Genomic DNA, 134,496 nt, shown 5'->3' with positions numbered 1-134,496 from the left:
TCTACCCCAACCCTGTCCCCCAATCCTGTGCCCCAACCCTGTCCCCCAATCCTGTGCCCCAACCCTGTCCCCCAACTCTCTGCCCCAACCCTGTCCCCCAATCCTGTGCCCCAACCCTGTCCCCCAATCCTGTGCCCCAACCCTGTCCCCCAATCCTGTCCCCCAACCCTGTCCCCCAATCCTGTGCCCCAACCCTGTCCCCCAACCCTGTCCCCCAACTCTCTGCCCCAACCCTGTCCCCCAATCCTGTGCCCCAACCCTGTCCCCCAATCCTGTCCCCCAACCCTGTCCCCCAACCCTGTCCCCCAATCCTGTACCCCAACCCTGTCCCCCAACCCTGTCCCCCAACCCTCTGCCCCAACCCTGTCCCCCAATCCTGTGCCCCAACCCTGTCCCCCAATCCTGTCCCCCAACCCTGTCCCCCAATCCTGTGCCCCAACCCTGTCCCCCAACACTGTGCCCCCAACCCTGTGCCCCAAACCCTGTCCCCCAATCCTGTGCCCCAACCCTGTCCCCCAATTCTGTGCCCCAACCCTGTCCCCAAATCCTGTGCCCCAACCCTGTCCCCCAACCCTGTGCCCCAGTCCTGTCCCCCAATCCTGTGCCCCAACCCTGTCCCCCAACCCTGTTCCCCAACCCTGACCCCCAACCCTGTGCCCCAACCCTGTGCCCCAGTCCTGTCCCCCAATCCTGTGCCCCAACCCTGTCCCCCAACCCTGTACCCCAGTTAGGGTTGCCATCTCATCCCTTTAAAACCGAACACATATGAATTACACAGTTTCTGTGGCTGATTAAGATGGTAATTAAACGCACTTGGTGCTTTATCTGCATTAAATTAGCCACGGAACCTGTGTAATTCATATGTGTTCGGGTTTAAAGGGATGAGGTGGCAACCCTAACCCCAGTCCTGTGCCTCAACCCTGTCCCCCAACCCCGTCACCCAATCCTGTGCCCCAACCCTGTCCCCCAACATGTTCCCCCAACCCTGTGCCTCAACCCTGTCCCCCAACCCTGTCCCCCATCCCTGTCCCCCAACCCGGTCCCCCCAACCCTGTGCCCCAAACCCTGTGCCCCAACCCTGTCCTCCAACCATGTGCCCAAACCCTGTGCCCCAACCCTGTCCCCCAATCCTGTGCCCCAACCCTTTCCCCCAACCCTGTCCCCCAACCCTGTGCCCCAACCCTGTCCCCCAATCCTATGACCCAACCCTGTCTCCCAACCCTGTGCCCCAACCTTGTCCCCAACCCTGTCCCCCAAACCTTTCCCCCAACCCTGTCCTCCAAACCTTTCCCCCAACCCTGTCTCCCAACCCTTTCTCCCAACCCTGTCCCCCAACCCTGTCTCCCAACCCTGTGCCCCAACCCTGTCTCCCAACCCTGTGCCCCAACCCTGTCCCCCAACTCTGTGCCCCAACCCTTTCCCTCAACCCTTGGGAGCACTGAGCCCACCCAGTTTTGTGACATTAGCAAATTGATATTGTCTTCCTGCTTCTCCTTCCGGCCAATCAGGAAGCGGGTCCTGAGACCCAATTGACGAGGGAGTCTTAGGACTTCCTGTTCAGCTGGGAGGAGAAGCAACGGCCCCGGCTCTTCCCTCGGCAAGTTGGAGCGAGGAGCAGCATCGGCCTCCTAAGGTAAAGGCACTGATCGCCGATGTCCGTCACCCGAGGGGGGGGGGTGGCATTGCATTAGTGCGAGTGAGGGGGGCAGGTTTGTTTGCCACCCCCCCAAAATATTGAGCACCAGCCACCAGAGAACAACAGAAAGCCCTACACTTTGCCCTAAAACTCTGTAAATAACATTATCCCAACACTGCCTGACAACATAGAGCAACAGAAAGCCCAGCACTGTCCCCGATACTGCAAAATTCAACACTGTGCTCCCATACACTGCACATATCATTAATCCTGCACTGCCTGGCACCATAGAGCAACAGAAAGCCCAGCACTGTCCCTGATACTGCAAAATTCAACACCGTGCTCCCATACATTGCACATATCATTAATCCTGCACTGCCTGGCACCATAGAGCAACAGAAAGCCCAGCACTGTCCCTGATACTGCAACATTCAACACTGTGCTCCCATACATTGCACATAGTAGCAACCCTGCACTGTCTGGCACCATAGAGCTTAGCACTGTGCCCTAATACACTGTACATAACACTATCGCAGCACTGACTGACATCAGAGAACAATAGAAAGCCCAGCACTGTACCTAATACTCCAATGTTCGACACTGTGATCCAATGCACTGCCCATAGCACCAAACCTGCCCTGCCTGACACTGGACAGCAAAAAGAGAGCCCAGCACTGTGCCCTAATACCAGAGAGGAATAGAGAGACCATCATTGTGCTTGGCACCAAGTAGCAACAGAGTCCAAAACTGCATTACACTAGAAAGTTCAACACTGTGATCCAAATCACTGCACATAGCACCACCCTGCACTGCCTGACACCAGAGGGCAAAGGAAAGCCTGCACTGGGCCTGATACCCGAAAGTAAAAGATCCCAGCACTCCTGATACTGGAAAGCTCAAAGCTCTACCCTAATACCCTGCACCTACAGTAGAACCATTTTTACATTGTCTGACACTGGAGAGTCCTAGACCCCACTCTCGTAGGGTAGTAGAGTCTCTTTCCTTCTGCTGCACTGAAAGGGGGTTTAAGTGACTTTGAACGTGGCATGGTTGTTGGTGCCAGACGTGCTGGTCTGAGTATTACAAAAACTGCTGATCTACTGGGATTTTCACACACAACCATCTCTTGGGTTTACAGAGAATGGTCCGAAAAAGAGAAAATATCCAGTGAGCGGCAGTTGTGTGGAGGAAAATGCCTTGTTGATGTCAGAGGAGAATGGGTAGACTGGTTTGAGATGACAGAAAGACAACAGTAACTCAAATAACCACTCATTACACCCAAGGTATGCAGAATACCATCTCTGAATGCACAGCACATGGAACCTTGAAGCAGATGGGCTACAGCAGCAGAAGACCACACCGGGTGCCACTCCTGTCAGCTAAGAACAGGAAACTGTGACTACAATTCGCACAGGATCACCAAAATTGGACAATTGAAGATTGGAAAAACGTTGCCCACAGGGGGGCGATCTATGTAAGCAGCTGCCCCACAGCACACTGACCACAGGGGGGCGATCTATGTAAGCAGCTGCCCCACAACACACTGACAGCAAGGGGTTGCTTGCTCGCCACTGCCACTATTCAAAAAGCACCTTGCATTTTTTTTTTATAATTCTCTGATTTTATGAGTCACAAGGAAGGGGCGTTGATCTCACAATCTCAAACAGTCAAAAATTGCAGCGCTCTACAAGGAAATATCATAGGTGTCAGTTGCAGTCCACAGGAGGTATGCTCAGGATACGATGTTCTCACGACAGCAAACAATCAGCAAATTCCAGTAGAAGAATGCGGCACTCCAAATCCTTAGTGAATGGTTTATTAGGTACACATAAGAGGGTACAAGGGGCTAACGTTTTGACACAACCACCTTGATCACAGCTTTCGATCAAGTCGGTTGTGCCGAAACATTAGCCCCTTGTACCCTCTTATGTGTACCTAATAAACCAAACACTAAGGATCTGGAGTGCTGGCTTTTTCTATTGGGATGTCACAATCTCCACCTCATCCAATCAGAGAACACCTTGTATTCATTGTAAAAAGCCTGCAACCCCCTGTGGTCAATGTGCAGTGGGCCAGCTGCTTGTTTAGAGCTCCCTGTGGCCAGTATGCAGTGGGGTAGCTGCTTGCTTAGAGCACCCCCTGTGGTTAGTGTGCAGTAGGGGAGCTGCTTGTTTAGCGCCCCCCTGTGGCCAGTATGCAGTGGGGTAGCTGCTTGCTTAGCCACTTACCATCCGCGCTATATGCGAAAGACGGCTACAGTGCGGACTTAATTTGCCAGGAGGGCATCCCTGGACGTCCTCCCGTGCTTGAGCGACCTGCGCCTCCCCCCCCCCGCAAGGTTCGCGTGGCGCGCTGTGTGATCAGCGAGTCTGTGAGACTCAGCTGATCACAGCTCTGGGTATCGATCCTGACCCCTTACCACATGATCAGCTGTCAGCCAATGACAGCTGATCATGTGACATAAACAGACATAAACAGAGCCGGTGTTCTGCCGAGAAAGTTCCGCTCGGCCACGCTTCGGGCACGGCCTCGCTGCGCTCGGCTCTTTTAGATTCCCCCTCTAGGTCCACTTGGATGGTGGGGAAGGAACCTGGACCCAGGGCACAGGCGCCGTGTACAGCTGATTGTAGATTTTGTCGTTCGGCTATCTCCGGCGGCTGCTAGTAGTTGGTACTGCGCAGGCGCTGCGCCTGCGCAGTACAGGGGGGGAGCTTATCCGCTGAGGGAAGTTTCTCGGCAAGACACCGGTAATCACCTATTTTTTCTCCTCACGCTGGTAGCGAGAGGAGAAAAAAAAAGCCGATCGCCGGTGGCTGCAAGAGGGACATCGGTCCCGATCATGGAGAGGCTTCTGTGCCCACGATCTGCCTATCAATATCACTTACCAGTGCCACCTACCAGTGCCCATCAGTGCCACCTACAAATGCCCATCAGTGCCACCTACAAGTGCCCATCAGTGACATCTATCAGTGCCACCCATCAGTGCCACTCATCAGTGCCACCCACCAGTGCCTTCTTATCAGTGCCCATCAGTGTCGTCTTATCTGTGCCTATCAGTGTCGCCTTATCTGTGCCCATCAGTGCAGCTCTTCAGTGCAGCCTCATCAGCTAATATCAATGAAGGACAAAAATTACCCATTTGCAAAATTTTATAACAAACTATGAAACATGTTTTTTTTTTTTTTTCAAAAATCTTTGTCTTTTTTTGTTTGTTTATAAAAAAATAAAAATCCCAGCTGTGATTAAATACCACCAAAAGAAAGCTCCATTTGTGTGAAAAAAAAATGATAAAAATTTCATTTGAGTACAGTGTTGCGCAATTGTCATTCAAAGTGTGACAGCACTGAAAGCTGAAAATTGGTCTGGGCAGGAAGGGGAGTTTAAGTGCCCAGTAAGCAAGAGGATAAAGCACCCCCCTATGCTCAGTATGCAGCAGGGCAGCCGCTTGCATAGAATCTGAGCAGGACCCAGAAGATCACAACTATCGCTATATAATCACAGACTACTAAAGTGATTTTTCAGCTTCACCAATGGCCCCTCAGGTATCAGATAAGCATACTTGTAGTATGTAAGTATGTACTAAGAATCATACCTGGAGTTCAGCTTAATATTGATCTCTTTTACTTTCTTGTGTATCCTATCAGTGTAAATTTGCATACTTTTTATTTTCCTTCACAATAGTTACAGTGTTACTTCCTCCTAGGTACCATTCATACACTATCATCACATGTGTGACCTATGGTATGTGTACACCTAGCAGCGGAATGTACTTGTCCATTTGTTTTGCTTTCTTTAACCCCTTTATGACCGGAGTAGTTTGTGTCTCCATGGTGAAATTCCACTGAGAATGATTTAAAGGCATTATAAACCTTCTTATCTGCACCATGTGTTTTTTTGCCTGCATAAGATGTGCTTTGATTGTGTAGCTTTATGGTGTCATCTATTGCCCTTTACACAAAGTCTACAGTAAAGTGAATCTTCACATTCCTTTGTCAGAAGTTTCGGCTTTAAATGGGCATAGGCATGCAGCATGGCACTGTACCATTTAATGCATGACCTCTGTCTGTAGTGGAAGAACTGACATTTCCTGTGAAGAGACTATATATCCCACAATCCCTGGGTCTCTCAGTATGGTGCTCTGCAGGTGAGAGCCACGCAGTAAAAGTCCTTAACCATTAAAAAAACAGGCAGATCCTTTAGCTTGTTTCCCCCCCTGTATAACACATATGTACGGCAGTAAAAGGGTGGGATTTAACACCCACATGCCACACATATGTGTCACTGGGCAGTTGATGTTTGATGTGCTGAGAGCGCGCCCACTGGGTGTTACCAGCACAGAGACCAAACTGATCACATGATCGCTGATCCTTCCCTCATATCCCCCCGCCCACTTTTTTTTTTTTTAAAATCAGTCTTTTTTCAATTGTTTAACAAAAAGTAAAAAAACCCAGTGGTGATTAACCACTTCAACCCCGGAAAGATTTGCCCCCTTAATGACCAGGCCATTTTTTGCGATACAGCACTGCGTCGTTTTAACTGACAATTGCGCGGTCGTGCGACGCTGTACAAAAACAAAATTGATGTCCCTTTTTACCCACAAATAGAGCTTTGTTTTGGTGGTATTTGATCACCTCTGCGGTTTTTATTTTTTGCGCTATAAACAAAAAAGACCAACAATTTAAAAAAAAAAAATGTTTACTTTCTGCTATAATACATATCCAAAAGAAAAATATAAAAAAAAACAAATTTATTCATCAGTTTAGGCCGATATATATTCTTCTACATATTTTTGGTAAAAAAAATGCAATAGGCTTATATTGATTGGTTTGCGCAAAAGTTAACGTGTCTACAAACTATATAGATTTAGGGACTTTTTTTTAATCTTTATTGTTTTTTACTGGTAATAGCGGCGATCTGCCATTTTTAGCGGGACTGCGACATTGCGGAAGACAAATCTGACCCCAAATTACACTTTTTGGGGACCAGTGACATGATTACATTGATCGGTGTTTTAAAAATGCACTGATCAATGTGAAAATGACACTGGCAGGGAAGGGGTTAACACTAGGGGGCGATCAAGGGGTTAAGTGTGTTCCCTGGGTGTGTTCCAACTGTAGGGGGGGATGGGCTGCCAGGAACATGACAGAGATCACTGGGAACAGTAGATCTCTGTCATGTCACTAGGCAGAACAGGGAATCGCCTGGTTTACATAGGCAGTGCCCCGTTCTGCCTCTCCTCGCAGCGACCGCGGGTCGCCGGCAGACATTGAGTTAGAGGGACCCGCTGGCACGCTCCCGCGCTGCCGGGGGCGAGCGCACCCGCTATCCTCTTTGCACGGACCGACCTACAGGTACGTCGATTCGCACAGGAGAGCCAACCTGCCACAGTATATCTGCACGAGCTGGTCGGCTAGCGGTTAAATACCACCAAAAGAAAGCTCTATTTGTGTGAAAAAAAAATTATAAAATAGGGGTACAGTGTTGCATGACCGCGTAATTGTTATTCAAAACGTGACAGCGCTGAAAGCTGAAAATTAGCGTGGGCAGGAAGGAGTGAAAGTGCCCGGTAAGCAACTCCTGCCAAACCTCTATAAAATTGGAATTGCCTCAAGGTTTGTTGAACAAAATAGAGCCAAGATATTGTGACAGTCCTAATATACGGTACTTGTCGCAATATTCGTTTTTTTTTTCCCCATGTAATGAGGCTGTGCCTGCACTGCTTGTTTTTGTCTTGGGGCGAGGAGAGCAGAGAAGATTTACTTACTGATCTTCTGAGTGCAAGACCATTCCCTGACTCTTCTAACCCCCCCCCCGCCCCCCCGCAAGCTAGCTGTCTTGTGAATGGACTGTTCTTGACATCATCAAGCCCATAGACTGGCTCTGGACGTGAGGACGGCAGGAATAGTCCAATGCTGGACATGGGGGAGCAATGTTTACCGGAGGATCGAAGGATCGGGTGTTTAGCCTTTCTGTGCTCCCCTGGACAAAACTAAAGCCTCGTACACACATTCGGATTGTGGCCAACAAAACCGTGGACTTTTGTCCGAAGGGCGTTGGCCCAAACTTGTCTTGCATACACACGGCCCAACAATTGTTGGCCAACAATTACGAACGTAGTGACGTACTACGTTGTTTTTCAGCTCTTTAGCACCACCCTTTGGGCTCCTTCTGCTAATTTCGTGTTAGTAGAAGTTTGGTGAGTGTTGATTCGCGCTTTTCATTTCGCGCTTTTCATTTCACACTTTACAGTTCGTTTCTGAGAGGCCGTTCGTCAACCAGCCATGTTGCAGAATCGGAGGAGATAACGTGTTATTTATTATTAGTGTAGTCAGTGTTTATCTGGCGCTCAAGATGGAGTAATCCTTAGGGGTATAGTCTGTGGCTGTAATAGCTGAATGGTGATTTATCCATAGAAAGGGGTATTAAGGGTTAAAAAGGAAGGCAGCCATCCTTCAGAGTGTGTCCAGAACTCTGCAAGACATGTAAGGAAAAAACAGGGAGGGGGAGGCGCCGACCTGAGTGTAGTATTAAAATGATGACTTTAATAGGATAAGGGTAAAAACACTTACAAGATGATATAAGATTCATGCTCGTCAAAGAAAAGTGCAGTCCTGGCATTCCACGTGGCTCTGTGAGTCCCACCGCTGTTCCAGATAGCTGGAAAGGATTGAGCAGCTGGCTGGAACGGATCACAGTGTTTCTCCAGGAGCAAAGGAACCAAGCAGCTCCACACAGACCAGCATGAACCGTGGAACAGGAAGTGATGTCACCGGCGTCTGATTGGACCTAGGGCTGGAATCTTGTCAATCAGGGCTGCAGTGATGAAAGACTACGCGCTCGGAGCTGACTGCTCCTTCTCAAGGCCAATAGAAGGAGCCCATAGCCTTTCATCACTGCAGCCCTGATTGACAAGATTCCAGCCCTGCCTAGGTCCAATCAGACGCCGGTGACATCACTTCCTGTTCCACGGTCCACGCTGGTCTGTGTGGAGCTGCTTGGTTCCTTTGCTCCTGGAGAAACACTGTGATCATGAATCTTCTATCATCTTGTAAGTGTTTTTAATATTATCCTATTAGTCATCAGTTTAATACTACACTCAGGTCGGCGCCTCTCCCTCCCTGTTTTTTCCTTACATGTTATTTATTATTGACCTTGGAGTTATTGCTTTGACATTATTTTTTTGGTTGAATGATGATTTGATTTGGTATATTTTCTATATTTTTAGATGCATAGAATGCACTTTTTGGTTATGTTCTATTGGTAGATAGCATGTCTAAATTTATTTGTTTTCTTTTTTTTAATGCACAATAAAAAAATTGTGTAGAATAATACTTGGCTCTGTGTTTTACTTCAAATGACAGTTTGGGAGTCGGCAGTTACATTTTAAAAAAATACAATGTAAAATTGACAAGGGACACCAACATAGTTGTATCTTTGTTCTTAAAAACTACGGGATAATGGTGTTGTGGTAACTTGCCCAAATAAAAAAAAAAAAAAAGCATAATATTATTCTTGATATCACTAGAAAAAAAAAGCCTTTGAAAATGTGTTTGCAATAACTCCATCAGTATCACCAGCAAAGCAGCTTCATTATTATCCCATTAAAGAAGAAGAGAATTGTGCGCTGCATTTCAAGATTTCATAATTTGCCACGTCACAAATGTTAATTCTCCATTATGAACACTAGTTTACAAGACCGACTGCTTCCGGCTCGTCCTTGCTTCCGAGAATGCGTGTTTGTACTTTGGACTTTTGTCCGACGGACTTGTGTACACACACTCCGACAACACACATTTGTCCGCGGAAAGTTTGAAAACCTGCTATCCAACATTCGTTCGCAGAAAGTCCGACAACAATTGTACAATGGAGCGTACAGACAGTCGGATTTACCTCCAACAGCCTGACATCACACATTTCCCGTCGGAAAGTCCATTTGTGTGTACAAAGCTTAATAGTTGACCCATGCAGTGCGGGCACAGCTCCACTTCATGGGAAATAATCCCCCCCCCCCCCCCCCCCAGAGTTCTGCTTTAAAAACACAAATGCATCTCAGGGGATTAAGGGGGCTCTCTATATCAGGGCTTGATTATTTTTGAGTAACTCTTTTGCTCAAAAAAAAAATTCTCCCCTGGGTGATCTATGTACATTGCAAGTATTTTATTAAACTTTGTAGCGGATTCCTACCTTTTATTATTCTGCAGAAAAAGCTGTTTTTTCTGTGTCCATGTGCAAAACGAATCTAATCAGAGTGATTTTATAATGTTCAATCACCTGCTGCACTTGCAGGATTCTAATAGGTAAAGTGGCAGTGTCTGCATCCCTTTAGATGTGATTTCCCTTTGGGAGTATTTCACTAAATATGACATTTTCATTGCAGGGGATGCCCAAAATCTGACCAGTATCTTAGTGCAGATTTCTGGGAAATGTAGTGAGCCAATCACACAAGCAGGAAATTACATTTCGGGGGGGGGGGGGGGGGCGTTCTGTAGACCGCCTCAAGGTAGCTATATTGCATTTTACAGAAAATTGTAGCACTGAAGTTTGAAAAGGAAAGGTCATTTTTAATACAATTCAATTACAATATGACTTGTGTTGCAATTGTATATGCTATATTACTTTTTATTTATTTGGTATTTGTTTTCCCCATGAAAGTGGAGTTACCCTTTAGGCTCGGTTCACATATGACCCGCATGCAGCTCCCAGCAGGGGTCCGGTGGGTGCTGGTTCACCGTTTAAGGTCCGATTTCAGCCCGAATTTTGGGCTGAATTCAGACCTGAAACGGACCAAAATACGCACAGTGTTTTGTTTTTTAAAATGCACCGGACCTGCTGTGGAGATATGTGAACCGGCTCCATAGAGAGCCAGTCAAAATCTCCTGCTATTGCAATCCCGCATCCAATTCGCAATGGTGTGAACCCAGCCTCAAGTGCTTTACCAGTCACAGACCTCATGCTGTTCTCAAAATTACATTATAACTCCAGGATTCCCAAACTGAATTCTCACATCTTAATATTATTATTATTACACAGGTTTTATATTGCGCTAACAGGTTGCGTAGCACTTTACAAAATTGAATGTCACAGTACAGTTACACTATAATCCAATACAGGAGGGGTCAGAGGGCACTGATCCTGAGAGCTTACAATTGAAAGGACTCTGGTTACAATCTAAACACCCCAGACTCATTCGAGGAAACAACGTACAGGTATGTTGTTTGGCGGCACCCGGGCTGCCCTGCCGCAGTAAATGTGTGGTGGGTGGTCCGGAAGCAGTTAATGGATGAAAATAAAAACACAAAATATATGCAAAATTCAGTGTAAACCTGTGCTAAATATATATATATATATATATATATATATATATATATATATATAGACACAGCTGCTGTGCACTGTGTTCTGATACAAAACACTACAACATATTACAGGGATATGCAATTAGCGGACCTCCAGCTGTTGCCTCTGCCTCTGAGTGTCATGCTTGTGGCAGTCAGAGTGCTGCTAGGCCTCAAGGGACTTAAAGTTTTGCAACAGCTGGAGGTCGGCTAATTGCATATCCCCGAAATATAATGAACAAATAGTGCAGCGACCCCTAATGACGTCAGATGTGACAAAACGCGTCTGGTGGAGCTATGTACGCACGCCACTGCACATGCGCAGCCCCGAGTCGGCCATCTTTGACATTGGAAAGTCCGGTTTGTCAGCGTCTGTCACGCTGGAGTCTTTGCCTTATTGCCTACGAGATATGTGAGTGCATCCTCTTTCATTTAATAAAACTATACTGATTTTAGCAATATTACACGGAGTGCTTCTGTTTTTATGTATGACCTGGATCCGCTCTGGAATGAGTGTGTGAACTCCTACTTGGGTGCTGGAGTTGTTTGATACCACTTCCCTGAGAGGACTCCTCTTGCCTGCCGGGATTGCTGCATTGTTTTTGCACAAAAGTGCATGTTGACCACTCTAATTAGGGGGGTCACCCTGTATCCGGTAAACAGAGCATGAGAGTGTGAGGTGTTATCTGGCTTACTTAAAGTGGGGTTCTCATTTAAAAAAAAAAAATTAAAAGTCAGCAGCTACAAATACTGCAGCTGCTGACTTTTAATTGGACACTTACCTGTCCCAGGGTCCAGCGATGCAAGGGATCGAAGCCCCGCTCGTCCCCCCCTCCGCTCGGCGCCGCCGACATTTTAACTGTGGGCGCCCAGCTGTGGCTTCACAGCCGGGCACCCTCCGCGCATGCGCGAGCCGCGCCGTGCGGCGTCACTGGCCCCGTAATCATCTGGGACCGGTCACGTGTCCCAGATGATTGACAAGAGGGAGGGTGGAGAGGCGATCTCCCTTCATGCGCCGAGGGGAAGTGATGTCACCAGCCCAGGCACCGAAGGAGGCAGACTACGAGGGACCCCCTAGCAACAGCCATTTAGAGGTGAGTAAAAAAATTTTTTCTCCAAATGTTTTTTTTTTTTTTTTTTTTTTTTTTTAGCACATTACTAATTTTTTTTTTTTTTTGGGGTGGAACTCCACTTTAAAGACTCTTACGTCCATCAAGGCTGTGGGACTATTGAAACTGCTACTTTCTTTTTTGGACTCTGTTTTAATCACATATATGTAATTTTTTTTGCTCACCCTTTGGTGTATTGCGGTACAATTATATGTACTATAAAAACACAATATATACCCCGATTCTTTTTGTACAACATGAAAGATGATGTTATGCCAAGTAAATAGATACCTAACATGTCACGTTTAAAATTGCGCATGCTCGTGGAATGGTGACAAGCTACAGTACTTATAAAATCTACATAGGCGACGCTTTAAATGCCTTTACAGGTTACCTGTTTAGAGTTGCAGAGGAGGTCTATTATTATAGCTCTCGCTCTAACTTTTGTGGCGATACCTCACACGTGTGGTGTGGACACCATTTACATATGCGTGCCTTACATATGCGTTCACTTCTGCGCGCAAGCACAAAGGGATGGGGGCGCGTTAGAAAAAAAATCTGATTTATTTTATCCTTTATTTTTACACTGTCCCTTAGATTTATTTATTTTTTTTGTAATCATTTTTATTCCTATTACAAGGGATGTAAACATCCCTTGTAATAGAAATAGGAGATGACAGGTCCTTTTTATGGGGAGATTTGGGGTCAAAAAGACCCCAAATCTCTCCTTTACCTTTAAAAGTAAACGATTAAAAGAGAAAAATATTTTTGATCCTTTGCTTTAAAAAAAAAAGTTTACTGCCACCTTGGACCGGAAGGGACATCATGACGGTGCTCTGGTCCCCCCAGGTCATAAAGGCGATCTAGTCTTTTATCGCCACTGTGACCTGCCGGCCGCACCATTGGATCGTTTCTTGGGTGAGCTGGTGAAAACGGTAAGCCTGAGAAACACTGGCGGGCGGTGGGAGGGGGGGACCAGCTCAAATCCCCTGGCAGTGGCCCAGAATACCACTGTTGTCTGTGTGCCCAGTTCACACCAAAGCATTGTGTTGCGCTGGGCTGGGTGTAACAAGATATCCATTGCCGCCTTCTGCCTGCAGGTTTACTGCGACCAAGTGCACGGTGTACCAAGATGGGCGCTGCGGTGTTCTAATGGAACGTCACTTCTGTTCATGAATCTGACAGGTCGCCGATTCTGACAGAACACCCGGCATTTGTCTTGGGGGAAAAAAAAAACATAAACACTATTATTTAATATTATTTATTATTATATGTTGCAGTGAGGCCAATCTGTGCCAATTAGTTATTAATTATGTCAATTGCCAATCTTTGCTGTCTTTCAGTGCCCATCAGTGCCTGCCCATCAGTGCCGCCTATCAGTGCCGCCCATCAGTGCCCATCAGTGCTGCCCATCAGTAACCATAAGTGCCACCTGTCATTGCACATAAGTGCTGCCTATCAGTGCCCATCAGTCTGTGCCACTGATCAGTGCTGCATATTAGTGCCACCTATCAGTTCAGTGCCCATCAGTGCTGCATATTAGTGCCTCCTCATCAGTGCCACCCCATCAGTGCCCTTCAGTGCCACCTCATCAGTGCCCACTAGTGCCACCTATGATTGCCCATCAGTGCTGCATATTAGTGCTTCCTCATCAGTGCCACTCCATCAGTGCCCATCAGTGCCTATCAGTGCCACCTATGAGTGCCTATCAGTGCCACCTTTCAGTGCCCACCAGTGCTGCATATTAGTGCCTCTTCATCAGTGCCACCCCATCAGTGCCCTTCAGTGCTGCTTCATCAGTGCCCATCAGTGCCACATATCAGTGCCCATCAGTGCTGCATATTAGTGCCTCTTTATCAGTGCCATGTCATCAATGCCCTTCAGTGCTGCCTCATCAGTGCCACCTCATCAGTGCCCATCAGTGCCACCTATCAGTGCCCATAAGTGCTGAATATTAGTTCCTCCTAATCAGTGCCACCCCATTAGTGCCCTTCAGTGCCACCTCATCAGTGCCCATCAGTGACCCCTCATCAGTGCCCATCAGTGCTGAATATTAGTGCATCCTCATCGGTGCCACCCCATCAGTGCCCATCAGTTAGTGCCACCAGTGCTATCAGTGCTCATCAGTGATGGATATCAGTGCCACCTATCAGTTCAGTGTCCATCAGTGCTGCATATTAGTGCCCCCTCTTTAGTGCCACCCCATCAATGCCCTTCAGTGCTGCCTCATCAGTGCTGCCTCATCAGTGCCCATCAGTGCTGCATATTAGTTCCTCCTCATCAGTGCCACTCCATCAGTGCCTTTCAGTGCCACTTCATCAGTGCTGCCTCATCAGTGCCACCTATCAGTGCTGCATAGGAAGATATCATTAGTCTGTATTGTGCTTTGAAAACTTTTACATGATATTAAAAAAAGGTATCGGTAATCGGTCCCGGTGAGTACTTGAAAAAAGTATCGGTACTTGTACTCAGTCTTACGAAAGTGGTATCGGTCCAACTCTAGAAATAATACAAATAAAATCAATTGTGCTCGCGCTAAAAATGTGAATTGAAAAAAAATATGAATATATATAAACTGAGTATAAAATATAAACTAAATCCCCCAGAGGAAGGCACGTGATCCCTGTGCCGAATACGCGTCGGGGAAAGGTAGGACGGAGCTGTCAGCAGGGAAGGAGAGGAATATACCCCACACCGCACGCCATACGAGCCGCTGCTAAACGAAACACACCTGTATAGTTTGGTGCACTGTAGCACCTGCATACTGTGAGTACCCTCCTGGAGGAACTTCTTTTACTTTAAATAAACCCCTTACTATATTACACCATGGAGCTTTCTTTTTCTCTTTTATGAATGATGTTTTACCTGTGAGGATTGGACATACATCATTGCATCCTGAGTGAGCCCAGGAGTGGCCCCAATGCGTGTTTTGACACTGTTTAACTACCGTGTCACACGAATAGAGGTGAGCGCAAGCACAAGTGGGGGATCACGGGAGAGCACATCCAGCTTGTTGTGATTTGGACACCTTTCAGGAGAAGCTTGATGAACACTTCATTCATGGACACTGTTTTCTTGCACTTCTTTGTTTCAGTTTGAATCTACTGATCGTATTTTGTTTGGACACTTGTTTGTCACAGGATTTGCACTTATTAATTAGGTCTATATTCATGCATGATGCACTTTCAGCATTTTATATAAGGATTGCACTTTTATGTGGATGCACTTTGTGAATTTTATATATAAGGATTGCACATTATATATATATATATATATTTTTACATGTATGTTTTTATTAGCATACTAATTATGGTTTAACATTTTTGCACAATTAGTTTATATTTTATACTCAGTTTATATATATTCATATTTTTTTTCAATTCACATTTTTAGCGCGAGCACAATTGATTTTATTTATATTCAAATACACGAAATGAAACGTGGTGAAGTGTTTGCTGCTTTAAATATAGTTGTTTTACTCCTTAGAGGCATTGGTCCACTTGTGGCTCGCAAGAACCCCACCTGTTTGTTTGTATCTAGAAATAATACTGCTTTTTTTAAATTTTGCAAAGTAGCGCAGAAAAACGCATTATAACATGTCACAACACGCTTCAGCCAACACAATTATAGAATTTAAAAAAAAAAGGAAATAGGCAAGCAGGATGATGCGTTATAACAGCGCTCTGCGATGAGCGGCACCACACCAATGCATATGACTTCTGCTCACAATAACGGGCGCTATGTGGTGCTGTGAATGACCCCTAAAATGTCAGAGTGCACTTGTTCTCCCTCTCTGTAGGATGTGGGGATTTCTGATGAAAGTGAAACATTGCTTTCACTGGGTGATTAAGACAGGAGATTGCACAATGAATGAGACTTTCAAGGATTTTTCAGAATCCAGCTACGTTTCCCGTAAGCCATTCACAGCAGCTACAGCATTCAGATAAGAGCAGAGAGGGCACAGGGCGTCAAAATACGGAAAACATTCTTATCATTGCAGGAAACAGGGTTCATGGTTGTATTACATGTACAAGTGACATCAAAACATTTACTGGGAATAATCATTTGAGCAAAGTAAAACTGGAGAGTGCAAAATCTGGTGCAGCTGTGCATGGTAGCCAATCAGCTTCTAGGTTTTATTGTCAACGCTTAACCAGTTCCTGCCCGGCCTATAACAAAATGACAGTCAGGTGGGACTTTCGTAGATCCAGGTGACGTCCTCCCGATTCGTACTTCGTGCTTGCCCACGAGCCTTCGCTGCGGCGCGATCTGTCGCCGGCTGTGTGCAGCGGACTGCCTGCTGCCGGTACCAAGTAACTGCTGTGACCAATCACAGCAGATCACATGACAACTGTAAACAATGGATGGCTTCCTTTCATCCCATCCATTGTGTACAATTGTGTTGCTATGTGTGATTGGTCACAGTGATCACATGGTACAGGCAGGGCCAATCACAGCCCATCTGTACCATTTGATTAGCTGTGGCCAATCACAGCTAATCACAACAAAACAAACTGAATGAATCAATTTCATTCAGTAAAATTATTGCCTATAGCTTTGAAATTACCGTATATACTCGAGTATAAGCCGAGTTATTCAGCACATTTTTTTGTGCTGAAAGTCCCTCGGCTTATACTCGAGTCAAGCACTTTTCTGCAGCAGAGAATGACATTTTCCAAACTGATTTTGGGGCCCCGTATCTCGGGGCCATTTGGTGCTAGGAACCCCAAATTTAGTGTACAAACCCAGTGGAACTAGCACTACAATATATCCAAAGCTGGGGTTCCTAGCATCAAGTGGCCCCGAGATACAGAGCCCCAAATTTGGTTCAGAAAATGTCATTCTCTTCTGCAGAAAAGTGCTTGACATTTTCCCCGTATCTCAGGGCCACTTGGTTCTAGGAACCACAGCTTTGGATATGTTGTAGTGCTATTTCCACTGGGTTTGCACACCAAATTTGGGGTTCCTAGTACCAAGTGGCCCCGAGATACGGGGCCCCAAAATCGGTCAACTGTGTCCATCTGCAGCAATGTCATTTCAGGACCCTTTGGGTCCAGAGACCCCAAATTTTGGCTGCAGCTAGGGGGGAATCTAGGAACCCCTAACTACCGAGTTTGAAGTTCGGGGGACCTATGGCTGCAAATGGGCACAGTGAGGCATGCAAATGGGCACAGTGAGGCTGCAAATGGGCACAGTGAGGCTGCAAATGGGCATTGTTGACCCTCTTTTCCACTTACAGTAGCTGTGCATTTCTCACCCTAGGCTTATACTCGAGTCAATAAGTTTTCCCAGTTTTTTGTGGTAAAATTAGGTGCCTCGGCTTATATTCAGGTAGACATATACTCGAGTATATATGGTAACTGGTATAAGCAACTATAATGTGTAAAAAGAAAAAAAAATAATGATCACTTCCCCGGAGTAGTACAATGTTACTATTGTAACATTATATTGCTCTGGTCACAGTGGGGTTTATTTACTAAGGCTAGAGAGCGCAAAATTTAGGCTCCCTTCTGCAGAGAAACCAATCAGCTTCCAGATTTTATTGCCAAAGCTTAAAGGGGTTGTAAAGGTAAACATTTTTTCACCTTAATGCATTATATGCATTAAGGTGAAAAAACTTTTGACAATACCGCCGCCCCCAGCCCCCCCGTTTTACTTACCTGACGCGTCGAATCTCCGCTGCTCGTTCTCGTCATCTCCATTGCAGCTCAGCCTGGTCGCTGATTGGCTGCAGTGGATGGATTGAAAGCAGCGCAGCCATTGGCTCGCGCTGCTGTCAATCACATCCGATGACGCAGCGCGCCGGGGGGCGGGGCCGAGTGATACAGCGAGCGGCTATAGCCGCCGGCTGTATCAGGGGAGCGCGCCCGCAAGCACTCACCACCATGCGAGGGAGCTCACATTAAGGTGGTTAGTTCTTGCGGGGAGGAGCTGAAACAGCCGCCGAGGGACCCCAGAAGACCAGGTTCCGGGCCACTCTGTGCAGAACGAGCTGCACAGTGAAGGTAAGTATAACATGTTTGTTATTTAAAAAAAAAAAAAATTTTACCTTTACAACCCCTTTAATTGAACAAGCAAGAGGTTAGAAGCTGATTGGTTTCTCTGCAGAAGTGTGATTAATTTTGCACTCTCTAGCTTTAGTAAATAGCCCCAGTGTATTTAAAGAAAAGTAGAAAAAAAAAAAAGTAATAAAAAAAAAATAAAACTTTAACGACCAGGGACACTGACTGGTGACAGTACAAAAAAAGTTTCATTACATTTTTATTTATTTTTTTTATTACTTTTTAAATTTTTTTTACCTTTTCAAACATAGTTCGTGGGCTCTATATCTTCCCTACCGATTAAATAATATACACTAAAAAGTAGAAGAATACATTTTGGCCTACATTTATAAAAAAAGATTATTTATTTGCAAAATTTTATAACAGAAACAAAGAAAAACATGTTTATTTTTTTTTTCAAAATGATCAGGCTTTTTTAATTTATTTAGTAAAAAAAAAAAAAAAAAAAACAGTGGTGGTTAAAGAGGAACTGCAGTCTGCTCACATAATTTTATAATAAAAACATCTTTGCCATTCTGAAGCTTCCCTCCAACCACTTTGCATATTATTTGATATATATACTGTGATTCTGTACTTGCCAAATCTCCCTCCACCGAGTCTGGCTGCAACCATTTTAACTGTGGGCAGCTGAAGCTGCTGCCTGTTCACTTCCTGGATTTACACAGACACACAGAGGCACACCTCCAGCTCTGCAGCTGTCATTGGCCCTCTTATGACTCATCCCCCCTTCTTTCCTGGCAAACTCTTAATAGAGTGAGAGAGAGAGCTGTGCATGATGTGATAAGCCTAGACTAATGACCAGACAAGAAACAGGAAGTGGGCTGTATAAGGCATTTACTGGCAGAAAAAAAAATGTTTTACTATAAAAAGTTAAAACAACAACAAGGGCAGAAGATTTAATAAATGGAAAGTTGAAAAAAATACTGAAGTTCTTTAAATACCACCACAAGAAATCTCTGGTTGTATGAACAAAACAATAAAAATGTAGTTAGTGTACAGTGCTGCAGGATCGCGCAATTGTCATTCAAATTGTGACAGCGCTAAAAGCTGAAAATTGGCCTGGGCAGGAAGGGGGGGGGGGGAATAAAAGTACCCAGTATTGAAGTGGTTAATTGAACAAGCTGACGTTAGAAGCTGATTGGCTACCATGCATAGCTGCACCAGATTCTGAGTGTTCCAGTTTTAGTAAATCTCATTGTTACTGTGTATAGTGTGTACTTCTTGGTGTATATGGGGGCCGCCATATTGGCCCCTTTCATATGCTGTACTTACAGTATATCTATAATATAGGTGAACGGTGAGTGATGAGACCTTTGAATAAACAGTGATATTGCTTGTAATAGTTTCATCCGAGTCCAAAGAGATGATGTGGGGGTTTTTCCTATGGTAATTTTTGTTGTTGATGTACATCTTTATCTAATTAAAGTGGACCTGTCATCAGATGAAAAAAAAAATGTTTTCCTAACTTCAGCATGCTCTGTAATGTGTCAGTGTAACCCTTTCATGTATTTATTACCTCTCACAGAGATCACAGTACTCTGCCTGACAATGACTTCATCTGCTTTTCTCTCCAGGAGGACGACGCCATCTTTTTTCAGACATCATACAGGGTCACCTTCTACTAAGATGCCAGATCAGATATAAATCCTGGTGCCTGCGCAGTTCCTGTCAATATCTGACACATCTCAGTCCCTGCTGCAGCCTCTCACCTTGTGATTTGCTACAAAAATGCCAAGACTCAGCCTCTGATAGTTGAATCATGTAGTGTACTGATGATGTAGCCAATAAAAATTGCCCTCTTTTGAAAAATTATTAGTTACCAGCTATCCTAATATGAAAGTTACAATATTACAGTCTGATCACTGGGGGGGGGAGGAGACTGAGGAAATGCTTGCACCTGCCTGCAGCAGACTGATGACATCATCTCGGCCTAGGCAAAGTCACTGGACTGGAGCTCTAGCATGGCTTGTATTGAAATCAGGAGGAACTTTATTGAAAAATTATAGTGTTGCTGTATATTGTGACATGTCAGGAGGCTTAAGTAATGTTACTGAAAGATTCATTTTAACCACTTGCCAACTGCACTATAGCCGAATCATAGCTACAGCGCGGCGGTCAGCTAGCTCTGGGAGGATGTCACATGACAGCCTCTCGTAATCGCGCCCGTCGTGCTACCAATCAGTGCCCACCTGTGCTGCCAAAAAGTGCTCATCAGTGTTGCCAATCAGTGAAACCTATCAGTGCAGCCTCATCAGTGGCCACCAGTGCCTCCACATCAGTGCCCACCAGTGCTACCAATAAGTGCCCATCAGTGCTGCCTCATCAGTGCCCACCAGTGTTGCCTCATCAGTGCCCACCAGTGCTGACAATAAGTGTCCATCAGTGCTGCCCCATCAGTGCCCACCAGTGCTTCCTTATCCATGCCCACCAGTGCGGCCTCATCAGTGCCCACCAGTGCTGCCAATTTGTGCCCATCAGTGCCCACCAGTTCTTCCTCATCAATGCCCACCAGTGCCGCCTCATCAGTGCCTATCAGTGCAGCCTTATCAGTCCAGCCATAAGTGCAGCCTCTTCAGTGCACATCAGTGTAGGAAAATAATTACTTATTTGCAACATTTTATAACTATGAAAACTTTTTTTTTTTTTAATCTTTTTTAGTTTATTTAGCAAAAAATAAAAAATCCAGTGGTAATTAAATACCACGAAAAGAAAGCTCTATTTGTTGGGAAAAAATGATAACAACTTTGTTTGGGTACAGTGTTGGATGACCGCGCAATTGTCATTCAAAGTGTGACAGCGCTGAAAGCTGAAGATTTTCCTGGTCAGGAAGGGGTGAAAGTTCCCAGTAGGCAAGTGGTTTATAAAGGTGACTGATTGCCATCAAATTCAATTTCTCACAATTCCTTTAACTCACCAGGAGGAAAGGAAAACCCTCCGAAGCAACTGGGTCCAATTTTGCCACACCAGGAAAACAACCCCTCTCCCCTCAAAGACAGTTGAATCCTTGCCTAGAATAGAATATTTCTCTCCTAATTAATATATATTAATTCTATATATTATTAGCAGAAAGAAAATTATCCAATGCATTTCAGCACACTCTGTATAAGATGTAAGTGTTCATATGGGGGGCAGAAAAGGGGACAGCAAAAAATTTGAAGACACATTTATTTCCCCCTCCAAATAAATTTAATTATTGCTTCTAACTTTCGTTGGCCTCACAACTCTTCTGAACGCCGTTCTCTTAGCTATGGCTATACACTGTTCCTGCGAGGTGGCTGTTTTTTTGGATTTTAACTATTTATAAATAAAGACGTCTTTCTTCGGAGTGCGGCAGTCCAGGATTTCTTCATTTCCAACGCCGTTCTCCTGGCAGGAGAAAAAGAAAAGCAGCATAAAAAAATGCGCCCAAATCGCATTCAGTAGCATCAAGCATTTTAGCGTTTTTTAATTTCATTGCCCAAAATATTAATTTTGTTCTGGCCATTGAAATAAGCACTTGAAGGCCTTTTTTGCCTACAAGTAAAAAATCTGTATTTTTTGCTGAACATTATATATTTTTTTTTAGCAGAGACCCTAGAGAATCTAATGGCGATTGTTGCAATTCTTTATGTCACACGGTATTTGTGCAGCGGTTTTTCAAATGCAAATTTTTGGAAAAAAATAACACTTTAAATAATTTTAATGCAGAAAATACAATATATAACCCAATTTTTACTAAAATGTAAAAGATGATGTTACACTGAGTAAACAGATACCTAACATGTCACCTAACATGCGCACGCTCGTGGAATGGCGACAAACTTCAATACTCAAAAATCTCCATAGGCGATGCTTCAAAAAATGTCATAGGTTACCTGTTTGGAGTTACAGAGGACTAGCGCTAGAATTATTGCTCTCACACTAACTTTGACGGCGATACCTCATACAGTATGTGCGGTGCGAACACCATTTACAATACATGCGTGCGTGACATACGCATGCGTTCACTTCTGCGCGGAGGGATGGGGGCCCTTTAAAAAAATAATCTAATTTATTTTATTTTTTATTTTTACACTGTACCTTTACATTTTTTTTTTTAGCACTTCTATTCTTATTACAAGGAATGTAAACATCCCTTGTAATAGAAATAAGAGATGACAGGTCCTCTTTATGGAGAGATCTGGGGTCTATAAGTCCCCAAATCTCTCCTCTACCTTTGAATGCAAAAGATCAAAAAAGAAACAAAAAACAAATAATCTTTTGCTGTATAAAAAAATAGGTCCTCCTAGATCACAGCGGTGATTAGAGACGATCTGGTCTCTCCACACCTCTGTGACCAGACGCGCGATCTGTCGGATTGTTTCCCCGAGCTAACCGGAAGAGAATGGTCAAGCGGCAGGAAGGGGGAGAAGACCCCATCCGCTGGTTCTGAAAATGATCCAGCAGCTAATTTGCCACTCGGACCACTTTCATAAGAAAGAGGATCGCCTGCTGAAAAAAAAAACAGGGTTATGGCTTGGCTTCAGCCGTAACCCCGGTAAACTACTTGCAACCCGCAACGTATATATATATATATATATATATATATATATATATATATATATATATATATATATATATATATATATATTGCAGTCGGCAAGTGGTTTGTGAACACGTATAGCAAAAATATATATATATTTGGGGTAACATACACTTGATTCCAAGCTTTTAATTTGTGTTTTAATGTCTGCCTGAAGTTCCTCTTTATTATGGATGTCGGTGTTATCAGTAGCCAAGCAGTTTCATATGTGCCGTCATAACAAGCTGGGGAATTCTGGGGGTCATTCTGATGCCTCCTTATCACCGGCTTTTCCTGAAGTGGAGTCGATCCAGGGGAGGTTTCATGTTTGAGGCCGTAAAGGGACATTTTTTTTTCAAGTTTTATTTCTTGTTTTCAGATATTTATTCTCATATATTCTAAGCCAGGGTTTCTCAACCAGGGTTCAGTGGAATCCAAGGGTTCCTACAATCAGGGGCGTAACTAGAAATCACAGGGCCCCATAGCAAAATGTTGTATGGGCCCCCCCTCACCCAGGGGAGGATCCAGAGTCTAGTCTTGGGAGGGGCACTGCCAAAAAATAAGTTTTTTTCGGGGCAATTTATCAGGGAAATGGCTGATGGCGCTTCAATCATCACGGCACCATGGTTATTATAGTGTCAGGATGATTGAAACACATTATTTCTATTATTACATTGTTATAGAAAATGAAATAGTTCAACTCACCATAATGCAGAATCAGTGGGAGCCCTGAGTGTGTCACTTGCCACATCGCCTGCCACCAGATGCAGATTGTCACTTGTCACATGTTGCAGGTTATCACTTGCCACGTCACCTGCCACAAGTTGCGGAATGTCCACTTGCCACGTCACCTGCCACAAGTTGCAAATTGTCCACTATCACCTGCCACACATTGCTGATTGTCCACTTGCCACTTCACCTGTCACACATTGCGGATTGTTCACTTGCCACGTCACCTGCCACAAGTTGTGGATTGTCCACTTGCCACATCACCTGCCACAAGTTGCGGATTGTCACTTGCCACGTCACCTGCCACAAGCTGCGGATTGTCACTTGCCACGTCACCTGCCACAAGCTGCGGATTGTCACTTGCCACGTCACCTGCCACAAGCTGCGCATTTTCACTTGCCATGTCACCTGCCACAAGTTGCGGATTGTCACTTGCCACGTCACCTGCCACAAGCTGCGGATTGTCACTTGCCACATCACCTGCCACAAGCTGCGGATTGTCACTTGCCACGTTACCTGCCACATGTTGCAAATTGTCCACTATCACCTGCCATACATTGCTAATTGTCCACTTGCCACGTCACCTGCCACAAGTTGTGGATTGTCAGTTGCCACAAGTTGCAAATTGTCCACCTGCCACCCATTGCGGATTGTCACTTGCCACAAGTTGCAGATTGTCACTTTCCTGCTAAGGTGGGGAATGGGGATTGTCACTTAAGGTGTCCCAGTCTGAGTCAGGCAGCAGAGAGATGATGTAATCTCTCTGCTGCCAGCACAGTGAGTGAGGGCGGAACTGCCAGGATGCAGGGCGGGTGCCGGGCGGTGAGAGATTATGTCATATCTCTGCTCCACCACCCACTGATTGGCCAGTTCACCCACCGAGCCTCCCAGCTGGCAGCTTCCCGTCCATCCCGCCACCGAGCGGAGTCCGCTCGCACAGTCAGTGTAACTGTACGAGCGCTGAGTGGGTGAGCCGCCGGGCTCACCCGCCGCCCACTCATACGCCGACTTGCCGGGCCCTACTCGGCTGCGGGTCCCATAGCGTCCACATGGGTCGCTATGGCGGTAATTCTGCCACTGCCTCCAATGGTTGCTAGGGGTTCCTTGAGCAATGACCAATTTTTGCCTCTCAGATAAGTTCCCAGTGACACCAATGATCTTTTTAGCTATCTGTAGGGGGGAAATTCTTCCCCAAGACCACAGATGTAAGGAGCAATTTTCCACTGACCATTACACCATTGTATTGTGAGTTGTAGATATAGCCATTTTTAACAGGGGTTCCCTCAGTCCAAAAGGTTTTTTCAAGGGTTCCTCCGTGCTGAAAAGGTTGGGAAAGTCTGTTCTAAGCTATAGTCTGAGGTCACTATAATCAAAAGAGAATTGTGTGATTTCCACCTTGCTTCCTTCCTGTCATTAGACAAAACAACGCCATTGTATCATTTTCAATGCTTTTCAAAGTTCACTTTCATTTTCTAAATTAAAAATTCCCCGAGGATCGCCAACGTCAGACCTACAATTCTGCAAGACAGATCTATGGGTCAGATGAGCTGTGGAATAGAACATCAAATATTTCTCCAGCCAAAGCTGCTGCGGGCCAAAGGCAAGAAAGATAAATAAATCACCAAATGTACACACATGTAACTCTTTTAGGTTATTGTTACTTCGGACAGGATACTGTTTTAACTGAATGTTCTCAAAACAATCTACACATTGGATGAAAACAAACCATTTTATTGATACATATAAAACAAATAAGTAAATAATAAGAATATTCACATAAAATATCAAAAGGCTACGATTGACCCCCTTTATATATACAACGTTTTGTATATATATATATATATATATATATATATATATATATACAGATATACACTCACCAGCCACTTAATTAGGTACATCTGTTCAATTGTTTGGTAACACAAACTGCTAATCAGCCAATCACATGGCAGCTACTCAATGCATTTAGGCATCCAGATGTGAAGACAAATTGCTGAAGTTCAAACCGAGCATCAGAATGAAGAAAGGCGATTTAAAGCAGAGCTCCACCCAAAAGGGGAAGCTCCGTTTGTTTGCTTCCCCCCCCCTCCGCTGCCACATTTGGCCCCTGTCGAGGGGGAGCGGATACCTGTTTTTGACAGGTCCCCCGTCCCCACTTCCGCGAGGAACCCTGGAAGTTCGGTCCCCCTCCCCTCCTCCTAACTCTTCCGCCAGGCCATTCACAAAGTGCAGACCCCTGCTTTCACCAACTCTTGGCATTGTTGACCCCCCTATATTAAGAAGCAGGACACATGCATGAGACTTTTATTTTATTTTTTGGATGAATAATGATTTGATTTGGTATATTTTCTATATTGTTGGATGCATATATAAATAGATGGCCTCTATAGTGAAATATTAAGGTAGAAAATTATAAACATGTACCATCATCCAGGAATGAATAATTTACAAGGTTTGGAAGCCTGATCCCCAATCAGGCGACCTAAAGAAATGGGGGCATATTGGACTATTGCGGTACAATAAACATTGGTGATAATATAGAAAATAAATCAGTGATATGAGATTGTATAGTAGATTTTATTGATGCAGAAATACAAATCTTGATAATACAATACAGCATGATAGAAGTTAGAGACATATAATAAAGTTTGACGGGGGAAAAAGACAAATCTGCTTACCCATGTCCCAATTGACCCCAAGCGCGGGGCTCCACCACCCTGGAGTGATCTCCCACGGCGACCCGATTTGATTTGGTATATTTTGGTATATTTTCTATATTGTTGGATGCATAGAATGCACTTTTTGGTTAAGTTCTATTGGCAGATTTCATGTCTAATTTTATTTGTTTTCTTTTTAAATGCACAATAAAAAAATTGTGGAGAATAATACTTGGCTGTGTGTTTTACTTCAAATGACAGTTTGGGAGTCGGCAGTTATATTTAAAAAAATACAATGTAAAATTGACAAGAGACACCAACATAGTTGTATCTTTGATTTTAAAAACTACAGGATAATGGTGTTGTGGTAACTTGCCCAAAAAAACAAAAAAAACAAAAAGCATAATAATATTTTTCTTGATATCACTAGAAAAAAAAGCCTTTGAAAATTAGTTTGCAATAACTCCATCAGTATCACCAGCAAAGCAGCTTCATTATTATCCCATTAAAGAAGAAGAGAATTGTGCGCTGCATTTCGAGATTTCATAATTTGCCGCGTCACGAATGTTAATTCTCCATTACGAGCGCTAGTTTACAAGACTGGCCACTTCTGGCTCGTCCTTGCTTCCGAGCATGCGTGTTTGTACTTTGGACTTTTGTCCGACAGACATGCTTGGAAAATCCGACAACAGACATTTGTCCACAGAAAATTTTAAAACCTGCCATCCAACATTTGTCCGCGGAAAATCCGACAACAATTGTGTGATGGAGCGTACAAACGGTCGGATTTTCTGCCAACGGCCTGTCATCACACATTTCCCACCAGAAAATCTGATCGTGTGTACAAGGCTTTAGTTTAAGGGGGGGGGGGGGGGGGGTTACTGAAACTGGTGCACATAGAATCTGGTGCACCTGTGCATGGTAGCCAATCAGCTTCTAGGCTTTATTTAGTTAGAAGCTGATTGGCCACCATGCACAGCTGCACTAGATTCTATGTGCACCAGTTTTAGTAAATCTCTCCCGTAGTCTTTTGATATTAAATGCTCATTTATTTATTTTTTATATGTGTATAAATAAGTGGGGATGTTTTCATTCAAGAATCTGGCTAATGTTGCACTGATGAGAATCAGAAGCAGCAAAAACTTGTTACAAGAGTGACTTGTGTGTATTTTTGCTGATTTAGTAACATTTTGAGTAACTTGATGTCTTCACTTTTCTTTTTGAGCAAGGAGATTTTTATTTTCCACTTGGCAATTCTCTGATAATATACTGTAAACCTGGTGTAATTATCATCACAGAGGGAATACGGAGGGGGATCATCCTCAAGATGGTGTCTTATTTTGTTCTTCTTGTTTCCTATTACGTTTGTTTTTACTACCTATTTTTTTTTTTTTTTCACATCATTTTGACGCTGCTAATTTCTGGCCGGTCAGCACGTGTTTGAAGGCCCATTGAAAATCAATGCATAAAAGCAAACAAACATGCACATACACTATATTGTCAAAAGTATTGGGACACCTGCCTTTACAGGCACATGAACTTTAATGACATCCCAGTCTTAATCCGTAGGGTTCAATGTTGAGTTGGCCCACCCTTTGCAGCTATAAGAGCTTCAACTCTTCTAGGAAGGCCGTCCACAAGGTTTAGGAGTGTGTCTATGGGAATGTTTGACCATTCTTCCAGAAGCGCATTTTTGAGGTCAGGCACTGATGTTGGACGAGAAGGCCTGGCTCGCAGTCTTGCAGTCTCCACTCTAATTCATCCCAAAGGTGTTCTATCGGTTTCTATCTGGGCCCCCCTTTTGAACTGATGGAGCCTGGGCCCAGTACAGGAGGGCTGGCTGTACTGCCTTATCAGCGGCCCTGCCTTCATCCATTGAACGCATGAAAGTAAAAATTCTTCTGTGTGCTGCTCCCCCCACAGCCCCCCTAATACTCACCTGAGTACCCTCTTGATCCAGCGATGTTCACGAGAGCCTCGGCTGTCCTGGGTCTCTCTCTCCTCATTGGCTGAGACACAGTGGCGTCTCCAGCTTTCAAATTTAGGGGGGGCACATGGGGGGACAGGGACAAAAGTAGGGGGGCAACTATAAAATGCATATATATATATATATATATATATATATATATATATATATATATATATATATATATGTATATCCTGGGGCCCTTTACTATGACCCCACAACGGGCCCTTTCACATGTTCTGCAGTGAGCTCCCTTCCTACTGTATTGGGGTCCCCCAGGGTGGCAGAAAACAAGAGATATATGTCACCAGCATATCAAGAAAATAAAAATATAAGGATCCAAAGCAGTGGGAGAACTATCAGGGTTGAAAAGGTTGTCTTGCCTCTGGGCCCTGGTGTTCTGCCACTGTGGGGTTCCCCAGCCTCCTCTTGCTGTCCTGCCCCTGCTATTGACAGTGCTGGTCTGGCATCTCTTGGAATTTACAGGCTGGTCCGTTTTTTCAGTAACTGAAAGTCCTGGTGGAGTCCTTCCTGCAACTCGCTCTTCTCCCTGCCAATGAGGATGCAGGTGAAGGAGCAGATCAGGCGGCCGTGGTTGTGTGAATGCTCGCATTATGCAGTGTCAGCGAGCAGGGGAGGGGGGAGGAATCACCCGCAGGAGCTGACTGGGGACTCTCTCCCTCTTAGACATTGACTTTTTGCAAAAAAAAAAAAAAAAAATTTTTTTTTTTGGGGGGGGGGGGGGGGGGGGGAGCACATGGTGGGGCACAGCATAATGTTGGGGGGGTCAGGGCCCCCTCTGCCTCCCCCCCTAGGGTCGCCATTGCTGAGACACAGTCAATCACAGCCAGTGAGCCAATAGGGAGAGAGCGGGGGTGGGGCCAATCCATGGCTCTATGTGTCTTATTAATGCATAGAGCGGGGTCCGGTAGCGAGCACACACCAGTGCCAGCATAGCAAACAGCTTTCTATTGGGGGCACTAGTCAAGGAGGAGGAGCCAGGAGCCCCGTCGGATCGAGGATCGGGGCTGCTCTGTGCAAAACCATTGCAAAGAGCAGGTAAGTATAACAGGGTAGACTATAGTTAGATATATTCTTTTGGGTGATCTCTTCCCAGGCCTGGACATCAGCTTATTAGCCGATATTATGAAGATATGTAGAGTATTTATTATCCCATTTAGTTAGGATCTGGCTGATTATACTTTGTGATTGAAGTCTTACTAATAGCGAACGTCTATACTGAATGAGGCAGGACTGGTGTCCAGCTGAGCTCTGGGAATCAGAACGAGGCTTGTTTTTCATTTTTTTGTTATATGGGGCGATGGCGCAGTACGTCGCCCATGCCCCAGGATGACATCTATACCTGACGAAATGCATGGGGCGGACAACGTGCTGACATCATCGCTACTCACGAGTCCCGGAAGCGCTCGTTTTTTGTGTTTTATGCCGGCCGGCGTTTTTTATGCATGATTTATCTACCTCAATGTGAGTGGAACCTTTGACAATAAACCACTGGATTTTACACTCTGTGGAGCCTTTTTTTATTTTTGAGTGGGGGACATCACGGGCACCCTGGTGAGAGGATTCTCCTACAGGTCCATCGAGCATCAGTCGGAGCACCATTGAAAGGCCCTGGCGGGGAGGGCTTTTTTTCAGCAGGAATGCGGGGGAACGCAGTTCCGGCACCTCTAGTACTGCATGTATGTAATGGCAAGGGGTGCTGGGATATGCTGGAGGATCTATTGATGCTAGCTGCTGGGGGGTCTATTGTCGCTGGAAGGGGTCTATAGTTGCTAGGGCCTGTTGTTGCTGGTAGGGGATCTACTGTTGCTGGGGGGATTTACGGTTTAGGGAGTGGTCTATTATTGCTGGGGGGATCTACAGTTGAGGGAGGGGTCTATTGTTGCTGGGGGGGATCCATTGTTGAGTGAGGGGTCTATTGTTTCTGGCTGCTGAAGGGTCTATTGATATATTTTTGCTGGGAGGGTCTATTGTTGCTGAAGTGGATCTATTGTTTTGGTGGGGGACTCTATTGTTGCTGGGGGATCTATAGTTGGTGGTGGGGTCTGTAAATGCTGGAGGCATCTATTTTACTGCTTTTCTTGTTATAATTAACACATTCCATACAAATTACTTAGCACCACAAAATGAGACTTGGTTTTGTATTCTATAAAAGGGGCGGTACTGGAAGTTAGATAGGGGGTGGAACCAAGGAATGCTCTCAAAGGTAGGTAGGGGGCGGAGACAGGGGGTGACTCGGAAGGGGGGAGAACCTGCACCTATTTTCTGAGAAAAAAAGCCCTGCTGGCGGGGTAATCAGCCAAAAGTGTTACTGCACTTTTATACAAAGAGGTTTGTTTAAAAAAAAAAAAAAGAAAAAACAGCCTTGAATATTACTTTAATTGTTCTGATTATGGTGTAATTTGGTTGAGCCTAACATCTAAAAAGTGTCTGGATCTCCCGTCTTTTGGATGCATGCAAACATTAAATAAGACAATTGCTGTAACTATCTGCAACTTTGCAAACAAAGTTGCAGAGCTCTGAAAAAAAACAAAACAAAAAGAGTGGAACAACAAGGAGGGGGGAAAACGGGAAGTTACAGAATATTCTGGTGAGAAAATACGTGGAATTCAGTGTGCACATCATGCAGCTGTCTGTCAGCAGAGCACATGCCAACTTCCCCTCTCCCACTGCAAGCCGGACCAAAATATCCTCACCGTTTTCGCTTCCCTACCTGTGCTTACCTCTGCCGCGACCACATTGAAATTCCAGCTCGCAGCCCCGTCATGGCAGCCGTTTTCGGAAATAAACTGTGTTCTGTTTTTCTCCCAGCTGAGCTAAATTTGGTGTGAAAGTGTAAAGGGGAAGACTCAGGTATGGCCATATCCCCTTTCTGCAGTCTCGAAATGATGGCGCCGGTGACCGCAGGTCCTATTTACCTTGGCATAGGTGGGATGGGAGTATTTTGAGCTGAGCTGTTTCATGTTGTCGGAGGGAAGTGAGAAGATGACCTCTCTAAAGGTGACCAGGGGGCTTCTGGTGATATATATATATATATACGATTATAGTAGCAGCCTAAGCGTTATTCCGGTCACAGATACACCAGTTTAGAGTAAATAGCGTGTGAGTGTAGCTTCACTTTTAGCAGCCCCTCTTCTCTGAAGGCAAGCGGGTCTACTAGTACTAGGTGCCCCCAGGACTTATTACATGAAATTATATACCCCCAGCTGTAGAATGTTGCAAGTGGATCCAGAGAAGATGATGTACCATACAGCGATGGAAGAAACAAGATGGAAGCCACATTGGAAAAGTCAGGACTAGCAGCTAGCAGCAGGTGTAATTCTGGAACACAGCAAAGGTCAGAACAGGCATGAGACAGCAGAAGTATCTAGTAACGTCACAAAGGTCAGGGCAGGCAGCCGAAAAATCCAAGAACATAGCAAATGTCAGGGGAGGCATTCAACATTAGAGGTATCCAGTAAAATAGCAAAGGTCAGGGAAGGCAGAAGAAACAAGATGGAAGGCACATTGGAAGAGTCAGGACTAGCAGCTAGCAGCAGGTGTAATTCTGGAACACAGCAAAGGTCAGAACAGGCATGAGACAGCAGAAGTTTCTAGTAACGTCACAAAGGTCAGGGCAGGCAGTAGAAAAATCCAAGAACATAGTAAATGTCAGGGGAGGCATTCACCATTAGAGGTATCCAGTAATATAGCAAAGGTCAGGGAAGGCAGAAGATAGTAGGGGTAACCAGCACCTTAGCAAACGGCAGGCAGCAGGCAGGTATCTGGTATCTTAGCAAAGGTTAGAGCAGGAAGTAGAGAGATCCAAAGACATAGCAAAAGTCAGGGCAGGCAGCTGACAGTAGAGGTATCCAGTAACAAAGCAAAAATCAAGGCATGCATTAGGCAGTAGAGGAATCCAAAATCATAGAAAAGGTCAGGACATGTAGCCCATAGCAGATGCATGCAGCAATATAGCAAAGGTCAGGGCAGGCAGTAAAGGAATCAAGAATGTATCAAAGGTCAGGGCAGGCAACCCACTGTGGAGGTATCCGGTAATGTAGCAAAGATCAAGGCAGGCAGCAGATGGTAGGGATATCCAGTAACTTAACAAAGGTCTGGGCAGGCAGCATGCAGTACAGACATCCAAGAACATAGCAAAGGTTAGGTCAGGCAGACAACAGTAGAGTTATCCAGTAACATAGCAAAGGTCAAGACAGGCAACAGGCAGTAGAGCATTTCAAGGGTCTGTCCCTGATTTGGAACAAAGTCCCTCTGTCCCTCTGTCCTCCCCATTTGTCCCTCATTTTGGTCTAATCTATATAATTGTATATAAAATGCAAATGTTTATGCCTTAAAACGTGTTTCCCAGTGCTAAACCGTTCATCCAATTTCTAAATTGCTGCATTTGTAAATTTCAAAAGCCAGTATAAAGGAATAGCAGTGGTAAAAAAGCACTTGTGGGTTTAACATTTTTTTGTATAAATCTCTTTTAAGGGGTGTGGCAGGGGGTGTGTCCTATATCTACATACTTTTGCTAATAGGTGTCCCTCATTCCCATCTCTAAAAGTTGTGAGGTATGATAGAGGAATCAAAGAACATAGCAAAGGTCAAGGAAGGTAGTCAGCAGTAGAGGAATCCAGTAACATAGCAAAGGTCAGGACAAGCATTGGGCAGTAGAGAAATCCAAGAATGTAGCAAAGGTCAGGGCAGGCATCAGACAGTAGAGGTATCTGGTAACATAGCAAAGATCAGGGCAGGCATCAGACAGTAGAGGTATCTGGTAACATAGCAAAGGTCAGGGCAGGCAGCAGACAGTAGAGGTATCTGGTAACATAGCAAAGGTCAGGGCAGGCAGCAGACAGTAGAGGTATCTGGTAACATAGCAAAGGTCAGGGCAAGCAGCAGATAACAAAGATATTCAATAACATACCAAAGGTCAGTAAAGGTAAATAGTAAAGGTATCTGGTATATAGGAAAGGTCAGGGCAGGTGGCAGGCAGTAGAGAAATCCAATAACGTACCAATGGTTGACAACAGGAGTAAACAAACACACTAGTCAGGCAACTTGGTCAGCAGGTAATGCTATCACAAGCACAGGCTGATGGACTTTACATAATGCACTTTCTTTGCCATTAACCAATCCCAGAGCTGGGGACCTTGTGTGGTCAAACTGTTTGCCCTGCAGCTGACAAGGAAGCCGGAGTAGATATTGCCTTTTTTCCCATTTCTGTGGTTATCAGCACATTACCTATTGTTTTGTAGGTGTTTTGATTGATTACTGCAGATGGGCGAGGTGATTTCAGCATATATAATTTTGCAGTAAAATTACCAATTTTGCCTTACCAAAATTTCACAAAAATTTGCTAAAATTTCAAGTGGACTGCTTACGCAAAATCTGCTTTGAAAAAAAAAATCACAATGGTTTTTTTTTTAAACAAACCTCTGACATTGTGATCAATTCCTATTTTACGATAAAGCAAACCATAATGGTGACCCTAATGGCCCGTACACAGGATCCGAAAATCGTACGAAAAATACCGCTTCTGAGGCGATCGCACGATAATCGGATCGTTAGTACAGAGCTTTTGAGAGCCGATCACAACAGTTCCTCAGATATTATTTGATCGGACATGCATGAAAATTTTCCTCGTACCATACCAGATCGTACGATTTTCATTTAGTCTGTACAGTTGTCATCTGAAAATACAATACAAATACATTACAACACATGACATCACTTACGATTTTTTTTTTCTGTCGTACGAGAATTTTTGTGACTTTAGTAACCTGTTCAATTTCTACTTGCGACTAGTAAGCGAAAAAAGTCGGACGATCTGTTCATGGCTAGACGATCAGTCTAGCCATGAACATGTGCAATTTTCAGCCAATTCCTCTGCTTTCCATCCACCAGGAATAGCACATAAGTCAGCAAGTCATTTGTGAGAATCTAAGCTTCCATCACCCACAAGTTTAATCAACCACCAGAAATTGGTTAATTGTGTAACTGGGCAACAATTCAACAACTTCCATACAGTTTAAAAAGATTAATTCAGTTTAAATCATTAAATAAGAAATTGAAAAGAAATGACAGCAATTCTGTAAAATGCAATTTTTCCACCAGTGATTTGGATTCTGTCCCCTTGAGGTTGATGAAACCACCATTTTATGTCTTCAGTGACTTTATCATGGTAACAGAAAATGTAATCCAGAGTTCAATCGCTCTATCAAATTGCCACAAGTATGTCCAGCTGAACACTGCACTGCAAGTGTACCACTCCACACTGCAAGGGTACCACTCCATACTGCAAGGGTACCACTCCACACTGCAAGGGTACCACTCCATACTGCAAGGGTACCACTCCATACTGCAAGGGTACCACTCCATACTGCAAGGGTACCACTCCACACTGCAAGGGTACCACTCCATACTGCAAGGGTACCACTCCACACTGCAAGGGTACCACTCCATACTGCAAGGGTACCACTCCACACTGCAAGTGTACCACTCCATACTGCAAGGGTACCGCTCAGTGTACCACTCCATACTGCAAGGGTACCACTCCACACTGCAAGGGTACCACTCCACACTGCATGTGTACCACTCCATACTGCAAGGGTACCGCTCAGTGTACCACTCCATACTGCAAGGGTACCGCTCAGTGTACCACTCCATACTGCAAGGGTACCGCTCCATACTGCAAGGGTACCACTCCACACTGCAAGGGTACCGCTCCATACTGCAAGGGTACCACTCCACACTGCAAGGGTACCACTCCATACTGCAAGGGTACCACTCTATACTGCAAGAGTACCACTCCACACTGCAAGGGTACCACTCCATACTGCAAGAGTACCACTCCACACTGCAAGGGTACCACTCCATACTGCAAGAGTACCACTCCACACTGCAAGGGTACCACTCCATACTGCAAGGGTACCACTCCACAGAGCAAGGGTACCACTCCACACTGCAAGGGTACCACTCCACACTGCAAGGGTACCACTCCATACTGGGGGGTAAATCTTCTGGAGGTTAGGTGGTTAAGAAAATCGGGCTGATAATGAGAATCAGGTTAAAAATATTTTTTTCTAAGTAATTCAAATGTTACAAACTTTCATTTTCTATTCGCACCATGTGGTCAAATTTTCAGCCGTATTCAAAGAATTTAAGACAATTGCAAAATCGCTGATTCCAAATTCATGGAGATCACTCTGTTCATCTCTACGGGGCGCGTAGAAAATGAAAGTAGAAAAACAAAGTTCTGTACATAGCAACATCTTCCCATTACTTCAATGATGATTCGTAGAAAGGAGAAGTACAAGGAATAGGAACCATTTTCAAAAACTGGAGCGGAGGGCGTGGAGCCTGGGGGGTGGGGGGGATAGGCAAGGGGGAGCATGATAGACCTGATTGATGGTTTAGAAAACAGATCAGAAATATCAAAAGAATTTTAGTGATATTATACATCATCCAAAATCTGGACTTGTATGTGATTTTGGAAGCCACAGAAGGAAGTGGTGTCGTATGTTATTTTATTTCATCATTTGGATTTTTGCTCTTTTTTTTTTCACCTCTCACTAGCGGACTCCCAGAAAAAGATGGTGCCCCAACCAGCCATGTTCCCACCAACCAAGAGATCCAGCCATGTTCCCACCAACCAAGAGATCCAGCCATGTTCCCACCAAACATGAGACCCAGCCATGTTCCCACCAACCATGAGACCCAGCCATGTTCTCACCAACCATGAGATCCAGCCATGTTCTCACCAACCATGAGACCCAGCCATGTTCTTACCAACCATGAGATCCAGCCATGTTCTCACCAACCACGAGATCCAGCCATGTTCCCACCAACCATGAGACCCAGCCATGTTCTCACCAACCATGAGATCCAGCCATGTTCCCACCAACCATGAGACCCAGCCATGTTCTCACCAACCATGTGACCCAGCCATGTTCTCACCAACCATGAGACCCAAAAATATCCAGAAAAACACATTTCAAGAAAGTTATAAATTGATTTGCATTTTAATGAGTGAAATAACTATTTGATCCCCTATCAATCAGCAAGATTTCAGCTCTCGGGTGTCTTCTACACAGGTAAGGAGCTGAGATTAGGAGTACTCTCTTAGGCCCCTTTCACACTGGGGCGGTTTGCAGGCGTTATTGCGCTAAAAATAGCGCCTGCAAACCGCCCCTAAACAGCCTCCGCTGTTTGTTCAGTGTGAAAGCCCGAGGGCTTTCACACTGAAGCGGTGCGCTGGCAGGAGAAGAAAAAACCTCCTGCAAGCCGCATCTTTGGAGCGGTGAAGGAGCGGTGTATTCATCGCTCCTAAACCGCTCCTTCCCATTGAAATCAATGGGACAGCACGGCTATACCGCGGTAATACCGCGGCTATAGCCGCGCTATACGAGGGGTTTTAACCCTTTTTCGGCCGCCAGCGGGGGGGGTTAAAACCGCACCACTAGCGGCCGAATACCGCGTTAAAACAGCGCTAAAAATAGCCGCCCCAGTGTGAAAGGGGCCTTAAAGGGAGTGCTCCTAATCTCAGCTTGTTACCTGTATAAAAGACACCTGTCCACAGAAGCAATCAATCAGATTCCAATCTCTCCACCATGGCCAAGACCAAAGAGCTGTCCAAGATTGTAGACCTACACAAGGCTGGAATGGGCTACAAGACCATTGCAAAGCAGCTTGGTGAGAGGGTGACAACAGTTGGTGCGATTATTCGCAAATGGAAGAAACACAAAATAACTGTCAATCTTCCTCAATCTGGGGCTCCATACAAGATCTCACCTCGTGGAGTCTCAATGATCATGGGAATGGTGAGGAATCAGCCCAGAACTACACAGGAGAATCTTGTCAATGATCTCCAGGAAGCTGGGACCATAGTCACCAAGAAAACAATTTGTAACGCACCACGCTGTGAAGGACTGAAATCCTGCAGCGCCCGCAAGGTCCCCCTGCTCAGAAAGCACATGTACAGGTCCGTCTGAAGTTTGCTAATGAACATCTGAAAGATTCAGAGGAGAACTGGGTGAAAGTGTTGTGGTCAGATGAGACAAAAATCGAGCTCTTTGGCATCAACTCAACTCATCCTGTTTGGAGGAGGAGGAATGCTGCCTATGACCCCAAGAACACCATCCCCACCATCAAACATGGAGGTGGAAACATTATGCTTTGGGGGTGGTTTTCTACTAAGGGGACAGGACAACTTCACTGCATCAAAGGGACAATTGATGGGGCCATGTACCATCAAATCTTGGGTGAGAACCTCCTTCCCTCAGCCAGGGCATTGAAAATGGGTGGTGAATGGGTATTCTAGCATGACAATGACCCAAAACACACGGCCAAGGCAACAAAGGAGTGGCTCGAGAAGAAGCACATTAAGGTCCTGGAGTGGCCTAGCCAGTCTACAGACCTTAATCCCATAGAAAATATGTGGAGGGAGCTGAATGTTCGAGTTACCAAACATCAGCCTCAAGAGGAGTGGTACAAAATCCCTCCTGAGATGTGTGCTAACCTGGTGACCAACTACAAGAAACGTCTGACCTCTGTGATTGCCAACAAGGGTTTTGCCACCAAGTACTAAGTAATATTTTGCGAAGGGGTCAAATACTTATTTCACTCATTAAAATGCAAATCAATTTATAACTTTTTTGAAATGCATTTTTCTGGATTTTTTTGTTGTTGTTCTGGCTCTTACTGTCAAAATAAACCCACCATTAACATTATAGGCTGACCATTTTTTGTCAGGGGGCAAACATACAAAATCAGCAGGGGATCAAACACTTTTTTCCCTCACTGTAGGTGAGCGCAGGGGTGTGCGCAGGGGTGTGCACGGGGTGTGCCATATGTGCCTGGGCACACCCTAATCACTCTATATGGTGCAGATTCCCACTACTGTCCGGGCTCCCCCCCCCATGTTGTGCCCCACACCACAGTGCTGCTGGCTTCCCTCCTCTCCCCTCGGCTGCTGCTAGGGATGTTTTAGGATGGAGTGCCCTTCTTTGTACTCGCTCCATTTCCAGTACATCCTTCCTGAGGATTGGTGCCCAGAACTGGATAGCATACTCGAGGTGCGGCCGGACCAGAGTCTTGTAGAGCGGGAGAATTATCGTTTTATCTCTGGAGTTGATCCCCTTTTTAATGCATGTCAATATTCTGTTTGCTTTGTTAGCAGCAGCTTGGCATTGCATGCCATTGCTGAGCCTATCATCTACTAGAACCACCAGGTCCTTTCGCATCCTCGATTCCCCCAGAGGTTCTCCCCCCAGTGTATAGATTGCATTCATATTTTTGTCACCCAAGTGCATTATTTTAAATTTTTCCACATTAAACCTCATTTGCCATGTAGTTGCCCACCCCATTCATTTGTTCAGATCTTCTTACCAAGTTTCCACATCCCGCAGAGAAGTTATTGCCCTGCTTAGCTTAGTATCGTCCGCAAATACAGAGATTGATTGGTTTACCCCATCCTCCAGGTTGTTTATGAACAAATTAAATAGGATTGGTCCCAGCACAGAACCCTGGGGGACCCCACTACCCACCCCTGACCATTCCGAGTACTCCCCATTTATCACCACCATCTGAACTCGCCCTGGTAGCCAGTTTTCAATCCATGTACTCACCCTACGGTCCATGCCAACGGACCTTATTTTGTACAGTAAACGTTTATGGGGAACTGTGTCAAATGCTTTTGCAAAATCCAGATACACCACGTCTACGGGCCTTCCTTTATCTAGATGGCAACTCACTTCCTCATAGAAGGTTAATAGATTGGTTTGGCAAGAACGATTCTTCATAAATCCATGCTGATTACTGCTAATGATACCGTTCTCATTACTAAAATCTTGTATATAGTCCCTTATCATCCCCTCCAAGATTTTACATACTATTGATGTTAGGCTAACTGGTCTGTAATCTTGGTCCTATCTTGGTCCTTTTTTAAATATTGGTGCTACATTGGCTTTTCTCCAATCAGCTGGTACCATTCCAGTCATTAGACTGTCAGTAAAAATTAGGAACAATGGTCTGGCAATTACTTAATTATTAATGTTAAGTTTTCCAAGTCTATCTCTAATTCTGTCCTCTGTTAACCATGGAGGTGCTTCCTGTGATGTGTCATGAGGATAAACACTGCAGCTTTGGTTACTGAAGCCCCCTGATTCACTCGTGAAGACTGAGGAGAAGAATAAATTCAATACCTTCGCCATCTTCCCCATCCTTTGTAACCAGATTTCCTTCCTCATTCTTTATGGGGCCAATATGGTCTGTCCTCCCTTTTCTACTGTTTATATACTTAAAGAATTTCTTGGGATTTTTTTGCTCTCCTCCGCTATGTGTCTTTCGTGTTCTATCTTAGCCGCCCTAATTGCACCCTTACATTTCTTGTTGCATTCTTTATAAAGTCTGAATGCTGATGATGATCCCTCAACCTTGTATTTTTTGAAGGCCTTCTCCTTTGCTTTTATATGCATTTTTACATTGGAGTTAAGCCATCCAGCACTTTTGTTCGCTCTTTTAAATTTATTTCCCAGTGGGATGCACTGGCTTATTTAATATGCTCTTAAAGCAAACCCATCTCTTCTCCGTATTCTTTGTTCCTAATATTTTATCCCAATTTATGCCTTTTAGCAAGGTTCGTAGTTTAGGGAAGTTGGCTCTTTTGAAATTCAGTGTCTTTATATTCCCCTTATGTTTCCTATTTGTGTGATTTATACTGAAGATAATGGACCTGTGATCGCTATTTCCTAAATTGCCCCATATTTCCACATCCGTGATCAGGTCTGTATAGTTGATAATCAGTAGATCCAGTAACACTTTGTTTCTAGTTGGTGCGTCTACCATCTGACCCATAAAATTGTCCTGCAAGACATTTAGGAACTGGCGAGCCTCAGACGAATTTGCAGTTCCTTCTGCCCAGTCTATGTCTGGATAATTAAAATCCCTCATTATGATAACACTTCGCATCCTTGCTGCTAATCCAAATTGTGATAGGAGATCCGTCTCCCCCTCCTCCCTCAGGTTAGGGGTCCTATAGTATACTCCCAGTATTATTTCCCCCTTAGTTTCATCCCTTTGGAGCTCTACCCATAAGGATTCCACCTCCTCCCTAGCTCCCTTAGTGATGTCATCTCTCACATTCACTTGTGCATTATTCTTGATATATAGGCATAACCCCCCCCCCTTTTTTTTTACCCTCTCTATCCTTGCGATATAGGGAATACCCTTGAATGTTTGCCAGCCAATCATGGGAGCTGTTGAACCGAGTCTCTGAAATTCCCACAAAATCTAAATCTCCTCGTACAACAGTATCTCTAATTCACCCATCTTCTCCTCCATGCTCCTGGCATTGGTGAACATGCCACGTAGTTTAGACTAGTCGCATACTATCCTCTTATTGGGTGTCTTCGGAGATTGCAAATAGGACTTGTTAGTATACTTACCTCGGGTTTATGTGTTTTAGTCAACCTACCACTAATGCCCCCAATACTACCCTCTGGAATAGCTGACTATCTCTACCTCTGGACCCTCCCCACCCCCCCTCATCTCCTAGTGTTTATTATTCTTCAGTTTGTGAATGAACAGGAAGCCACTCAGCACAGAGCACTCCCCATTTATTCACTGTCCTGTGCAGCTGAGGCTGCAGAGAAAGGCATGTGTGTTTGAGCTTTGGGGTGCTCACGCTATTGCAATAAGATGCGCACACCTATGCCAGTAAGTCTGTTGTTTTTCAAAAGAAAAGATTGCTCTGCAGATGTGGCAGAGGGGTTGCGACAAACCATTTACCACTGACAGGGGTGCTTACAATAATCAGCTTTTATTTATGTAACACTTTTATCCCAAAAGGAAAAAGGAGAGCAGGCGGCTGGATTATAAGAATTGCTTTCATTAGAATTGCCGAGTGTTCCCCGCACTCGCTGTCACACACAGCCCCGCCTCCTGGCCCAGGTACTTTGATAGACAGATCAACATTCCAATGCCGACATGTGTGAAGTATATTGAAGTACCCAGGCTAGGAGGCAGGGCAGTATGTGACTGCGAGCGAGAGGATGATTCGGCAATTCAAATGAAAAGTGTTACAGCGATGTTCCTCGGCGCTTTGATGATTTGGCCTCCAATCCTGTTCCTCTCCACTCTTCCCTGCACAGGTAGGCTGCATTAATGGGCACAGGTGAGGCTGCATTGATGGGCACAGGTGAGGCTGCATTGTTGGGCACAGGTGAAGCGGCATTGATGGACACAGGTGGGCTGCATTGATGGGCACAGGTAGGCTGCATTGATGGGCACAGGTGAGGCTGCATTGTTGGGCACAGGTGAAGCGGCATTGATGGGCACAGGTGAAGCGGCATTGATGGACACAGGTGGGCTGCATTGATGGGCACAGGTGAGGCTGCATTGTTGGGCACAGGTGAGGCTGCATTGATGGGCACAGGTGAGCTGCATTGATGGGCACAGGTGAGCTGCATTGATGGGCACAGGTGAGCTGCATTGATGGGCACAGGTGAGGCTGCATTGTTGGGCACACGTGAAGCGGCATTGATGTACACAGGTGAGGCTGCATTGATGGACACAGGTAAGGCTGCATTGATGGGCACAGGTGAGCTGCACTGATGGGCACAGGTGCGGCCGCTCACCAGATATACAGTAAGTTATAATATACAGGAAGGAATGACATCATCCCTCTCCAGATATAAGTTATATTATACAGGAGTGACATCACTGCTCTCCAGATATCAGATATTATCCAGGAGTGACATCACCGCTCTCCAGATATAAGTTAAATTATACAGGAGTGACATCACCGCTCTCCAGATATAAGTTATGTTATACAGGAGTGACATCACCGCTCTCCAGATATAAGATTTATTATACAGGAGTGACATCACTGCTCTCCAGATATAAGTTATATTATACGGGAGTGACATCACCGCTCTCCAGATATAAGATTTATTATAGAGGAGTGACATCACCGCTCTCCAGATATAAGTTATATTTTACAGTAATGACATCGCCGCTCTCCAGATATAAATGTAACCTGTCCACAAAGGCACATGCACATTGTGTATTAAGAGAAATATATTGAAGATATTTGCACACAACTGGATCACAATCTTAATGTGTGCATAGTTTATTAAAAATGTAATCAAAATATAACTCATCAATTTAAAATAAAATATTTTTTATTTTCAAGTATTGTACACAGGCAGCATAGCATTATCTCCAGTGTTAAATAGAAATTTGGCTTTATTTAAAGCTGCACTCCAGCCACACCTGAACATTTTTCATTCAATCAAATCTACCTTTGAGGATCTAACCTTCCCGAGGAGAGTCTCTTCCTCCAATTCATCCTTTAAGATGTTTACCTTTTTTTTCAATCTGTCTGAGCAAATTCTATCCAGTGTGTTCCCTGGTTCTAGCCCCGCCCCCCCACTGAACCCAACACAGCTTCACCCCATCCAATGGGCCCAGAGAAGGAGCCAGCAGTGGTAAGAGTCCTATAACAAGAGGGTGCAGACCCACAGCCGGATTACAGAAAACACAGTCATATAGGCAGATCACCAGTTGGTTTTATCGGCTCCTTGATTTTTCTCCTTAACGTTGAGGGCATTGTCACGGACGTATTGTCAGTTGGTCCATCTGGTGCTTCCTCCGTAAGCTTTGTACGGTAAGCTGTATCCGGTATTGGGCTGGTTAATCCACCGGTTCTGCGTCTCCCTCACACTCACCTTCTGCGCACGCTCTGACAATAACTTCTCCACTCTGTCCTGATCATTGAAAGGATTCCGCCCGTATTCCTGCCGCAGCCAGGATCGGTACTGCAAGAGGAACAAAATCACAGATCAGGTCACTGAAGGGGAATACGTGCTACATGTAAATATACATACACAGCAACAAAGTAACATTGGAAGAGAGTAATATAGTAACATAGTAAGCAAGCTCTACAATAACATAGTAAGAGAGTAGCACAGGAAGAAATAGTGCCCATCACTGGTGTCAGTGGGAGGAATAGTACCCCCATCATTGGTATTAGTGGGAGGATTAGTGCCCCATCATTGGTATTAAAGGGAGGAATAGTGCCCCATCATTGGCATTAGTGGGAGGATTAGTGCCCCATCATTGGTATTAGTGGGAGGAATAGTGCCCCCATCATTGGTATTAGTGGGAAGATTAGTGCCCCATCATTGGTATTAGTGGGAGGATTAGTGCCCCATCATTGGTATTAGTGGGAGGATTAGTGCCCCATCATTGGTATTAGTGGGAGGAATAGTGCCCCATCATTGGCATTAGTGGGAGGATTAGTGCACCATCATTGGTATTAGTGGGAGGATTAGTACCCCATCATTGGCATTAGTGGGAGGATTAGTACCCCATCATTGGTATTAGTGGGAGGATTAGTGCACCATTATTGGTATTAGTGGGAGGATTAGTACCCCATCATTGGCATTAGTGGGAGGATTAGTACCCCATCATTGGTATTAGTGAGAGGATTAGTGCCCCATCATTGGTATTAGTGGGAGGATTAGTGCCCCATCATTGGTGTCAGTGGGAGGATTAGAGCCCCATCATTGGTATTAGTGGGGGATCAGTGCCCCATAATTGGCATTAGTGGGAGGATTAGCACCCCATCATTGGTATTAGTGGGAGGATTAGTGCCCCATCATTGGTGTCAGTGGAAGGATTAGTGCCCCATCATTGGTATTAGTGGGAATAGTTTTTCTTTGATAATTGTGTGGTCATGCAATGCTGTACACAAATAAAATGTATGTCCTTTTTTCGCACAAATAGAGCTTTCTTTTGGTGGTATTTTATCACCTCTGAGGTTTTTATTTTTCCGCTATAAAAAAAGACTGGAAATTTTGAAAAAAAAACACAAATATTTTTACCTTTCTGCAATAAAACACATCCAATAAAAAAAAAAATGTACAAAATCAAATTTCTTCATAAATTTACGCCAGTTATGTATTCTGCTACATATTTTGGCAGAATTTGGTTAAAAAAATCCCACTAGGTGTATATTGATTGCTTTGCTCCCCGCTGTTCATCTTCTTCCCCTCTCAGAGTCTGTTTGATCAGATTGCATATAAACCACAGACTTTCTGCCACCAAATTATTTAATCTCAGCCGCTGTTCAGCAAGGATATTACACAACCGCTAATCTATTAATCTGTATATAGTGGTGAAAATACAGCAAAAATCACATCGAAGTTTCGGGAAAATGTTGGTAAAGTAATTAACCACTTGACCACCGAAAGATTTACCCCCTTCATGACCAGATCATTTTTTTCGATATGGCACTGCGTTACTTTCACTGACAATTGTGCGGTCGTGCAACGCTGTACACAAATAAAAAGTATGTCCTTTTTTTCCCACAAATAGGGCTTTCTTTTGGTGGTATTTTATCACCTCTGAGGTTTTTATGTTTTTCGCAAAAACAAATTTTGAAAAAAAAAAACGAATGTAGCAAAAGAAAGAAACGACACATACAGGAGAGGTACAGCAGCTGCACACCCCAAAAACAATTTGTGTAACATAGGAAGGTTTCCCCAGGGGGCTTTAAAACAGCAATGCAGGCAATTCAGAAATGGATTATGAAAAGTATTTTGTTGGAAACATGTAGGGTCAATAGCATGTTGCTGTGACATACAGTATAATCTGGTCAGGGGATAACAGACACATTTCACATTTACAGAAAGCAAACACAAAGTTACAGCATCACATATCATTGGTCTGTTGTGACGATGCTCTAACGCGTTTCGACCCATGTGGTCTTCTTCAGGGTCCCATACACTCCTGAACCTACAGCCATTCCACACGAATGGCTCCATGTGTTGGCCTTCCTTACCCTCTGAGGGTGTCCTCAGCGTGACTGCTTGCAAGTCGCATCAGACCGATCCTTCCTGCCTTTGTCACACGAATGGGGTATGGACCCTCGGGAATCATCCAACGGTTTTAAATTTCTGGTCAGGAGTTCTCTCTTTTCACCTTTCAGTGCAAACCTTTCCCCCTGAAGAAGACCACATGGGTTGAAACGCGTCGAGGCATCGTCACAACAGACCAATGATATGTGATGCTGTAACTTTGTGTTTGCTTTCTGTAAATGTGAAATGTGTCTGTTATCCCCTGACCAGATTATACTGTATGTCACGGCAACATGCTATTGACTCTACATGTTTCCAACAAAATACTTTTATATAATCCATTTCTGAATTGCCTGCATTGCTGTTTTAAAGCCCCCTGGGGAAACCTTCCTGCTACACAAAAAAATTATATTTTTACCCTTCTGCTATAAAAAAAATCCAATAAAAAAAACATGTACAAAATCAAATCTCTTCATAAATTTAGGGCAATATGTATTCTGCTACATATTTTGGTTAAAAAAATCCCAAGAAGTCTATATTGATTGGTTTGCGCAAAAGTTATAGCGCCTACAAATTATGGGATATATACTGGAATTTTTTTTTTTTTAATTAATTTAATTTTTTATACTAATAATGGCGGCGATTAGCAACTTATAGCGGCACTGTGATATTGCGGCGAGCAGTCTGACACTAACTGACACTTTGTGGGAACCAGTGACACTAATACAGTGATTAGTGCTAAAAATATACACTGTCACTGTACTAATGACACTGGCTGGGAAGGTGTTAACATCTAGGGGCGATCGAAGGGATAAATATGTATAAACCAGTGTTTATGCGTGTACTGTATGTGCTGCTTTTACTAGGGGATGTTCCGGTTTTTATCCCCCGCTTTGCAGGCAAACAAAAACTGGCACATTAAAAAATAAATATGAAAAAAATCCCATGTACATAAGTATCACAGCATTTTCCATGACACTCAAAATTGAGCTCAGGTGCATCCTGTTTCCGTTGATCATCCATGAGATATTTCCACAACTTGATTGGAGTCCACCTCTAGTAAATTCAGTTGATTGGACATGATTTGGAAAGGCACACACACCTGTCTATAGAAGGTCCCACAGTTGACAGTGCATGTCAGAGCACAAACCAAGCCATGAAGTCCAAGGAATTGTTTGTAGACCTCCGAGACAGGATTGTATGGAGGCACAGATCTGGGGAAGGGTACAGAAAAATTTCTGCAGCATTGAAGGTCCCAATGAGCACAGTGCCCTCCATCATCCGTAAATAGAAGAAGTTTGGAACCACCAGGACTCTTCCTAGAGCGGACCACCCGGCCAAACTGAGTGATCAGAGAGAAGAGTCTTAGTCAGGGAGGTGACCAAGAACCTGATGGTCACTCTGACAGAGCTCCAGTGTTTCTCAGTGGAGAGAGGAGAACCTTCCAGAAGAACAACCATCTCTATAGCACTCCACCAATCAGGCCTGAATGATAGAGTGGCCAGACAGAAGCCACTCCTCAGTAAACGGAACATGACAACCCGCCTGGAGTTTGCCAAAAGGCAACCAAAGGACTCTCAGACCATGAGAAACAAAATTCTCTGGTCTGATGAAACAAAGATTGAACTCTTTGGCCTGAATGGCAAGCATCATGTCTGGAGGAAACCAGGCACCGCTCATCACCTGGCCAATACCATCCCTACAGTGAAGCATGGTGGTGGCAGCATCATGCTGTGGGGGTGTTTTTCAGTGGCAGGAACTGGAAGACCAGTCAGGATCGGGGGGAAAGATGAATACAGCAATATACAGAAATATCCTTGATGAAAACCTGCTTCAGAGTGCTCTGGACCTCAGACTGGGCTGAAGATTCATCTTCCAACAGGACAATGACCCTAAGAACACAGCCAAGATAACAAAGGAGTGGCTGCAGGACAACTCTGTGAATGTCCTTGAGTGGCCCAGCCAGAGCCCAGACCTGAACCCAATTGAACATCTCTGGAGAGATCTGAAAATGGCTGTGCACCGACGCTCCCCATCCAACCTGATGGAGTTTGAGAGGTCCTGCAAAGAAGAATGTGAGAAATTGCCCAAAAATAGGTGTGCCAAGCTTGTAGCATCATACTCAAAAAGACTTGAGGCTGTAATTGGTGCCAAAGGAGCTTCAACCAAAGTATTGAGCAAAGGCTGTGAATACTTATTATATACATGGGATTTTTTTCCTTTTTTATTTTTAATACATTTGCAAAGATTTTAAACAAGCTTCTTTCACGTTGTCATTGTGGGGTATTGGTTGTAGAATTTTGAAGAAAATAATGAATTTAATCCATTTTGGACAAAGGCTGTAATATAACAAAATGTGGAAAAAGTGAAGTGCTGTGAATACTTTCCGGATGCGCTGTATATGTCATACTGCACAGCCGGCCCACACCGTAGCAGTAAATGAAGCGGTTAAAAATGTGAACTCTTTGATGTGGGCAATCAAGGTATCTACAGAGCATAAGCAGGCAAGAATCTGTAATAATGTCCTTGCAGGAGGAGATTTTTTTTTTTTTAGTTGTACTTGACCCCCTCCCACTAATTAAAAAAAAATAAAAAAATACCATGGAGGTTTTCTTTCCTGTCTCAGTGCTCAGCCATCGGTGAACCACAGGCATGTCTCTGGTCTGTGCGCTGAGCACCTCTCACGCGATGAGAAGAGACGGACAGGAAAGGGAAGCAAAAGGATCGCAACTTCCCCTGCAGATAGAAGACGTGCCGTGTCCCCTGGACCTCACCACTGAAAATCTTTTTATTTGCAAAAAAAAAATCTCTGCATTCCAAAAAAGATCCCATTCCTCCAATGAGCCGGATTTATGGAGAAAGAGGACCTGTCACCCCGACCCTTAGAAGGGGCCACTTGCTGACCAGGATTTTTCTGGAATTTTTTGTTTACAAGTTTAAATTCATATTTTTTTGCTAGAAAAAGACTTAGAACCCCGAAAACATTATATATTTTTTTTAGCAGAGACTCTAGAGAATAAAAATGGCGATCGTTGCAATATTTTACGTCACACTGTATTTGCACAGCGGTCTTTCAAGCACAATATTTTTGGAAAAAAAAAATTTAAATTAATAACAAAAAAAAAAAACACAATAATTACCCCAATTTTTTTGTATAATGTGAAAGACGATGTTACATCGAAAAAAAAATAGTTACCTAACATGTCACGCTTTAAAATTGCGCACACTCGTGGAATGGCGACAAACTACGGTACTTAAGAATCTCCATAGGTGGCTCACTGTCAATCAGAAAATGTACTCACAAAGTTATCTTCAAGTAATTTAACCCTCAGGTTGATTAGGGGGTGCCTGGGCACCCCCTAATCACTCCCTTTGTGGAGCAGATTCCCCCTGTTAAGACTTCTGATATTTCACCAAAGCCCCCTAATGGGGCTCCTGAAAAAAAAAATTGTAAAAAAATTCTCTACCCTACTGACACCGTCCTCTGCCCTACTGACACCATACTCTTCCCTACTGACATCAATCTCTGCCCTTTTGACACCAATCTCTGCCCTTTTGACACCAATCTCTGCCCTTTTGACACCATACTCTGCCCTACTGACACCATACTCTGCCCTACTAACACCATACTCTGCCCTACTGACACCAATCTCTGCCCTACTGACACCAATCTCTGCCCTACTGACACCATACTCTTCCCTACTGACACCATTCTCTGCCCTTTTGACACCAATCTCTGCCCTTTTGACACCATACTCTGCCCTACTGACACCATACTCTGCCCTACTGACACCATACTCTGCCCTACTGACACCAATCTCTGCCCTACTGACACCATACTCTTCCCTACTGACACCAATCTCTGCCCTTTTGACACCAATCTCTGCCCTACTGACACCATACTCTTCCCTACTGACACCATTCTCTGCCCTTTTGACACCAATCTCTGCCCTTTTGACACCATACTCTGCCCTACTGACACCATACTCTGCCCTACTGACACCATACTCTGCCCTACTGACACCAATCTCTGCCCTACTGACACCATACTCTTCCCTACTGACACCAATCTCTGCCCTTTTGACACCAATCTCTGCCCTACTGACACCATACTCTTCCCTACTGACACCATTCTCTGCCCTTTTGACACCAATCTCTGCCCTTTTGACACCATACTCTGCCCTACTGACACCATACTCTGCCCTACTGACACCATACTCTTCCCTACTGACACCAATCTCTGCCCTACTGACACCATACTTTTCCCTACTGACACCATAATCTTCCCTACTGACACCATACTCTTCCCTACTGACACCAATCTCTGCCCTACTGACACCATACTTTTCCCTACTGACACCATAATCTTCCCTACTGACACCATACTCTGCCCTACTGACACCATACTCTGCCCTACTGACACCAATCTCTGCCCTACTGACACCATACTTTTCCCTACTGACACCAATCTCTGCCCTACTGACACCATACTTTTCCCTACTGACACCAATCTCTGCCCTACCGACATCCTCCATTGCTCTCCTGACACCATCCTCTGCCCTACTGACACTATCAGTAGATACACACATGCATGCGTGTTTGAGCTTTGGGGTGTACACCCTAATGCAGGGGTTTTCAAACTACGGCCCTCCAGTTGTTCAGGAACTACAATTCCCATCATGTCTCTGAATGTCAGAGTTTTACAATGCCTCATGGGATGTGTAGTTCTGCCACAGATGGAGGGCCGTAGTTTGAAGATCCCTGCCCTAATGCAATAGGCTGCGCACACCTATTATGTGGCCCATAGGTGTGGGTCAGCCTGTTGCATTAGGGTGTGCACACCAGAGCTCAAACAGGCATGCGCGAATGTGTGTATATTATATATACTGTAGAGGTTGGTGTCAGTGGGATAGTGGATGGTGTCAGTCAGTAGTGCAGTGAACGTTGTCAGTAGGGAAGAGATTGGTGTCAATAGGGCAGTGGACGGTATCAGAGGTTTTTTAAAAATTCTTTTTACAATTTTTTTTGTTTTGTTTGCATGTTTTACAATATTTTTAATTTCTATTTTTTTTACAACTTTTTAGGAGCCCCGTTGGGGGACTTTGGTGAAATATCATGAGTCTAAACAGACCCCTGATGTCTTACTTTTGAGCCAGAAAAGGGGATTGAAGACAGAGATTCCCCAGCCCCCTTTTCTCTGCAGCCTCAGCTGCAATGGACAGTGAATGCATGGGAAGTGCTCTGTGCTGAGCGGCCTCCAGTTCATTCACAAACTGAAGCATAGTAAGCACAGTTGACTATGCTTCGGTTATGAATGAACACAGAGAGTGATCAGTACCAATACAGCAGGGAGAATCAGTGGCCCATGAGGTGATTAGGGTGTGCCCAGGCACATCCCATATCGCACGCCCATGATGTGGCCCCACTGGACTGGGTTTTTCTCAGAGGGGCCATATATTTGCATATCTCTCTTTGTGCTGGGAGCGCGCCGCACAGCGTGCTCCCAGCACAGAGACCGGGGTCTCGTTGAGAGCCCCAGGCCCCATACTAACAATCGGGACCCGGAACTCCCAATTCTGGATCACCTGATGGCTGTGATAGTCTCTGATTGGCTACCACAGTAATCAGTTACAGTGAAGCCCACCCCCATGTTTTCTCTCTCTGTGAATGGAGGAGAGAGCTACATTGTAGCTCTCTCTTTCCTTGCAGAGAGAATAAAAAAAAAGTGTGTGCAAAAAAAAAAAATATATATAAAATAATAATAATAATTATATTATTAAAATAAAATGTAAAAAAGTTAAATAAAAAATACAAAAAAATACCTAGATCAAGGTTTGATCTAAAGCCCCATACACACATCAGATTTTCTGCTGATTTTTCTGCTGATTTTTGTCTTCAGATTTACCAAAACCATGTAGTACACGGGCCTGCCTGATTGCATACAGATTGAAACTCCTAAGGTCTGACCTCATATTATATGGTTTTGGTAAATCTGAAGGAAAAATTCAGCAGAATATTCAGCGGAAAATCTGATGTGTGTATGGGGCTTTACTCAGTGCCAAGATTAGTGTTTGGGTCAAGGTCAGGGACAAAGGTCAGAGTCAGTTTTTTTTCATTTTTTTTTTTTAAACATTTTTCTTTTATTAATATGAGTGTCAGTCAGTGTCAGTGTGTTTTAGGTAGGAAAAAAAAAAAAAAGCAAAATGCGTACTATTATTTCTGGGCTGTACTACAGGTACAATCAACAACCACATATGTGGTATCCCTGAAATGGTAAGGAGCAGGAGAATTTATTTTAGGTTGTTCTTTGGTGGAAAGTTATGGTAATAGCAAGAAATTTAAAAATTATTTATTTATTTTTTTTACTATTTTTTTCATTTTTTTTTTTTTAAATCAGGAGATATCCATTACCATTTACCACCAAATAAAAGCCTAATTTGTCCTGAAAAAAAAACGCAGTATAATCCACCTGGATGCACAAAGTAGTTGTGATGATATCTACGTTTTTACTAACACTTATCAAAGTTGCAAAATTGTGCTCAGGCACTAATATTTGTTTTACTCTTTTTTTTTTTTTTTCAAAACTCTTTATTACAAAATTTTACTTTACAAGTATTTGTTTTACTCTTAGGCAGGAAAGTTGATCTTGTCTGAGAAATGATCCTGTTGCTGTATATTGGGACATGTCACAGATTTATTCCCGCAGACGTGAAAAGTTACTGACAGGTCCATTTTAATCTGCCAGCCTGTACACGCTGGTAATTTACTGACTGTTTCCTCTGGCTGTGTTTTGGTTGGTTGTTTTATTCTTTAGGAAGAAATTTAGGGGAAATTTTTGCCTCCTGCTTGACATGCTGGGACTTGTAGTTCTTTGTTGGCATCTGTCTAGCCAACCCCAACACAGTGTCAGTGCAGGGAAATCCCATGGTCTGTTGTGCAATGTTGGGGGGGGGGGCAGAATCAGCTTTTCACCATCCATGTGATTTTTATAAGATTCCTATTGTAATGTGCAGATCATGAGAAGTTCGGAGAACGTCTGCCCCGGGTCACACCGCCGATCGGGGGGGGGGGGCTGCTGAGTCAGAAGGCTGTGACCTTGCAGAGCTCACATTCATAGGAGAGACGTACAGAAATCAGAAAAAGAAAACAAAAACAGAATGTTTACAATGATTGCTGCACAATAAATGAGTCATTAGAGCCGCCAAACCCGGGACTGTCAGGTGTCATGTGATACGGGAGGAAAAATATTTTATATCATAAAACTACAGAATGTAAAATAAACAATAATACAAAAAATATCACGTGCAGAGGCTGATGTGACTGGCTCAGTGTTCTCTGTACAACACTACAGTATATGTCAGAGCTATATAAATGTAGAATAATAATAGTGTGTGATTGTGGGGTGAAATTAGAGTGTAAGCTCCTCTGGTGCAGAGACTGATGTGACTGGCTCAGTGTTCTCTGTACAGCACTGCAGTATATGTCAGAGCTATAAAAATGTATAATAATAATAGTGTGTGATCGTTACGGGTCATTAGAGTGTAAGCTCCTCTGATGCAGAGACTGACATGTAGGGCTCAGTGTTCTCTGTACAGCACTGTAGTATATGTCAGAGCTATCAAAATAATAATAGTGTGTGACTGCGGGGGGGGGGGGACATTAGAGTGTGAGCTCCTTTGGTGCAGAGACTGATGGAACTGGCTTGGTGTTTTCTGTACAACACTGCGGAAGTGTTAGATGTTAGAGCTATATAAATGTAGAATAATAATAGAGTGTGACGGCATAGGGGAAATTAGAGTGTAAGCTCCTCTGATGCAGAGACTGATGTGACTGGCTCAGTGTTCTCTGTACAGCACTGCAGTATATGTCAGAGCTATAAAAATGTATTATAATAATAATAATAGTGTGTGATTGTTAGGGGTCATTAGAGTGTAAGCTCCTCTGATGCATAGACTGATATGTAGGGCTCAGTGTTCTCTGTAAAGCACTGTGGTATATGTCAGAGCTATCAAAATTATAATAATGATAGGTGTGTGACTGTGGGAGGTACATTAGAGTGTAAGCTCCTCTGGTGCAGAGACTGATGTGACTGGCTCAGTGTTCTCTGTACAGCACTGCGGTATATGTCAGAGCTATATAAAGGTATAATAATAGTGTGTGACTGTGGGGGGGACATTAAAGTGTAAGCTCCATTGGTGCAGAGACTGATGGAACTGGCTTGATGTTTTCTGTACAACACTGCAGTATATGTTAGAGCCATATAAATGTATATTAATTATAGTGTATGACTGCATTGGTGAAATTAGAGTGTAAGCTCCTCTGATGCAGAGACTGATGTGACTGGCTCAGTGTTCTCTGTACAACACTGCAGTATATGTCAGAGCTATATAAATGTAGAATAATAATAGTGTGTGATTGTGGGATGAAATTAGAGTGTAAGCTCCTCTGGTGCAGAGACTGATGTGACTGGCTCAGTGTTCTCTGTACAGCACTGTGGTATATGTCAGAGCTATAAAAATGTATTATAATAATAGTGTGTGAGTGTTAGGGGTCATTAGAGTGTAAGCTCCTCTGATGTAGAGACTGATATGTAGGGCTCAGTGTTCTCTGTACAACACTGTGGTATATGTCAGAGCTATCAAAATTATAATAATAATGATAGGTGTGTGACTGTTGGGGGACATTAGAGTGTAAGCTCCTCTGGTGCAGAGCCTGATGGAACTGGCTTGGTGTTTTCTGTACAACACTGCGGTATATGTTAGAGCTATATAAATGTATAATAATAATAATAGTGTGTGACGGCATTGGGGAAATTAGAGTGTAAGCTCCTGTGGTGCAGAGACTAATGTGACTGGCTCAGTGTTCTCTGTACAGCACTGTAGTATATGTCAGAGCTATATCAGTTATAATAATAATATTAGTGTGTAACTGTGGGGGTACAATGGAGTGTGGATGGACATTTTATGGTTACACAACCTGGTCATATTGCTATAATCTTTTTATATGGACTATAAACTGAAGGACTTATGAATAAATGGTTGTGGAACGAATCATCTGAGTTTCCATTATTTCTTATGGGGGAAATTCACTTTGATATACAAGTGCTTTGGTTTACAAGCATATTTCTGGAAGGAATTATGCTCGTAATCCAAGGTTTTACTGTACAATAATATTATATGGAAGTTGAGGGAGTTACATTGTTGCACTCTGGCTGCATGTCATGTGACCAGTTTGGATTTCGGTAGCGTTCAGGTCTCGCTCACCTCCTTCACCAGTGTCATCTCATACTCCTGCAGCTGCTGCTGGAAGCCGAGGTTGGGGTCTGCGTACGATCGGCCCGCCTTCACAGCGTTCAGACAATCTTCCCAGCCAAAGGTCGTCACTGTCATCAGATAGGCGACCACAACAGTCGTACTCCGAGACACCCCGGCCAAGCTGTGCCAAGGAAACCAAAGAGAACACTCAGTGTCTAGTCCAGAGCTGGCCTTATCATTTAGATTGTAAGCTCTTGTTTGAAAGATCAACAAAACACATTCTGCTGTACTGTCTCTTTAAAACTGTTTATGTTACTATTATTTCCTCTTTTTTTTTTCCTTACTGTGAAAAAAACATGAAATAACAAAATACGGCAGTTGTATTTGTTCCATTAACAGCCAAATTCGAAAGGAAATTCCAATACCTATAATTTAATAGTTAGTAATAGTTAAGTTATTATTAGTTAGTTATTATTTCAGATTTTCAAATTTTCAAATTTTGAATTTTCGTCTTTTCTAATATTTTCTAATTCACGAATATTCAAATTTACAATCATTCGGAAAAATTTGTTAAACGGGTTTTTCGTTCATTCGAATTTTTTTCGAATTTGTCGAAATTCGTTAGAAAATGAATTCGGAACTAAACGAATTGCACAAGTCTACTAAAAATATGCACCGTCACTGTACTAATGACTGGGAAGGGGGTTAACACCTAGGGCGAGCAAGGTGTTAACTGTGTGCCTCACCAGTGTTATTGTGTTTACGGTGTGCTGCTTTGTACTAGAGATCGATTTATTTATTTTCCCTGCTAGAGACCTAGTAGTCCCGCTGGACTAGTGGGTCCTCGGGAGACCCGGACACCATTTGCTGGTATTTTTGGTATCTGCCTCTATCCTTCATATATAACAGAGGTGCGGACATTTGGGTGAACGTGGCTTCACAGTTCAAATATTGATGGTTCAAGGATATCCTGGGCAACACTTTTAGCCCTGCTTCCTAATGTAATAGCACGTGGTTCTCTTATGCAGATATTATGTTTGAGGTTTGCTCTCTGCTCTTACCCAATACCAGCAAGATGTAATGTCAATTATGGTCTCCCCTTAGCTCCAACACATCCAACGTAGGTTTTTAACCACTTCCATACTGGACCTATTCTGGCACTCCTCTCCTACATGTAAAAATCATAATTTTTTTGCTAGAAAATTACTCAGAACCCCCAAACATTATATATTTTTTTAGCAGACCCTAGGGAATAAAATGGCGATCATTGCAACTTTTTATCTCCCGCGGTATTTGCGCAACAATTTTTCAAACTTTTTTTTTTTGGAATTAAAAAAAATCAGTTTCATGATTTAAAAAAAAATAACAAAACAGTAAAGTTAGCCCAATTTTTTTGCATAATGTGAAAGATGATGTTACGCCGAGTAAATAGATACCCAACATGTCACGCTTTAAAATGACGCCAGACTTCGGTGCTTAAAAATCTCCATAAGCGACGCTTTAACATTTTTTACAGGTTACATGTTTAGAGTTACAGAAGAGGTCTAGTGCTAGAATTGTTGCTCGCACTCTAACGCACGCAGCAATACCTCACATGTGTGGTTTAAACAGCGTTTACATATGTGGGCGGGACTTGTGTGCGTTCTCTTTTGAGCGCGAGCTACCGGGGACAGGGGCATTTTAAATTTTTATTTTTTTTTTTATTTTACTTTATTTTTTTAATTTTTACACTTTCTTTTACATTTTTTTTTGTATCACTTTTATTCCTATTAGAAGGAATGTAAACATCCCTTGTAATAGGAATCGTTTGTGACAGGTCCTCTTTATGGAGAGATTCGGGGTCAATAAGACCCCACATCTCTCCTCCAGGCTGGAAAGCATGAGATTGTAAAAAAAAAAAAAATCCACGATCTCATGCTTACCAGCTGCAATCGCGGCTTTATTTACATCCGCAGCCCGGATGTGACGTCATAACGTCGCGCCCGGGCCTCCGATGCTCATAGAGATGACTGGTGACCATCTGGTCACCGAAAATCTCTATGGTTGTTATCCGGCGGCGGCTGATTCTTTCTCCGGGTCCCCGATGGCACGGGAGAGCCCGGAGAAGCACCGGATGGTGGCGGGAGGGGGAGAGATGTCCCCTCCCGTTGCCTGTAAGAATGATCAAGCAGCGGAACTGCCGCTATGATCATTCTTATGGTGCACAGAATCGCTGGCTGAAAACAAGGATATCTGAATGATGCTTGTAGCTGCAGGCATCATTCAGATATTCCCACTGAAAGTCAAAGACGTCATATGGGCGGGAAATGGTTAAGATACTTTGAGTTAGACACAGATAATGAAGTCCTGAAGAAGCAGTCTGCGCCGGGAAACATGTTGGCAGTCTCTGCATGACACGTGTTACATTATGCTTGATACATGTAAATGTGTTTTTATCCATGTGGGCTCTTTTGTTGCCCTTGTTTTTTGATGTGTTATGGTATATGTATTAATAAAACATTTTGTATATCCATATGCATCTCTGTGATCTACTTTATTATATCCATGGGAATAACCGTCTAAAAGGCCCACCCCTTACAGATTACTTGTTGTTGTTCAAACAATATTTCTTACTCTCTGCTATAAAACATATCCAATAAAAAAAAATGTAAAAAAATCGAATTTCTTCATAAATTTTGGCCAATATATATTCTGCTTCATATTTTTGGTAAAAAAAAAAATCCCAATAAGTGTATATTGATTGGTTTGCGGTAAGTTATAGCGTCTACAAACTATGGGATATATTTATGGAATTTTTATTTATTTTTTTTTTTTTTTACTAGTAATGTCAGCGATCAGTGACTTATAACAGGACTGCGACATTGCGGAGGACAAATTCGGACACTTCTGACGCTTTTTTGGGGACCACTGACTCTAATACAGTGATCAGTGCTAAAAATATTTAGGCCAATATGTATTCCGCTACATATTTCTGGTTAAAAAAAAATCCCAATAAGCGTATATTGATTGGTTTGCGCAAAAGTTATAGCGTCTACAAACTATGGGATATATACTGGAATTTTTAATTCATTACATTTTTTATACTAATAATGTCGGCAATTAGCAACTTATAGCGGCACTGCGATATTGCAGCGGGAAGACAGAAGAAGAAATTTAAAGGAATATTTCACTTTTATTGTTTCACTTTAAGCATTATTAAAAATCACAGCTCCCGAAAAAAAAAGTCAGTTTTTTAAAACTTTTTTTTGCATTGATACATATCCCCTGGGGCAGGCCCCGGGTCCCCAAACACTTTTTATGACAATAACTTGCATATAAGCCTTTAAAATGAGCACTTTTGATTATTCATGTTCGTGTCCCATAGGCTTTAACGGCGTTCACGTGTTCGAACAAATTTTTTGCCTGTTCGCATGTTCTGCTGCGAACCGAACCGGGGGGGGGGCGGGGTGTTCGGCTAACCCCTAGTAATTAGGAGTCAATACCAGACACCAATGCCGGGGAGACACTGTGGGGAGGCCAACAATCTACAGATCCCGGGGGTTCAATATAATTGAGAACATCAAGTAGGAGCCTAGCAATTCTACCACATGGGGGAAAAGACATCATGGAGGTGAAGTTCCACTTTAAAAAAAAAAAAAAAAAAAAAACTTCTGAATGACAGTCACTATCAGAGGAAACGCCAAGCCTATTGTTTTTGATGGAGGTCTGTGACTCATCTTTTCCTCTTGTGCATTTTATGACAAATAACCAAGCCGACCTTTCTGCGTTCGTCTATCTCAGCTATGAACATCGCATTTTCCGCAGCAGCATGGGAACTCTTTCTACACGCGCAACATGTTATTCACAACAAGTTCAGCAAATACCTGTGATTTATGATAATACCATAAAAAGACGAGGTGTAGGAACCGGAAAAAATAAAAAGTATAGAATGGCTACAAGTTTAAAACAATGTCTAGATATTTATATATAGTACTGTGCAAAAGTTTTAGGCAGGTGTGAAGAAATGCTGTAAAGTAAGAATGCTTTCTATCAATTTACAAAATGCAATGTGAGCAAACAGAAGATCTTAATCAATGTAATATTTGATGTGCCCCCTGCTCCCTTTTGGCTTCAAACCAACATCAGTTCTTACACTTGCACACTTGGTACACTTGCACAAACTCAGGGTTTTGTAGGTTTACAGTCAAGTGTATGATTAAGCAGGTGCTAATGATCACCAATTTCATATGTAGAAGGAAACACAGTAATTAACTGATACAGAAACAGTTGTCTAGGAGGCTTAAAGGGTAACTAAAGGTTCGTTTTAAAAAAAAATAAAACAAACATGTCATACTTACCTCCTCTGTGCAGTTGGTTTTGCCTCCTCTTCTGGGGTCCCTCAGCGGTGAATGGCTCCTCCTCTTCTCGAGTGCCCGTTGGAGAGCCGCTCTCCCTTGGGACACTCGTGCGGGCGCGCTCCCGTGTCCTGCTGCTGCGTCTATTGACACAGACAGCAGGACTCGGCCCAGCGTCATTGGATTTGATTGACAGCAACGGGAGCCAATGGCTTGCGCTGCTATCAATCTATCCAATCAGGACCCGAGATAGCGGCTGAAGCTGGTGTGCTCGTCCCCGTCGCTGGAAATACCGGGTTCAGGTACGTAAAAGGGGGGCTCTGGGAGGCTGCTGCATCACAGGAGGTTTTTCACCTTAATGCACAGAATGCATCAAGGTGAAAAACCATGAGGGTTTACAAACCCCTTTAAAACGGGGTGAAGAACAGCCAAACTCTGCTACTAAGGTGAGGTTGTGGAAGACAGTTTCATGTGGCAGGTCATACATCATGGCGAGACTAAGGACAGCAACAAGACACAAGGTAGTTATACTGCATCAGTAAGATCTCTCCCAGGCAAAGATTTCAAAGCAGACTGGGGTTTCAAGATGTCCTGTGCAAGGCCTTTTGAAGAAGCAGAAAGAAATGGGAAACATTGAGGACCATAGACACAGTGGTCGCCCAAGGAAACTTAACGCAGCAGATGAAAGACACATCATGCTTACAGTACTTCCTTTCCCCATGGGAAGATGTCCAGCAGCGCCATCAGCACAGAATAGGCGGAAACCAGTGGGACCCAGGTACACCCATCTACTGTCCGGAGAAGTCTGGCCAGAAGAGATCCTCATGGAAGAATTGTGGCCAAAAAGCCTCTGGCATGGAAACAAGGCTAAGTGACTCAACTACAGCAATTCATTCTCTGCAGCTATTACCTTTTGTACCACCACCCCTTCCCTTTAGAATGTAAGCTCTACGAGCCGGGCCCTCCTGTACCTTTTGTATTGAACTGTACTGTAATTGTGTTGTCCCCCCTATACATTGTAAAGTGCTGCGTAAACTGTTGGCGCTATACAAATCGCGTATAATAATAATAATAATAACTATGCAGTAAAACATAGGAACCGGGGTGCAGAAAAATGTCAGCAGGTGCTCTGGACTGATGAGTCACAATGTGAAATATTTGGCTGTAGCAGAAGGCAGTTTGTTGGTGAAGGGCTGGAGAGCCGTACAATAATGAATGTCTGCAGCCAACTGTGAAGCACGGTGGAGGTTCCTTGCAAGTTTGGGGCTGCATTTTTGCTAAGAGTTGGATATTTGGTCAGGATCAATGGTGTCCATCATGTCATACCATGAGGGAGGTGTGTGATTGGCCCCCATCATGGAGTCTGTCTGGGATTACTTAGGGAGACGGAAGGTTTTGAGGCAGCCGACATCCACAGGAAATCTGTGCTTAGTTCTCCAAGATGTTTGGAACAACCTACCTGCCGAGTTCCTTCAAAACCTGTGTGTAAGAGTACCTAGAAGAATTGATGTTGATTTGAAGGCAAAGGGGCGGTCACTCCAAATATTGATTTGATTTGGATTTCTCTTCTGTTCATTTACTTTACATTTTGTTCATTGACAAAAATAAACTATTAACACTTCTATCTCGGAAAGCTTTCTTCATTTACAGCATTTTTTAACAACTGACTAAAACTTTTGCACAGTTCGATAGATAATTAGATAGATAGATAGATAGATATATATATTTATAGATAGATAGATAGATAGATAGATAGATAGATAGATAGATAGATAGATAGATAGATAGATAGATAGATAGATAGATAGATAGATAGATAGATAGATAGATAGATAGATAGATCCGGCGAACAGGGCTGCCCCGCAATCGTGTGCAATGCACATACTTGCAGCATAGTGGTTCAGTATTTTGAAGTTTAAAGCAGGCAGTGAGGAGGTGACATATTACCTCCTCAGCACCTGTCAAACACCCTCTGAAAAGTGATTCACCATGGATCATTTTTCAGACAGGCGGCAGTTTAGCCGCACAAGTGAACTAGCCCTTAAATAAGAAAAAAATAACTTTGCAAAGTGAAAATTCCTTTTTAAAGTGAACATGGTCCTCTCCTTTAGTAAATCAATCCCACTGTCCATTCAGGGTAAAGTGACATTGTCAACTTATAGCCCAACCCCCCCCCCCCGAGATAAGGTATACTCACCTATCCGCGCTCCATTGTCACATCCTCACTTCATCAGAGCCCTCAATGCATTGCTGTAACAAAGCAGGCTGGCCAAGTATGGGGGGGAACATGTTACCGCTCTAATGCCCTGTACACACGGTCGGACATTGATCGGACATTCCGACAACAAAATCCTAGGATTTTTTCCGACGGATGTTGGCTCAAACTTGTCTTGCATACACACGGTCACACAAAGTTGTCGGAAAATCTGATCGTTCCAAACGCGGTGATGTAAAACACGTACGTCGGGACTATAAACGGGGCAGTGGCCAATAGCTTTCATCTCTTTATTTATTCTGAGCATGCGTGGCACTTTGTGCGTTGGATTTGTGTACACACGATCGGAATTTCCGACAACGGATTTTGTTGTCGGAAAATTTTATAGCCTGCTCTCAAACTTTGTGTGTCGGAAAATCCGATGGAAAATGTGTGATGGAGCCCACACACGGTCGGAATTTCCGACAACAAGGTCCTATCACACATTTTCTGTCAGAAAATCCGACCGTGTGTACGGGGCATTACATGATAGTACTTAAGCTTGAGCAGCCAATCAATAGTCACATAGGTGGGGCAGGGACTCCAAAACTTACTCTGGATGGGTGAGTATATTGGGCTGGAGGGAGGCAATTGGGAGGCATTGTCACTATCCCATTGAGGTGGAGCAGCCTGCTGGGCATGGGGGGGGGATGTTACCACTGCCATGTGACAGTGCTTGGGCCTGTGCAGCCAATCATTGGCCATGTGGGTGGAGCAGTGACACCATCAGACTCTAAAGCTTACTCAGGCTGGATGGGTGAGTATATCTGGCTGGAGGGGGCTACCAGGAGGCATTGTCACTCTTCCATTTAGGTGGAAATGGCTTGCGTAGAAATGATCTCTATTATATCATAACATTTTAGCAAAAAGTGGAGATTTCCTTTAAGAAGTTGAGCTGTGAACACCATTGAGGGGCCTATTTATGAAAAATCAGCAAAAATAATTGCTGTGACAATCGCTTTTCTCCCGATTTGCTGCTTCAGCGGATTTCCTCCAGTTTATATAGAGATTCTCATGGACAGAATCGATGTTGCAATGCAGAATAAAAATAATGAAATGCCACAAAAAATATTTTACGAAAGGACAAGAGTTCCTTCTCCCGGCTCCTCCGCTGGATTTTTTGGGGCTGCGCCCGGTTTAGGACGGCATCATTTGGCAATATTCGCCAAATCCGTCTATAAATGTAGACTTCGTTACATTTTTGTTTTCTGCTTTGGCCAGAAATGGACCAGAGCAGCTTTATACAGTGCCATGAAAAAGTATTCATACCCCTTGTACTTTTCCACATTTTGTCATGTTGCAACCAAATTATAAACTTATTTTATTCGGATTTTATATGATAGACCAACACAAAGTTGCTCAATTTTTTTTACAAATAAATATCTGAAAAGTGTGGCGTTCATTTGTATTCAGCCCCCTTTACTCTGATACCCCTAACTAAAATCTAGGGGAACCAATTGTCTTCAGAAGTCATCTAATTAGTAAATAGAGACCACCTGTGTGTAATTGAATCTCAGTATAAATACAGCTGTTCTGTGAAGCCCTCAGAGGTTTGTTAGAGAACCTTGGTGAACAAACAGCATCATGAAGGCCAAGGAACACACCAGACAGGTCAGGGATAAAGTTGTGGAGAAGTTTCAAGCAGGGTTAGGTTATAAAAAAATATCCCAAGCTTTGAACATCTTGTGGAGCTCTGTTCAATCCATCATCTGAAAATGGAAAGAGTATGGCACAACTGCAAACCCACCAAGACATGGCCGTCCACCTAAACTGACCGGCCGGGCAAGGAGAACATTCATCAGAGAAGCAGCCAAGAGGTCCATGGTAACTCTGGAGGAGCTGCAGAGATCCACAGCTCAGGTGGGAGAATCTGTCCACAGGACAACTATTAGTCGTATTCTCCACAAATCTGACCTTTATAGAAGAGTAACAAGAAGAAAGACATTGTTGAAAGAAAGCCATAAGAAGTCCTGTTTTCAGTTTGTGAGGAGCCATGTGGGGGACACAGCAAACATGTGGAAGAAGGTGCTCTGGTCAGATGAGACCAAAATTTAACTTTTTGGCCTAAAAGTAAAACCCTATGTGTGGCAGAAAACTAACACTGCACATAACCCTGAACACACCATCCCCACCGTGAAACATGGTGGTGGCAGCATCATGTTGTGGGGATGTTTTTCTTCAGCAGGGACAGGGAAGCTGGTCAGAGTTGATGAAAAGATGGATGGAGGCAAATACAGGACAATCTTAGAAGAAAACCTGTTAGAGTCTGCAAAAGACTTGAGACTGGGGCGGAGGTTCACCTTCCAGCAAGACAACGACCCTAAACATACAGCCAGAGCTACAATGGGATGGTTTAGATCAAAGCACTTTCATGTGTTAGAATGGCCCAGTCAAAGTCCAGACCTAAATCCAATTGAGAATCTGTGGCAAGACTTGAAAATTGCTGTTCACAGACGCTCTCCATCCAATCTGACAGAGCTTGAGATATTTTGCAAAGAAGAATGGGCAAAAATGTCCCTCTAGATGTGCAAAGCTGGTAGAGACATCCCCAAAAAGACTTGCAGCTGTAATTGCAGTGAAAGGAGGTTCTACAAAGTATTGACTCCGGGGGGCTGAATACAAATGTACCCCCCACACTTTTCACATATTTACTTGTAAATATGTTGAAAACCATTTATCATTTTCCTTCCACTTCACAATTATGTGCCACTTTGTGTTGGTCTATCACATAAAATCCCAATAAAATACATTTACGTGTTTGGTTGTAACATGACAAAATGTGGAAAATTTCAAGGGGTGTGAATACTTTTTCAAGGCACTGTAAATTTTACATTTACAAATTGGCAGAGCTGTCAGAGGTCAAGTTTCCAGGCAAAAAAAGCGAAAAATTAAAGTGTGTGTAAAGCCAATTTTTTTTTTTTCCAGTTTGTTTGGATACAATGAAGAAAAGAGAGATCCGGGTTCAGGGGCCTTCTCCACTTTGAGACGTGTTCTGCCCCACGTTTATGTATTTTTTATGTCTTATTGTATTGAGCTGCATTCAACCTTTCTGTAGTATGCTGACATCTAGTGGTGGTTTTGGGGCACTACAACTTGTTTTATAATATAATTTTGGCGTCTTCCTCTGTCCCCCCCTCCTGTTTAGAGCTACTTGATTTACTCCTAGCTAGATCAACCCCACTTCTTCTATAATCCCTCAGTCAGTGTTAAGCCAGTCATACTTGAATCACAATTCGTCCAGTTCAACAGGAACCAGCCAAGATTCGATCCATCAATAGGCAGGCTGATTGTACCCAAGTCGATCCATCAACAGTATAGTTCAACAGTACGATCCATCAACAGATCCAGGTACCACCAGCCTGTTTGATTTTTTACATAAGATTACTGCCAGCGGCTATAGCGGCTAGCAGTAATAATTGTATTCTGCAGCCAGGAAGGCTCCCAGAGCTCCCCAGCCGGCAGAACACAATAGTGCTGTGGGAGACATTCCTCCATCACTACTGACTTTGTTGATGGGAGAATAGAGCATTTAATTTCCTTCCATTAATGGAAGCAAAGAAAATGTAATAATTTATGGTCTGCTTTAGTTTTACACAGAGACAGGGCTTAGGAAAGCAATTGACTTTTTACACTTCAAAAGATTGGAAAAACATCCTTTGTTCTGCAATTATCCCTAGTAATGTACTAAAAATGTAGTAATGTAGTAATGTAGTAGTGTTGGATTTGACTTCTGTGTCTTATTGAAGAGTTAAGCTGCCTGTGGATGGTGCCAAGTCAGCAGGTGCCCATATTGTCAGGACAGACTGGGTCTAAGGAGGTATGTCCACACATAACGCGCCATTTAAAACAGAACAAGACTATGTGAACACAGATGTTTCCAGGCATTAAAAAATGATTATAAACAAAAAAATGTCGACTGCGCTAACCCCTATCTTATATTAATTAAATAAATCAAAAAACACCACTCTTATTATAACAGTGAATATATACCTATGACCGTGAAACCCCCAAAATATATATATAGTGGAACCTCGGATTGCGAGTAACACGGTTAACGAGCGTTTCGCGATAAGAGCACTGTATTTTTAAAAATCGGAACTCGGTTTGCAAGTGTTGTCTCGCAAAACGAGCAGGATTCAGACCAAAGTGGTGTGCAGTACCGCTTTTGGCCTGAGGTGGGGGGGGTGCCGGAGCCGAGAAGAGCCGAATGTCACCGATCACAGCCGATCGGCACCGTTCGGAAATGCACGGAAAGGCCCCAAGGACACTTCGGCTGACCTCAGCAAATCTCGGGTAGGAAGTCTTTCCGAGGTTTGCCAAGGTGTGCCGATGTGTCCTTGGGGCCTTTTCAACCGTTTCCGAGGCTCTCCGGTGCCCCCCACCTCTGGCCGCATGCGGTATTGCATCCCATTGAAGTCAATGCAGAAAAAATTATTTTCGTTTCCATTGACTTCAATGGGAAAACTCGCTTTGATATGCGAGTACTTTGGATTACGAGCATTCTCCTGGAACGGATTATGCTCGTAATTCAAGGTTCCACTGTATATTATATATATATATATATATATATACCAATGTCTGTGTCACATCCAATATGTCAACATTAGCCTTTAGATGGTACACCAAAACAACACCACAAAAACTCCCTTACCCCATCAATATAGCAAATTGTAAATCAAACATTAAATGAATAAAAATTATAGGTGTCCAGTGTTTCTGCTGGATTGAATATACCAGCTTAATATTACTAGTGAGTAGAAAAATATAAATTTTGCAAGTCCCAGTGCAACTCTCCAATGTGAATAAACTACTTCCGTGTGTTTCTATCCCCATCCCCTGTGGTTCCGTACAGCTGGTTCCACCAATATTGTGACAACACCACCACCATATGGATTGGCCACTCACCAGATAGAGGTGTCAGCACGCCTTTGGTTCATTAATGGGATAACCACTCCACTCAGGATTCTTTGCCTATGCTTTTCCCAATAGTATCGGTACAAGAGATATGCGTCCTCATGAGAAGTAAACAATGATCATTGCGCAGTATATATGTACTGTTTTCTTTAAAAGGTTTAAAACAAGATTATAAAACTCACCTTCAAATCTGCCCATAAGCCGGCACCAAGCCTATCCAGTGGTTTTAAATGGGTGAAAGTATCGCCGTATGTCTCCTATGTCGGCGTGCGCCTCAAGCCTCGCTTTCGCCCGGCAGGAAGTGACGTCGTATTTTTCCCCAGCAGCCTCTACGCGTTTCGCAAATACAATTGCGTCATCAGGAAGCTTCCTGATGACGCAATTCAATATTTGCGAAACGCGTAGGGGCTGCTGGGAAACGTACTCACTAGTTATAATTAGCCGGTATATTCAATCCAACAGAAACACTGGACACTTATAATTTTTATTCATTTATTATTTGATTTAAAATTTTCTATATTGATGGGGTAAGGGAGTTTTTGTGGTGTTGTTTTGGTGTACCATCTAAAGCAGGGGTTTCAAACTGGCGGCCCTCCAGCTGTTGTGGAACTACAAGTCCCATCATGCCTCTGTCTGTGGGAGTCATGCTTGTAACAGTTCAGCCTTGCAATGTGTCATGGGACTTGTAGTTTCGCAACAGCTGGAGGGCCGCCAGTTTGAGACCCCTGATCTAAAGGCTAATGTTGACATATTGGATGTGACACAGACATAGGTTGAATTGCACAATAGAATATAGTGGTATATTTTGTGTATATTTTTTGAGGGGGGAGGGGTTCCACTGTCATATGTATATATTCACTGTTATAATAAGAGTGGTGTTTCTTGATTTATTTAATTAATATAAGATAGGGTTTAGCGTAGTCGACATTTTTTTGTTTTTGATTTTTTTCACTCCACCCAAAAGGTGGAGCGCTTTTTTGACTGCAACAAACAATAATTTCACTTAAATTAGGCTACACATATACAATTTTTGTATTTTTTTTGTGCCGGTGGCTCACATATTTTAATTAAAAAATGATTAACATAAAAAAACACGGCCCTGTGCCCACATAAACGCTGATGCTTCTATGCATTTTCCAAATGTGAGATGCTTTCAGGAATATGTTGTATGTGCGTTCCATTTGGGCTTTATATACAGTTTATTTCTCACCTTTTAATATAGTAAATGCCCACAAATGATAAATACATTGATGATAATGACTTTATGTTTTAGGTTAACTGCTGCTTAAAATGACCTCAAAATATAATCCAGGATGACAGCAAGTCGGTGAATTCAGAGACCCCCCTGCAGAACAACCCCCCCCCCCCCCACCCCCCCGTCATGTCCGACCACACGGGGAGCGCCAGGTGACACACCGTCTGCGCACAGCTGACGCACACACCGTGGTTTTCAGAGGCTCTCCTGGCCAATATCACTCTTATCATCACTGTGATCTGTGTCACTATATGGGGGGGACTACTACTCACATCATCATCAGTAGTGCCAGCTATAGTACAGTAAATATTTGCGGCGATGTGTAATCGGAAGTGTAATCGCCAACTCATCGAAGGGGCTGCGTTATATCAATGTTTTTTTTTCCTGCATGGTAGTCTGGTTTTTGTCCAATAGTGGAGAACACCAAGAGAGAGGACCTAACATTCCGTCCCTAATATATGGGGGATACATTCATTATAATATCACTATTAATGTTATACATTCAGCCTCTAGACACTGAATCAGCCACACCAGTCTCTGCCCCAGAGGAGCTTACACTCTAATCCCCCCCACAGTCACACACTATTATTATACATTCATATAGCTCTGACATATACCACAGTACTGTACAGAGAACACTGAGCCAGTCACATCAGTCTCTGCACCAGAGGAGCTTACACTCTAATGTCCACCAGCAGTCACACACTATTATTATTATACATTCATATAGCTCTGACATATACCGCAGTGCTGTACAGAGAACACTGAGCCAGCCACACTAGTCTTTGCACCAGAGGAACTTACACTCTAATGTCACCCCACAGTCACACATCATTATTAAATTTTTTTATAGCTCTGGCATATACTGCAGTGCTGTATAGAGAACACTGAGCCAGTCACATCAATCTCTGTACCAAAGGAGCTTACACTCTAATGCCCCCCCCCCCACACACACACACACACACTATTATTATCGTACATTTTTCTAGCTCTGACATATACTGTAGTGTTGTACGGAGAACACTGAGCCAATCTTATCAGTCTCTGCACCAGAGGAGCTTACACTCTAATATCCCCCAGCAGTCACATACTATTATTATTGTACACTCATATAGCTCTCACATATACCACAGTGCTGTACAGATAAGGCTGGGACAGTCACATCAATCTCTGCACCAGAGGAGCTCACACTCTAATATCGTTTCTTAGCTATTTTTGTTTGTTTATATATCATTTTATTTATTCTGTAAGTTAGGGACAGCTGACATCCTTCTGTGTTTAGTGGGTTACAAGGCATGCTGGGTGTAATGCAAGGTAGATTGATGGGCGCCAGACACTTCTTGAATGCAAAGAGATTTATTGTCTCTTAAACAGAACTGTGGGAGAGAGGGTTAGGGCCAGGACACCCTTGAGTAGATGCAATGTTAATTGGCAGACTCCGAGACTTCTATAGGTAGACAGCCATGCAGGGAAAGGTATCTTAGCCAGACACCACGTCTGCATGTGTAGACACGCTGTCTCTTATGGCAACAATCTTGTAACAGTTTCTAACAAAATTTGCAATGAAGTCTTTCACTTCTTCTACAATCTCCTATTGTAGGACTTCACTCAACTGAGCCCCCAGTCTTTTACTAGACTTCAGATCCACTCACCACTGGATCTCCTGAGCTGTTCCAATCTAGCATGCAGTATCTTCCTCAAGCGTTGCCCCCACTCCACCGCTGGGTCCCTGGCTTGGCATTCACAGATAATCCTCAAGCTTCACCCTTGCTGACACGTTAGTCCCTGGCTTGGCATTCACAGATACTCCTCAAGCTTCACCCTTGCTGACACGTTAGGTCCCTGGCTTGGCACTCACAGATAATCCTCAAGCTTCACCCTTGCTGACACGTTAGTCCCTGGCTTGGCATTCACAGATACTCCTCAAGCTTCACCCTTGCTGACACGTTAGGTCCCTGGCTTGGCACTCACAGATACTCCTCAAGCTTCACCCTTGCTGACACGTTAGTCCCTGGCTTGGCATTCACAGATACTCCTCAAGCTTCACCCTTGCTGACACGTTAGGTCCCTGGCTTGGCACTCACAGATACTCCTCAAGCTTCACCCTTGCTGACACGTTAGTCCCTGGCTTGGCATTCACAGATACTCCTCAAGCTTCACCCTTGCTGACACGTTAGTCCCTGGCTTGGCATTCACAGATACTCCTCAAGCTTCACCCTTGCTGACACGTTAGGTCCCTGGCTTGGCACTCACAGATACTCCTAAAGCTTCACCCTTGCTGACACGTTAGTCCCTGGCTTGGCATTCACAGATACTCCTCAAGCTTCACCCTTGCTGACACGTTAGTCCCTGGCTTGGCATTCACAGATACTCCTCAAGCTTCACCCTTGCTGACACGTTAGGTCCCTGGCTTGGCACTCACAGATACTCCTAAAGCTTCACCCTTGCTGACACGTTAGTCCCTGGCTTGGCATTCACAGATATTCCTCAAGCTTCACCCCTGCTGACATGTTAGGTCCCTGGCTTGCCACTCCACAAGTTGTCCCGCTGGGTCCCTGACTTGGCACTTACTGAAGGTTTCCCACTTCTTCACCGTCCCCGGTTGGCAAGAAGCCTGCTCTGGTACTGGCCTCAGCTCACTCACAGTGGTCTCCGGTAGTAAGGTGGACGGTCCCTTAGTGGCGACAGCTTCCCCTCTACCTCCAACCACAACTGGTTCCCCGGCCGGTGGAGCCATTATTTCTGGTTGGACTGCAAGCCGCAGTCCCAACCCTACGCTGCTCTCTTACTTCTGGATAGGCCCTCAGACAGCCTAGCAGCCAGATGTGCCCGGGATAGGCCCAAAGGTTATGGCCTAGCAGCCCAGGGGGGCACTACGACACAAATCACCCAGACAGCCGTCCAGGTGGCACAGAACCCCGATCACCTGACTCCACCCAAATAAATAGGCTCTCCCAGCAGGCCAAGGGACCCAGGAAAATCCCTGCCCATTGGCTGAGACACCCCATTCATTCCTAATCTGTCCTTGCAATGCCTTTGTCTTATCTAATGCCACCAGATACCCGGCCATCTAGTGACAGAAGAGACAAGTGCAGCAATTCCAGAATTAGGGTGGAATCAATTGACCTCCTATCAATTGGCCAAGGCAATTATCACTTGGCAGATACATTTGATAGCAACCTTGCCTAAACATCAGGGTGCTACATGTATATATGTAAATATGTTTTTATTATGTTGTATGTTTGTATGATTTTTAATAAACAAAAAATGTACACTCTAATTCCCCCCCCCCCCCCCCCCCCTACACACACACATACACAGTCACACAATATTATTATTATACATTTATATAGCTCTGACATATACCGCAGTGCTGTACAGAGAACACTGAGCCAGTCACATCAGTCTCTGCACCAGAGGAGCTTACACTCTAATGTCCCTCCACAGTCACACACTATTATTATTATACATTTATAGAGCTCTGACATATACCGCAGTGCTGTACAGAGAACACTGAGCCAGTCACATCAGTCTCTGCACCAGAGGAGCTTACACTCTAATGTCCCCCCACAGTCACACACTATTATTATTATACATTTATAGAGCTCTGACATATACCGCAGTGCTGTACAGAGAACACTGAGCCAGTCACATCAGTCTCTGCACCAGAGGAGCTTACACTCTAATGTCCCCCCACAGTCACACACTATTATTATTATACATTTATAGAGCTCCTCTCCGCTATGAATGACCAGCTTGGGGTGGATACTGACCAGTGTACCAGGCATCCTCCTCCATGCAGGCGACACTCATGGATGAATTTGATGCATTTTTTAAAATGTTGAATTCTACCAAAGAAAACAGAATAAGAGAGAGATGATTAGAGAAATGATTGGAAAGTCTGTCTGGTTACATGACATGAGATATCTGGTTTGTCATCAATGAGGACACTCATAAAATTACAACTGACAATCCCCAAAATGTGCTTATTTTTCTTCATTTGACTGGATAAATATCATCAATATGTCAATATATTATTATATCATTATTATATGGATTTCTTTCTCTATATCATTTGTTCTTGTTCCCTGCAGTCTGCTCTATCTTACACACTTCACACACTCAGTGACTTTGTCTAGGCTGAGATGATGTCATCAGTCTGCTGTGGGCAGGATTAAGCATTTCCTCAGTCTCCCCTCCCCCAGTGATCAGACTGTACATGGTAACTTTGTAGCAAGTCACAAGGTGAGGGGCTGCAGCAGGGAGCTGATCTGTGTCTGACATTTTATTCTACATTTCACAGATTTTACTTTCATTTTTTAGAAAAGGAATAAGCTATAACTTTCCTGCAGGAGGATAAGGGACCCTCATGGCGGCTGTGCTGCGCTCCTTCTTACTATCGGAGACATGGATAGATTCTGGTCTATAAGTCACGTAACCTCAGACATTGGTATTATTTGTATGAGGCCATTCTCTCTCCGAATTTCAGGAAGTTGCCGTCAGCTGAGTCTCTGGTTTGCTGACAGCTTCAAATTTTGCCCAAAAATCATTCCTCCAATAAATGTGACAGTGACTGCTGCTTAAGACAACAAGACTGTCTGCACCATATCACATGACCCCGGACAGTAACTGCCCTAAATCATGTGACTCCTCCACTATCATCTGCCCCATATCACATGACCTCCACCAATAACTGCCCTGAATCATGGGACTCCTCCACTATCATCTGCCCCATATCACAGGACCCCGGCCAGTAATTCTAGATTCTTTGGGGGTGATATGTGAAGCGGACAGAGCTTTGGAGGTGATACATGAAGGGGGTGATGCTTTTGGGGTAATATATAAAGGGGACAGTGCTTTGGGGGTGATATATGAAGGAGGCGATGCTTTGGGGGTGATATATGAAGGAGGCGATGCTTTGGGGGTGATGTATGAAGGAGGCGATGCTTTGGGGGTGATGTATGAAGGGGGTGGTGCTTTGGGGGTGATATATGAAGGGGTGGTGCTTTGGGGGTGATATACGAAGGGGGCGGTGCTTTGGGGGTGATATATGAAGGGGGTGGTGCTTTGGGGGTGATATGTTAAGGAGGCGATGCTTTGGGGGTGATATACGAAGGGGGCGGTGCTTTGGGGGTGATATATGAAGGGGGTGGTGCTTTGGGGGTGATATACGAAGGGGGCGGTGCTTTGGGGGTGATATATGAAGGGGGTGGTGCTTTGGGGGTGATATGTTAAGGAGGCGATGCTTTGGGGGTGATATATGAAGGGGGCGGTGCTTTGGGGGTGATATATGAAGGGGGCGGTGCTTTGGGGGTGATATATGAAGGGGGCGGTGCTTTGGGGATGATATATGAAGGGGGTGGTGCTTTGGGGGTGATATATGAAGGGGGCGGTGCTTTGGGGATGATATACGAAGGGGGCGGTGCTTTGGGGGTGATATATGAAGGGGGCGGTGCTTTGGGGCAATATAGGAAGGGGGCGGTGCTTTGGGGGTGATATATGAAGGGGGCGGTGCTTTGGGGCAATATACGAAGGGGGCGGTGCATTGGGGGTGATATATGAAGGGGGCGGTGCTTTGGGGTGATATGTGAAGGGGACAGTGCTGTGTAGGGGGGAGGTGATGTAAAGGGGGCAGTGCTGTGCGGGGGAAGCGAAAGGGGCAGTGGTACCATTGACTCTTAAACGTACTGAAATACAAGGTGCGGTTTCTTGCACATGGAAATTGCATGGTACAAACGCACCATGCAGTTTCCATGCGGCTGCATTTTTAAAAACGTGCCAGGACCTTTTCCTAGGAGAAAACGCAGGCACAGCAGCCCTATCAAATGAATGGCTGTCATGCCTGCACATCTGGGTTGTGATGTACAGAATCGGAGTCATTGCACAAAAAATGCGATTTGGACCTCTGCTGGAAGAAAATTTTACTAATCGGACCTCCATGAATTTGAAATCACTACCCCTGCCTTAGAACCACTTTAGGCCTCATGCACACTTGAACTAAAAAATGACAGTTTTACGAACGTTTGACTTTTTTCCTCTGACTCTAAACGTCCCCCTATCTGTGTCCAGACATTTACAGGAGTTTAGTGGCGGGGGCGTTCAGGCCGGGTTCACACTTGTGTGATCACAGATATCGCATGCGATTTGCACCGCATTGCTTTGCAGATCACATGCGATGTCTGTGCAATGCGAATTCAGCCATATAAACTGTTTGGCTGAAATCGCATCGCATTCGCACCAAAATGGCGCAGGACCCTTTTTTTTAAGGTCCGCACTGGAATCAGCACCAGTGTGAACCGAGACCTAGAGGCAGAAAAAAAATCACTTTTGCATTCTAAAGAGGAGCATTTGGGCTGAACAAAACGCACAAATGCACATTTACGCTAGGCGTGTTTATGCGCGTTCGCTCGTTAATACATTCTGATGGCCAAAATAAATGAATATTCCGCCCAATAGAAAGCATTAACACCAAACGCGTGAACGGGCAAAAACAACTTTTTTTTTCTGCTGTTTTTTTTTTCCTATAGGATGTGACCTTAAACTGCGAGCGCGCTGCATATTGTTTTCTGCATCATCGTCTCCGTCAGCTCCATCCATGACGATTTTCTGACACGATAAAAGAGCAGATCACGTGATTTCTTACTACTGCGGCACTCGGGGATCCCCGTTGGGTCTGGTTTTTTTAGCTGTATTGGGAGCTGCAGTCTGACATTTGCCGGGGTGCAGGATGTGGCGAGCATGACAAGCGATTGGTTGCGGTGGAGAGGCTCGGCCGGGGACAGGAAGTCAGCCAGAAGATGAGGCTGAACGGTGCAGACGGTGAGTCCTTCCCCCAGGTGTGTCTGATGGGGATCCCTGCACACCGACTTCATGCAGATCCTGTCTTCACGAGGGCACATTGGCTGGTCATACACACAGCAATTTTCAGCCGATTTCAATCGGTTTTCAAATGCTGACACAATCAAAAGCAATTGGAAGAGCGAAGGAAACCGACCGAAGATGAATTGGATGGACTGCGAATCATCGTTCAATTTTAGATGCCCAAACAGATTTCATGGATTGAAAGAACAATTGTGACCCCCCAGGAAGGAAGCAACAGTTTTTTCTGCCATGTTGGATTTGTGTCTCTTCAGACATGAGATTGGTCTTAGATTTGACTCCCTGGCGATGGTTCAGTTCTGCTGCAGCCATTATAATGCCAAATGATGGTGATACCCTCCCCCACTTTATCATGGTGATGTGGGAGGGGCAGAGACACAAACTACTGCAGGAAATCTCATCATTGAGGGAGGGGCAGAGACACAAACTACTGCAGGGAAATCTCACCATTGTGGGAGGGGCAGAGACACAACTACTATGGGAAATCTCACTATTGTGGGAGGGGCAGAGACACAACTACTATGGGAAATCTCACTATTGTGGGAGGGGCAGAGATACAAACTACTGCAGGGAAATCTCATCATTGAGGGAGGGGCAGAGACACAAACTAATGCAGGGAAATCTCACCATTGTGGGAGGGGCAGAGACACAAACTACTGCAGGGAAATCTCATCATTGTGGGAGGGGCAGAGACACAAACTACTGCAGGAAATATCACCATTGTGGGAGGGGCAGAGACACAACTACTATGGGGAAATCTCACCATTGTGGGAGGGGCAGACACAAACTACTATGGGAAATCTCACTATTGTGGGAGGGGCAGAGATACAAACTACTGCAGGGAAATCTCATCATTGTGGGAGGGGCAGAGACACAAACTACTGCAGGGAAATCTCATCATTGTGGGAGGGGCAGAGACACAAACTACTGCAAGGAAATCTCATCATTGTGGGAGGGGCAGAGACACAAACTACTGCAGGGAAATCTCATCATTGTGGGAGGGGCAGAGACACAAACTACTGCAGGGAAATCTCATCATTGTGGGAGGGGCAGAGACACAAACTACTGCAGGAAATATCACCATTGTGGGAGGGGCAGAGACACAAACTACTGCAGGGAAATATCACCATTGTGGGAGGGGCAGAGACACAATTACTATGGGGAAATCTCACCATTGTGGGAGGGGCAGACACAAACTACTATGGGAAATCTCACTATTGTGGGAGGGGCAGAGACACAAACTACTGCAGGGAAATCTCATCATTGTGGGAGGGGCAGAGACACAAACTAATGCAGGGAAATCTCACCATTGTGGGAGGGGCAGAGACACAAACTAATGCAGGGAAATATCACCATTGTGGGAGGGGCAGAGAAACAAACTACTGCAGGGAAATCTCATCATTGTAGGAGGGGCAGAGATACAAACTACTGCAGGGAAATCTCACCATTGTGGGAGGGGCAGAGACACAAACTACTGCAGGGAAATCTCATCATTGCGGGAGGGGCAGAGACACAAACTACTGCAGGAAATATCACCATTGTGGGAGGGGCAGAGACACAAACTACTGCACGGAAATCTCATAATTGTGGGAGGGGCAGAGACACAACTACTATGGGGAAATCTCACCTTTGTAAGAGGGGCAGACACAAACTACTATGGGAAATCTCACTTTTGTGGGAGGGGCAGAGACACAAACTACTGCAGAGAAAACTCATTACTGGGGTCTCCAAGGAATATAAGCATCTAGTAGATGATTCAACCCACCAGTGCCCACACAAAACTGAAATATGAATTTTGAATGGAGTTAACCTTTAAGTTTTTTGTTTTAGCAACACACACACTGCCACAAAAACAAAAACAATTCTATACAACTTATCCAATGATGAATACATAACAATGGTTCTCTTCCCTGCTCATGCAATTATCATATTATGTTTTTGTTGCTTATAAACATGAAAAATAAGTCGAGCAGCTGGTCTGGTATTCAGATATTGTCAATTTCCTGTCCTTAAAGAACATGAAAAGGTCCCCTTAAAGCAGAGGTGTGCCTTAGGTGAGAAAGCCACTTCCTGGCAGAGCGGCTGACAGTGACAAACTCCCCATCAATGGCGTCCTCGAGGGCGAAGGCCTTTCTGGAAAGACTCTCGGGTGACACAAAAGTGCAATTACCGATGGACTGGAAACCCTGCGACGCCCATTTATTATAAAATAAAACGCAAAAACCCCCCATTATAAAAAAATGTTCTATAAATAGTATAACATAAGCTATTCTTAGATACGATATTTACCGTAATGCTCGTATATATGAACAATATGTGTGAATCTCATTTTGATTCCTGGGTGTGGCCGATTCTCTTGCTCGGCATGCCAGGTCTGACCCGGGAAGGAACGAACTCAGCTCCCATGATGCAGTGGGAGTGTTCCCTGCCTGGGGAGGGGCGGGGCCCAGACTGATATCCCGCACTTTCAAAGTGACAGTGCTTTCCTAAGGGTCCATTTACTTTGCTAATGTGCGTTTTAACCGCTTGCCGACCAGCCGCCGCAGTTGTACTGCGGCAACATGGCTCGGCTGCGAGAATCGCCGTCATGTTACGTCGCTTCTTTATGTGGCCACTAGGGGCTCGCGCCTGCTGCTTGCCCCCAACCGCCGGGCTCCCGCGATCGCTCGTGACACGGCGAGAACCGGGATCTCTGGTTCTCTGAGGGGAGAAGAGACTGATCGTGTGTTCATACAAAGTATGAACACCGATCTAGCTCTTCCCCTAGCAAGTCCCATCCCCTGTTCAGTTAGAACACGTAGCAGGGAACACACTTAACCCCTTGATCGCCCCCTAGTGTTAATCCCTTCACTGCCAGTGTCAATTACACAGTAATTAGTGCATTTTTATAGCACTGATCGCTGTATAAATGACAATAGTCCCAAAAATGTGTCAAAATTGTCCGATGTGTCTGCTGTTACCGCAACACACTGCAGCAGAGAGCTGTATTTTGGCCCATCAGACAGCCCATTCATTCTTATGCACCTTAACATGACTAAAATCGCACATGATCCTGTCGTGCAGTGCCATGCGTTGCGGCTGCAATGCAGGTGCATCGTCTTAAAGTGTTACTAAACCCACAACAGTAAAATCAGCCTGTATATGCAGTAAAGCATGCTTGTTATACTCACTGTGGAACCTAAGGGGTTAATCCTCTGCATTGTGTAAAAAGGCTGTTTGATCCTGTCTTCTCTGATCCTCCCCTTCTTCCACTGTCCCCAATCCATCTCTTGATAAGACAGAGTCTTTGGAGTCACCCTGCACATGCTCAGTTTGGTGTGTAGGTTTTTTTTTTTTCTTGGGAGAGTGCATGTGATCAGCACAGGGCCAATCAGCACTATCCAGGCAGAGGCTCAGGGGTCCTGCAGCCTCATAGGACAGTCAGGGGAGAATGAAATCTCCTCCTACAAGCTTTAACCAGACATTGATAGAAGTCACAAGACTGCTATATACTGCTGATGAGAAAAGGTATTTAGCAGTTTATATTTACTAAAATAATTACATTTCCATGTTCTGTGTACTGTGGGAGATCAGATATACTGAATGCAGGGTCCAGGGTTTAGTAACACTTTAAGGCTCATGTTTTTAACACCCCTCAACTGCCCCCTTTAAGCTGCAAAGGCAGCAGATGGGAGTGTATATATGCCATGGTCACGATGCTTTGCTTCATATCTGCTGCAAAATGTATCCCCCCACCTGTCGCTTTCGGAGAGCAGTACCGCTGCCAAGTGCCACCCATTAAAGCGAATGGGGGTGTGTCTAACTTGTGTGCAGTGCATTGGTGCAGCATTTACAGGTTTAAGGCCACTTTCACACAAATATGGTGCGGTTTGGATGCACTGCGGGTGTAGCGCTGTGTACCTACAGGTTTGCTGCGCTTTCTGAAAGCGCATCAAAACTGCGGGACATAATAGAACTCTATGGAAAAGCGCAGCTTACCCGCACCAAACCCGCAGGTAGAGTAGTACCAGGGCTCTCGAACGTCGTAAAAGTTTGGATCCAAACCCTATTGAAGTCTATGGGACCCGAACTTGAAAAATCAAAAGTCCCCATTTTAAAGGCATACAGTATATGCAAGTTATTGGCCAGAAAAAGGGTATGGGGGTCCGGGTACTGTCCTGGGGGCATGTATTAATGCAAAAAAAAAAGTTTAAACAAGATAATTTAAAACATCATAATAAAAATGAAAAATTACTTTAAATATAGTGCCGGGGGGCCACATTCTGTACTATGTATAGAACCTGCTGCAGCAAAACTGACATTTATAAAGAGAACAAAAATGACATTTAAATTGCCAGAAATACAATACCATTGCCGGCAATACAAAAATGTTTTAAAAAAACAGCGTGGGGGTCCCCCCCAATCTTTACCAGGCCCTCTGGATCTGGTATGGTTTTTAAGAGGAACCGCACACCAAAATATAAAAAAAAATGGCGTGGCCCCCCCCCCCCCCTCCAAAATCGATACCAGACCCTTATCGAGGGACAGCTATTAGCAAAAGTTTGTAGGCATAGGACACACCCCCTGCCACGCCCCCTTAAAAGAGGCTTATACAAAAAAAAAAAATGATTTCTTAAACCCACATTTTTGTTTTTTAACACTACTATTCCTTTATATTGGCTCTTGAAATTTACAAATGCAGCAATTTAGAAATTGGATGAAAGGTTTAGCACTGGGAAACACTTTTTTAAAGATAAAAAGTACATTTTATATAAATCTATATAGATCAGAAGTGGCCGGTCTACTAGGGGCGCCGCTTCACCTGCAGGGAGCCAGACTTTGTTTACACAGGCAGATCCCCGTTCTGTCACTGAGGGGAACAATCGCGGGTGGCCGGCAGACATTGAGTCCGCCCCACCCACTGATTGGCCCCACCCCGCTGGCTGGTGAGCGCAAGCGCCTACAAATCGCTGTGTACGAGCCGACGTACAATGACAGCGTTTCCCGTGAACCAGCCACATTGCCACAGTACAATATACACTTATTGGGATTTTTTTTTACCAAAAATATGAAGTAGAATACATATTGTCCTAAATTGATGAAGAATTTAGATTTTTTTCATTTTTTTTATTGGATGTGTTTTATAGCAGTAAAAAATAGTTATTTTTATTTTTTCAAAACTCTCTGTCTTTATTTTGTTTATAGCGCAAAAAATAAAAACCGCAGAGGTGATCAAATACAACCAAAAGAAAGCTCTATTTGTGGGGAAAAAAAATACTTCAATTTTATTTGAGTACGGCGTTGCACGACTGCACAATTGTTAGTTAAAGTAACGCAATGCCGTATCGCAAAAAATGGCCTGGTCAGAAAAAAAATGGCCTGGTCAGAAAAAAAATGGCCTGGTCAGGGAAAAAAAATGGCCTGGTCAGGGAAAAAAATGGCCTGGTCAGAAAAAAAATGGCCTGGTCAGAAAAAAAATGGCCTGGTCAGAAAAAAAATGGCCTGGTCAGTAAAAAAAAAATGGCCTGGTCAGAAAAAAAATGGCCTGGTCAGGGAAAAAAAATGGCCTGGTCAGAAAAAAAATGGCCTGGTCAGAAAAAAAATGGCCTGGTCAGAAAATAAATGGCCTGGTCAGGAAAGGGGGTAAATCTTCTGGAGGGCAAGTGGATTTTTTTATATATATATCTCATATGTTGTAAAGCGCTGCGCAAACTGTTGGCGCTATATAAAACCTGTATAATAATAATAAATATATATATATATATATATATATATATATATATATATATATATATATATATATATATATATATATATATATATATATATATATATTTATATAGATACAATATGTGTCGATTTTTGTCTTGTGATGTGATTTGTGTGACCTGATAAGACTCCAGATATAAAAGATCTGAGGTCGGGAGTGATGTGGTCATTGGATAATAGTAATTGGTAAACAATGTACCCCGCACATGATGGTGCTGATTGGGGTATTTCGGAGAAAGGAAGTGGTTTGAGATTCCCCGGCCAGTTGATTCGAGGGAGAAGGGAGGAAGTGAGCCTTCACAGAACTGGCACTCGGTTCACAGAAGAGGACACGGGGGGCCGAGACCACGTTACCGGCCAGAGCCGACCCAATCCGCAGCCCTGCTGGATAGAACGGAACTTGTCATGTCAGGAAAACCCCCCAGAGTTATAGAGAAGATTGAAACAATGTAGAAATTGATTTTCCTTTTCAAACTCATTGCACCAATAGGGATCAGCAGGGGAAAGTCAGCTGATTGATACATTGTAGTTAAGTAGTGGACCCCTAGGATTTAGCTGCATGGAGTCACAAAGACCCCCAACCACGGGGAACGCAGTGTTACATTGTAGTAATAATGTCATTGTGACAATGAAAGAATTGGAGGGAATGTGTGACTTCGGAGGAGGAGTGCTATTAGTACATGGGGAGCGCAGCTCCCTACTGTCCCTCATTTCAGCTCTAATCCCTCCGTCCTCCTCAGTTGTCCCTATTACACCCCGGACCAGACTGTTCAGTATGAGGACCACCCTGTATATTATACAAATATTCACAGGCTGAAAATAACATTTTTATAAATGAACAAATCACATTTCAATGTTTGAATACGTTTAACTTGGAGTACTTCTGTAATAATATGATAGGAGTGAGGACAACTAAAACCAATCCACAAAACAAAGCAAACCATTCCATTCAAAAAATGAGCCCATTAGAGTTCCACCTACTTCAGAGTCTCCATCAGAGCCCCCCTTACATCAGAGTCCTCCCTTACATAACTGTCTACATTAGAGCCCCTTTACGTAAGAGTTCCTATTAAAAACCCCCTTACAAAGGATCCCCCCTTACATAAAAGTCTCTTTAATAAAAGTCCCTATCAAATTCCTCCTTACATCGGTGACCTCCTTACATCAGAGTCCCCCATCAAAGCCACCTTACAACAGAGTCCCCCATCAGAGTCCCCCTTACATCGGAGTCCCTATCAAAGTCCCCCTTACATCAGAGTCTCCCTTACATCACAGCCCTCCATTACATAAGAGTCCCCATTAAAGCCCCTATAGATCAGAGTCTCTATCAAAGTCTCCCTTACATCAGAGTTCCCCTTACACCAGAGCCCCTATCAGAGTCCCCCCTTACATAGGATTCCCCATTACATCTGAGTCCCTAACAAAGTCCCCCCTACATAGGATACCCCCTTACATAAAAGAGTCTCCTTAATAAAAGTCCCTATCAAATTCTCCCTTACAGCAGAGACCACCCTTACATCACAGTCCCTATCAAAGTCTCCTTTACATCAGAGCCCCCCTTACATCACCTTGAGGCGATTCAGTTCGCATTTGCAGCGCTTTACAAATCATTCATTCATTCATTCATTCATTCAGCCCCCCTTACATCAGAGTCCTCCCTTACATCAGAGTCCTCCCTTACATAACTGTCTACATTAGAGCCCCTTTACATAAGAGTTCCTATTAAAGACCCCCTTACAAAGGACCCCCCCTTACATAAGAGTCTCCTTAATAAAAGTCCCTATCAAATTCCTCCTTACATCAGTGACCTCTTTACATCAGATCCCCATCAAAGCCCCCTTACAACAGAGTCCCCCATCAGAGCCCCCCTTACATCAGAGTCCCTATCAAAGTCCCCCTTACATCAGAGTCTCCCTTACATCACAGCCCTCCCTTACATAAGAGTCCCCATTAAAGCCCCTATAGATCAGAGTCTCTATCAAAGTCTCCCTTACATCAGAGTTCCCCTTACACCAGAGCCCCTATCAGAGTCCCCCCTTACATAGGATTCCCCATTACATCTTAGTCCCTAACAAAGTCCCCCTTACATAGGATACCCCCTTACATAAGAGTCTCCTTAATAAAAGTCCCTATCCAATTCTCCCTTACAGCAGAGACCCCCCTTACATCACAGTCCCTATCAAAGTCCCCTTTACATCAGATTCTCCCTTACATCAGAGTCCCCCCTTACATAACTGTCTACATTAGAGCCCCTTTACATAAGAGTTCCAAATAAAGACCCCCTTACAAAGGATCCCCCCTTACATAAGAGTCTCTTTAATAAAAGTCCCTATCAAATTCCTACTTATATCGGTGTCCCCATCAAAGCCCCCTTACAACAGAGTCCCCCATCAGAGTCCACTTTACATAGGATTCCCCATTACATCCAAGTCCCCTTACATCAGAGTCCCCAACAAAGTCCCCCCTTACATAGGATTCCCATAAGAGTCTCCTTAATAAAAGTCCCTATCAAAGTCTCCTTTACATCAGATTCCCCCTTACATCAGAGTCCTCCCTTACATAAGTGTCTCCATTAGAGCTCCTTTACATCAGAGTCCCTATTAAAGTCCCCCTTACATAGAAATCGCACTTACATAAAAATCCCTATTAAAGTCCCCCTTACATAGGATTCCCACTTACACCAGAGTCCCTATCAAATTCCCCCTTAGATCGGTGACCCCCTTACAACAGAGTCCCTATTGAAGTCCCTCTGACATCAGAGTCTTCCTTACATCAGAGTCCTCATTAGAGTCCCTTTACAACAGAGTCTCTATCAAAGTCCCCCTTGCATAAGATTCCCCTTTACATAAAAGTCCTCCTTACATCATAGTCCTTATCAAAGTCCGCCTCTCCTTAATAAAAGTCCCCCATACATCCGAAACCCCTTACATTAGAGTCCCTATCAAAGTCCCTTTTACATCAGAGCCCCCCTTACATGTGATTCCCCATCAGAGTCCCTTCTTACATCAGAAGGTCACATAAAATTGGGCCGTAGTTTGTAGACTCCTTTCCTACAGGTATAGCCCTAGTTATACAATGTATCAACTGACTACCAAATCTTTCATCCATTCTCTAAATTCTTACATTTGTTGTTTTGAACACCCAGCATGAAGGAGGATTCGTGGTAAAAGGACTTTAAAAGGATATTTTCTACATACTCATTCTTTATGGTCTACCTAACTGGGGGCGTGGCAAGGGGTGTGTCCTTTGCCTTCACACCTGTGTCTCTCTTTCACATCTCAGGACGTTGGGAGGTATACACGTGTGCGCTAATGGATTTTCCTGCCAGTGACTTCCTGTCCAAGTGACAAACTCTCCCCACAATTCACTTCCTGGTGTCACCGTGACAGGAAGTTAGTGAAAATTTCCCAACAGGGGAACAGAGTAATGTCAACTTAACAGAGGTTCCAATCCTTCACTATTTTATCCAGAACTGTAAGCACAGTTTTGGCTGGAGTCAGGTTTTAAAGACTTTATAAATGTAGCCTGAATCCCCCATTAAAGTGTGAAAATGTTATTATAGTACATTACCACAAACCGAACCAATGCAAAGAGACAACGAGACGTGTGAAAAAACATGTGAATGTGAGAAGGAACACGACTTCACACATAGGACATACAGACAGAGCGCACAACGGCGAGACGGCGGCCATGACAGCAAAACTCAGAATTATACCTAACCCAGATATCATTTATCAGGAGAAGTTCTGCCTTTTTACTTTGACAAACTGCACCCACTTTACTTCACTATATATTTATATAGCTCTGACATATACCACAGTGCTGTACAGAGAACACTGAGCCAGTCACAACAGGCTCTGCACCAGAGGAGCTTACACTCTAATGTTGTCGTTCCCCCCACCCCCACACCCCACAGTCACATACCTCCCAACTTTTTGAGATCGGAATGAGGGACACCTATCAGCAAAAGTATGCAGGCATAGGACACACCCCTTGCCACGCCCCCTTAAAGGAGAATTGAACAAAAAACAAGATTGGTAAACCCACAAGTGCTTTTTTTTACCACTACTATTCCTTTATATTGGCTTCTGGAATTTACAAATGCAGCAATTTAGAAATCAGATAAAAGGTTTAGCACTGGGAAACACTTTTTGAAAGATAAAAAGTGCATTTTATATACAACTATATAGATCAGAGCAAAATGAGGGACAAATGAGGAGAAATGAGGGACTGTGGAACATTGCTCCAAATCAGGGACAGTCCCTCGAAATCAGGGACAGTTGGGAGCTATGCAGTCACACGCTATTATTATACAGTTATATAGCTCTGACATATGCTACAGTGCTGTACAGAGAACTCTGAAATGACATACAATAATTTTTGGGGGAATTTATAGTTTAATGATTTTCTCATCTTCATACTGTTCACAATTCCCCCCGGTGGTGAAATGAACACAGTGCAGCTCTCTGGGCTATAAATAGCAGGAAATGGTGCCGGTATTTTGGGTGAAGAACTGACACAGATGCTCTGAGTTCCCCTGAAAATGTCGCAGCCTCAGAGCTTAACGGTCACCCAGCCACAGCCTTTCCACGTGACACGTCACCAACTACCCACACAGGGGACAGAAACGAAACTTGGCAGGATTGCCACAGTTGTAAAGACATCAGTCCCTTACAATCACTACAATGGTGCCTTTTCTGCCCCTCTTTACCATACAGTGGTCCCTCTTCTGCCCGTCTGTCCCGGTTGTGTACCCAAGTCCCTCTGTCCTTACGTACCATACAACAGTCCTTCCTCTGCCCTTCTGTCCCTCTTTACAACCTTCTGCAAGCAAGTCCCTCTTCATGGTACAATGGTCCCCCTTTCCCCCCAAGTGCCCCTGTCCCTCGTTACCCCACACCAGTTCATCCTCTACACCCCTGTGTCAATCCTCATCCCACAGTGGTCCCTGTTCTGCACCCAAGTCTCCCTGTCTCTTCTTTACCCCACAATGGTCCCTCTTTTGCACCCAAATACCTCTGTCCCTTTTTACCCCACAATGGTTCCTCTTCTCCACCCAAGTTTCTCTGTCCCTCTTTATACCACAATGGTCCCTCTTCTGCACCCATGTCTCTCTGTTCCAGTTCTGCATCCAATTCCCTCTGTCCCTCTTAACACCGAAATTGTCCCTCTTCAGTACCCAAGTCTCTCTGTCCCTCTTTACACCACAATGGTCCCTTTTCTGCATCTAAGTCCCTCTGTCCCTCTTTATCCCGCAATGGTCCCTCTTCCGCACCCTCTGTCCCTTTTTCCCCCACAATGGTTCCTCTTCTGCACCCAAGTCTCTCTGTCCCTCTTTACCCCACAGTGGTCCTGGTTCTGCTTCTAACTCCCTCAGTCCCTCTTTACTCCACAATGGTCCCTCTTCTGTATCCAAGTCTCTCTATCCTTCTTTACCCCCCCCCCCCCCCCAATGGTCCCTCTTCTGTACCCAAGTCTCTCTGTCCCTCTTTACCCCACAGTGGTCCTGGTTCTGCTTCTAACTCCCTCAGTCCCTCTTTACTCCACAATGGTCCCTCTTCTGTATCCAAGTCTCTCTATCCTTCTTTACCCAACCCCCCCAACGGTCCCTCTTCTGTACCCAAGTCTCTTTGTCCCTCTTTTCCACCCAAGTCCCTCTGTCCCTCTATATCCCACAGTAGTTCCTCTTTTAGGTCTGATGTATACATCTGGACATTTACAGATAATCTTTATATTTCTGTTATTTTTAGGATCCCCCCTTGTAAATTACAGGATTTCTCACTTCTGAAAAACAGTATAAAGAGAAAAGAAAATGATGCAGTCTTATGACAAAAGTTTGTTTTTTTATTCCTTTTTTAAATTCAGAATCATGAATTTGGCTGGAAGTCAATCCACCCAAAATTGGTCTCTAATGCCCTGTACACACGACCGGTTTTGCCGTCGGAATAAACTCTGAAGGTTTTTCCGACGGAATTCCGCTCAAGCTGTCTTGCCTACACACGGTCACACCAAATTCTGACCGTCCAGAACGTTGTGACGTACAACATGTACAACGGGACAACACGTACAACGTCTCCTACTTGCTTCACAGCTTGCGTCATTTTTGGTCCGTCGGAACAGCATACAGACGAGCGGTTTTCCCGATAGGAATTTGTTCCATTGGAAAAATATAGAACATGTTCTCTATCTAAGTCCGTCTCAATTTTCAATGTAAAAATTCCGATGGGGCCTACACACGATCAGAATATACGATGAAAAGCTCCCATTGGACTTCTGTCGGAAATTCTGACCGTATGTACGGGGCATAAGTCACCGGTGGAGTTTGGTGGTCTGAATCACAAGTCTGTCACCCAAGAGTCTGGTGTGTATTTGTAGAGGGAACTTCACACCTTTCTGGTCTGGTATAGATGAAGGGAACTCCCGGTTACTTTTTTTACAAACAGAAGGGAACAGCCGGGAGCTCTCATTGGCCGAGAATTTAAATGGCCATTCTCCTTGTAAATGTCAGTGTTGCTGCAGTAGGTTGTACAAAGGAATTTTGCATTTTTTTATGTTTCACTTTAAGCATTACTAAAATCACTGCTCCCATTGACTTCAGTAGGTATCGGATTCAGCATTCAAACTTCATTAACCCCTTCCCACCCTCACTATAACCGAATGACGGCTACAGTGACAACTTACTTTGCCGGGAGGGCGTCTATTGCCGTCCTCCCATGATCGCGCTGCCCGGACTCAGCTGATCACAGGTCAGGGTAAAGGGCCAATCACAGCGGCCCTTTACCATGTGATCAGCTGTGTCCAATGACAGCTGATCACGGATGTAAACACAAGCTGGTTATTGGCTTTTCTTTCCTCACGCTGACAGCATGAGGAGAGAAGAAGAGAGTTGATAACTGGCTTGTGTTAAAGGGACATCGGCACTGATTATCAGTGCAGTCCCAACAGTGCCCACCAGGGCTGCAAATCAGTGCCACCAATCAGTGCTCATCAGTGCTGCCAATCAGTGCCTCCTCACCAGTGTCACCTATCAGTTCCGCCTATCAATGCCCTTCAGTGCCACCTATCACAGCCCATCGGTGCCGCCTATCAGTGCCCACCAGTGCTGCCTCATCAGTGCCCACCAGTGCCACCTATCAGAGCCCATCAGTGCCGCCTCATTAGTGACCATCAGTGCAGCCTCATCAGTGCCTACCAGTGCTGCCTCATCAGTGCCCACCAGTGCCACCTATCAGAGCACATCAGTGCCGCCTCATTAGTGACCATCAGTGCAGCCTCATCAGTGCTCACCAGTGCTGCCTCATCAGTGCCACCTATCTATGGCCATCAGTGCCGCCTCATTAGTGACCATCAGTGCAGCCTCATCAGTGCTCACCAGTGCTGCCTCATCAGTGCCACCTATCTATGGCCATCAGTGCCGCCTCATTAGTGACCATCAGTGCAGCCTCATCAGTGCTCACCAGTGCTGCCTCATCAGTGCCACCTATATATGGCCATCAGTGCCGCCTCATTAGTGACCATCAGTGCAGCCTCATCAGTGCTCACCAGTGCTGCCTCATCAGTGCCACCTATATATGGCCATTAGTGCCGCCTCATCAGTGCACATCAGTGAAGGAGAGAAATGACCTGTTTGCAAAATTTTATAACAAACTATGAAAAATGTTTTTTCTTTTTTTTCAACATTTTCAGTCTTTTTTCGTTTGTTACGCAAAAAAAAAAAAAAAAAAAAAAAAAAACAGTGATGATTAAATAGCACCAAAAGAAAGCTCTATTTGTGTTAAAGGAATGTGATTTGGGTACAGCATGGTGTGACCACGCAATTGTCATTCAAAGTATGACAGCGCTGAAAGCTGAATATTGGCCTGGGCAGGAAGGGGGTGAAAGTGCCCGCTAGGCAAGTGGGTAAAGTTCGCCTGAGCCCGCCTCAAACCGAACCAGGTGCGTTCAGCTCAAAAGCCGACTTTCATTACTGTTATTTTAACCCCTTCTCACCTGCTTTGGCATCCCTTTAAAATAGTTTTGGAATGCCTGGGGGGGGGGGCGGGAAGGATCGGCGATCAAGTGACCACTGCGACAGTGGTCACATGATTGGAAGCCAGTCCTGCTGGCTGACTATCTTTACCCTGGAACCTTGCTTTCTAGCTTTCGGAATCATGTGCTAGAATGATGTATATTATTATTTTTTTTTTTTTGTTTTATTGTATTTGATTTTGTTATATTTATTTGTTTTGCATTTAAAGAGGGACTGCAGTCTGCTCACATAATTTGTAATAAAAACATCTTTGCCATTCTGAAGCTTCCCTCCAAACACTTTGCATATTATTTTATATATACTGTGATTCTGTACTTGCCAAATACATAGCTCCCAACTGTCCCTGATTTGGAGGGACTGTCCCTGATTTGGAGCAATGTCCCTCTGTCCCTCATTCCTCCTCATTTGTCCCTCATTTTGCTCTGATCTATATAGTTGTATAGAAAATGCACTTTTTATCTTTCAAAAAATGTTCCCCAGTGCTAAACCTTTTCTCCAATTTCTGCATTTGTACATTTTAAAAGCCAATATAAAGGAATAGTAGTGATAAATAAAGCACTTGTGGATTTAATTAACCTTTTTTTTGGGTTAATTCTCCTTAGAGGGGGTGTGGCAGGGGGCGTGTCCTATGGCTACAAACATTTGCCAGTAGGTGTCCCTCATTCCCATCTCAAAATGTTGGGAGGTATGCAAATATGCTGCAGAAATCTCCCTCCACTGAGTCTGGCTGCAGCCATTTTAACTGTGGGCAGCTGAAGCTGCTGCCTGTCCACTTCCTGGATTTACACAGAGGCACACCTCCAGCTCTGCAGCTCTCATTGGCCCTCTTATGACTCATTCCCCCTCCCTTCCTGGCAAACTCTCACAAGAGTGAGATAGAGAGAGTTGTGCATGATGTCATAAGCCTAGGCTAATTTCCAGACAAGAAACAGGAAGTGGGTTGTATAAGGGATTTACTAGATGATTTAATAGCTGGAAATTTGAAAAAATGACTGAAGGTCCGCGTTAAGTCCTGATGAGGGGGGCGGAGTCACAGCCCCTGAAACCTATCGGCTTTATAAACATGTATCTGGACTTGAATATCATAGTGTGGAGCTACAGTTCTGGATTCGCCTCATTTATGTATAGTGTAGAGAGAATGACTACTTACAGGTTCTGGCTGCTGCTGTCCGAGGCTGCAATACACAGGTAGGTCTTCTCCTGCAAGACACAGATAGGGGGCATCAGAGCTGAGTGGGGGAGAACTCACTGAAATCCCATAGAAGCTTTAACATGTCAATGTCCCTGACCTCCGGCCTTCCCTTCAGTCTTGCACAGTTGTACCGGCTCCTCTCCTGGACTGAAATGGCTTACTCTGATTTCACTGCACACTGTGAGCTGCTCACAGTATACATTGGAAGCTTCAGGAACTGAGATGGAGCCCACCTCATTTTCTGGCTGGAGGAAGTACAGCATCATCTAGCTCTTTCCTCCCCAGCCTGACTGTCCCTGGCCCGCCCCTTTCATTGGATTTCAATTATGGAGGCTCAGCATCACATGTGGGTGTTATCTAGGGCAGTGTTTCTCAACTCCAGTCCTCAAGGCGCCCCAACAGGTCATGTTTTCAGGCTTTCCATTATTTTGCACAGGTGATGTGATCAGTTTCACTGCCTTAGTAATTACCACAGCTATTTCATCTGAGGGAAATCCTGAAAACATGACCTGTTGGGGCGCCTTGAGGACTGAAGTTGAGAAACACTGATCTAGGGCGATGTGCATGGAAGTACAGCCTGTGTAGGAACTTTCACTCCTCCAGACTGACCATAGCTCCCAACTGTACCTGATTTGGAGCAATGTCCCTCTTTCCTCCTCATTTGTCCCTCATTTTGGTCTTATCCATATAGTTGCATATAAAATGCACTTTTCTCTTTCAAAAAGTGTTTCCCAGTGCTAAACATTTCATCCAAATTCTAAATTGCTGCATTTGTAAATTCCAAATACCAATATAAAGGAATAGTAGTGGTAAAAAAAAGCACTTGTGTGTTTAACCAATCTTGTTTTTTTTTGTACAATTCTCCTTTAAGGGGGCGTGGTAAGGGGTGTGTCCTATGCCTGCATACTTTTGCTGATAGGTGTCCCTCACTCCCATCTCAAAAAGTTGGGAGGTATGAGACTGACACCCTCCCACCAAGGCATTATAATATTTGCATAACTCCTCCCACTGCTTGTGTCAGGACTGAGGCTGGGTGCTGTAATATTTGCATGAAATCTATGTACAGCACCCTGCCGGCCCCTCCCACCAGGCCATGATCTGCCTGCTGTGCATAGAGAAGTCCCGGTGAGGACAAATATAAGGTATGGAATGAGAATGGAAAAGGTTTTATATTGTAATTTCATTATTATGTTGATGAGGTGGGAGGAACAAAGGAAGAAAAATATTTGCTCTTATAATTGTCAGTCTTTGCAACAACAAAAAGTAACTCTAGCCAGGTCAACCCCGTTCTGCCAATTTCTCATCGCGAGTGTCAGCTCTGTGGCCCAGGACTTTAGTTTGCTCATAATGAGGTCACAGCCGTATAAAGTTTTAAATGACACTGGGAGAAGAACAGTCATGGACCATGAGTGACTCCAGCATTAGTAAGCTTGATAGGAAGCGCACACAAATACCTTCATCATATTGTATTACACAACACATCCAGCAGGGGGTGACTGTGATCCATGGGGGGACTGAGGAGTCTACAGATAAACATATCCCCGGTATGTACCGACATTCTGAAGGGGAATGCAGCCATGAGCTGAAGGGACGGTGTCCACCCAAAATTGATATTCAGTCACTGATGGAGTGCTGAGCGTTTTGTTACCCATTGACTTCCTGCACCTCTAATGTAATATTAAATGACATTATTCCACAAAGTGAGTGAGATCACCAGCCACAACCATTCCGAGGAGGTACCCTTCTCCCGTCTGTTTTTTTTTTTTTTTTTTTTTAAGGTCCACTCCACCCAGAAATAATATGTACAGTGCCTTGAAAAAGTATTCACCCCCCTTGGCTTTTTACCTATTTTGTTACATTACAGCCTTTAGTTCAATGTTTTTTTTTTTAATCTGAATTATATGTGATCAGAACACAAGAGTCTAAGTTGGTGAAGTAAAATTAGAAAAATATATACATAAAACTATTTTTCAGAAATAAAAAACTGATAATTGGCATGTGCGTATGTATTCACCCCCCTTTGTTATGAAGCCCATAAAAAGCTCTGGTGCAACCAATTACCTTCAGAAGTCACATAATTAGTGAAATGATGTCCACCTGTGTGCAATCTAAGTGTCACATGATCTGTCATTACATAGACACACCTTTTTGAAAGGCCCCAGAGGCTGCAACACCTAAGCAAGAGGCTCCACTAACCAAACACTGCCATGAAGACCAAGGAACTCTCCAATGTTGGGGACAAGGGACAATGTTGTTGAGAAGTACAAGTCAGGGTTAGGTTATAAAAAAAATCCAAATATTCGATGATCCCTAGGAGCACCATCAAATCTATCATAACCAAATGGAAAGAACATGGCACAACGGCAAACCTGCCAAGAGACGGGCGCACACCAAAACTCACCGACCGGGCAAGGAGGGCATTAATCAGAGAGGCAGCACAGAGACCTAAGGGAACCCTGGAGGAGCTGCAGAGTTCCACAGCAGAGACTGGAGTATCTGTACATAGGACCACAATAAGCCGTACGCTCCATAGAGTTGGGCTTTATGGCAGAGTGGCCAGAAGAAAGACATTACTTTCAGCAACAAAACAAAATGGCACGTTCTGACTTTGTGAAAAGACATGTGGGAGACTCCCAAAATGTATGGAGGAAGGTGCTCTGGTCTGATGAGACTAAAATTGAACTTTTTGGCCATCAAAGAAAACTCTATGTCTGGCGCAAACCCAACACATCACATCACCCAAAGAACACCATCCCCACTGTGAAACATGGTGGTAGCAGCATCATGCTGTGGGGATGTCTTTCAGCAGTCGGGACTGGGAAACTGGTCAGAGTTGAGGGAAAGATGGATGGTGCTAAATACAGGGATATTCTTAAGCAAAACCTGTAGCACTCTGTGTGTGATTTGAGGCTAGGATGGAGGTTCACCTTCCAGCAGGACAATGACCCCAAACACACTGCTAAAGCAACACTTGAGTGGTTTAAGGGGAAACATGTAAATGTGTTGGAATGGCCTAGTCAAAGCCCAGACCTCAATCCAATAGAAAAACTGTGGTCAGACTTAAAGATCGCTGTTCACAAGCGCAAACCATCCAACTTGAAGGAGCTGGAGCAGTTTTGCAAGGAGGAATGGGCAAAAATCCCAGTGGTAAGATGTGGCAAGATCATAGAGACTTATCCAAAGAGACTTGGATCTGTGATAGCCGCAAAAGGTGGCTCTACAAAGTATTGACTTTAGGGGGGTGAATAGTTATGCACATTGACTTTTTCTGTTATTTTGTCCTATTTGTTTGCTTCACAATAAAAAAAAAAAAAATCTTCAAAGTTGTGGGCATGTTCTGTAAATTAAATGATGCAAATCCTCAAACAATCCATGTTAATTCCAGGTTGTGAGGCAACAAAACATGAAAAATGCCAAGGGGGGTGAATACTTTTGCAAGGCGCTGTAGTGTTTTGTGGATTCTGGAGAGTAAAACACAGTGACAGTCTTTTTTTAACTCTTGGGGACAATATTAGTGGGATCCCTGTGCTGAGTTTCTGGGTCTGAACACCCATTGTGCCCATTATGAGGGGTTCCCACCATCCCTGTGCCAAGTTCCTGGGTCTGTACACCTGCTGTGCCCATTATGAGGAGTTCTCACCATCCCTGTGCTGAGTTCCCAGGTCTCCACACCTGCTGTGCCCATTATGAGGGGTTCCCCCCATCCCTGCTATAAATTGTATTTATTTTATATTATGAAAGATGCAACAGAAGAAATGGAACAGAGCTGGGAATTTCAGCAGGGAGCAGCTCAGACCCGTTTTTGGATGGACTGACCCTTTAAGGAATAATTAACGCTCTGGCGGTGCCTTTGTCAGTCGTGATTTGGAGGATAGTTGGGGGGTCTGTCGGTTGTCACGGTCGGGGGGGGGGGGGGGGGGGTGACAGCTCCTGTCCTGCGGTCTGGAGCATCTTCTGTAAGATGGAGCTGCTGCAGCTGTTTCCTTCCTGCTGGTCCCTCAGCAGAGCCATCTGCAGACAACGGGCAGAGCTCAATCTGTGCTCAGAGTGTTACACAACCCGCCAGCCTTTCCTGTTCCTCCTTCTCTGTGCCACACTGAGGGGGTGTGATGTAAGACGTGATGGGTGTATTTTTATCCCTCAGCCCCCAACTGCAGCTCTTAGGAAAACTACAACAAATTAATTTTCGATAATCACTGTTTTTAATGTGACCATCGCATGTTAACACCTTTTGCTGTTCCATATTTCATGTTTGTGTCCCTGGAGGTGCCCAACCTGCAGCTCTTGGTCAGCAGTGGGAGTGATGATTTTGTAAAGTCTCCTGTAGCTTTACATATATAAAATGATATCATGTGGGGTCCTTTGAGATCCTCAGGGGGCTACCCCTGAGGTCCCCTATACTGTATATCACAACCTGGAAACCACTGATCTAGAGCAGCATAGGTGCTCCCTCTAGTGGCTGACAGGAGGTCATTGCAGTCAGTCAGTTCAACAAATCCTGGAATAAAATCTCAGAGAGTATCTATCTATCTATCTATCTATCTATCTATCTATCTATCTATCTATCTATCTATCTATCTATCTATCTATCTATCTATCTATCTATCTATCTATCTATCTATCTATCTATCTATCTCAGCGGTCTCCAAACTTTCTAAACAAAGGGCAAGTTTACTGCCATCAGACATTATAGGGGGGCCGGACTGTGGCCATTGGGAGTAGAAATGATCCTGGCATCCTGACGCCAATGCCCCATCATTGGTATCAGTGAGAGGAATAGTGCCCCATCATTGGTGTCAATGGGAGGAATAGTGCCCCATCATTGGTGTCAATGGGAGGAATAGTGCCCCATCATTGGTATCAGTGGAAGGCATAGTGCCCCATCATTGGTATCAGTGGGAGGAATAGTGCCCCATCATTGGTATCAGTGGGAGGAATAGTGCCCCATCATTGATATCAGTTGGAGGAATAGTGCCCCATCATTGGTATCAGTGAGAGGAATAGTGCCCCATCATTGATATCAGTTGGAGGAATAGTGCCCCATCATTGATATTAGTGGGAGGAATAGTGCCCCATTGTTGGTGTCAGTGGAAGATATAGTGCCCCATCGTTGGTATTGTGTGAAATAGTGCACTATTGTTGGTGTCAATGGGAGAAGTACAGGTTGATTTACTAAAACTGAATCTGGTGCAGCTGGGCATGGTAGCCAATCAGCTGCTAACTTCAGCTTGTTCAGTTAGGCTTTGACAGACAAACGTGGAAGCTGATTGGTTTCTATGCAGAGCTGCACTAAATTTTGCACTCTCCAGTTTTAGTAAATCAACCCCATAGTGTCTTGTGTTAGTGGGAAGAAAATTGCTCCAAGGGCCGGATAATGGCGAGCAAAGGGCCGCAGTTTGGAGACCACTGATCTATCGTATTAGGAAGTCTCTTACTCAGTAAACTAATTCCATTCACAATCTTTTCACAGAAGTAGTGTCTTAATCAAGTCCCCATTGCACATTATGGTGTAATGCTGCCCCCTGGTGTTTAGAATGAAATGTACAGCCATGGTAATTCTAACACATCATATACAGAAAATGTTTCAGGGATCTTAAATTTCATTTTATTTTACATAAAAGATCAGATCATGTAATCCTGTAATTATTAGTAATGGGATAAATGGATCGATCGTCAACAATTAAATATTCTATCCAGATTACTGATCTTTAGTGCCTTGAATACTCTTTTTAGACCAAACCTTACTGGCATAGGTGTGCACTCCAAAGCTCAAACACATAGCACCGCTCACTCACTGTGTTCATTCAGAAAGGGAAGGGGGCAGTAAATTACATATTTACAGGCCCCTTCCCCCACTCATTCTAAAACATCCCTGTGTGTGCCCACAGCAGCAGCCGGTGGGAGAGAAGAGGAAAGGAAGCCGGCAGCGCTGTGGGGAGGAGCCAGGGCAGTAGGGGGTGATTAGGGTGTGCCCAGACACACCTGGCACACCCTGTGTGCACACCTATACTTACTGGGGAGTTGGGGGGGGGGGGGGGTGGCACAATTTGCACTCCACTGGCTGGTGCTAAAAAGCAGAAATGTCTTTATAAGGCCAAACCTTCGTGTAGACCAGATCTGTAAGTGGGGGTGGTAGCTTAGATGGTGCCACCAACAATTTACTCCCTGAATACTTGGGAGTGAGGGAGTTGGGGTGGGGGGTGGGGGGCAACTTGCAGATATTGTCCCCAAGGTGATCGATAGGAAACTGACCTATTGATTGTCACCACTGGGAAGCATGCAAGCTGCTCCCCTAATGTGCAGACATGAGGATGAAGTGTTACTAGACCTATAAACAAAACATTTTTTCTTCATTTTGGATAGAGTAAGGGAGGGTTATAACCCCTGGCAGTTTTTTTTTTCTGTGTCCCATTAGGGAGATTTCCCTTCACTTCCTGTCCCATAGCCAAAACAGGAAGTGAAAATCCTCCAAAGTGTGGGAATCCCGGGGTGTCACCATGACTATTGTCCCCTCTGGAGGACTTCCCCTCTATTCCTATTTTTGTAACAGTCCAAAATTTGGGATTTTCTTTCTCGCTCAGTAATAACAGTAATTTGGACAAATAGAGAGGGTGAATCTCCTTAATGGTGGTACAGATAGAAATAAAAACCTGAAAGGGGCTCTAATACACCCCAACTCCATCCAAAACTGAAAAAAAAAAAAAAAAGTTTTGCCTTTAGCTAAATTCTAACTGTGTATAAGTTGTAATTCACAAAGCTTTAACACAAGGATACAAATCTTTGTTTTCGGACATTTCATTTTCAAAAGATTTTGGACTCTGTGGGATATAATAACTGTAAACTTTTTGAAAATGGCAAAATGGCAATTACAACACTATTATATGTTTTTATATATATATATATATATATATATATATAGTATACGACTACATTGATGAAAATCTGTACTAATTTCCACCTATACGTTCCCTGGAACACACCCTCATGCCAAGGCTGCTAAAAAAAAAATGGGGAACAGGATTAGGATGCCGGAACAAAAGAAGACTTAAAGTGTATCAAAACCCAGGAGCCTGCATTCACTATATCTGGCCTCCTACAGTTGTCCTTCTCCCCCAATTGTCCTATGAGGCTGCAGGACCCCTAACCCTCTGTGTGGACAGTGCTGATTGGCCCTGTGCTGATCACATGCACCCTCCCAAGAAAAAAAAAAAACTCTCTAGCATTACACACCAAACTGAGCATGTGCAGCCTGACTCCAAAGGCTCTGTCTTATCAGGAGATATATTGGGGACTGTGGAAGAAGGGGAGGATCAGAGAAGGCAGGATCAAACAGCCTTTTTACACAATGCAGAAGATTAACCCCTAACTCTATAACAGTGAGTATACAGAAGCATGCTTTACTGCATATACAGCGGAGGTCCACCAATTTTTTTTTTTTTTAAAGACAAATACTGCAGCTGCTAAGTTTTAAAATATGGACACTTACCTGTCCAGGGCGCCCGCAATGTCGGCACCCGAAGCCGATCCGTCCCTCGTCTCTCGGGTGCTGCCGCCGCCATCTTCAGTAAGGGAATCAGGAAGTAAAGCTTTGCGGCTTCACTTCCTGGTTCCCTACTGCGCATGCGCGACTCGCGCTGCATGTACCCACTGGTCCCTGCTGTCTCCTGGGACCTGTGTGTCTCCCAGGAGACGGGGGGGGGGGGGGGGGAGTGGCGTAGATACCTGCGGGTGGCGCGGGTATCTATGCCCAGTAGTGGGAGCAAAATAGCTGTATTAGACAGGTATCTGCTCCCCCCCCCCCCCCCCCGAAAGGTGCCAAATGTGACACCGGAGGGGGGGGGGTTCCGAAAAGCGGAAGTTCCATTTTTGGGTGGAACTCCGCTTTAAGTATGAAGTATGCATACAAGCAAACCATACACTGATATATATTTTTTAAAGTATCTCCACCCAAAAAAAAAAAAGTTTGGCTATGGATACAATGTAACTTGTATTACTGATTGTGTATGTACTAAATAATAAATGTTATACAATCCCTTTTCTGACTTTCCTTTACATTGTATATTTTTTAAATTTTTTTCCCCAAAGAGCACCTGTCCTGGCAGAAATCAGCTGGTGTTGGATCCACACCTGTTATATTGATCCAGGGGACTAGCAACTTCTGACAGAGGATGTCCCCGCCAGGCTGAATATAATGGAAGTGTTGGGGTCTCCGCTACTCACCGGTAAGAGGGGCTTTGCATTGTTGTGGATGGACACAATGTGGGTGACACCATTCCTGCTCAGTGACGTTGTGTCCTCAGCGTCTAGGGAGAGACCATTAGAAGGAAGTCACACACATATATAGAACAGACCAGACTGATAATGAGCAATTAACTACTTGACCTCCGGTAGATTTACGCCCCCCCCCTTCCTAACCAGGCCATTTTTGCAGTATGGCACTGGGTTAGTTTAACTGATAAATTGCGCGGTCATGCGACACTAAAAAAAAAAAATGAGGTCCTTTTTTCCCCCCACAAATAGAGCTTTGAGATGTTTGAACAACTCTGCGCTTTTTTATTTTTTTGCGCTATAAACAAAAAAAGGCCGACAGTTGTGAAAAAAAAAACAATATTTTTTACTTGTGTGCAAATGAGAAAATCCGGACAGCCGCACTCCAGGAAATAAAAATCCAAATTGCTTTATTTTAAAATCAGGAACATGTCATGTACAGGACACCATGGACAGAGTGTACAGATGATAGGCTAACGCGTTTCGCACTTATCCAAGTGCTTACTCATTACTTACTGCTATAAAACATATCCAACGGATCCATCCTGTCTTGTATCACCGGTTCAGGCTGGTGGTGGTAATATAATGGTGGGGGGGATATTTTCTTGGCACACTTTGGGCCCCTTAGTACCAACTGGTCATCGTTTAAACACCACGGCCTACCTGAGTATTGTTGCTGACCATGTCCATCCCTTTATGACTACAGTGTCCCCATCTTCTGATGGCTCCTTCCAGCAGGATAATGCACCATGTCACAAAGCTCCAATCATCTCACCACTGGACAATGAGGTCCCTGTACTCCAATGGCCTCCACACTCACCAGATCTCAACCCAATAGAGCTCCACACTCACTAGATCTCATCCAATAGAACACCTTTGGGATGTGGTGGAATGGGAGATTGGCATCATGGATGTGCAGCCGACAAATCTGCAGCAACTGTGTGATGCTATCATGTCACTATGGAGCAAAATCTCTGAGGAACGTTTCCAACACCTTCTTGAATATATGCCACCAAGAATAAAGGCAAAAGAGGGTCCAACCCGGTACTAGCGAGGTGTACCTAATAAAGTGGCCGGTGGGTGTATATTACTGTATATCACACTGATGACATTCCTATATTCGCTCTTACCTCTTAGATTGCCCAGGTAGAACCCATCCAGGATCTGCAGGAGAAAAACATCCACTGAGTTATGATAACGATCTAAAAAAAAAAACACTGCAAATTTTTATAGCAGTGAATGTGACATTTACCAAACATTCTCTGCCTGTGAATCTTCCAGGTTCATCTGTTGTAGATACGATAGAAAATGTTTGGTGGACGTCACATTCACTACTTTATAGATATCACCCCCTTACTCTGCTCCAGAGCCCCAAGTAGTGATGTAAGCAGTGGGCGGGCTCTTGGGAGGAGTCACGCAAATATAAAAATGATGGCTGGGTGTCAGTCTGGAGGGCAATCCTGGGCAGGCTGTATTTGTACAGGCATACCTCCCAACTTTTAGAGATGGGAACGAAGGACACCTATCAGCAAAAGTACACCCCCTGCCACGCCCCCTTAAAGGAGAATCGTACAAAAAAAAAAAAACAAGATTGGTTAAACCCACAAGTGCTTTTTTTTTTGTACAATTCTCCTTTAAGGGGGCGTGGCAGGGGGGGTGTCCTATACCTGCATACTTTTGCTGATAGGTGTCCTTCCATCTCTAAAAGTTGGGAGATATGCCTATACAAATACAGCCTGCCCAGGATTGCCCACTCCTATGCAGGTATAGGACACACCCCCTGCCACACCCCCTTAAAGGAGAATTGTACAAAAAAAAAAAACAAGATTGGTTAAACCCACAAGTGCTTTTTTTTACCACTACTATTCCTTTATATTGGCTTTTGGAATTTACAAATGCAACAATTTAGAAATCAGATAAAAGGTTTAGCGCTAAAAACACTTTTTGAAAGATAAAAAGTACATTTTATATACATAAATATATAGATCAGACCAAAATGAGGGACAAATGAGGAGGAATGAGGGACAGAGGGACATTGTTCCAAATCAGGGACAGTCCCTCGAAATCAGGGACAGTTGGGAGCTATGCAGTCACACACTATTATTATACAGTTATATAGCTCTGACATATGCTAGAGTGCTGTACAGAGAACTCTGAAATGACATACAATAATATTTGGGGGAATTTAAAGTTTAATGATTTTCTCATTTTCATACTGTTCACAATTCCCCCCGGTGGGGAAATGAACACAGTGCAGCTCTCTGGGATGGAATGAGGGACAGAGGGACAGTCCCTCCAAATCAGGGACAGTTGGGAGCTATGGCATAGGTAATGCCTACAATGTGATGCTGAGCCTCCATGATTGAAATCCAGTGAATGAAGGGGGGGTGGGTCAGGGATAGTCAGGTTGGGGAGGAAAGTCTAGAATAGATGTTGCTGGACGTCCTCCAGCCAGGAAATGAGGCGGGGCTCTATCTGGCTGGCTGCAGCTTCTAATGCACATTGTGAGAAGCTCACAGTGTGCAGTGAAATCAGATTAAATCAGTTCAGCTCAGGAGAGGAGCCGGTACAACTGTGCAAGTAGGAGTGTAGGAGAAAGATGCTGCTTGGCCTGCACACTAAAGAGCTAAGAGACAGTGTGTGACCTCAAAAGTATATATAATATATATATATATATATATATTATTGTGCAAAAGTTTTAGGCAGGTGTGAAAGAATGCTGTAAATGAAGAAAGCTTTCAGAAATAGAAGCGTTAATAGTTTATTTTTGTAAATTAACCAAATGGAAAGTTAATGAACAGAAGAGAAATCCAAATCCAATCATTATTTGGAGTGACTGCCCTTTGCCTTCAAAACAGCATCAATTCTTCTAGGTACTCTAAAGGGCCATACACACGATCTGACTTTTTGACAACAAACATGCAAATTAGCTGTTTTGGAGCAACATCCGACCGTATGTACACTCCATCGGACAAACTTTTTCAGTTTCCATCGGACTTTTGTTGGCTGTGCGAACGGACAAACTTTCTGGCAACAAAAGTCAGATGGAGCAAAGTCTGATCGTGTGTACACAAAGCCATCGGACTTTTGTACAAACTACAGTACGCAGCCGCAAGAATGTTTCCCGGCGGCAGGGTACTGTACATCTCGCGCTAGCTGCAATAGGAAAAACACATTTTCCTACTGCGGCGGGCACGAGGGGGAATTCCCCTCTGGGGAACACCAGGCCCTTCGGTCTGGTATGGATTTTAAGGGGAACCCCCTACACCGAAAAAACGGCGTGGGGGTCCCCCCTAAAATCCATACCAGACCCTTATCCGAGCACGCAGCCTGGCCAGTCAGGAAAGAGAGTGGGGACGAGCGAGCGCCCCCCCCCTCCTGAGCCGTACCAGGCCACATGCCCTCAACATGGGGGGTGGGTGCTTTGGGGGAAGGGGGCGCCCTGCGGGCCCCCCACCCCAAAGCGCCTTGTCCCCATGTTGATGAGGACAAGGGCCTCTTCCCGACAACCCTGGCCGTTGGTTGTCGGGGTCTGCGGGCGGGGGGCTTATCGGAATCCGGGAGCCCCCTTTAAAAAGGGGACCCCCATATCCTAGCCCCCCACCCTATGTGAATGAGTATGGGGTACATCGTACCCCTACCCATTCACCTAGGGAAAAGTGTCAATAAAAATCACAGTACACAGGTTTTTAAAGTAATTTATTAGGCGACTTCGGGGGTCCTCTTCCGACTTCGGGGGTCTTCTTCCGACTACGGGGGTCCTCTTCCGACTTTGGGGGTCTCTCCGGCGTCTTCTCCCGGTGTCCGCATCTTCTACCGGCTCCACTGCTATCTTCTGGCGCTCTTTTGCCAGCGGTGGTCCGGACTTCTGGATCGTCTTCTTCCCTCTTCTCTTCCAGAGATGTTGACACGGCGCTCTCTCCAGCCGGAATGGTCTCTGTGCGCTCCGCAACGGACTTATATAGGTGGTGACCCCACCCCCCTATGACATTCCAGTCCCGGGGCATGCTGGGACTGTGAGGTCATAAGGGGGCGTGGTCATATGATGACATGACCACGGCTTTTAAGCCTTTCTTCGGCTGCTAGCCGGGTTTAAAAGCACCCGGCTAGCAGCCGAAAAGCACCGCTAAAATTACGGTAAAGCAACGCTAAAACTAGCGGCGCTTTACCGCTAACAAGGAGCGGCTACAGTATTGAAAGTAGCCTAAGTGCCAGATCACACAGGGGCGGCACGACTTGCAGGTCGCCTCACCGAGGCGACCTGCACACGACTTCAGCGGCGACTTGCAAAACGACTTCTGTATAGAAGTCAATGCAAGTTGCCTGAAGTCGCCCCAAAAATACTACAGGAACCTTTTTCTAAGTCGGAGCGACTTGCGTCGCTCCTATTAGAACAGTTCCGTAGTACAGAACGGGAGGCGACTTGTCAGGCGGCTAGGTCGCCTGACAAGACGCCCCTGTGTGAACCGGCATTTAGTAGCAGAGTTTGACTGTCCCTCACCCAGTATTAAGCCTCCTACACAGCTGTTTCTGTTTCAGTTAATGGCTGTTTCATCATACATATGAAATTGATGATCATTAGCACCTGCCTGATTAATTGGTTAATCATGCACCTGATTCTAATCCTACAAAATCCCTGACTTTGTGCAAGTGTAATGCCGCATACACACGGTCGGACTTTACGGCAGACTTTACGACAGACTTTCTGAATGAACGGACTTGCCTACACACAATCCACCAAAGTCCGTCGAATTCGTATGTGATGACGTACGACCGGACTAAAACAAGGAAGTTCATAGCCAGTAGCCAATAGCTGCCCTAGCGTGGCTTTTTGTCCGTCGAATTAGCATACAGACAAGCGGACTTTTTGACCGGACTCGATTTCAACGGATAGATTTAAAACATGTTTCAAATCTAAGTCCGTCCAACTTTTGAGAAAAAAAAGTCCGCTGGAGCCCACACACGATCGAATTGTCCGACGAAATCCAGTCCGCTGGGCAAAGTCTGCCGTAAAGTCCGCTCGTGTGTACGCGGCATTAGAACTGATGCTGGTTTGAAGCTAAAGGGGGTCACACCAAATATTGATTTGATTTCGATTTTTTACTTATAACCTGATAAAAATAAAATATATATTTTTGAAAGCATTTTTACTTTACTGCCTTTCTTCACACATGCCCAAAACTTTTGCACAGTACTTTATAGGTAGATACCGGTAGATAGATACATTTTATTTTCGAGACTAAATCTTCACTTTAAGACCCCTTTCACACAGGCGATTAACAAGCACTAGAAATAGCCTCCGCTAAGAGCCTGAAAAGCCCCTCCTATTCATTCCAGTGCGACTTTTCACACTGGGGCGGTGCGCTTGCGGGACGTTTTGAAACGTCCTGCAAGCAGCATCTTTGGGCGCGGTTTGGGAGCGCTGTATTTAGCGCTCTCAAAACGCCCTGCCCTTTGGAATGAATGGGCAGCACTTCGGAAGCGCCCTAACATGGGAGTTTTTAACCCCTGCTTTGGGGTTAAAAGCGCCCCACTAGCGGGCGAAAAGCGCCACAACCAGTTTAGGACCGCCCACCGCAGGTTGTCTCTCCTGGGCGAATCACCATCGTTGTACATCGGCCGCTTTCAGGCCACTAGGGGGCACGTGGGTGGCGCAACGCCGGGGCCGATGCACGTGGCTGGGGGCCGCGATGTCCGCCAGCCACCCGCAAACGCTCCTGATAGAGACAGAACGGGGATCTATCAATGTAATCAGACAGATCTCCGTTCTGTCAGGGGAGGATAGACAGATCTGCTGTGCCTAGTGATTAGGAACAGCAATCTCTCTCCTCCTCCAGTCACTACACTGCCCCCACAATTAGAAATACCTCCCTAGGGAACACTTAACCCCTTGATCGCCCCCCCTAGAGTTAACCCCTTCCCTGCCAGTGACATTTATACAGTAATCAGTGGCTATTTTTTGCTCTTGGTCCTAAAAACGTGTCAAAAGTGTCCGATCTGTCCGCCGCAATGTCGCAGTCCTGCTAAAAATCGCAGATCACCGCTATAACTAGTAAAAAAATATATATAAATAATAATAAAAATGCCATAAATCTATCCCCTATTTTGTAGACGCTGTAACTTTTGCGCAAACCAATCAAAATGCGCTTATTGTGATTTTTTTTTTTTTTTTTTACCAAAAATATGTAGAAGAACAAATATTGGCCTAAGCTGATGAAGAAATTTTTATTTGGGATATTTATTATAGCAAAAAGTAAATAATATTGTTTTTTTTTTTTTTTTTTTTTCAAAATTGACGGTCTTATTTTGTTTATAGCGCAATTGTCAGTTAAAGCGGCGCAGTGCCCTATCTCAAAAAATGGCCTGGTCAGTAAGGGGGGGCAAATCCTTATGGTCCTTAAGTGGTTAAACAGCGGTAAAGCGCCGCTAAAATGAGCGGCGCTTTACCTGCGAACGTGCCTGCTAAAATGAGCGGTGCTTTACCGCGAACGTGCCCGTTAAAATGAGCGGCGCTTTACCCGCGAACGTGCCCGCTAAAATGAGCGGTGCTTTACCGCCAACGCGCCCGCGGCACCAGTGTGAAACGGGGTCCAAGTCAAGCGGCGGCGGGACAGCGAGTGTTGCTGTTCCTATGGATGGTGGCGGAGCCGGACCACCCAGGCATCGATCGATGTACGGAGTATCCCCAACAGCAGACAGATAATGTTTATCCTCCATGAAGACTCTGCCAGATAGTAACATCGTCATCCGCCGGCTATTTTCATGCTGTGTTTATCCCAAGCCGGACCTATTTATAAACTGCCTTCCCACGGCTTCACCGAGCTTTTAACCGCTTCGTATAACTAATGAGGGTGGACTGTCCCTTTAAAGGGGGACTCCTGACAGTTATCACCTTAGCATCTTTTAGGAATCTTTAAGACAACTGTCACATTGTTGCACGTTTGCCTGTCCATGTTTTCTGCACTTGCTTCATCTACTTATACAGCAGAGAATGCAATGAGCGCCCCCTGCTAAATGACTGCTGCAGAGATAATGTAAGCTCAGATAAGCTGGTCATGGAGGCGTAGTCCATTTTTTTTTTTTTTCCGTTCAACCAGCGGGTCAAATATAAAAAAAATTACAGATTCCGCCATTCACACATTTAAGGTGGATGGGGGGAATCCTCCCCACTGTGTTTTTGTACAGAGACTTCCCTTCCATCAGAATACACTGATCAGCGCTGCAGGTTATAGCCAGCAGTGCTGATCGAGCTGAAGTTTTCCATCAAAGGCAGTTGTAAAGACGGCGATGGGCAGATTGACTTCTGTTCAACCACAATGCCCATATATAGTCAATCCCTGCTAAACCTGACAAATTTCGATTGACCTCCGGAAGGTTTTACCCCCCTTCATGACCAGGGATACAGCACTGCGTTACTTTAACTGACAATCGCGCAGTCGTGCGACACTGGACCGAAATAAAATTGACGTCCTTTTTTCCTCACAAATAGAGCTTTCTTTTGGTGGTATTTGATCACCTCTGCGTTTTTTTTTGTTTTTTTTTTGCGATATAAACAAAAAAAGAGCAACAATTTTGAAAAAAAAAAAAAAAGTATATATACATACAAACATATATAATAAATATATATATATATGCTATAAAACAAATACCAAACAAAAATGTAAAAAAATCTAATTTCTTCATAAATTTAGGCCAATATATATTCTGCTACATGTTTTTGGTAAAAAAAAAAAAAAAATCCCAATAAGTGTAATAGGCGTTATAGCGCCTACAAACTATGGAATATATTTCTGGAATGTTAATTTTTTTAAAATCAGTAATGGCGGCAATCAACGACTATAAGCGGGACTGCAATATTGCGCGGTTGCGCGGCCAATCGGACACTAACTGACACTTTGCAGGAACCAGTGACATTAATACAGTGATCAGCGCTAAAAATATACACTGTCACTGTACTAATGACACTGGCTGTGAAGGGGTTAAACATCAGGGGCGACCAAAGGGTTAAATGTGTGCCTAGCCAGTGTTTTCTAACAGGGTGGGAGGTGCTTTTACTAGGGGAAGGCCTTGATCCATGTTCCTGGATCTTTGCGGGAACACAGGATCAATTCTTTCCCCCCCATCAGAATGGGGATCTGCCTTGTTTACATACATAGCTCCCTACTGTCTCTAATTTCGAGGGACTGTCCCTGATTTGGAGCAATGTCCCTCCGTCCCTCTTTCCTCCTCATTTGTCCCTCATTTTGGTCTGATCTATATAGTTGTATATAAAATGCACTTTTTATCTTTCAAAAAGTGTTCCCCAGTGCTAAACCTTTCATCCAAATTCTAAATTGCTGCAATTGTAAATTTTAAAAGCAAATATAAAGGAATAGTAGTGGTAAAAAAAAAGTCCTTGTGGATTTAATTAACTTTTTTTTGGTTAATTCTCCTTTAAGGGGGTGTGGCAAGGGGGCGTGTCCTATGCCTACATACATTTGTTAGTAGGTGTCCCTCATTCCCATCTCAAAATGTTGGGAGGTATGTACATAGGCAGATCCCTGTTCTGTGTAGTTTACGCCCCCTGCAGGTGGAAGCGCAGGATCATGTCAATATACGTGATCTGGCACACAGCTGCCGCCCTGTAGCAGTAAAACAAGCAATCAATTAAATGGGCAACTTTAGCCTCATAGATTGCTTCTTGTTATCAGTCTGCCCAGACTCAGAGGCATGTAGAGGAAGAGTGAAGCATGACCTTGGAGCAGGAAGCAGAGCTCGCCTATGTAATCAATATAAAAAAAAATGATGGTGCTGATGGACTACTTGGTATAGGAGACCAGCTACAGATTGGGAGTGGAAAGGGTTAAAGTTCAATGGCAGTCACTACTGGAGATGGTTGCTGTTCCTCTGTACCAGGTCCTGGGTCACATAATGCACATACCAAAAAAAGCACTTTGATGGTTGTGCCCTCTTCTGCTTAGAAGTTGGTACCCTCTTCTGCTACACTTAGAAGTTGGGGCCCTCTTCTGCTACACTTAGATGTTGGCGCCCTCTTCTGCTACACTTAGATGTTGGCGCCCTCTTCTGCTACACTTAGAAGTTGGTGCCCTCTTCTGCTACACTTAGATGTTGGTGCCCTCTTCTGCTACACTTAGATGTTGGTGCCCTTCTTTTGCTACACTTAGATTTTGGCACCCTCTTCTGCTACACTTTGATGGTTGCGCCGGTGTATCGTCACATATGGCGACCCATCACATTTTGGAGTGCGCATGCGCGATGCCGCCATATGCGTTCCAACATTTTTCGACAAAACAGCACACTAAAAGCGTCAGATAGTGTGACGGAAGTGACGTTGAACTGCGCTTGCGCAGTTATTATGTGACTCCACCCCTAAGTCCAGGTTCAAGCCCCCACCATCCAAGTGGACATAGAGTTAGATTGTAATTATGCCGAGCGAAGTGAGGCCGTGCCCGAAGCATGGCGAGCGAAGCAAGCCCGCGAGGGGCCTTGTCGCAAAGTGGTGTCTTACAATCAATAACTATACAGAAGAAGAGCTTGTCTGTAACGTCACTTCTGTTACATTATCTCACGGTTTCGCTGCTCCGTATTGTCATAAAAACTTTTGGAACGCATATCGGCAAGTTACGGATTTGCACTGTGAAATTTCTCAGCAGATCGTCACTTCCGTAGCCAAATGTGATGGGTCGCCATATATGACGAAACACCCTCTTCTGCTACACTTAGATGTTGGAGCCCTCTTCTGCTACACTTGGATGTTGGCGCCCTCTTCTGCTACACTTGGATGTTGGCGCCCCCTTCTGCTTGTTTTGGCCTGTAATAAGTCTGCCTGGGCTCTATGCTTCCTGAAGCTGCTGTAAACTGCTCAATGCACGACTGGCAGGCTTGGTGAATCCAGAATGAGCGCAGAGGCATATTGCCTAGCATACAGAGGCAGTCTCATGTGTACAAACCACCCAGCCAGTAAAAGAAGGGTGGGTGGGGCAACAACGCCGCAAACGGTAAAAGAGGTCAACAGGGAAAAAAAATGAATGAAGGACCACATGTTATGGAGAAGAAATGTGCAAAGAAGAAACATAGGGCTACGTTTACATCAGTGCGTGCCGCAAACTTGCGCAAAATCGTGTGCTTTCCCAGCACGCACAGACTCTCACTCATCTCCTAGCGTGCATGTCTTTGCACACACCAAAACGCAGGGTGCCACAGTACTAGGCGGTTCAGTGCAACGCACTTTTGCAAAAGGGCCAGGGAGTGTAGGACAGGCCTTTAAAATGAATGGACTACGCTACATGCGACGCGTGGAAATACGCGGAAATGCGTGCATGCTCTGTCACACCTGCATGGTGTGAATGGAGCCTAAATAGTGGGTTTCTAAGGCTAATATTTTATAGGTACTCATTACAGGTAGAATAATTGGCTTAGTCTTTGGTGACCCTATTTAGAAAAAAAAAAACGTTCAGCCGTGTATAAGAGGATTAAAGGGTTAATGACACCCCCTCCCTCCGCCAGCTTATCCCCTGAGTAATGTCTTCCCCGGCGACAACAGCTGCTCGCCGCCGCAATCTAATTTTAGTTTATCCCCGCTTAGGTCGCCGTATAACCTTTCCCATTAGTAATCGATCTCCTGCGCACACTGTCCAAACAGACGTCACGTGAAGATGGCGATCGCCGTGCGAATCTACCAAATCTAATTCCGGCAAAAAACATTCCCGAATCTCTGGAGGGATTTATCCAAAACGCATCATCTGGAATCTGAAAATCCCACCAGCCAGGTCCCTGAAATCTCCAATTCCTGGGGAGCGGAGAAGACGTTCTGCTCCAAGGTTGTGTCCAGCCAGATCCTGCGAGGTTCAGGGGCGATCTGGGGAACGTTCGTACTACACATTGCATTGATGCACATGCCATGTATTGTGGCGTGCTAGAACTCCAGACCAAAATAATAATAAATATTAATATTAATAGCCCATTAAAAGATAAAATAGAGATTTTCCCCGCAGTACTTTTTTTTTTTGCCACTAGATGTCCTCAGTATGATGTCCAACATAATGCAACCCACTTACCATGAGCCCAGGTCATCCTGGATGCACCCCCCCATTCCTGTGACTGGACAGTGAAAAGAGAAGCAGTACAGTGATGAGCTCATGCCTCCTACTCTGCTCTCTTCTCCTATAAGCATGGTCCTTGTCAGCACATGAACTGATTGGCCCGTTGTGCTGCTTCTTCCTTCTCCAGTCTGAGCTGTGCTGTACCGGAACTGCAAGAGGTCAAATTCAAGTATTTTTCACTACTTGCATAAGAGAAAATCCAATGGTGTCTTAACCTCTTGGTGCCGACAGCACATAAATATGCGGGCTCTAGGTGGGTGGGGTCTTGGCAGTGATTGGCCGCATACTTGCGTACCGCACTGCAAACACAGCTGTGCAGAGATAGCGCCCCCGCGCTGATCGCTCCCGGCACAGTTGATGCAGCTGCTTGCCATCAGGGGCTTTCCAATCATGTGACTGCCAATCACCATGGCCACATGATCATAAACCCCGCCCTCAGAATCGGAATACCCTTTAAAAGGGACGGGGGGCGCCAGCGCCAAAGGGGTTAATGATTACAGCGTTGCATTCGTTTGTGTCATTTATATCTGCCGGGAGTTCAGATTTAAGGTAGCCTGCTCATTTTGAAGGGGCTAGCAGCGCACCTAAATGTGCTCCAGTCTTGCACGGTTGTACCGGCCCCTCTCCTGGACTGGATTCGCTTACTCTGATTGCACCGCACACTGTGAGCTTCTCACAATGTGCATTAGAAGCTGCAGCAAGTCAGATAGAGCCCTCCTGGCTGGAGGATGTCCAGTATCGACTAGCCTCAGCATCACACGTGGGTGGTCTTCATGCAAATACAGCCTGCCTAGGAACGCCGACTCCTACAGACTGACACCCGCCCATCAAGACATTTTTATATTTGAATAACTCCTCCCACTGCTTATATCAGGCTTGGGGGCTCTTGAGAGGAGTACTGAGGCAGGGGGGCTGGGATGTCTTCAGGAAGCCATGTACAGCCCCCTGCTGGCCCCTCCCACCAGCCATGATCTGCCAGTGATGATGTCACTGGCAGTGAGACCCAGTGATGATGATGTCACTGGCAGTGAGACCCGGTGATGATGATGTCACTGGCAGTGAGACCCGGTGATGATGATGTCACTGGCAGTGAGACCCAGTGATGATGATGTCACTGGCAGTGAGACCCGGTGATGATGATGTCACTGGCAGTGAGACCCGGTGATGATGATGTCACTGGCAGTGAGACCCGGTGATGATGATGTCACTGGCAGTGAGACCCAGTAATGATGTTACTGGGTCCAAAATAAGATATGGTGTTTATTTAGTTTTGTTTGGGGGGGGCTGCAAACATCCACCCCTCCGGTCGGCTGGCGGTACCCCCCCCCCCACTCCCGCTAGTCAGGTCACCTGCCGCACCCCCCCTGGGGGTCTGGCAGTCGGTCACCCAGCACTTACCCCATCTGGGCGGGCAGCGCTGCGACAGGCGGCAGGTAGGCGTCTCCTCCTCCTCTGCATCACGGCGGCTTCGCTGTGCATCTCATCCTTCCTCCGCTTAGGCGTCCAATAGGATCGCCTGTCCTTTCAGCCAATCGGGTGATTGGCTGAAATGACTGATTGGCCGGGAGGAGGATCAGTGTGAGAATAGCAAATATTCATTCACTATGGTCACGCAACTGGGTGGGATCGGGGCGCAGTGCTCTGTGCTCAAAGCCCACCCTATTTTGAAGCCTATTAGATCCTCTAGCTCTTATCACATGCATCCGGATAGTGCCCGCTAGCGAGAAGTGCCCAGGATGTACTGCTCATGCACCGCACAGAACAGCACAACAGCTGATTTTATGATCAGCTGTTGTGACGGCAAGACAGCGCCTGCGCTCAATAGCCGACGGAAGAAATTTTTGTGTCAGACTGTGCCTGGCGCCGGCGAGGCGTGTTCATGTCGGTGAGGGGCGGATTTGTACATGATGGGGGCGGATTATTAAATGATGGGCAGTGCTGCTAAACACATATTTTTCTGATAGAGAAACTTGCCCTTCAGTTGGCTAAACACGCCCCCCAAGCGTCCAGGAAGAATAGCAGAAAAAGATGTGGCACCACTGCCCATTATTTAATAATCCGCCCCCCATCATGTACAAATCCGCCCCTCACCGACATGAACACACCTCGCCAGCGCGGGGCACAATCTGACACAAAAATTTCTTCTGTCGGCTATTGTGCGCAGGCGCCGTCACAACAGCTGATCGTAAAATCAGCTGTTGTGCTCCGTATGTGCCATTCACCCCGGGCACTTCTCAATAGCGGGCACTATCCGATAGAACATCGGCGCCCCCAATGTAGATTAGGGGGCCAGAGACATGGATGGGGGGGGGCGGCACCCTTGCGCCGATGTTTCGTCACATATGGCGACCCATCACATTTGGCTACCCGCTGAACTGCGCATGCGCGGCGCCGCCATATGCGTTCCAACACTGTGGCGATCTGCGATTGCGCAGAATTTTGTGGCCACACCCCGGAGTCCAGGTTCAAGCCCCACCATCCAAGTGGACATAGAGTTAGATTATAATAATGCCGAGCGAAGCGAGGCCGTGCCCGCAGCGTGGCGAGCAAAGTGTGGCAAAGTGTTGTCTTACAACAGTGTTGGAACGCATATGGTGGCGTCGCGCATGCACACTCTAGCGGGTAGCAAAATGTGATGGGTAGCCGAATGTGACGAAACACCCCTAATGGACGGGCCGCTACTGATGTACTATTAAAAAAATATATATAATTATCTTGTTGATGAGGGGGGAACCAGGGAAAGCAAAATATAAACAGATTAAAACTTCAGCTTTAAAACGTTTTTAAGAACTTTTTGGATCGACATCTACATTAAAGTAGAAGTTCAGGCAAAACCTTTCTCTTTAATTTTAGAATAAATAAGGGAGGACTATATCCCGTCAGTTTTTTTTTTTTTTTTTGCTATCTGTGTGATTTACCTTTATTTCCTGTCCCGTAGCCAAAACAGGAAGTGAGAGGAAATCCCGGCAAATTAAGGTAATCCCATGGGGTCACCAGAACGAGTGTCCCCTCTGGAAGATTTCCCCCTCTATTACTTCTCTGGGGACAACCCAAAATTCAGGATTTTCTTTTACTTTCAGTGGTAACAGTAAGCAGGACAAACAGAGAGGGTGAATCTCCATAACGGGGACACAGACAGCAAAAAAACGTGACAGGTGTTCTAATCTCTCTCCACAACTAAAAAGTTTTGCCTTTTAGTTCTACATTAAAGTGTATGAAGAGAAATACACAGAAAGCAGAGACGTGTGGGTAGAATACACACACACACAGTGCTTACCTGGCTCATTCCTCCGCCCATGTCAGTCTCCGGGGTCGGTTACCAGGAGCTGCAAACAAACACAAGGCAGAGGAGGAAGGGGGAATGCCTGCAGGGAGAACTTCACAGCAACAACTGATACAAAGTGACTACAGAGTCACCCAGCGTAAGACAAAGTAGCAAAAATCCTTGATCAGCTGAGGATGTATGAGCAGAGGGGGTGACAGTGGAAGGGAGATGGATGGGTGACAGTGGAAGGGGGATAGATGGGTGACAGTGTATGGGGGATGGATGTGTGACAGTGGATGGGGGATGAATGGATGGGTGACAGTGTATGGGGGATGGATGTGTGACAGTGGATGGGGGGTGAATGGATGGGTGACAGTGGAAGGGGGATAGATGGATGTGTGACAGTGGATAGGGGGATGGATGGGTGACAGTGTTTGGGGGGATGGATGGATGGGTGACAGTGGAAGGGGGATGGATGGGTGACAGTGTATGGGGGATGGATGGGTGACAGTGTATGGGGGATGAATGGATGGGTGACAGTGGAAGGGGAATGGATGGGTGACAGTGGAAGGGGGATAGATAGATGTGTGACAGTGGATAGGGGGATGGATGGGTGACAGTGGATGGGGGGATGGATGGATGGGTGAGAGGTTCTCTTACTATTGATGAAGGTGATCAGACTCCAGGCTGTACAGGGCAGATCTGAGCTCCTCAGGAAGGGTCCAGCATATGACAGGAGTCTGAGCCATGGAGGAATCAGATTACCAGGGCAGATCTCACACCCCTGGTGACAGCGACACCCAGATCTGACTGGTGTCAGGCGATAAAGCACAGAGAGAGAATTGTCCTACTGTGTACACAAGGTGGGGGGCAGTCTCTGTATACAACTCAGCTCTACTGTTAAAGATCTAATGTATACATCTGTATAGGTAAATGCACAATTCCATTAAATCTGAAGTTTAATCTGCTTATATTTTATTCTCCATCAACAAGTTAGTGACATTTTTGAATAAATCTTTCCCATTTTTATTACATACCTTATTTTAGATTGAGGCCTCTGTGCTTCTCAATGCGATGCAGGCAGATAATGGCTGGTGGGAGGAGCCTGCAGGGTGCTGTATATAGCTATTTGAAAACCTCAACCACCCCCTGCCTCAGTCCTCCTCTCAAGAGGATGACAGCAGAGGGCTGGTTCTTGGGAGGAGTTATGCAAATATCCAAAACGCCTTGATGGGTGGGTGTCTGGAGGAGAGGGCGTTCCTAGGAGGTGTGGTCTGGTCGTTGGCACCCAGGTGGACCCCAGCATTGGCTGAGTTGTAGCACACATGGTAGGTTGGCAGGGAAGCATGCATTCTACTGTGGGTATATTGTGTGCGCCAATCTGGGGGGGGGGGGGGGGCGCATTTATTTGACAATTCACTTTACAAAAATGTCTACTCCAGGCAGAGGCGGCTCTAAGCTTTATGAGGCCTTAGACAAGAGGCCCCACTGATGCCCTTCAGCTAGGCAGCAGGCCTTCCCAGCTTAAAATCCTCGTGCGGTGGATGAGGGAGGTGACGTGTACAGACGCAACATCACTCCTCATTGGCTGGCGGGCAGGACTCCAGGAGTCTTAGGTTACACGAGAGGCGAGTGTGACAGGGCTCTTAACTTTGCCTGTGTTGGCTGGCAGCCTTAGGCCTGGGGGGCAAGTCAAGTGGCCCATTGAAGTACTGAATTAGCTCATCCATGCCCACCTGGTTTCTCAATGCAGCCTCACCAGTGCCCATCCAATGCAGCCTGATCACTGGGGCAGGGTAAATAGGGTGTATGGGGGCAGGGAGATGGAATGCAGGGGTCAGCTGGGGGTGTTGGGGTCTCTCACCTGGCAGCTCAGCTGATCCTTACACAACACAGCCAGCGCCCAGCCTGAGCCAGTCATGCATGCCATGCCCTGCCTCTGCCTGCCTACAAGACTCCGGTCTCCGTGAGTTGTAGTTTCCTCTGCACTGCTCGGGAGCTTGAGCATGGACTACAACTCCCGGAATGCAACAGAGGCTGGCTGGGCCAGCAGCCCCACTTCCAACAGAAATTTTTAAAAAATGGCAGCGGCTGTTTTCAACATAGGTTAGGGTGGCCTGTGGGGCAATTGCCACTCTGCCCCCCCCCCCCCCCCCCCCCCCAGCCCAGCCCGCCCCTGACATCATACATGACACCCCCTGGTCTGTGTACAGGTGGGTGGCTGAGTGAACGAAGGTCTGCTGAGCTCCAGGCGCCCTTCCCATATTGCAGTGCGAACTGCAAATTCAGACAGGAATCAGATCGCATGGGTGTGAACACCCATGCGATCAGATTCTGCTGTGGACCAAAAAAAAGGGTCCTGTGCAAGTTTGGTCCGAATGTGATGCAAATTCAGCCATACGAAATCACATCGCACAGAGATCACATCCGATGTTAGACAGCACTGCAATGTGAACTGGCACTAAGTCCTAAATCTTCATCTCTAATCGCAGGTGCATGTTGCAGCTGTGAATTGGCCCTAATACTGCCTGCCGGCCCTAAGAATAACAGGGTGGGCAGTTCCTATAGATGGCAGTAGATAATGGGCGACCGGCCCTCTTACCAGACCTGGGGATACAGCAACAACAGTTCCTCTGATCAAGAATTGGCTTATTCTGGGTTGCCTGTGGTGACTCTGCTGTGTAGCACCCACATCTGTATTCTGGAAATAACTCCATTCATTTCTTCACAAGGGATGGTGCTAGGCTGTGTGCCTTTCCCTCTAGTGGCACAGTGGGGTGGGGTTCTCTCTCTCTCATGGAGTCCTATCAGCACAATCCTCTCCCTCTGGAGTCCTGGGTGCACTTCCCCAAAAGCTCTCCCGGGCTCCTGGCTGTCTCTCCCTTCTCTTCAGCTGGGCATGCTGGGGGCTGCAGTTTCTTCCCTTAGGGTTGCAGCGTCCAGCCCTTGGGACTACATGTCCCACAATCCTCTCCGCTTCTTTTTGAGTGTTTTTTTCCCCCTGCCCAATAAGGGGGGGAAGAAACATAGCCAGCACAGCTCCCGAATACAATAGTGAGAGGAGAAGTACAATGGTGAGAGGAGGGAGGGAGAAGAAGTGCCTGCAGCTGCCCTCTCTCCGCACAGACACAGCCGCTCTGATCTCATGCTATTCTGCTCTCCTCTGACAGGAGGAAGGAGGGGGGATGGGCAGGAAACACAGAGAGCCCTCTTTTCATTGCCAACAGCGGCGACAGTACAGTCTCTCCTCCTCTAATCCGCTCCTGTCATATGCTGGCAAGGAGAGCAAGCGGGATGGAGATCCGCGGCACCCATTGCATGCATTAGGCGACCACGAGGCCCCTGTGAGTGCGAGGCCTAAGGCGACCGCCTAATTAGGGAGCCGCCTCTGCGCCTTAGGCCTCGTGGCCGCCTAATTTATGCAATGGGTACTGCGGATCTCTATACCGCTTGCTCTCCCTGCCGGCATATGACAGGAGCGGATTAGAGGAGAGACTGTGCCACCGCCGCCACTGAAGAGGGCTTTGTTTCCTGCCCATCCCCCCTCCTTCCCCCTGTCAGAGGAGAGCAGAACAGCATGAGATCGGAGCGGCTGTGTCTGTGTGGAGAGAGAGAGCAGCTGTGGGCTCTTCTCCCCCTCTCACCATTGTACTCGGGAGCTGCGCTGGCTATGTTTCTTCCCCCTCCTTATTGGGCGGCGGGGGGGGGGGGGAACAACAGTCAAAAAGACACAGAGGAGGAGGATTGTGGGACATGTAGTCCCGAGGACTGGACATTGCAACCCTAAGGGAAGAAACTGCATGCCCAGCTGAAGAGGGACAGAGAGCCAGGAGCCTGGGAGAGCTTTTGGGGAAGTGCACCCAGGACTCCAGAGGAAGAGGATTGTGCTGATAGGACTCCATCAGAGAGAGAGAGAGAGAGAGAGAGAGAGAGAGAGAGAGAACTCCACTGCACTGTGCCACCAGAAGGAAAGACACACAGCCTAGCACCATCCCTTGTGAAGAAATGAATGGAAATATTTCCAGAATACAGATGTGGGTGCTGCCCAGCGGAGTCACCACAGGCAACCCAGAATGAGCCGATTCCTGATCAGAGGAACCATTGTTGCTGTATCCCCAGGTCTGGTAAGAGGGCCGGGGAGACATTATCTACTGCCATCTATAGGATCTGCCCACCCCGTTATTCTTTGGCCCTAATACTGCCTGCAGGTCCTATCCACAGCTGCAACATGCACCCGTGATTAGAGATCTAAATAAAATGTAAAATTCAAAAATTCAATTAAAAAAAAAAAAATTTAACCTCTTGCCGCCCTATAGCCAAATGACGGTTTACTTTGCCGGGAGGGCATCTATTGACGTCCTTCCAAGATTGTGCTTCTCCCACGCCCCCTGTGACCACAAAGTCCTTTTGGATTTAGCTGATCACAGATTGGGGTAAAAGGCCAATCACAGCGGCCCTCTACCACGTGATCAGCTGTGTCCAATGACAGCTGAACATGGATGTCAACGCAAGCCAGTTATTGGCATTCCTTTCCTCACGCTGACAGCATGATGAGAGAAGAGCAAATAACTGTTTTTTGTTAAAGGGACATTGACCCGGATAACCAGGGCACGGATTATCAGTGCAGTCCCAACAGTGTCCACCAGTGCTGCCAATCAGTGTCACCTATCAGTGTCCATATGGGCAGCCTCATCAGTGAAGGAGAAAAATTACCCGTTTGCAAAAATTTAACAAACCAACTTTTTTATTTATTCAAAATGTTCCGTCTTTGTTTAGCAAAAAATAAAAACCCAGTGGTGACTAAACACCACCAAAAGAAAGCTGTATTTGTGTAAAAAAATGTATTTGGGTAGTGTTGCATGACCGCGCAATTGTCATTCAAAAGTGCAACAGCGCTGAAAGCGGAAAATTGGCTTGGGCAGGAAGGGGGTCAAAGTGCTTAGCACGCCTTAAAGTGGATGTAAAGCCAATGTCATCCTTTCTAAACTACTGCCATAGGGGTTATCTATAAGGATATAGATGCCTCCTGCATGTATCTTTACCTGTCAAATGTCTCCCCTCTGTCTGTTATGAGACCCGAAAAACTGCAGATTCTGTGGGCGGGTCTGTTGTCTGGAGATCGGTGGGTGGAGTTGTGATGTCAGTAGACTCCCCGCCCATCTCTACACTCCCCTTGTCAATATGCATTTTCTCCTGTGTATTTCTTACACTGAACTTCTGCTATGATCTCTAACATCCAGTGAAAAGACAGGAAAGTAACCACATGACTTCAGCATGCCAAATCATGGTGAGGTGTGGAACAGCCAATCCTTGCAGAGCTGCTGAAGAAAGGAGTGGGGGAGGGAATTAAAAAATAATGCATGTCTTAGGCTAGTGCACGAGATGTAAATCACCTGTCACTCACAGCAAGTGGGAGGATTTGACAAAGTTTTTCTCTGTTTGTCAAGTTTTATCTCACTGAACAATAAAAGAGGATTGCTCAGAGCTGGATTAACTCTTTGTGGCAAGACTGGGCTCAAATGATAGGAAATCTTATACTCTACATTATGACAAAAAAAAATTTCGGGTTTACATCCACTTTAACCTCCGCAACATTTCCAGAATTCGCCCCTTCCTGACTAATGACACCACAGAACAACTTATTCACTCCTTGGTTATTTCCCGCCTCGACTACTGCAACTCTCTGCACTGGCTTACCTTTACATAGGCTATCCCCCCCCCCCCCCTTCAGTCTTTTATGAATGCTGCTTCCAGACTAAAACACCTTACCGACCGATCAATGACTGCTGCCCCTCTGCCAATCCCTTCACTGGCTTCTCCTACTCCATTGTATAAAATTCAAAATATTAACCACAACATTGCCACCAACCTCATCACCCAAATCGTCCTGAGGACCTCCTGCTCTCTAGTTCCCTTGTTACCTCCTCCCATGCACACCTCCAGGACTTCTCCAGAGCCTCTCCCATCCTCTGGAACTCCCTGCCCAGGTATGTCCGTTCAGCCCCTACCCTTTCTGCCTTTAGGCGATCCCCAAAAAACTCACTTATTTAGGGAAGCCTATCCCACCTAAGAACCGTACCCGAGCGAGCCACCCAGATCAGATCATCCCCCACCCAGCCATTACCACCTCCCCCTCCCTTTAGATTGTAAACTCCACGAGTAGGGCCCTACTGTCCCTTTTGTATTGTAATGGTATCGTAATGTCCCCCCCTCAACATTGTAAAGCGCTGAGCAAACTGTTGGCGAGATACACCACTCGACATGTAGCAGATTACATTTAAATTTAGGAAGAAATTTAATTTTAGTGGGGAATGAGAAAAAAAAAAAAAAAATTATATATATATATATATATATATATATTATTTATATAACAAAAAGTATAAGATTTTTTTTCTTTTCCCCAAAATTTGATTTTTTTTAATTCATATCGCATAGGGGAAAAACAAAATACAAAACAGCGGTGTGCTTACCACCAAAAGAGGTGGTGGTGCGTAGCCCCCTCCCTCCAGCCACCCCCCTCTGTGTATAATGGGTAGATTCATGCATTGCATGAATCTATCCATGGCCACTGTAGACACCCCCTATTCAGGCAACCAGCCCCTTTTTGGTCGCCGGTGCCTGAATTATAGCACCGGGGGGGTTGATGCACCCGATTAGAGCTATGAGGCTCTAATAGGCTTCAAAAAAGGTGAACTGCGAGCACAAAGCATTGCGCTCGTTCACGCAGGTGGTTTAGCAAAGCAAATGAATATTTGCTTTGCTAACACTGAACAGACTCTCAGCCAATCAGGAAGCACGGATCTTATACCCGTCACCTGATTGGCTGAAGGCACAGGCATCCTGATTGGACGCGTAACAGAACAGAAGACTGGGATGACAGAGAGCCATGGATGACACAGGAGCATGCCACTGTCACCTGCTGCATGTCCCACAGCTCACCACCGTCACCAGCATGGGGTAAGTGTGTGCCAGTCAGACTGCGAAGGGGGGGCAAATTCACAGAGGCTGCATATGATGGGCACAGTGAGGCTGCAATTGATGTTTTTTTTTCAGAATTTCAGTTTGTTTGCGCCCCCCCAAATATTTTGAGCACTAGACGCCATTGACCCAAAGTATGCACCATTTATGTGGAAATAAAAAAATCTTTTGCTCTGGTCATGAAGGGGGTAAAACCTTCCAGGGCTGAGGTAGTTAAAGTCTTTGTGTCAATCTAGTGACGTCACCAAAACGTCTGCCTGAAGTACCTCCTGCCCAGCCTGCACTATAACACCCCCTAGGGAGGCATGTATACAGGCTGGGCTCACAGGAAACAGGAAGGATGAAAGTTTAGTTATGCCTGCAGAGGACCAAGGAGGAAGTCAGGGTAGTGCTGGAGAATGGAGGGGATGAGTAGCAATTTTTCATTAGGAAAGGGACAAAGGAAAGCAATTCCTGGAGATCCACTTTAATTTGTTCTCATCCTTCTGTTTCTCCCATCATGTAGAATAAGATTTGTATAGCCTAGTAAATGAAAGTAATGAATATCAATGAGAGTCTAAAACCAAAAAAAAAAAGAAGTCAGAGACTCAGCCATGGCAGGGGGTTCAAGTAAACCAGCACTTTATTGGTAGCATAGTTAAAGGAGGAATGGCTTTCCAGTAAATCAAACAATGAGGTAACATAGCGAGTGGACTGTGGTGAAATATTGAGGTTGTTCTGGTCGGAAGGAGTCCCCACAGGCGTCCATCTTATTTCTTCCATTCGTTCTTGTCATAGTCCCATTTGGCAGAGAATCCCTCCACAGGGTTGACCCTCATGTCCAGCATTCTCTTTGTTTGCATGGCTATCCATTCGTCAGACAATGTATGAGGAATCTCACCGAACACTGTGCAGATTGGAAAGAGAACAGCATTCAAGTTGATAAACTGGTTATTATCCACTTTAGGTCCACCCTATAGCATTTTTACTGCTACAGGGCGGCACCTATGCATTGGATCATATACATATACCACACACACATGATCTGACACTTGTTAGGGGGCAAGCATGCGTGTTTCCGCTGTGATTACACACATTGGAAGCCGATCGGCAGGTGCAGGGTACCAGATTTCCCACTGACACCCACCGATCAGAGAGACAGAACGGCAATCGGAAGGGGTGGAATTTGTGTCCCTGCAAAGCAGGAAAATCATCATTCTCAAGAAAACGTTCTCCTCCTGCTTCTAAACTCCTGGTTGTTCTACTTAACCTGTAGCTTCATCACTTAAAAAAAAAAAAAAAAAAAAAGCTCACAGCCCAGGTTGGAGCCGCTGTACTAACAATATGATGTCAGTACAGTGATCTCCCCTGCCGTGCTATTGTGCTCTGACACCCCCGCCAGAACACTACAGTGGCTGACAGCACTGATTGGGAGCCGGTCAGCTGCTGATTACCGTCGTCTGTCGGACCGGCTGCCATACAGACAGGCCGAATGTCGGCCAGTTTTTATTGAACCGGCCGATGTTGCCCCAACATTCGACCCATGTGTATGAGCTTTAGAGGGTAGTCAGACATGGTAGCTCTGGCTTCCTTTGCCATCTATACCAGTGTTTCTCAACTCCAGCCCTCAAGGAGCACCAACAGGTCGTGTTTTCAGGATTTCCCTCAGATGAAACAGCTGTGGTAATTACTAAGGCAGTGAAACTGATCAAATCACCTGTGCAAAATAATGGTAAGCCTGAAAACATGACCTGTTGGGGCGCCTTGAGGACTGGAGCTGAGAAACACTGATCTATACCATTAGGTGACAAGTCATTTGTACGACCCATATATCTATCTATCTATATCTATCTATCAGTAGGTGGCCCCAGAGACAGATTTATTCATTGCACATTGTGGGTTTTCCAGCTTACCGTATTTCCTCTGCCACATATAAACCAGTGCTGTGAAGCCAACAAAGAAGAGAGTACCGCCCAGTACGCTCTTCCATTCGCTTGATCCCTTGTTCATGTCAGCATAGGTGTCATTAAACTTGATGCGATACACTGAAAGGGAGCAAAACAAAGTTATGAGAGATGCAGGCGACAACACTTCAGTATACTGCCCCCCTACTGGCTATAAAAACATATTGCCTCCACTTCTACTGGCACCATTACCGTAGTTACAGCATGCCCTGGTACACGCTGCAGAGAGCAGCAGGGGGCTGCTGGACGGTTAAATGGAGGGGGGAGGGGGGAATTTCATCTCCTTCGCAGATCATGTGTGGGGGTAAGGTAAAAAAAAAACAAAAAAAAAAAAAAAAAAACAGACAAGCCTCCAATAGTGCATCAACATTACCAAACCAATTTAAAAAGTATAAAATATGGTTACATCGAAGCACAATCAAAAGCGCCTCAAACATCGGCGTTTCCGCCTCACATCACTTCCGGTCCGCTGCGTCTTACAGCCACGCACTATGCGTTACGTCACGCGACTTTTTCAGGGAACTGTTCCCTGAAGAAGTCATACAACTCGTAGGGCATGGCCATAAAAAGCAGCAGACCAGAAGTGATGCGAGAGGCGAAAACGCAGATGTTTTAGCTGTCTAAAGTGCTTTTAATTGTGCTTAGATGTAATCATATTTTATACTTATAAATGAATTCGTTTGGTAACGTTCATGCACTATTAGGGGCTTGACTGTTTACCTTAGCCCCACACATGGTCCTGGATCCTTAGAGAGGATCTGCGGAGGAGTTTTCCAGCAGGAGGGAATAGCTTGTCCTTAATACTCAAGGCATATATTCTGTGGATACGAGGCGAGATGTGAGCACCGAGATGTTGGTGGCGGCACATAGACTATCTGAAGTTTTATTAAGAAAGTTATTGGATCTGTTCATTGAAGGGCTGCACACTGATCACAGTCACTATTGGATCATAATATTATTGAACTGGGAATTATTTTAGGATTGATATATAATCATCACTGGACTTTATTGTAAGAATGGAGTTCATTTATATCACATTGTTTATTTAATCATACAGGATGGAATAGCGCAAAAGTTTATTTACTTACTGATAAAATAAACCTACCATTAATATTATAGACTGATCATTTGTCAGTGGGCAAACATACAAAATCAGCAGGGGATCAAATACTCACTCTCCCCCCCCCCCCCCCCCCCACTCAATATTAGAGAGATATCACTCCCGATGTCCCCAAGAGACAGAAAAAAAAGGCAATAACTGGTCAGCTATAAGACAAGGCTACATTCACATCGGAGATTAGGGCTGGTGCAAAAAGTAGCGCCAGGAATCAGATGTTTGCTGCAGCTAGGTGTGGGCTCTGACCCAGTTCACAATGACAGGTCACCGGTGGCTGCAGCTATGTGCGGCTCTCTGCACAGCCAGTAACTACCTGCGGCGACCTGTTATTGTAGTCAACGAGGCCAGCGGTTGCACTTAACCACTCAAAGCCGCAAAAGGAATCACAATTCCTGCCACTACTATTCACACCAGCCCTAATCACCGGTGTAAATGTAGCCCTTAGGACTCAATTATTGCTACATAGACATGCTGGGAATTAGGGCTGAAACAACTAATCGATTAATCGCCAACTAATCGATTATGAAATTAATCGATTACTATTTTCACAATCGATTAATCGGCCAGTAACATAATGGGGTTAAAAAAAAAACTAAAATGAGTCCTTTATAGTACAAAAAGAGCAAATAATTGTTACTGTAAATATTACTTTCACAGTTCTACAGTAAAAAAAAAAAATGAACCCCTTACAGTTGTGATTATCTGCTTTTTTTTGTACTATAATTTTAGTTTTTTTTAACCCCATTATGTTACTAAACGTCTTAGACCTGGTTCACATCTGTGTGTTTTGTGGTGCTTTTTGCAGAAACGCACTACAGTTCATTGACATGGTTTCCTACGGGACAAGTTCACATCTACGCTTTTTCAGCCGCTGCGTATTTGGAAAGGGTCAGGGACTTTTAACGCAAAACGGTTCAATATACTTCAATAGAGAAGCTGCAGAAAAGCATGTAATGCGTTTTTGCAGCAATTTGTGTTTTTTAATCTGCCCAACAACAAATTGGGCAAAAAAATTGCAAAAAACGCAAATCGCCGCAAAATCACATGTGCAAAAATCAAAACGCACAGCAAAAAGCACTGCAGGAACGGATCAAAAGCAAACTGCATAGGTGTGTACCAAGCCTTATGCTGGCCACACAAGATCAATATAGTCAGTATATCTCCTCTAATAGTATATACAGTATATCTCTTCTGTCTGTTATTCTCAGAGTGGATTAGATATTTTGCTCCCTAACCGTATAGTTGGTTATTTATATTTACCACTGCATAAAGATTTTTAAGAATAAATTGCCTTTTTTAAAAAAACTTTACATATTAACTAAATTATACACCACACTTTTTCCTAAGGTTATTAACCGATTAATCGAAACAATAATCGGCCAACTAATCGATTATGAAAATAATCGTTAGTTGCAGCCCTACTGGGAATAGTCTTAGGGCCTGGAGATGTTGTTTGCTAGTGGCCAACCTCTTGTAGGTGGCAGAACATGATATGACTTCCGGTGTCCCTTAATGGACGAAAAATAAAATTGCCTATGGAAAAGATAAATAGAAAACTTCAAAACCAGTCATTGTAGAAATCAGAAAGTCTGTAGTACTAGACCATTGACTTGCCATAACCCAGCTGGCGTTCAGCAGGCTAAATCATGTAAACGTGGGGTGCAGCTGAGCGTTCCTTCCACAGATACGGACACGGGACTTACGTTCTACTTTCTCGCTGGCACTCAGGAGACTTCCAAGCTCCCTCTCCTTTTCTTTCAAGAGATTTTGCTCGGGGGTCAGGTCAGCTACATAGTTGACCTCTGGGAGGGGCAAGGCTCTGTGGTCCTGGTATGCGGGGAGGGGTGTATGCTGGGACGCCACGCTCCCTTCAAAGAAAGACAGGACAGGTTTAAAATTAAACACTAGGTACAAAATTACAAGTGTGAACTAAAGTGTATCCAAATCCAAGAACACAGATGTAATAGATTACAACCTATCAGTCCTTAGATGTGGTGACTGCATTAGTTTAATTTTCACCTGTGATGCTGCCAGTAGCATATTTCTCACCCCAAGGCAACAACTTTCTCTTATGTGCTGTATCTACAGGAAATGCATTAGGACATGGGGTGCTCAACCTGCGGCCCTTCAGCTATTGCAAAACTACAAGTCCCATTATGCCTGTGCCCTTGGGAGTCAACAGCTGGAGGGCTGCTGGTTGAGCACCTATGCAGGGCTACAAAACAAAGCCTCATCTCAGTTACATAGGCAGGAGGTCGCACAATTGCACACTGATGTCAGCATGCATTTTCAATTTCTTTCTTCCCGGTATGCACACTGGAAGCCTGCTTATCAGATGTGTCTCATTCTAAAGATGGACTTTGTTGTAATGACTGTTTACAACCACCTTATACTGTGAAAAACACCGAGGGGGGGGGGGGGGGGGGGGTGTAGGTCTCTAATAGGGCTTCCAGTGTGCATATCCAAGAACAATAAAGTTTTATGAAAATGCCAAAGTGTGGGATTCAGCCTTCTACGGGGTGCATGTATGAGCGCCATCCTATCTGCAGTTGCTCTATGGACAATGGCATGCTATGTAAAACGGTAATATATTTTCATTTCTCCCTACATAGAGAGGTGTTTGTAGTTTACAGAAGAAGCTGGAAAAGCCAACAACATTGATGTTCAGTCCATTACATAGAAGGATTTCCTGCTGATCCTCCTAGAAATACCAAAGGACTGGTAAGCTGCAATATTACAATTTATTACAATTTAGTTCTTGGGTTTGGATACAATTTAAGAAAAAATAAATAAATAATCACAAAAACAAATATAAAAATAAAATCAAATAAGAACTGCAATTAATTTTAGAAGGCCCCTACACACGAGTGTGCAAGCCCATCCACCTGCAATGACTCAGCTCTCCATTCAGGACTCCCAGCCTATAGGAAAAAAATTCCATGTACAAAGATTACACCAACAGATCGCAAATTTTCTATTGAAGAGACGCTTTGAATACCGATCAATGGTGCGATACTGCAGGAGGCGACTCTTGTCAGATAGGGTCACCCCAACTAGGGTACCCAGAATGAGAAAAAGAATGAAGAGCACCAGATCACAAATGAGTCCAGAGGAAAACTAAAGCATTCATAAAAATAAAAGACAAAAACAAAAAACGGACATACCTTGGGGCTCTGAACAACCTTCCCACCGCCCTTTTCCCTAAGGGGAGGGTACTTTTTTTTTTTTTTTAATTAATTTTGGCAGTGGTCTTGCCCCTACTGCCATTCTGGACAAAATCAAAATGACAAAATCCCTCCCAGATTTTGCACGTGCACAGAGGTCCTGAGGGGCATCAGGTCCCGGCTGAGCGCTGTAGCACATCATGTGCAAAGATGGCTGTTATAAAAGAACCAGAACATTTTCCTGTGCATGCACAAACATGACGACATCTCCTGTGCATATGTGCCAAAGGGCTCTGCCAGGACCTGAAGGAAACAAACCAAAAGGGGGCTAAAGGACCACTTTAAAGCTGAACTAAGCTCACCCCAACTTTTTATTTTATTCATCCCCCTCCATAGGTTGTGCTCCCTTTCTTCCTGGCAGAGTTACATCACAACTAACCCAGGAGGCAGTGTGTTACTAAGCCACAACTGTGTGGCGTTCACATGCATGCACAATTATTTCTGCATGTGCACACAAACGCAGATTGATGGTATACTGGCAACCTGCCAGAAGGTGTCAGCATTTGTGCATACGTGAAAATCCTGGCGAGCGTGCACTGGAGTTTAAAAGCAAGGTAAAAAAACCTTTAGGGTTTAGACCAAATGCATTCTATGGATTACCGAAAAAAATTAAAAACTGCTGTGTAACAGAATGAATCCCTCCTTGCCCCCCCCTCATACTTACCAGAGCCCATTCACGATCCAGTGCTGATCATTAGCGCCGAGGCTCTCCCAGCTCGGTCCCGCTTTCTGGGCAGACTGATAGCAGAAGCCATTGGCTTCCCCTGCTGTCAATCAAATGCTGTGCCAAGGAGTGGGGGGGGGGCAAGTCGCCCGGTCTGTGAATGGACACATACAAGGCAGCTCAAGAGTGAGCCCGCAAGAAAGTGCCCCTATGGGAAGCGGCTTCCTATGGGGGCACATGCCGAAGGAGGAGGAGCCTGGAGCACCAGCTGGGGACCCGAGAAGAGGGGAGGGGGGGGGGGGGGGGGGAGAGAATCAGGGATGCTCTGTGCAAAACCACTACACAGAGCAGGCAAGTATAACTTTTTTTTTTTTTTATTATAATAAAAGAAGAATGTTTAAGATCCCTTTAAAGACGGTGGCATAAACTATTGGGGGGGGGGGGGGGAGGGGGGAAGAGTCTGTTCAATCTATGGTTTAATTCCTCTTTAAATAGCACAATTAACAAACTGATTTTTATGAAGTGACTCGGTATGCGGAATGGACCTGCCCTCAAAAGTTTGTGTTCTTTTCAATTATTTGATAGACGAATAAAAAGTTTACTTTAACTAATTTATGGTTTAGCTCTCTTCATGCCACACCTGTTGACATTCTCATATTTTCTACGGCGCCACCCAAGTTTGAAATTGCACAATAGTGCCCATTCGAGTGCCAATATCCTCATGTTCACTTATGGCAGCAATGCTGGATGGTGACCACACAAGTGTGTACAGACTCTGAATGGAGGAGCTACAGCTCTAGCATAGACCGGATGATTCTCGTGAAATAAGAATATTTAAAATGTATCTAGTTCAAAAATAAGTTTTAATCCTATAAATCATATTAAGCCAGGTTAAAGAGGACCAGTTATACAGAGTTTCAAATCACCCACCAATATCATTAGGTTAGCAATGTGAAAGATTTGGCTGCCATCTGTGATGAAAATGGTACATTAGTTTAGCTCCTGAATCTTGGCTGTGACCCTCTCCCCCGGTCATTAAAAGCGGTTGTAAAGTCACGAATCACAAATCCTGGAATCCCCTCTGTTACAGAAAGATATACTGTGCCGTATCTTTTTTTTTTTTTTAAATGATGCACCAAAATACCTTATTTTACAGCGCTGCTATGTGGTCACGTGACCTTGCGTCGCTCTCCTTCCCCGATCTGAAAACTACAGTGGGAGGGGCCGAGACTCCCCTCTGATGTCAGCCAGCAGGAGAGCGGCAGAAGTTCACGTGAGCGCACAGTGGTATTTCGCCGCATAATTTAACAAAAAAAAAAAAAATTAAAAAAAAGGGGGAGGACAGACTCTGCACACTATATCTTGCTGTAACAGACGGGATTCCAGGATTTGTGATTTTACAGGCACAGCGGAATAGGGAGGGGAGGAGCCTGAGAGGTCACTTCCTGTGGCTCGTATACTCTGAAGCACAATGAGGAGGCAAGCTCTCCAAAAGGTTTGTTTCAAAAGCGATTTTACAAGATGTGCCATTTGTGAGTGGGCATTCTTTATATGTTTAATAAAAACATATTTGTATCAGCAATTTTGAACCATGAATTTCTCTCATTTGCTTTGAGTAAACATACAAAGTAGTGGTTCCCAGGGTGTACAAAGAAGAACATAGAGGATCAAAGACACAGCTGATGTTTTTCCATTGGGGATTATCCAAGGCATGTTTTGACCCTGGGGGGGTCTTTAGCTGAGGTGAGCAGGCATTGCACTCAGAGGTGGCGGAGGCAGCCTTCTGAATCGCACATTACTATATCGATGTGTGGCACGGATTTGGGGGTGAAAAATGATCACAGAAGCGATTGCACTTCTATAGACTGGACCAGGGGTAGCAACCCGGGGCCCGCCAGCTGTTGTGGAACTACATTTCCCATGAGGCTTTGCAAGGCTGGCAGTTACAATTACTCCCAGGGGCATGATGGTACTTGTAGTTCTGCAACAGCTGGAGGGCCGTAGGTTGCCTACCCCTGGTCTGGACTTTTAGACTGTTATTAATATTTGTTTTTGCACGGTTTGCAAAATATTCTTATAACACTGCATAGGTATTATTAAAATTATTGTGCAAGTATTAGCACTTTTTAAATTATATTTAATATTTTTTATTGGATTAGCACACTATTGTGTCATTTATTTACGTATACTATTAGTGTGAGATCACTATTGAATAGTTGCAGCTGTTTCAGAGAGATAGAGAGATACCCCTTCCAGGGCTTTTTTTCTCAAACGATAGGTGCTGGAACTCAACCACGACCCCCCAAAACCCCTCCCCCCCACACACACCCTTCAAATCACATCAAATAGTGGGTGTGGTCATATTTCACAAACAGTAGAAGGGTCTTAAAGGGGCATCAAATATCAGGATTGCATTACATACAGAGTGCAGAGCTATCACTTGTAAACACAGAAACCAGACTTCTGTGTTTACAAGTAATTGTGGTGAGCAGGCACCAAAGGGTCTGAGCCAGAGGTGGTGGAACTGAGTTCCTCCAAGTTCCCCCTGAAAAAAAGCCCTGCCCCTTCCTGAAAAGTTATGCAAAAGTCATTAAAGCCCAAGTTATAGTTTGTTTGTTTTTTCCCCTCTAATTCAACACAAGGAACAGTACTTGCATTTAATGAGAAGTGTCCCTTGTGCTGGTGGCTGCTGTACTAGTTGGAATTTTCCATCCTCTGCCCCTACACCAGTCATTTTTGGGCACTGCAGGGGAGGTGAATACAGCCGCTTGTCCTGTCATAAGCGCTCATCCTGAGTGCCAACTATGCCCACTCTTTTCTCCCCCCTCCTCCATTCATAAAAGCTGTACTATAGCTTCCTACAATAAAATGTGCTTTAGGAATGGAGGGCAGGCTGATAAGTAAAAGGTCTGCCTCCTTCACTCATGGAGTGCTTTTCATAAATATTCTGCCCAATGGACTCTATTGACACTTAAATGTTTGACGCACCTAAAAACAAATCTTTAGGCACATTTTTAAAGCCGCTTTTCTCCTGCCAAAAGAAAGGTGTTCGGAGGGGATGAGCAAATGCCCAGTTTACATGAGCCCTTAGAGTGACAGAATATTTGTCCAATTTGGGGTGAAACATCAGCTTTAAGGCCTGTATAAAGCCACCCTGAATACTACAATAGCTGTCTCTCCAATGCTTATTCCTTCATTGCAGGGGTCACCAAAATACCAGGTGTCAAAGCTACGAGGGGGCAATGTCTGCTCCACTATGTGACAGTGCTGAACTTAGCGATTGGGCCCCGAGGGATGAGCACTGCATCATTGGAGGAGATCACATGCCCTTTCAGAAACAGCAGCACCTGGTATTCAGAGTGGCAGCACAGCAAGAACAGTGTTGGAACACCAGAGAGACGAATATAAAGTGGTCAGGAGGGGAGGCACTACACAGCTACATTTACCAAATGCAGGAAGTCCTTTAGCCACATATAAACACGGCAAAGGTATAAAAAGTCCTCTTTAAACTTAAGTTATCACATATGAAAAGCATTTAGCTTGAAAATCCTCACAAAGGGGTTGATTTACTAAAACTAGAGGAGTGCAAATTCTGGTTCAGCTCTGCATAGTAGCCAATCAGCTTCTAACTTCAGCTTGTTCAATTAAGCTTTGCCAAAAAAAAAAAAAAAAAAAAAAGGAAGTAGATTTTGTTTTTTTTGCAGAGCTGCACCAGGTTTTGCACTTCAACCCCAAAGTGTTTTCCATTTTGCAGCATATTTGGTTCGTTTTGCTTATTTAAAAAAAGGTTCACACACACAGCAATCTTATTACAGATCTGATCACTGCAAAACCTCAGAGTTGAATTCAAGTTTACCAAGAAAGTATTTTCCTTAAAAACAATCATTACTGGGGTGTTTATTAAGAAAATGCCTGCTGTTTGCCCTTTCATTTTGTATTAAAGCTAAAGTTTAATCTTATTTTTTGCCTTCCCTTCCTCCCCTCATTAACATACTCATTTTTAAATAAAACTTGTTTTTATTACATACCTGATTATAAAGAGCTAGATGATGCTGGATGTCCTTTAGACAGGAAAGGATGGGGCCTCCAATTTGCTGCAGCTTGAAGTCATCATGACCCAGTGTTGTCCGCCTCCTTAAGAACTGGTTAGAATTCGCTCAGTGTGTGTGACCCTATCGGCCACTTCCCACCCTGACTTCCCTTAACTCAGGGGGCTCCCACCCCCCAGGCCTGTTGCCGATTGGGCCACAGAGCCGGTGGTGAGGAGCAACCGCTGTCTGTGTAGGGCTATCACAAGGGAACTGAGGACACTGAAAGAAATAGGGGACTGTGCTGTAAAGGGGGGGCTGAGGGGAGACTCTGAATATCCTATCCCCCGACCCGTTCACCAGCCAATGCATGGCTGTCAGTGGTCATATGAGCGGAGGCCAGTCCGCAATTGTTCACACAGACTGAGGGCTTTGACAGTTCGGACTCTGTGCTGGTAGCACTTAGCACAGAAACCTGCACCGCCATAAAGACACAGAAGTATGGATAAATTTTTATTTTTTTTTTATATTATACTCGCCTAGATTGTTGCAGCACCAATCCCAGCTGCAGCTGTTCTCCACTCTAAGACCCATAACTGAGCGATCCAACACTGATTGCTCAGCTCTCAGTCTTCAGCCTGCAGACAGCCGATGACTGTCAGTCACCAGCTCTCATCTCTGTGCTTCCAGCGCTCACCGGGGCGCTGGGCTGTGCAGGGGGGAGGGGGTGGCTGGCTGACAGGCTGAGCCAGCTGCTGATCCAGGCATATGGGTGGATCCTGACTTTAAAGTTGAATCTTTCCTGAGCCTGGACTGGCGTCAACCGACAAGTTTTAGCCCGCTGTCAGTTGAATATGGGTCACAGGCGTGCCGAACGAACCAGACTCCTGTGATCTATAGGAGAAGCATAGCTTCTCATATGCATTACATGGATGACTATTACCAGACTGCGGCAACTATCTCAAAGTGTTACTAAGCCCACAACCGTAAAATCAGTCTGTATATTCAGAAAAGCATGCTTGTTATATTTCCTGTGGAGCCTAAGGAGTTAATCCTCCGCATTGTGTAAAAAGGCTGTTTTATTCCCATCTTTCTCCCCTTCTTCCACTGTCCCCAATCCATCTTCTGACAGTACAGAGCCTTGGGGGCACTCCAAGTGTGTATTATAAGAGTTTTTTTTTCTTCTTGGGGAGGAAGCATGTGGTTGGCACAGGGCCAATTGGCACTGTCCAGACAGAGGGTCAGCCTCACAGGACAGTCAGAGGAAAATAAAAACTCCTACAAGCTTTAACAAGACACTCATAGAAGTCACAAGACTGCTATATACGGCTGAAGAGAAAAGGTATTTAGCAGTTTATATTTACTAAAATAATTGCATTTCCATGTTCTGTGTACTGTGGGAGACCAGATATAGTGAATGCAGGCTCCTGGGTTTAGTAACACTTGGCGACCATAGCACTAGCTATAGTAAGATTTATACAGGTTAATGGAACCATGTAACACAAGTGCTTTGGATTGGATTTAACTAAGCAGACTAGATCATTTTTTTTTGTTTTTATATGAATGGAACCCATGAATAGCCTACGCAGAGAAAAAAAAAAATCTATTATTTGTAGGAGATTGAATAAGGAAAGGTTATAAACCTGCTGTGTTTGTGAAGCGTCACCACTCCCGGTAAATTATCCGATCGCTGATGTGCCACAGATACCCCTGCACACTTACCATACAGCACCACCCCTGTATTTGATGCAGAGCCTCCCTTGTAATGCCACATACACTGTTATGGCAACCGGCACTTGGAACAAGATGCCACACAGAGCTGAAGGTGGACAGAACGCACACAGTCTTCAATACGTATTATTACAATATCAACATGTGAAAGAAAGCCAGTTACACAAACATGGAGTACAGAGTTTTGTAGTCCAGCTGGGTAGACCGGTACTCACCATGTCCCTGCAGACACACAGAGGTAGACAGGGCTCTTTTGCCGACAAAACGCAGAACTTGAGAAGACAACATTGTGCAATCTGTCAAAAGAGACGATAAGAGAAAATTACAGACAAACCACACAAAACATCTCATTGTAGGGAAATACTTCAAGTGTACATAGATGGCGGAGGTGACATCACAAACTCTGCCTATCAGAGGAAGCTTTGAATTCATTCATAGAGTACAAAGCTTTCTCTGAAGGGCTAAGCAGCGTATAGCCCGACTGGTTCAGGAACGAGACAGGAATTCCCCATCCCACTGCTGGAGCACAGCAATGTATACTGTATGTAGCGGAGGTACATACAGTTAAAGGGTTTGTTAGGGCAGTGCACACAGCCACTGCAAGCCCTCTGATAGGATTACATGTTGTATATACACTATATTCCATTGTCTAAAATTCTTCTAAATACCGTTTATCTTATCCCCGATCAGTGGTCACGTGACCGCCTGGCACGGTCTTTCTCCGATGTTTGTATTACAGAGGAAGGGACCAAGATCTCCCTCTGACATCTGCCGGGCGGTCACATGATCTCCCTCTGTAATACAAACATAGGACAATGGAGGCACGTAAACTGACCACAGTGTCATGATACACCGTGGTCAGTTTACATAGGGAAGGGCAGAAACTGGCAGGATCAACCAGGTGTTACAGGGGGGCCAAATTACACAGCACAAGCACTCTGCTGTATAACATGTGCTTTAAAGAAACAGGATCAAGATATTTTTTTTTGGGGGGGGGGGTTAACAAACACTTTAATACAGCACATTCAGCAAGCACATCTATCAGTGCAAGAAATTGTATTTTTGGTCCAGCTTGGCCACACAAACTATTTAAAAAAGGGACATTAAACATGGAACTAGGCTTTAAGGGGTCTGTGTGGATATAAAACGTTGGGGTATGTTCCCCAACAGTCATCCAAACTGAAGAAGCGGCTTGGATAAGTTACAAAACGTCTTCAACATTACAGAACAAATCCAAGTGAATGAGAATAACTATTGGTAGCCGTCTTAAGGCGATAACCTTGCTTTTCTATACAGTAGGATAAGAATGTTTTCACTCTATGGCAGGAAAAGTGCTACTACTGGCAAGATCACTGGGTGAAAATCTGGAAGGAAAAAAAAAAAAAAAAAAAAGAAGTCTGATAAAAGAAAAAAAACGAATGCAGCTACATCTAAAGGACCAATAAGCTGCAAAATACACTTTCTTCCTGGGTTTTAGATAAACAAAATCTTGACAGGATGTGGCTTTCAGCTGAACAGCTCAAACCTAAAAGCTTTGTAAATAAGAAGCCAAGCCGATTTTTCCTGTTCGCTCGAACTTTTGAAACCTCTTCCTGAAGGTCACAATGGCCTCTACAACAGGCACTCAAGGGCTACAAAAGAGACATCTGTAACTGAACACTGTTCTAGTACAAAACTGCAAAACTGCTAAATATTAAACTATCAGTTGCATTAAAGTGGAACACTCTCAATCAACATGAACTATTTTTACCACTTCACATCCAGGCCATTTCTGACTCTTCTAGCCTCCCAACATTTTCTTGCTAGAAAATTACTTTGAATCCCCTAAACATATATAGATTTATTTTTTTTTAGCAGGACCCTGTAGAATAAAAACGTCACAAGGTATTTGCGCAGAAGTTTTTCAAACGCAATTTTTTGGGAAAAAAATAAAAACTTTATTGAATTTTATTGCACACAAACACATTAGAATACCCATTTTTTTTAAATGAAATGTAGAAGACGATGTTACACCAAGTAAATAGATACCCAACAGGTCATGCTTTAAAAAAATTGCGTCCACCTGTGAAACGGCAGCAAACTACTGTACTTAAACTTCTCCATAGGCGACGCTTTAAACGCTTTTACGGGTTACCCATTTAGAGATACACAGGAGGTTCGGCACTAGAATCATCGCCCTCACTATGACGTTCGCAACAATACCTCACATGGCATGGTCACCATTTACATAAGTGTGCGGGAGTAACGTACGCGTTTACATTTGCACAAGCACAGAGGGATGGGGATGCTTTCATTTTTTTTATTATTAATTTTATAGAATACTTTTTTTTTTTTTTTTAACAAGGTCTTTAATTATTTTTTGTATTAACTTTGTTGCTATCAAAAGGGATGAACATCCCCTCCCCTTGCGACAGGTCCTCTTTATGGAGAGATCTGGGGTCTATTAAACTCCAAATCTCTCCTCTGGCCTCCAATGCAGCCTATCAGACACAGATTGGTCTGATTGGCTGCTAACGGCCATGTAAACAGAAGCAGAACCGGAAATGACGACACACTCATCACTTCCTGTTTCCAGGGTCACAGAGGGAGAAACAACATCAGTTCCTCCCTCTCTGTTCAGCCACTGCCGAAGGTCGCATCGGACGGCAGAGCCCGGAAAAGGCAGTGATGATTGGGGGGGGGGGTGGGGGGTGGGGGGGTGGCGACTTCCTTTCTTTAGCCACAGAAGTGATCAAATGGCTGTTCAGCCACTATAATCACTTCTGCTAAAAAGGGAATCACTGGCTGAAAATTTTCATACCGGGATGATGCCTGCAGGTGCATCATCTCCGTATAACCACCGCCAACAGACGACATCCTACGGGCGGCAAGTGATTAATACCTAAATTAATATGGGGGGGGGAGAAAAAAAAAAAAATCTCCTCCTCCACCGCCTCTGCAGTGAGAAGAGCGCTTTTTAAATCCCAGGGGGTGTTGGCTCAGCTAAAAACACCCTCCTGCCTGCCATCTAAGGGCAGATGGATTCCAGGAAGTAAATGCTACATGACTTACTGCTGCTACTGCCCTTACTCAACATGACTAGAAATTCAAGGACTGCGTTTTTTTTCTCAACAAAATAAAGCATGGAGACATAGATGGACGGGGGGAGTTTGCTTTGAATATTAAAAATGAATTAAAAAGTGTTTTAAGTTGTGGTGCTCAGATAGTTTTGCGTTAAGCTCATGTTGATGCACATTAAATGCCCTTGAGCTGATCAACATTGTGTCGAGGTGCTTTTTTTTTTTTTTTTTTATTCCAGTGGAAGCCAAAATACATTACTTTTCAGTCCTTAAGTGTTGATTCACCTTTTCAGAAAGAATCAAAGAGGTGAACTGACATCCTCCGCCTTCCCCGCTGTACTTACCTCTGTGGGTAA

At 44.7% G+C, this 134,496-nt stretch overlaps 2 protein-coding genes across 2 annotated transcripts in view; both read right to left on the bottom strand.

Annotated features, from left to right (window-relative positions):
• Nucleotides 1-42,240: 42,240 nt before the first annotated feature.
• LOC141111778 (dual specificity protein phosphatase 22-A-like) lies at nt 42,241-112,222 on the bottom strand. The gene is made up of 8 exons (XM_073603915.1): nt 112,057-112,222; nt 111,409-111,457; nt 98,160-98,193; nt 96,982-97,064; nt 88,720-88,769; nt 70,687-70,761; nt 54,166-54,337; nt 42,241-42,859 (listed from the first exon to the last, which is right to left on the bottom strand). Exons 2-8 carry the CDS (start codon nt 111,427-111,429, stop codon nt 42,668-42,670), a joined length of 627 nt encoding a protein of 208 aa, XP_073460016.1. The 5' UTR covers nt 111,430-111,457; nt 112,057-112,222; the 3' UTR covers nt 42,241-42,667.
• Nucleotides 112,223-118,973: 6,751 nt separating this feature from the next.
• The window catches only part of COX4I1 (cytochrome c oxidase subunit 4I1), a gene marked incomplete at its 5' end in the record, with an annotated part of 17,774 nt that continues 2,251 nt past the window's right edge, over nt 118,974-134,496 (bottom strand). The window contains 4 exon segments of the mRNA XM_073605739.1: nt 118,974-119,260; nt 120,267-120,398; nt 123,138-123,302; nt 131,297-131,377. Of these exon segments, the coding sequence (XP_073461840.1) occupies nt 119,124-119,260; nt 120,267-120,398; nt 123,138-123,302; nt 131,297-131,377 (515 nt within the window).

The sequence above is a fragment of the Aquarana catesbeiana genome, linkage group LG11, assembly GCF_042186555.1.
Source record: "Aquarana catesbeiana isolate 2022-GZ linkage group LG11, ASM4218655v1, whole genome shotgun sequence".
Taxonomy (NCBI): domain Eukaryota; kingdom Metazoa; phylum Chordata; class Amphibia; order Anura; family Ranidae; genus Aquarana; species Aquarana catesbeiana.
Note: the sequence above shows the minus strand (reverse complement) of the source record. Positions and strands in the feature narration are given on the sequence as shown.

What these genes read in the sequence shown, in the direction of transcription:
- LOC141111778 (XM_073603915.1), bottom strand. Translation starts at nt 111,429, where the DNA reads ATGGGCGGAGGAATGAGCCAG. An exon ending in TGGGCGGAGGAATGAGCCAG is followed by an intron (nt 98,194 to 111,408) that starts GTAAGCACTGTG and finishes TTTCTCCTGCAG; the next exon opens with ATCCTGGATGGGTTCTACCT. An exon ending in GACAGCAGCAGCCAGAACCT is followed by an intron (nt 70,762 to 88,719) that starts GTAAGTAGTCAT and finishes TTTCTTTGGTAG; the next exon opens with AATTCAACATTTTAAAAAAT.